This window comes from Simochromis diagramma, unplaced genomic scaffold (assembly GCF_900408965.1).
Source record: "Simochromis diagramma unplaced genomic scaffold, fSimDia1.1 OVJJ01000531.1, whole genome shotgun sequence".
NCBI classification, from domain to species: Eukaryota; Metazoa; Chordata; class Actinopteri; order Cichliformes; family Cichlidae; genus Simochromis; species Simochromis diagramma.
Window position 1 is genome coordinate 938004 of NW_024387353.1, and position 126951 is coordinate 1064954.

A 126951-nucleotide genomic window follows, 5' to 3' on the forward strand; every position below is an offset into this window, starting at 1 on the left:
TGACCAGAGGAGATTTGAGTACCATAAACTCACTGTCATGCTCAAGAAACCACTTTGAGTTCCAACCAGCCAGCAGAAGATGGATACACTGTGGTCATGAAGGCATGGACATGGTTAGCCATCAAGGAGGCTGGGGTGTTTAAACAAAGCTCACTGGTACCAAATTCTGACCCTACTATTATCTGTGTCCAGGTTTGGTAAGCTCCTGTGGATAGAAGTAGTAGCATCAGTTTCCTGCTCTTCATGTTCTGGCTCACAGAAGCGACACCTGGTGTGGTCTTCTGCTGCTCTAGTCCACCTGCTTTAAGTTTTGCCTGAAGAGATGCTATTCTGCATACTTTACTTGTAATGAGCGCTTATTTGAGTTTCTTTTGCCTTCCAATTGACTCAATCTGGTGATGTTCCTCAGCAATTTTAGACCACTTTGTGTTTAGAGTAACTTCATTCACCTTTCTTCCCTGTTCTGATGCTTGACTTGAACTTAAGAAGATCATCATATCATTATGTGATTGGATAATGAGACAGTTAAATTATACAGGAGCAGATTAATGGCCAGGATAAAATATTTGATGCTTCAGCTGATTGTTAATATTGATACACCAGTTTTCATCAGTATAAGAGAACAAAAAAGTAAAGCATCAGCTGACAGTAGTCTAAAAACACAGCAACAGTTTCATGTCAGTAATAAATGTATTTGTTTTATTGGTTAGTTTTATTGAAGTAATAAACTCGTGGACTTTGACAAAACTTTATGCACATTTGAACTTTACTCTCTATGCAGAACCAGTTCGAAAATTGTTTGATAAGCAACCATCGAGAATGAATCGAACAATTGCTTCTATTAACTTAAATTAAAAGCCTACATTAAACGGACGGATAGATGAATGGATATTTATGAAAGGTATGCTAAAAAACAAAACTTGGTCTTATTATTCGTATGCATTGAACATGTTATGTATTTAACACAGAACGCCACAAGAGGTCAGAAGAGCAGTATCTTTAAGTTAAATCTGCTGTCTTTAAAGCATTACCTGGAGTGTGTGTTAAAAAAGAAATGTATTGCCTGGAATATTGGTTGCCATTGGTTTGTCTGATATTCTACATCATAGTTACCCCAAAGGTTCATTCTGTTCATCTGGACGTAGTATTTTCAGTGGGAGAAACGTTTCGTCACTCATCCAAGTGACTTCTTCAGTCTCAGCTGACTGCAGGTTTCTCCAAATCTTATAAACAGTACATTTGCATAATGACTGAAACCAGCCCACTGAAGGAACAATGGACTGGGAGGTCAGTTCCTTAATCTTAATAATGCAGATTCTCATGACTATTGATCAGCAACCACTGACCAAAACCCACTGATCAATGGCCATGAGTGCCTTGAGTACCATTCACAGAGAGTTGGGGAATGGCTGCAATCACAGAATTGTAAGATGGCGAAAGATGTACCCTTAGGCCCCCTCCTTGATTCAGAGATGGTCTTAGATGGTCAGAGAGGTATAAAATAATGGCGTACTGATCATGATAAGAAGTCCATTTGTAGACATACAGATATATGGTGATTCTTGCTTGTGTTATTTCTAAAAACACTAAACAAAAACCCAGCCTGTGATAAACATAGAAGTCCTTAGTATATTTGATGATGCCAAAACTTTGTATAATACAATAATACTATACAGTGTAACATGTGAGTCTATTTATTTATATTTATAGCAGTTATTATTCATCTTAACTTGCATATACAAGTAGTTATCTTCACTGTGAGTCTCATTACTGCTAAAATTGATTTGAATTGATTTTCTTCGAAGTCGGACAGACATTGACTCAAAAATTTATTTCCCCCGCCCCCTTTTTTTTTTTTTGCAGCTATCTACTCAACTCCATCATGGAAGCCAGCCTATGAAATACCATACCATAGAACAGCGGTCCCCAACCCCTGGGCCTCGGACCGGTACCGGTCCGTGAGTCGTTTGGTACCGGGCCACAAGAGTTGAGGCTCAGGTGTGAAATGTATGGTTTTCAGGGTTTTCAGCGTTATTTTGTTATCGTTTTTATCGTTAACTCGGTTTTCCTGGGTCTTTTCACGTGTGTTATGAATAAATCTTCTTTTTTTCGGTACCGGTACTAGTTTTATTTTGTTGTATTTATCCGCGACACTTTAAAGGCCGGCCGGTGAAAATATTGTCGGGCATAAACCGGTCCGTGGCACAAAAAAGGGGGACCGCTGCCATAGAACAGCACACGCCTGTATTTGGATGTATGCACATGCTCAGTTCTGTTTAAGTTAAATGTATAACTGTAACCCACTTTATCTCATTGGGTAATATTGTAGTTTTACAGAAGCTTGACTAAATACTTTGAAGCGGCTTCCTGTACAATGTTTGTGTCTGTAGCAGTCGAAAAAAATCAAGAAAAAAAACATGCTTCAGTAACACTTCAAGGTTCGACATTTAGAATTTACACATATTATTAATTGTGCCAGGGATAACAGATGAGACGTTTTGATCTTCTATGTATATCATAACCTATACTTTGCTTACATCCATCTCTCCAAAGAATCTCACTCCTTCCTCTTCAGTCTCTATCCCTTCTCCCCCTCTCCAGCTGCTGCCTCAGTGGGATGGGTGTAGTTTAGTGCCGCGTTCTTCCCGGATTGTCTTTCAGTCTCTCGTGGCTCAAATCCCGCTGAGGCCACTAATGGCTTAAGCCTCAAAAAATCTGAAATGCTTGAGTCCTGGATCACCCTACCCCTGGGATAGCTGGAAATCTGAAATCAAGGACAACTGGAAAATATACTTTATAGAAAGCTGCAAAGATTTACTGGCTATTTTTTCTGGGGTTTTTTTTTTTTTTTTGGTTTTTTTTTTAAGCATTTATCATGTAGCAGATTGGGCTGGTGATGTTCTCCGGTAACATAAAATACTTGTAAATGTGGATCTGCTTCTTCAGGATTTCATCACAAAAGAAATACGAGCACTGGATTTATTAAGAAAGCATTACATTTTTATTTGTAAACCTGGAATTCACAAAAATTCCCCCTTTTCTCTCTTAATGTTGGGATTGTTGGATGGATCAAGTCTTAAGGACTCAAAACTTTCTATCTTAAATAAAAATTGTGCAGGTGTGTATGAATGTGGTTAAACAAAGGATTAAGTAAGGAAGTGTGAGCTGCTTGTGCCTCTGTTTGTGTGCATAAATGTGTATGGATGTTTATAGCCATGTTAGAGGAAAAGAAGGACCAAGGTTCTCCAAAACAGAACAAACCATCAAAGATCAACAGCGGCAACACCTGTCACTCGACATTGGGTAAAACCAAGTATATCTCAAACAGCAGCAACACCTTCAAACCTGCACACGGGTGAGAGAGGAAAATCTTTGTTTCATTTCTTTTTCTGTCTGCAAGAGACAAATGCAATGCATGTGTGCATTTTGTATTAATAATGCCTTTACCTTTCATTTGTGTGGAGAAAATGTGAATATGCAACAAAAAAAGTTTTTAAAAGTCATACAATCACAACATGGATAAATGTTAAAAAACATTTTGCTAAAAAAAGAAATGTTATTTCTTTTGTTAGAAATAACATTTCTAACCAAATATAATATAAAATCAAGATTTTAAAAAAAACCCAACTACCTTTGTCTTTTTAAAACATTTTTTATTGTGTGACTTTTTTCAGGGGGTACAAATACAGAGAATAACAGTACTAATGATGAATGTTGAGAAACAGTCAACCTTAAAATCCTGCTAAATGTTAGTGAAGACTTTTATCCACAGTCGCGACTATATTCTTGTATGCCACGTGTGCATATGGAACAATTAGCAAGTGGGAAATAGTCCTTTGGTATTAACCCTGGCCCAAACAGCTCTTACAGCTAAAGGAAGACAACAACTGCACGTGACAGGGCTATGCATGTATATGTGGGTGTCCCATCTGTCTAGATCCAAGTATTTAAAAGTTGTATTTATGTGTGTACATGCATGGTACCACCAAACATATGTTCTTTAGTTGATGACAACAATGAATTCCCTCGATTTCGATTCCCATTTCAATCAAATCCAGGTAGGAGGAGATGAATGTAAACATCTAATACCCAGCTGATATCACTGCAAAGTAAAGAGGGCAAAGAGAATAAAGCTCTGTAGTTATTCAGTGAAGTGGCCTAACAAAATGTTGAGGCTGTATATGCTAGTCCTACTTGCTGCTACAGGCATGTCTGAGAGATGTTTATGTGAGTCTTAAGATTAACTGCAGTGGAAGATTCCAGATTCGTTTGCTATATTAGAACAAGACGTTGACTTTGCTCCAAAATCTGGCTCAGAATAGCCAACTTGGTGAAGATGTTCCTTTGCTTGGTGTGAAGAAACTGTGGGCAACTCAAGATGTTTGGATAGAAGTTGTTAATTGTAACCACCTGTGGTATCTTCATTGTTACCATAGCAGCTGTTTGACAGTTTGACTTTTAACTGGATCCATTAATGGTCAGATCACAATGTCTTTACCTTTCATTTGTATCGCCATCTCTTTTCTCAGCGTTTCATTCATTATTCACCCATTCACTCATTCACTGCAGTTTGCAGCCTTTTATTTCCATCAATGAAACCCACTGATTTGGTCATTCGTCTGTTAATTCATGTATTCACTCATTCACCCATAATCCATAAGTTTTACATTTATGTAAGATCTATAAAACATTCAAGCTTGAAGTACTGTACTGTTTTATCTAGACTTTTAAAGAATAGAGTCATCCATCCATCCATCCATCCATCCATCTTCTTCCATTTATATGAGTCCTAGGCAGTCTAAACAGAGCTTCAGTCTGTTTCCCAGATTGCCGCCTTCATCTCTTTCAAGGTGACATCGCCAGCCAGCCCAGATACATAATCTCTTATGTATCTGAGAGAGCCTAGGTTCTCACCTATGAGGCACCGGAAGGCATCCAAGTCAGATACCCACTGAGAAGTATTCTCTAATTCCTGACTTAAAACTATGCCATCAAAACAATTGTAATTGATTTTAAGGGACAGCTAAGAAGACTGCAGGTGCTCCAATTAAATAATAAAAACACATATTAAAGTGTTTTCTGATCTGACACCACTATTTCTTAGGCCTAGGAAATCTTGCACAAACCAGCAACCTATCAGTAGCTGTGACTAAAGTATGAAGCTTAATACGAAGCACAAATCTTTACTTTTAAGCATCAGATTTAAGCATCAACTAATGATGTTTTTTTTAATGAAGTTCAACACAACCACATAAAGCACAATTCTGGAGACAAGTTAAGAAGGTCTATGCTGATTTCATCCAAATATATGACAGGATAAAATAAGAAAGGGATGGCACTTTAGATCCAAAGAGATCCCGTCGAGAGAGTGCCTTGGATAAAGATATGTGAATCTGGGAAGTGCCAAAAATTAGGAAAAGTGGTGACTGTGGTCATCTTTTACTTTTACATGGCTTGATGCTGGTTAGGCTAACTGTGGTGGGACAGATTTGGACAGATCACTGATGATTAAATTGCAATTATTATATTTTTTAGCCACCAGGTGGTAGGCATCAATGACACAAATTTTAACTTCTTTACAGGTTGTGTATTGACTTGATTTCAGTATTTATTGTGCTATAAATCTGTTTTTAACTCTACTAAAACATCTCAAATTGCTAAAGGCTGCACCATCTGCTTCTGCTGTTTTCTGTCAGCTGTTGCTCAGGTCATGGACAGGTGGTGTACAGTGGGTTTCTCAGAGCTTCTCTGGCCATGTGTGCCCAAATTAAAGCTGTCAGTATGCTATAAAACTAAAACCAATTATCTATAGGAGGCTAAAGAGCCAGAGCTGAGCTACACTCCTTACCTTTACCTTATCTTACCTTTTCCATCACATATTAAGCCACTGATATAAAAATATTGACTAATTTCCTATGTTTAGATTATGTGATTATGCAAGATATTGAAATCTAAGCGCTCCTTCAGTTCAAAGACACACTGACCTTATAGAAACATTGTCTGAGTCAGATACGCATTTAGCCTACATACTCACCATATGACCAAACACCTCGTAAATGTTTGAGAGGGTTTTGGTTTGTGAAATTTGATGCTGGTTATCATCCAAACCAGTGGATTTAAAAGAGCAGCTGTTCCCTTTTCTCCACTTTGTCGTTTTTGCTTTTTAAAATTTATTTATTTATTTATTTTTACCATCATTTCTTCTTTACTTTTCCTCTTTAATGTGCAAGCATTCTTCCTGGAGTTCACACCATTCATTTTCATTGTCTTTTGTGGCTTTGCCCTTCCATGCCCGTTGGCCGGGACACTTTAAAGTAGTTTTCCAGACAATCTGGATCCAGTCTGTCTGATTTTACTGTGTTCCTCAAACCTAAGTCCAAGTCTGTGTCATGTCATTTAACATTTAAAATTTGAGTCAGTGCAACCCCCAATACATTATGTATATGCTACGTCATGAAATCTTGAAACCTCAAGTCTAAGAAAATATCTTTTTTTTTTTCTTTTTTTTTTAAGTTGTATGGAAATATCTGTGCATAATTGTTGTGGCTTAAAACCTGCAGTTGCTTTATTTTTGGCCACTTGAGGGTGATAGAAAACAATTTCCGCTACTGAGGTTTGGTGCGCGTTGCTTGAAAGTTGTCCATCCTGTGTATTCCTTGACTGTTTTGGAGGTTATTAGCTCGTTCTAGGTGAAACTCAGAGATGGTGTTGCACCAAAATACTCCCCCATTGTTTTGGTTGCTAGCAGATTCCCATAGTTGCCATTTTTCATGATTGTGTGCAAATACTCACTAACTACTAGCTAGGCAGTCGAACAACTTGATAAAGTGCAACACAAACCAGAATTTGGGTGGAAGGTGGGGCTTCAAGTGAAAGTTGTGCCTTAGCATTGCAGCCTACATGCATACATATACTAATTTAGATACAGGCAAAATGTACAAAAGTCCATCATTCAAGTAATAGAATCCAGTCATCCAAAATGGGGAACACACTAATGTCACATGGTTAGTAATTGCATGTCTGCAAAACCACAATAACATTGACTTTTTACTGTTTAAGATAATAATCCAAATGTTTCTGTTGATTATTGGCAAATTTTCAGTTAAATTATTCTTGATGATGCAGATCACAAAAATATGACAATCATAGGAAATATGGCTGTCACAATATTGGACAATCCTGCATCACACGCTTTAGGCTCACACAGAGGGGACCCCTGCCCCCCATCATCAGAGCGGGCTGTTGAACTGTTGATGAGGCGCCCTATTGGTGCCACACTGATGATGGTAAATGAATGGATTTAGCATTATCTGTTATCTGTACAATAATGTATGAAAATAAATCCATTAAATATACATATATGATGGTTTTAAATCTATATAAAGCGATCAGTTTAGCGTGGTTATCCTTTATATTTGGGCAGTGCCATTTCCTCACATCCTGGTCACTTTGTGTTGGACTCCATTAGTTCATCCAGTTGTGAAAAGGATTTCTGGGTCACCAACCAGTCCCACCTCAGAGTGAGGCTTTTAAAGTGTAATAACTGTGGACAGGATGTCACAGTACAAAACCATGATTTAGTGACATGATTTTTAAATAGTGTGTGGTTAAGAAAAGCTAAGGCTACAAACTTTCCTTTGGCTTTGCAGTCAAAAACGCACATCAATTTCAGCAATTAAAAATGATGAAAGGCACTGGAAATGAGCAATCAATAAAGCCTTTGCAAAAGCCTTTATTAGCTTTTCCACATTCATCTGTTTTTGTGTCTTAAAATAGTCAGCGTCTTATAGCTAGCTCACTATATCAGTTGATACAGTGTCGAGTGTGTGAGTGTGTCTGAGACGGGATGACACATACCTTGATGGTGATGAAAAGTCTCAACTGTAATTGAAGCCACTGTGTCATGATGTAACTCGAACTAGGCGCATACACATATTCACACGCTGTGACATGATGTGGTATCACTCTCATTTTCCAATATCCAACTCGTTTGAGCTCGCCATAATGCCAGATGGGAGAGATTCCTAAGATTTTACATGAGAAGTTGTTTTGTCTTAATGGTCATCCTCGTGGTTTTGGCAGGTGGTCAAGTGCCTACTCGTTAACCTCAAGTGTTTACATTAATTTCTAGGAGGCATTAATATAAAACACTAGCAAAAATCTACTCTTCAAGTATCAAATAATCACCCGCTGAAGGCTTGTTGAGGATGGCATCTGCACTCAGCTTGGTTTCTCAGAAGTGACAGCAGAGTCCAGACTTCTGTAAGAATATGGATGTATTAAAAGATTGGATACCGGGCAGTGAATTATCTGAATGACACATGACTTAAAAACTTTTCTAGCTTCTAATATCTGTTTCTGCGTCATGCAAATAAAACTCAGTTTTCAGACACATGAAGCCTCAGTGGATAGGGGTGCAACAATACACAAAATTCACGGTTCGGTTCAGTTCGATATTTCTTCGATACAAAAAAATGTTCATGCCTTTTTAATTTGTCATTTATTAAAATTATAAATATATATTTTAACTCAAAAGTACAGTTTTTAAATTTAATGTTGCTGAAACAACAACAACAAAAAAAACATAAATCTATCTGATCGAGAAATCACTCATCTTTGGAAAAGAGAGTTTATTACAGAGAAATGGCTCTTTCCAAAATAAAAGCTATACTATACGCTTCTTCTGGGCTATACTCTCAGCAGCATATTAAACATATCAGGTCCCCATAAGGAGAATCATGTGCTAACGGCTGTCTAAATGACTCGGGTAAAGTTTGTAGCATGCATGCTTGTTGTTTTTGCAAATCTCCATTAACGAGTTCCTGCGGATCGCCTCGTGTGTGGGGCTGGACGGCTTCAACACATTAATGAACTAACTGCGCTAACGCACTAGTTCCCACCAATGTAATTGAGCATTGCGTGGCACATCCAACATACTGTTTTACTTTTGTCCATGACGCACTTACCATCAGGGTCATACTTCACATGAAAACCAAAATAGTTTCAGACGCCAGATCTGAATGAGGGTGGGGGAGGTTCAATTCCGGGTAGCGTTGAAGCAGTTGCCATGTTGCAACGAGCTTAGCTTCTGTCTTGCTAGCTTGTGCTGCGCTCAGTGGATCTGCACTCGACAGTGCAGCCTAGGCGGAGTAGTTGAACGCAGATCCACTGAGCTCTCAACACAGACAGCATCGTCAGAAGAAAAGTTGATCAAATAAATAAAAATATTTGTATTATTCGATACATATGTGTACCGAACCAAAAGCACTGTATCGAACAGTTCAATACCGATACGAGTATCGTTGCACCCCTATAAGAAGGATTTTAAAAAAATCATTATAAGAAGACCAGAAATGAATCTTCTTTCACAGCATAAGATAAAGAATATGCACTTAAAACTCAGTCATAACTTACTTAAGAAATAATGATGGTGTAAGGGAGAAATACTTTACAATCTCCACCAGATATCTCAAGAACAATAATGAACACTCTTTGTTTTTTTGTGTGCCTGTGTTACAGCTTATTCACAAGTTAAATTTATTTAATAAATTAAAACTAAATCACCGTTGAAGGTTTATAGTAGTTGCAGGGTTACTGAACTTTCATTCCTGTTCTGAATTTCAAACAGATGTTGTATGCTGAGGTATTACAGCACATTACTGTAGCATGAAAGTTTTCTTATAGCACTCCTAATACCACATTAGACCTCTGTAAGTGTAAACATGTTCTAGCTACACATAAACAATATGAGAAACTTAGTATTCATGCATTATACTAACCTACAGTTATTGGCATGATATGGTCACGTGGGGTAATGCTATTAGCTATTAATTTTCTGTTAATTAAGCTTCTTCTCCATTAGTGCCTAATCGGATCAACTCGCCACGGTTTGCCAAGCAGGTACTAAAATGTGATGTTGTCACACTGCATGCCACCAATTGGCTGGTCAGAGCATCACCTGATGAGTCATGTGAGCGTCTTCTTCACAAAAATCAAAACTGCCATTTTTGAAACCCGGCAACGGAGGAAATGGATACAAAAAACCAACTATTCGATTCTGATTTGATTCAATTCAATTCAATTCAATTTTGACTGAGACAGTCAGAAATATTACAATTCTGATCATTTATCAGTACATATCCATATTTTTATATCTATATATAAAAACAAAGCTGACACTTGTGAGACTTCATCAGAGGTGTAAACATAACAGCAGATGCCTTTGTGTCAAAGTAACTGAGGATAAAACACAGAAAAACATGAAGCTTTTCCTGGCCTGGCTTTTTATAGCAGATAACCTTAAAAATATTTTTGCAGTAGAACAAAAAATGAAGAAAACCATGAAGCAACATGTGAATATTACCTGATGCTATTGAAGTGAAGCAGAGCAAAGTTACAAAAGTTTTATTAGAGACACATCGTTTTGCAATTTGGCATAATTTTTTAAAAAGTTTACATTTTTTCGGTGAACAGAACAAATGAGGCTTTCTTGTCAGAGGTCATTTCTGAAAGAAAAAAAAACTGCATTTGACAGCACTGCACACAACGGTAGACTGGCGCGTAATAAGATAGCGAATAATGCAGAAAACAGAGATTTGAGAGAGAAAGAGCTGTGCAGGAAATGTGATTTTATGGTGATGGAAGCAAAACAGCAAAGGTAAGAGAGAATTAATGAGGATTTTTATCAAACGTGAAGCGTACTTTTGATCTTCTTTTGCTGCTGGTTCAGTGCATTTTAGTCGGAGAGTGTCAAAACCTGCAGCATCAGAATCTGTGAGCTGCCGGCTTTGAAAGATGTCCATATATGGATCGTTCACCATGTGGGGTGAACGATCTGTGCTTTGTGTTTACAACTTTGTGCGGAATCTGTTTACATGCTCTCATTTTGTGTTTGGTGGTTGTTGAAATAGTTTTGTGAGGCTTAACCTAAGATTCTGGGATTTCTGGCAAAATACATTTATATTTAATAATCCGTTCAGGATTTCATGAATCGACATTGCATTATTCAAGCTAAAATCTATTTAAATTGGAAAAAAAAAATTTAAACCCACCCCTACTGGGTTTTAATGGAAAACCAGTAAATCTGAGTTGAGTTGATTCGAGTAGCTACTAGGGGGAAATGGGCTTTTTATACACTATGCTATTTTGAGAAATGCCATTTTGAATTTTCCCGGCGTGCATAACTGATAATTGTTATTAATAGTTGTAGATATTTAGCAAGAGCTTATGTATATGTAAGGACTATCTTGTGTGGTCTCACTAGGTTTTATTTAGTGTTACAGAAATTTCCACCTACTAAACACTCGGGTTATAACTTGGCCAAGTTTGACCCTTCGAACAGCTGCTGCCGTCTGCTCTTGTGCTGCTGCTGCAGCCTTGTGACCAGAGACCTGGACTTGAGTCATACCTAAGTCAAAACAAAGACATGAAACCACATTTGGACTTGACTGCTGCAAGCCCTGACCTTCAGGAAACTTTAAAAAGAAGTTTTTCTTGCATGAAATCATTTAAAAAAGAATTTAAAAAGAGTTTTGATTCAGAATGTGCCTTCACAGGAATGAATAAGTTTAAAAATAATTGCAAATTCAGAGTTAAACATTTATTGTGCTGGCATAATAAATTGTTTTACATCTTTGCACACGTCACCACAGCTAAGACTCGAGGTGCTGAGTGACTGCAGCTTTCTGCTTGAGCCAGTAGTGATTTATTTTCATCAGTTCTTATTAAACTCTCTGGCTAACTGGACCTCAGAGATGACATCAGCTGTCAGAGTGCTGGTGTACACAGCTGTTACCAATCAATATTGTATTTCCACACAAGACCACAAATTAACATCAATGTAGAATAATTCAAAAGGAGCCGCTGAAAATCTTTGTATAATAATACAAACAACAACATAAGCATTTGAGCTTAAGCAGATAGATGCCCTTATCTCCGAGTCATTTGTCAAAAATATCAAAGCTTATTAAAGTGGCGGTGCTGTGGAGAGATTTATGACCCCAACATGTGTAGCAGCAAGGTTTGCCTGGTGTGGGTTACTGCGAGCACTTTGTGTCCTCGCTTTCTGATGATTTAAACTCCATCTGTCTGTTGCTGGGCATGTAACAGAGGGTGTAGGGACTCCCATTAACGGCTGAGGTAACCCCACACTCATGTCACATGACTTGTCAGTCAGAACCGGGTATGTTGGGTGATGGCTGGCATCCAAAAGGGGTGATGATTAGGATTCTCATGGACTCACTGCGCACGGTGGCAATATTAAAGTCTGAAATAGAAGCTGGCTGAAAGACAACTTTAACAATCTCCAAAGAGGAAGAAAGTTTGGTCAGTAAACAAATTAGAAAAAAAGAGCCAAGTAGTAGATCTCAGTGAACATTCTTTCGTATTTGAAATTGTTTCAAAAGTGAAGATTTTATATAAGTGTACCATTTTTAATACATTTAGCACCTATACAACATCTACTCCAACAGTTTCCTGTGGCACTCAATGTGGTCTTCCACTGCTGTACCCCATTCAGAGATGCTCTTCTACATACCTTGGTTGTAACTAGTGTCTATTTGAGTTTCTGTTCTGAAATACTCAGACCGTCCATGCCATGTTCAAAGTATTTTACATCACCTCTCTTCCCCATTTTGATGGTTAGTTTAAACTTCAGCAGGTCATCTTGATGATATCTACATGAATAAATACACCACATTGCATTAACAATTAGCTGAACAGGTACAGGTGTATCTACTGAAATAGCTGGTGAGTCAATTTATCTGTCTTTGCTTTCATCCTTGCAGCAGTTTAATATCAGTAACTTTTTAGTTCTGCTCCAAACTCCTAAACACAAACTTAACAATGTGGTGTATGCTGTACAGTGTAGCGAAGAATGCCCAGACCTCTACATTGGAGAGACCAAACAGCCACTTCACAAACGCATGGCACATCATAAAAGAGCCACCTCCATGGGACAAGACTCAGCAGTCCATCTGCATCTTAAGGATAAAGGTCACTCTTCCGAGGATGCCAATGTTCACATTTTGGATAGAGAAGACAAATGGTTTGAAAGAGGAGAGAAAGAAACCATTTTATGTCTACTGTGAGCGACCATCTTTGAACAGAGGTGGTGGTTTACGACACCAACTGTCTGCCATCTATAATCCAGTTCTGAGATCCCTTCCCAGACGCCTTAACACCCACTCACATCCTGGGCCATCTGACCTCAGGAAATCACATGATAGGGTGGGGCTAGGTTTCACAATGAGCTCACCCGAAACCCTGGCTGATTGTGACCCACACCCGTTTTCACACCTTGGCTCACGTGATTAGGTAGAGGATCATTAGGGGGTCCTTTTGTCCGTCTTTGGGGGGAAACTCCCACCATTTTACCTTTAGAACTGAAGAAGCTTCTCGGATGAGAGGTGAAACATCTTCAAGCAACTTAAAGAAGTCCAGATGCTTTTCTTTCCAAGCTCCTTAGACCTGACATTATGTTCTTTGAATGTTCAGGTGTTCACAGCAGTCACGTGTAGATGTAAATTCAACAATCCAAACGCAGAAAGCATGAACAGGATGTAATAGCTGTGAGTTATTTCTATTTTATTTATTGTCTCTAGATGAAAATTCCAGTGAACAGTCATAACATAAACCAGTGCTAGCACATTAGCTTTTCACACTTTTCTCACTGTGTTAAATGGCCATGTAAATGGGTTATTTGTTGCAGCCATTTTGCTAACATCTTCTCATCCTCCACACTGGGACAGTTAAATATTCCTTTGTAATATCTCCCGGGCTGAATTTCCAGTTTCATCACAGTGAGGAAGTAGGAACCCGGAAAGATACTCAGGGTTGAACACAGATACTAATTTGAGATTTCATATTCCTCGTCCATGTTGGCAGCGGCCACCGTCTGTTGTCAGTGGTCTGGGGTCTATTTACCTCCAGCCAGAATTGCTTATATCATAGGGCTTTGGAGTTGACCTAACACTGCAATGTATTTTGGGAGTACTGCGCCATATATCTGGGCCACGAATCAAAACAAACACACTGTGCTGTGTTGGAAGGACGGTTGCTAGAAACATGCTTAAAAGCAGTTACAAGGACGGTACAGAGACAGATTGCGTCTGGATGCGAAGAGACAGTACTTGCAGAGCTTGCATTGGAAATGAACTTTGCTGGAACACTGTAAAGCTGTGGGTTGTGGGAATGACCCATAATGTTTTATCTAGGAGTTTATGCCTGAAGTGTACTGCCATGTAAATAATTTGCATTTACTGAATATGTACTGACTGAGTACCACTGTTCAAAAGTTGAATAAAGAAACAAACATTATATTTACCTTTAAAAAAAAACACTTTATAGACCATCACATCAGTTACAATGTCATTTATAGTTTACAAATGACAAAATGTTTACAAAAAAATCATGACAGCGTTTACATGATATCACCCACTACTAACATTACTTAATTTACCGCATATTCTGAAAAATCACCGCTATTTATACAGCACAAGACTTAAGAATATTTAACAAGAGCAAGTTTCATTTTTCCCTGGTTTTACTACCACGCTGTTGACCAAAATGTAGCAAACCTTCACCATCTCATCAAGAAGGGTCACTTCTTCACCCTCACATGGAAGAAGTAATCTGATTGGCATGGTGGTATTTTGAAGCAGGGATTTTGGAGTGCCCCTTGTGTAGCGCTGGAACCCAGTCACGATGTGTTTCATCCATTTCATAGGCTGATTTGCCTGCAATAATGCCAAATAATTAGTGATGGGAAAAGAGCCGGCTCTTTCGGCTCCAAACCCGCTCTTCAGGTTGTTTTGTTGCTTTAATTAATTTATTATTAACAATAATATAAAATTATGCACAAAAGGAATTACTAATGTAAAAAAAGAGTGGTTTTATTTATATATAAATATATGTGGTGGCCCCTAGAGACAAAGCACGTACAAACTCCAAAGCACATTTCTAGCATTAACTGAACTTCCAAAACAGAGCTACCTAGATCACTTAAATTACACAATTGAAAGCATATGTGTATTGTTTGTGTATTTATACACAACCACTCATATATATTCAAATAATTTAAAAAATGTTCATTTACCTGTTACTACCACATACCAAATCCGGTTACTGGTACTTCCTGGCTTGTGTAGCCTCTAGGTAACAAAAGACTGCAGAGTCCTGGCACCGGGTCTCTGTGGCTTTTAAACCCCAAAACACGCTGCGCCAAAAACTGGTCCACCCCAAGGATCGGGTCCCCCGACACAAACAGAGTAACATAGTGTACGCTGTTAAGTGTTAGGAGGATTGGCAGGATTTATACATCGGGGAAACCAAACAACCTCTGGCGAAGCGGATGGCACAACACAGAAGAGCTACCTCGTCAGGCCAGGACTCTGCAGTCTATTCAGTGGACACTCTTTCAAGGATAAGGATGTACACATCTTGGACAGGGAGGAACGCTGGTTTGAGCGCGGAGTCAAGGAGGCCATTTACGTGAAAAGGGAAAGACGATCTCTGAATCAAGGAGGGGGCCTAAGGGTACATCTTTCACCATCTTACAATGCTGTGATTGCAGACATTCCCCAACTCTCTGTGAATGGTACTCATGGTGATAGGTTTGTAGCTTGAATCTATCCGCTGGAACGTTGAAGACAATATAATTACACTGCAAAGTAAGACACAAGTAGGCAAGCTTCTTCATGTTTCTCGTGCACGGGAGAGAACCGGACAGGCACCGTTCCTTCGCTTGACCCCAGTTGCTCTCGTCCGTTCTCCCGTACCACTGTTCTTTTATTGAGGTTACATGAATATGCATAAGTTCATTAACATATGACGTCTACATACACACAAAGAGTACCTTGCCTGTGTGTGTGTGTGTGTGTGTGTGTGTGTGTGTGTGTGTGTGTGTGTGTGTGTGTGTGTGGACTGCTGATCAAAGGGTCAAACATCCTTGGTCAGGAAGAGGGTAGCCTCCCCCTCACCCTAGATGGTTCATCCTAGATAACACGGTGAGGAAGTCCTGCAGTTCATCTAAACAAAGAGCACTTAGACTAGAACAGACGCAACTACGTTAATCCTACCATAAAACAATAAGACACGGTATGACCTCTCATGTTCCCAAAGTGCCGTCTAATACACACAAAGTTTGCAGACTATCAAGGATCAAAACCTCTACCAATCTACAACTAATTACAAAACTCTAAGCATATATAAGTAAATATTTCTAAGCATAAATGACAATCAACAATACAAATCTAACACATGGTCATTGATCAGTGGTCTTTGATCAGTGGGTTTTGGTTAGTGGTTGTTAATCAATGGTCATGAGAATCTGCATAATTAAGATTAAGGAACTGACCTCCCAGCCCATTGTTCCTTCAGTGGGCTGGTTTCAGTCATTATGCAAATGTACTGTTTATAAGATTGGGAAAACCTGCAGTCAGCTGAGACTGAAGAAGTCACTTGGATGAGTGAGGAAACGTTTCTCCCACAAAACGCTACGTCCAGATGAACAGAAGCAACCTTTGGAGATTTACTTTCCTGGATGATTGAGAATGCATCAAGATGAAAAGATAAAGCATTTTCAAGCTTATTCCCTTGCTGGTCATACGATCTAACATTACAACCGACCGCACAGCAAGTACGAACCATAGCTGGTGTTATCTGTGTGCTTTCGCTCCTCTTTCGCTAGCGCTTTGTTTGGCCCAGAAACATGACGCCTCAACCAAAAGTCCTGGCCACGCCCCTCTCGTGACATCACGCTCCAAAGCCCTATTAGAAAAAAAACTGTGATCTTATTGGGCAGGAGAGGCAGATGGTGCAGATTCATGTGGGGAAATGGATAGTGTAGGCAAGCAGATATAAAAAGTTGTAATGTGTGATATGAGAGGTTTAAAGTTTAAGAAGAACCTCAAAAAGTTTTACACTCTTCCAGTGCTTCTCTGTGCTCGAGTGGTGATTATAGTTAAACTGAAATCACTTCCCTCTTTACACTGTGCATTATATTTACAGTCTGTTTTTTGGGGGGGGGGGGTTTTGGTCTGTAAACAAAAGTGTGGTGAGCACTAGCTGCAACCATCCAGCTCACTAGCTGTAACCATTCACATGGCACTCTGGCCCAGAGGTCACCTGTCCCTGGGCTTAAATCCTTTTAATTACTGATGTGAGTCAGCTGTGTAAAGAATGTCGCGAAATCGATCAATGTAGAGCAGTGTCACAAACCACGGAGGCCCCAGAAAAGTGCAATCAAACGGTGAGTTTATTAACAGCCCGGAGAAAACATCAACATATGTCTTCTGACCAAAATACATGTTGTGGATACTTATAAAGCAGTGGGGTACGCCCCCCCATGGCGTCAATTACAGATTAAAATAGGTTCCAGACCTTAGTCACAGTTAATCGTACATCTTGTACATCTTTAATAGCTATAAACAGACATAGAACTTCTCTTTTCTATAACACCTTCCATACAAGGTAATAAACTTCAAGCCCTCAGGGTCTGTGGGGCTAATTATTGACTCTGGTCATCTGTTGCCAAGTAGAGTAAAATATAGTGAGACACCAAATGAGTTAAGGCCTCAGGCCTGACACATTCCTACATTATATGTGTTGTAAGCATGCATTGCAGTTATCCTTCTATGTTCTAGCTTCCCTCAGCATGTATCACCTGGACAGTCACACCAGTGAAGCTTAAGACCCTTAATGAACCGAACATCAACTCAAAATAAGCACAGATATGCAATGTGTATAAAATACTTCTGACCGTACTTGTAATAAAAGTTAACATAATGGAAGGATCCTCAAATGGACATCTTCAATCAACAACTTTAATGCAATATCAATACGGTAAGAAATATTATTAAATGGAATAATGCTGTAAAGAATGTTATTAATGCAGTTATAATGATGCAGATTATATGGCAGCAATAAAAAAAATTTCTGTATCTCCACAAGGAGAAAAGGTGGCACCTCAGCTAGTGGGCCTTACTGAAACACTTTGCAGACGATTCCTCAGGTCAAAAAGAGAGAGAGCAGCTCATTAGCTGCAAACCGCGAGAGAGCAGCTCACTAGCTGCAAACCGCAAAAACGCAGCTCACTAGCTGCAACCACCCAGCTCACTAGCTATAACCATTCACATGGCACTCTGGCCCAGAGCTCACCTGTTCCTGGGCTTAAATCCCTTTAATTACTGATGTGAGTCAGCTGTGTAAAGGAGAAAAGGTGGCACCTCAGGCAGAAGAGATTGAAGGACACGCCCACACAAGTACCTTCAGGAGGAGGCCCTGCTGGGGGCCGTAACATTGCTCAGTGACCAACATTATTACATCAGTAGCAGTAGTAGCATGTATTAACATAAAATTTAACACAGTACTTTATGAAATGTTCTAAAAAGCAGTGTTCATATATTTTGTAGCAGTGTGACAGCAGGGCTCCATGCTTTCATTTTTAGGTTAGCTTGACCTCATTTCAAATTTTAGTACTGCCATGTCACCACTAGGGATGCACCAATACCGATACTGGTATCGAGTATCGGGGCCAATACCATAAAATGTGTGTGTACTCATACTCATAAAAGTTAACCGATACCATGAACCAATACCAACTTATTTCATGACTCAGAGGGTGGCCTGTACTTTCTGTTGTAATATTTTAGATTGGCCACTAGGGGGACATGTCACTAGGGGGTTAGGCGAGTGAAACTGGCGGCTCCTGTAGCTAGCTAAAAAAGTGTCAGCAGTATGGGAATGTTTGATTATTTTAAAGTGTCAGCAGTATGGGAATGTTTGATTATTTTAAAGTGTCAGCAGTTTTGAAGATGACAGAAGCAAGGCCGAGTGCAAACTGTTTACTGATAAGGTGTCCAGGGGAGGGAAGGAGAGAACAGGTCATGCGCTGGAGTACACCCAGTTTGCTAAGGCTAATGCAAGACCAGAACAGTCCAGATTAACTCAGGTTTTGGAAAAGCGACAAAAAATGTCAAGAGAAAATCCACAGTCAGTTAAAATAACATCGGCTCTGACTCAATTTATCACCCTGGCTGTCGGTCGTGGAAAACGTAGGATTTCGCCGTCTTCTCAGCATACTCGAACCGCGATATGAGATTCCCAGCTGTCCATACATCACGGACGTAATGGTGCCAAAACTTTTTTGAAGAGGTAGAAAAACACGTGCATAACCTCATGCAGGAGGTTTCAGCCTTAAGTTTCACTACAGACATTTGGACAAGCAGTGTGTCCCCGATGTCACTCCTCAGTTTAACGGCGCGGTGGATTGATGAGGAGTTTGTTTGTCATCAAATCACACTACATGCAAAGTCATTCAGGGGCTCGCACACCAGCCAAACTATTGCAGCTGCTTTCGATATCATGCTTCAGACCTGGAATATACTGAAACAACGTCTGTCTATGTCGTGCTCCAGGACAACGCAAGATAAAGGCCATGAGTAATGCTGAGCTGCCCAGCCTACCTTGTACTGCTTACACTCTCCAGCTGGTTGTTCATGAGGGCCTTCTGTCACAGAGGAGTGTTGCTGATGCGATGGCAGTTGGAAAATAGCTGCAAAATAGTTGGACATTTTAAACATTCTGCTCTGGCCAGCTCCCGTCTCAAGGACATTCAATTACAGGTCAACCAGCCCGCGAGGCGGCTCCAGCAAGAAGTTCAGACCCGCTGGAACAGCACCTTTTATATGACGCAGACATTGATCGAGCAGAAACAGGCTCTGGGAATATTCGTGTCTGAATATGGACTAACTGATACGCTGATGGCTCACCAGTGGACGCTGCAAGAGAAGGTGATATCTGTTCTGGGTCCATTCGAGGAGCTAACTCGAAAAGTCAGCTCTTCAGATGCCATGGCTGCAGATGTTATTCCAGCAGTCACTGTGCTCCACAGATTCCTAACAAGGGAGACTGATGAGGACCGTGGGATTAAAGCAATGAAGGGAACCTTGGCTGCAGCTGTCAGGATGCGGTTCACTGACGTGGAGGAAAACCCACTCTATAGCATCGCCATGCTACTCAATCTCAGGTGAGTGTGTGCCTGTGTGTGTAACTGTTTGACTGTGTGTGAATGTGACTGTGTATGTAACTCTGTGTCTGTCACTGTACGTGTGAATATGACTGTGTATGTAACTATGTTACTGCAAAAAAAAAAAAAAAAAATGGTAAGAAAACCTATTGTCAGCTAACTTTTTTCTTTCTCTGTTTTAGATATACAAATCGTTTTTTCTCCAGCACCATAACTGCTGCAAATGCCAAAGAGATACTAAAACTTGAACTGCTAAGGTTGCCTGGAGATAAGCAGGAGGATCATGACCTGAATGAACCACGAAAAAACCAAGAAAAGCATGCAGTGACCAGCCCACAACTAGTCTGGACAGCATGTTTGATGAAATTACAGATGAGCAGGCATCAGCATCGGTGGGCAAAGTTGCGGTAGGTTCTAGTGTAGAGTTAGAAACATATCTTGGGGAGGCCGCAATTTTACGAGAAGACAAACCACTACAATACTGGATGATTAATAAAGTGCAGTTCCCGAACCTGGCTAAAGTGGCGGACAGATACCTTTCAGCACTATGCACAAGTGTTGATAGTGAAAGGCTGTTCAGCTCAGTGTCACGCAAAATAGTTCACTGTTATTTTGTTTGGATATAATATGGACATTCTGCAATAATTTAACAAAATTATTTTATTCTGAACAGAAGTGTTTATTTTTCAACCTGAAAGTGGAAAAAGAGACCCAAAGGGTTCAGTTATTTTTTTTCACTACAATTTGGATACTCTGCAATAGGTTAATTAATGTTATGTCTCTCTGAAAGCTGGAGACTGCAAAAATACTTTAGTTATTTTGTTTGTTTGTTTACAATGTGGACACTGCAATAATTGAACAGAAGTGTTTATTTTTCACTTGAAATTTTATTTTTGTGGCCATTTCTATTAATATTTTATTTTTCATCAACAGAGAATAAAATCAAATCTATCTTCCAATTCATTGCATTTTTCTCTGTGTGTGTGTGTGTGGTAGAAGTATCGTTTTTTAAACTATGTATCGGCAAGTACTCAGATCCAAGTATCGGTATCGTATCAGTTTGAAAAAAATAGTATTGTTGCATCCCTAGTCACCACAAAAGTCACTTACAGGCTTTCAAAATTCCATTTTCTTTATTTGGCAATCAGAGAAGTAAAAATACAGGCACCTGACAGCCACAACATCAAAATCACTGAAATATCAAGGTTTCCCCCCGAGTTTTTTGGGCCACCTTGCGTTCACATTTCACAAGAATGGCCTCTCCTCCTAAAGTAGGAGTTGCTCAGATTTTAGTGAAACTTAAGTGCAGTGATAAATGGCCTGTATTTGTATAGTGCTTTACTAGGAATTAAAGAACCCAAAGCACTTTACACATTCAGTCATCCACCCATTCACACACTGGTGATGGCAAGGGTGCACTAATAGAGGCAAGGCTGTCGGACACTGGCGCCACTGGGCCCTCTGACCACCACCACTTTGCAACGGGCAAAGTGTCTTGCCCAAAGACACAATGGCCAAGACTGTCGGAGCCCGAGCTCGAATTGGCAACATTCCGATTACAAGACGAACTGCCAACTCTTGAGCAACGATCACCCATAGCATTAAAGCAAAGTATTCAGATAGAGCAGACTGTACTTCCTATTTGACCTGTGGGTTTGGTAATAATGAGACGTTCAGTCTCCAGTGTTTAAAATAATCAAACATTCCCATATCAATTTTCATAGTAACTGGGCTACGGTCAGATATAGTAATTGATTAAATTATTGTCTCTTTTTTGACATACAGAAAAAAATCTGTTCTTGTGTGGCTTCTACACACTTAAGACATAAATGTGAAATCTTTATCCATAGGATGTTGATATCCAGTGTTGGTCAAGTTACTTGAAAAAAGTAATCAGTAACTAATTACTGATTGCTTCCCCCCAAAAGTAATCCCGTTACTTTACTGATTACTTATTTTCAAAAGTAATTAATTACTTAGTTACTTAGTTACTTATTTACTTTTTAAAAACACGATTTACAACCTGAATAGGTGATAAAGCGATAGATCTTTCAGCCCAATTCTACTTTTTCTGCATAATCCATCATACAAAATGTAATCAAATGGAAAAGTAAATTAAAACTAATAAAACTTGTTTTATTAGTTTTAATCTTGACTTTAATCTTGACTTTATGCATCAAGCAAAAATGTAATTATATGCAACATTCTCTGACTGGAAGAAATTTGTTTAACATTTAAACCTATTTTCTGCACATTCCAGCACATAAAATATTTTTTTGTTTTTTGTGTTTACACTCACTCTTTCAAATAGATGCAAGTAAAACACAGCAGAAAATAAATAAAGTCAAAGACTAGCGGTCCTGTTGCTCTATTTTCACCTGTAAAGCAGGAGTGGGGTAGGCGGAGGTTTACCCTGGTGCAGGTGTGCCTCAGCGGTCAGTGGAAGAATCCATGAGTTTCTCTGTGAATTTCCCATTACGTCGTAGCGCACTCGGTGCTTGCTTGGAAGTTTAGGGGTTTTTTTCGCTGTAAAAAGAAGTTTTCTTCCCACGCACAACGGACACTAATGTTTTTGTCACTTTTTATGGAATCAAACTCAAGGTAAGGTCAGTACTTCCAAGCTTTAAACGCTGCATGCTCATACTCTTTCCAGTTCTCGATATATGATCCACTGTTGATCTGCACACAGCTGTTGTCACGAACGTCGCACTTGCTTATGTCACTGTCATGAGACATTCTCGCAAAAAATCACAGTTTTAGTAACGCAGTAATGCAGCGTTCCTACGGGAAAGTAACGGTAATCGAATTACCGTTTTTGCAATAGTGATCCCTTACTTTACTCGTTACTTGAAAAAAGTAATCGGATTACAGTAACGCATTACAAGTAACGCGTTACTGCCCATCTCTGTTGATATCTCCACACATCTACTGGTGCCAGTTCGGCGATGATGCCTGAGACACCTCTAGACATTTTCGACTGGGGTCTTGTTATTGCTGGTAATCTATCTAAATTATTGCTTAAAAAACAATTGAATGTAAGAGAAAGTGTTGTTGTGGAAGTTTTCCATTAAATAAAGCTTGCAGACGAGCGGTGAGTGGTAGCTAACATTCTTTAATCAAAACACAAAGAACAGACAACCAGGCTTGGTGGAGAGCCTGCATGACCGTGGGCCAGACGGTCAGCAGAGTCTCTCTGAGCCTAGCATGGCTCTCAGTTAAATACCTTCTTCAGGAACAAAAGGCAGTACACAGCTGTTTCACACCTTAAGGTTCACACTCCCTTGCTACCTCCCAGAGTCCTCGAAGAGACAAAAGACTCTTCCTGTGGAGTGGTCTGCTTCCCCCAACTTCCTTACTAGAACCCCACCATTTGTCTTACTGTATGAGTGTGAGACATGCTAGAATCCAGTGGCACCAAGGTATTATACAATAAAATAATTTGATTAATACATAAGTAAAAAAATTCCTATACAGTGTGAACTCAGGTCTATAACATATGTCAGAGAGAAAGAAATTTATCACTAAAAAAAGAAGAAGACTTCCACCCTTCCAGTCGTCCACATTGTGAGCAACCCCCTTTTTGGTTTGCGGCAGAGAAGTGTGACCCTCCTTCTCTGTGGGAAAAGTGCTTAATGTTCAAATAACCAATATTACACAATTTTGTATAAGTGGTCCTACACAGCAAAATCTCCAGTGTTAACACTGGAGAGTGTCTATATGGGTCCACACCTCTGAGTGTTAAATACAACACTGTTGAGTGTTAAATTAACACTTTTGACAGTGTTATATGTTTAAAAGTAACCTAGTCAGTTTTGAAGATTAACAATGGCTAACACTGAGCAGTGCTGATTTTCTAACACTGGAAAATAACTCAAAATGTTAGAAATATTCCAGTGTTAGAAAATCAGCACTGCTCAGTCAGAAGTCAGCCAGCAGTGCCGGCTTGATACAAGATCCGGGCCAGACCTGCTTGCTATGTGGGAACCACTGGAAAAAGTCATCAGAAGTTTCACCATCTTTCAGTAAGCTGACAATAACAGAGTCATCTGCATATTTAATAATGGCCCTGCTTTCATATCTGCTCTGACACATGCTTGTATAGAGAATGAATAATAAGGGCAATAAGACACACCCTTGAGGAGAACCTGTGGAGGAGAACACTGGGTCAGACAGAACCCCGTTTATTCTCATTCTTTGTGACCTGTCAGTTAAAAAATCTAAAATCCAGCCCACCAGGTTTTTCTTGATTTCAAACTGTTCAAAAATTCAAAAATATGGGGCTGTATTGTATTAAAAGCCAAAGAAAGCTAACTTCACGCTAACTTCTAACTCCGTTAAATGTCATAAATTCCATTTTCATGGATGCCTGGATGTTAAACTTAATTGTTACACCTGGTAGAGCAGTCACACTGATCATTTTATGACAGATGAAAGAATTTAGACAGTTTTTCAACTCTCAGTAATCCCACAGTAATTGTTTGACTTATGGACCTGCAGCAGAGTTTGGGCCCAGACACGGCTAATTATGTCAGACTTAAAGACTGGATAACGAGGGACCACTGTACAAGGTAGATCTGAAATAAATAAAGATGAAACGTTCTGAAGAAGTTTGTGTTGCATGAATGTTTGTGCTATACACACAAAACACACGTGTCCGTCCGTCCATATGTCTCCACACGTTCCTGTGTGTTCTCCATGGTGAGGTCACCCCCATGGACCTCAGTCAAGGTAGCGATGACAGCTGAAAATAAAACCAACATAATTTTGGCTGGATTTCCCCCCATAGACACACACACAGAGCCGGAGTGCTGCCCATCAGCTGTTGTGTCACGGTCAGGTGTTAAGCCCTGTGGTCCGGGGGAGGGGATAAAGGGGATATATTTGTAATTTGTTGCAGTACCCACCAGAGAATGATCCTTTAATGAAAATATTCATCATCACCTTTTGATAAACTGTTGATTTGCAAAGCATTATCAAACCCTCCAAGCTAGCTCACACACTGGACAGAGAAAGTCTTGTTATGTTTTGCTAAATCCAGTCACACGTTGGAGGGCGTCCAGCTCTGAAGCTCAGCATTCATGTATTTATTTGCAGAAAGAGAGTTTGTCACCTTCTTTTTTAGGGCTTATGTAATATTATCTGATACACATTCAGGTGCAAACTGATGGTTGCCACTGCCTGGAGGACATAACTGAACTAAAAATATTATTACTGTCCCCTAATATACCGCCACAGAGCACAGTTTAGCATTGGATGTGTACAGGTATTCCTCAAGAAAAACAAAGTGGATGCTGTTCTACAGATAGAGTAACTGGGTTTCCACCAAGTTATAATCAAATTGGATGACCTTTAAAATGGCTATAAATTATATTTTTATGAAAACAATGACGTGTGAATAACTCTGTTTTAGGTTTCATGTTTTTATTCCAGAGTATCTTTGCGTGATTAACAGTTCAAAATAATACTTAACAAAGTTTTATCAGTCCATGGGGAAGTCTCTTAGATCATCTAATTTCTGAAACAATCCTTGTTAAATCCTTTTGACCTTTCTTCTGATTGGCTGCTGGTCACAAACAAAAGATTTCTGTGCCTGACATAACTGTACAGGTCAGATATCCCCTTTCATCATATCGAGTCAACAAAACATTACACAGTTAACTTTATGCATACAAAAAAAACCCCAAAATAGTAAATGAATATGTAAGTAAACAAAAATGTAAGTACATAAGCAGTGAAACAAAACAAAACAAAACAAAACAAAACAAAACAAAAAGATTAGAGGAGAGTTAAGCTGTGAACTGTATTACATATTAATACTGAAATCCTTCTTGAGAGATAAAGGTTCAATATATTTTAGGTAGGGCTGGGTATCGTCACTGATTTCTAGAATCTATTCTATTCCGATTCACAAGGTCCTGAATCTATTCGGTCCACAATTTGATTCGATTCGATTCGATTCAATTCGATTTGAATCTGGGAAATTTTGCCTCAGACAGTCAGAAATATTATAATTCAGATCAGTACATTTACATATTTTTGTATCTATAAAAAGGAAGCTGACACTCGCAAGACTTTATCAAAGGTGTGAGCATCACAGCAGGTGTCTTTGTGTCAAAGTAGCTGAAGATAAAACAGAAAAACATGAAGGTGATTTTCCTGGCCTGGGATTTTATAAAAATATTCTGCAGTACATCAAAAACGAAAGAAAACCATTAATGAACATCAGTGTTGGGTAAGTTACTTTAAAATAGTAACTTAGTTACATTACTAGTTACTTCTCTCAAAAGTAACTCAGTTACTTCAAGTTACTCGTTACTTTCAAAGTAACTAGTTACTAGGGAAAGTAACTTTGGTTTTACTCAGAATTCTCTTGTTAATGTGTTGCTTCCATAACTTTGCCAGTCTTCTAGCTTGCTTACTTGCCACAAGTGCACTGTGCCACCTACCAATAGAAAGGAAAAGATAATGTGCACATTTCCACGAGAGAAATCCCACGCCTGATTCTATCCTAGCCTGCTTTTTACATCCAACACAAAAACTGCAGTCGTGGTGCTTTCGATTGTACTCAGAACTCGGAAATTCTGCCTTCTGAATAGGAAGATGTAGGTAACACCAGACTGCAGATGAGCTGCATACAGAGCTGGACTGGGACAAAAAAATCGTCCCGGGCATTTTGACTAGAGACCGGCCCACCATTATAGGAAAAATCATAAAGCCTTTGAATGAAAATAAACACTGTTGTGACAGTGATGTACACTGTTCTGATGGTATATATGCATCAATCTATCAATCGTTTGTTGTAAGACAAAGATAATTATTTTTTTTTAAAATGAGACATTTTAAATGAGAATAAGAAAGTATTTCCTTGTGCCCCCCTTTCCCTTTTAATACCCTACATGGACCCCTGGCAACACTTTGCTAGACCCGCCCCTGCACAGTTACCAGCTGTCAGCTACTTAGAAAAGGATCCTGGTGTTATTTGTCTCTCAGAAACTGTTCATAACTTCCCTTCAACTCATTCATGTTAACTAAAAGGTAAACCTGTTTCTCCATCACAGCTCTGATGATTCAGTAAGGACATCTCCTGGTTTCATCTTCATGTTTCCCTCTCATCACATAACCAAACCGACATCATGACCATCAGGTTTACAGCTGTGGCTCCAGCCAACATCAACTGATACTAGAAATTAATATTAAATAAATTCTAACAACAGCTGATTAAGCTTAAACATGCTGCTGTTGTTTAGCGCGACATCCGCTGGTTTCCTCTTTCTGGCGCAAAGTGGGCAATAAACAAACAAGAGAGAAAAGCCGATCAGCTGATCATTGATCAGTTTCATGATTGAAGTAGAAACAGGAGAGGGAGGGGGAGAGAATGAGAGAAGAAGAGGCAGCTGTGCAGCAAAGACACAGAATAACTCCAGCTTTGTGCCTTTTTCATTGTAGCTGAAGTCCGGGACAAACTGTGTTCCGTTTCACCTAAATACGAAACGCGTAATATTTTCTCTGAATACGAGACGATTCTGTTTTTTACGGGACGGTTGGCAACTCTAATAATTAACCTTATGAACAAAATAAAGTTCAACATCAGTAACATAGCACCCACCCAGCTGTATAGAAACTCCGTCATGCTAGCTAGCACGCAGTACGAAAAAGTCAGCATAACAAAAATAAACTCCACCTAAACTTGGTTCATATCTGACCCAGATGGACTGCAGGTTATAACTTCTTACCTGAAGTTCAGTTCACCTGACACTCTCGGACCAGCGGCCGCTTCGGGTCTCTCCTCTTGCCTCCCTTTTCCTTCATCCACCTGCTGGCTTCCACCACTTGCTAATGTTATTGAATCTGTGGAAGCTCCGCGATAGCCACCACACGAAGTAACGAGTAACGACCCTATCTAAATCCCAGTAACGAGTAACGCGTTCCTGGTTTTGGCATAATAACTAGTTACCGTGCTCGTTACCACAATAATAACGTAGTTACTGTAACACGTTACTTAATAACGTGTTAGTCCCAACACTGATGAACATATGAACATTACCTCTGAAGTTACAGCGGTTTTACTAAAGACACAGCTAAGCGTTTTGCATTTTGCATACTTTTAAAAAGTTTACATTTGTTCAGAAGCCTATTGAACAGCAGAAATTAGGCTTTCTTTTCGGAAGCAAGTAAAAGGAAAAAAACAGCGTCCGACAGCGCTGTAAACAACGGTAGACTTGTGCATAACAAGGAAGCGAATAATGCAGAAAACAGATTTTTAGACTGAAACTGTTCTTGAAGTATACGGAGAGAGCAAGAGAGAGAGAGAGAGAGCTGTGAATGAAGTGTGATTTTATCGTGGTGGAAGCAAAACAGCAATAGTCAGAGAGAATCCATGACGATGTTTATGTGAAGCGTAGTTTGGATCTTCTTTTGCTGCTGGTTCAGTCAATATTGTTTGGAGAGAGATAAAACTAACAGCTTTAGAATCAGCGCAAAAAGGACGTAAACACAAAGCTCGGACCCACCGAAACATCAGAATCAGCGAGCTGTCGGCTTTCAGCCCCGACCGTGTCCATGCCATTGGGTGAGAAAGGCGACATCTCACTGATTCTGATCCGTCGGCGGATCCGCACTTTGTGTTTACGTCTTTGTGTACTTGCTCTCATTTACTGTCAGTGCGCCCCAGGGCAGCTGTGGCTACAATGTAGCTGCCATCACCAGTGTGTGAATGTGTGTGTGAATGGGTGAATGACTGAATGTAGTGTGAAGCGCTTTGGGGTCCTTAGGGACTAGAAAAGCGCTATACAGATGCAGGCCATTTACCATTTAACATTTTTACTGTTTTAGCTGTTTGGTGGTTGTTGAAATTTTGTGAGGTTTAAACTGAGATTCTGGCGTTTCCGGCAAAATAAATTTATATTAAAAAATCGATTCAGGATTTTAATGAATCGATATCACGTTATCCAAGCCAGAATCGATTTTAATCGATAAATCGATAATCAAAACCCACCCCTAATTTTAGTAATAAAGAGGGCACTTATGATATTATTACTTATGACTTAGTATAATAATTATTTGGCAGAATGCATATTTACGGAGCCCCGCAAGGGACATGGGAGAAAAAAAAATTATGATGAACTTTTGCGACATCTCGCAAAACTAACTCGGGATCTCGCAAAACAAACTCGGGATCTCACAAAAGTTGAATTCCAACAGCGGCGGCAGGTACTTATTTGTAATATTACTCTTTCTGGGTCACAAAATAAACTTTTAAGATATTTTGAGGCGTACATGCAGCTGTGTAAACGTCAAATATCTGCTCGGTTTACAAGACATCACATATTTGCAAAAGTGCTCCGACGTTTCCGTAGATGTCTGACACCCACCATCTCGAAGCTAACAGGAGGTCGAGACCTACTTCAGCCGGGGGAAACACTGCTCTCCTGGTACATCGTGCCTCGACCTCCCGGTCGGCTTCGAGCTGGCGGCCTCCGAAGAATGCGGCTAAAACTTTTGCGAGATGTCGCAAAACGCGCAAAACTTTTGCGAGATGTCGCAAAAGCCCATCTTAATTTTTTTTCTCCCATGTCCCTTGCGGGTAGGGATGGGTATCGTATAGGTTTTATCCAATACCAGTACCAAACCGGTACTTTTGAAACGGTGCCGGTGCTTAAACGGTGCTTGAACCGGTGCTTAAAGAATGGAGAACACACTCTCTGTCCAAAAACCTCTCATGTTTAGCTGTTTTTTTGTAAAAAGATAACAACGTTAGCCTTTTCTGCAGCTATAGGCAGTGTTGGGAAGGTTACTTTTAAAATGTATTCCATTACAGAATACAGAATACATGCCCCAAGATGTATTCTGTAACGTATTCCGTTACGTTACTCAATGAGAGTAACGTATTCTGAATACTTTGGATTACTTAATATATTATCATGCTGTTTACAACTACATGAATGTACTATTGCTGTGATTTATTACTGTTACTGAAGGTCCGCGGCTCCGAACCATAGTAAAGGGACCTCTGGCTAATACGTCGGGTTCGTGTCGGGCTCGTAGCTGAAAACTAGCTTTACTTTGTTGTCTGGGTCAACTTTGCCAGCGAGAGGCAAAGAGAGGTGTTGAAAGGCTGCTCCAACGGAACTTATTGTTTCGGAGGAAAACACGGGCTGGGCTCGTCAGGCACTCTTCTTGGCTGCAGTGGTTATTATTATATTTACATGCTTCCAGCTCCCGTTTCTGCTCAGTGACAGCTCGTACTTTTCCACTCGCCTTTTTCTCCCTTCTCGCGCTCACAGACACATAACGAGTATGGGAGTCCATTCTCCCAGCAGCACGGACTACACTGCCCATGAGGCTACATTCTTTAGAGCTATACCTGTAGCATTCTGCCTATTAGCATAACACAACAACAACAACAAAAAGGCGCTCTCTCACCCAGGAAACACGCAGAGAGAGAGCGTCACCCTGTAACCATGGCAACCATAACGCTGCCACCTGGAACAACAGAACGTAGCTGTCAAACAAAACCCAAACAGTCCTGACCCCCCACAATATGAAACAGGAAAGTACCGCCGTGTAATCCATTTATTTCAACAAAGTAACTGTATTCTGAATACCACCTTTTTAAACGGTAACTGTAACGGAATACAGTTACTCATATTTTGTATTTTAAATACGTAACGGCGGTACATGTATTCCGTTACTCCCCAACACTGCAGACAAGCATAAACACACTTGACTATCACTAAATCAAATTTAACACATGTTTGTAATGACGCTAATTCAGTTTACAATAGGGTTCATTCGCTCGGTCAGCAGGTGGCAGTATCCTCGTACACTGGGGAGTAAACTGCCATTAAACAAACAGAAGAAGAAAACCCCTGCACATGCGCGATTGAATGTCGCAATGTTGGCAAAGAGAGGAAGTGATGTAAGATTTGCGCATGCGGGGTAACGATCGGGTTACGGATCGGGTAGTGACAGTACGGTCCGACTTTGCACATGCGCATCCACTCCTGATCCATAACTATCTTTTTATTTTTCATTTTTGTCTACATTATATTGAAATGTTTGATTACTCGAAACATTTTAAGAGATATTTGTTATTCTTAACATCTTAACATATACTCTGACCCGTAACTATCGTAAAACGCTTCGATCGGAAGTAGACATCTTTCGCGCATGCGGGGTACCGATCGGGTTTCTGGTACGGATCGGGTAGTGACGTTTTTTTTTTTTTCATTTACATTTTGCACACATTTACAATCTCTCATTGGGAGACAACATTGGTGCAACAACATCTTGAAATGTTGAGTAAGAAAACAAAAGAAATAGGAGAAGACTAACAGAAAAAAACAAAAAAACAATATAAATATGCGTGAAGGCCATTCTTATGACATTTAACCAGTGTTGGGACTAACGCGTTATTAAGTAACGCGTTACAGTAACTATGCTATTATTGTGGTAACGAGCACGGTAACTAGTTATTATGCCAAAATCAGGAACGCGTTACTCGTTACTGGGATTTAGATAGGGTCGTTACTCGTTACTTCGTGTGGTGGCTATCGTGGAGCTTCCACAGATTCAGTAACATTAGCAAGTGGAGGCCAGCAGGTGGATGAAGGAAAAGGGACGCAGAAGGAAAAGAGACCCGAGGCGGCCGCTGGTCCAAGTGTGAACTGAACTTCAGGTAAGAAGTTATGACCTGCAGTCTCTCTGGGTCAGATATAAACCAAGTTTAGGTGGAGTCTATTTTCGTTATTCTGACTTTTTCCGTACTGCGTGCTAGCTAGCATGACGGAGTTTCTATACAGCTGGGTGGGTGCTATGAAGTTAATGATGTTGAACTTTATTTTGTTCATAAGTTATTAGAGTTGCCAACCGTCCCGCCTGGTATTCAGAGAAAATATTACGCGTTTCTTATTGAGGTGAAACGGAACAGTTTGTCCCGTAATTCAGCTACAATGAAAAAGGCACAAAGCTGGAGTTACTCTGTCTTTGCTGCACAGCTGCCTCTTCTTCTCTCATTCTCTCCCCCTCCCTCTCCCGTTTCTGCTTCAATCATGAAACTGATCAATGATCAGCTGATCGGCTCTCTTGTTTGTTTATCGCTCACTTTGCGCCGAAAGAGGAAACCAGCCGATGTTGCGCTAAACAACAGCTTGATCAGCTATTGTTAGAATTTATTTAATATTAATTTCTAGTATCAGCTGATGTTTGCTGGAGCCACAGCTGCAAAAAAGCTGCTGGTCATGATATGGTTTGGTTATCTGGTGAGAGGGAAACATGAAGATGAAACCAGGAGATGTCCTTACTGGATCATCAGAGCTGAACAATGATGGAGAAACAGGTTTACCTTTTAGGTGACATGAATGAGTTGAAGGGAAGTTATGAACTGTTTCTGAGAGACAAATAACACCAGGATCCTTTTTTAGGTAGCTGACAGCTGGTAACTGTGCAGGGGCGGGTCTAGCAAAGTGTTGCCAGGGGGGCATGTAGGGCATTAACAGGGAAAGGGGGGCACAAAGAAATACTTTTCTTTCTTATTCTCATTTAAAATGTCTAGCTTTTAAAAAATAATTATCTGAATCTTACAACAAACGATTGATAGATTGATGCATATACACCATCAAGACAGTGTACATCACTGTCACAACAGTGTTTATTTTCATTCAAAGGCTTTATGATTTTTCCTATAATGGTGGGCCGGTCTCTAGTCAAAATGCCCAGGACGATTTTCTGTCCCAGTCCAGCTCTGTATGCAGCTCATCTGCAGTCTGGTGTTACCTACATCTTCCTATTCAGAAGGCAGAATTTCCGAGTTCTGAGTACAATCGAAAGCACCACGACTGCAGTTTTTGTGTTGGATGTAAAAGGCGCGCTTGACGCTGTGACGTAGGCTAGAATCATGGCAGCAGTCAATGACGGTCCAGGCGTGGGATTTCTGTCGTGGAAATATGCACATTATCTTTTCCTTTCTATTGGTAGGTGGCACAGTGCACTTGTGGCAAGTAAGCAAGCTAGAAGACTGGCAAAGTTATGGAAGAAACACATTAACAAGAGAATTCTGAGTAAAACCAAAGTTACTTTCCCTAGTAACTAGTTACTTTGAAAGTAACGAGTAACTTGAAGTAACTGAGTTACTTTTGAGAGAAGTAACTAGTAATGTAACTAAGTTACTATTTTAAAGTAACTTACCCAACACTGCATTTAACAATATCCTTTCCGTGAACACTTTAACATACATGCGGCTTATTTGGTACACCAAACGAAACATATTCATTAAAAGGATAGATACTGGGTCCCATTTTCACATATCAAAGCAGCATCTTTACATGAATCCTTCAGTAATTCTAAAGATGACAAAAAAGACTTTAATTCAATCTTCAATGCACTTAGGGAAGGTCTTTTGTTTTGCCATTTACACTTATGAATGTGGTATTTGCCCATAATTATTACCATATTGTGGAGCATGGCAAGTTCCTCGCCATTATTGTATAAAACCTGTGTTAGAGTCAGTGGGGTCATCCCATCTATTCTTACACTCAACCAGTCTACCAAATCCTGCCGAAGTCAGTCGTTACTGAGCAGGAAAAAAACAAATGATCAATACTTTCTTCATTTTGCAAACAAAATCCACATGGCTCCACCTCAAACCCAAACCTTTTTTAAGCATTTCAGCTGCTGGGTAATATCCATTAATTATTTTAAATTGCATTTCTTTGACTTTGGGGGGGATAGGCCATTTTAAAAAGTGTGTATGTTATTTTAACGTTACTCCCTTTTAATTTTGTGTTACTGTTAAAATCATGAAATAATTCATTTTTAAATATATTGTTTATGATTTTATTATTACACTTTTTATTAGTTAAAGGAATCTGATTTAGCTGTAAAGAAGGTAAACTAATTTGTCCCTTAGAGTAATATAAATAGCCTTGTATCAAACTTAACAGAGGTAAGGGGATCGCCTTACAGACCTTGTTATATTCTCTAAGGGAACACTGAATGTTAAACTTTGCATTGAAAACACCCACTGGGAGAAACCGCCCCCTTTCATCAAGTAAATCTGTTATAAAGATTATGTTTTTTTCATACCACTCTTTAATGAACAATGACTTCCTATTAATTGTAATGGTCCTGTTATTCCACAAGGTGGAGCAATGTGGCGTGAAGTTATGGGCAAAAACCATTTCCAATAAGACAAGACCTGCTTATGATATTCTGACAGTTTCACAGGCAACTTCAATATATCAAAATCACATTTCAGGAGAAAATCCAACCCTCCCACCTTTTTGAAAATATTTTTAGGGATATGGAACCATATGGAGTCAGGTTTCAAGAGGAAGGCTTTTATCCAGTTAATTTTAAATACTCCAACCATTGATTGAAAATCAATTGTCTTTATACCACCTTTGGTGTAATCTTTGACGAGTTGTGATTTTTTAATGTAATGTGTTTTATTGCGCCAAATGAATTGATAGATTATGGAGTTAATCTTTTTAATACTTTTTGAGGTAATGTATAATGAGTAAGCTGGATAAACCATCTTTGAGACACCCTCTGATTTGGATAATATATTGCGTCCAAAAATTGTGATATCTCTCATTAACCAATGATTTGGTGTTTTGGACATACCATCAATTTTGTCTTTTAGGTTTTTTGACTCTCTAGTTTTGATATCTTTATTTAAATAAATGCCTAGATATTTGAGTTCATTTTTCACTGGAATTGTCCTCATGTTATTTTCCAAACAATCATAAAGTGGCAAAAGTTCACACTTGTTTAGATTCAGACACAAGCCTGAAGCTTTAGAAAAATTTTAAATTACATTCCACGCTTTCTCGGGTATTAATTTATCCTTTAAAAATATTACTGTGTAATCTGCAAACTGACTTATTTTCAGTTCAGTACCAAAAATATTTATTCCTTCGATGCCTGAATGGTTCACAATGAGGTAGGCCATTAATTGAGTGCAAAGAATAAATAATTTTGGAGAAATTGGGCAACCCTGTCGAATTCCACGGAATACGTCTATCCTAGGTGTTATGCCTGGATTGAGCGAAACATAACTGTAAATCTGCTTGTAGAACAGTTTGATCACTTTGCAAAATTTGTTTCCAAATCCAAAAAGTTCTAAAGATCTAAATAGAAAATTATGGTCTATTGAATCAAATGCTTTAAAAAAGTCAATAAATAATATTAAACTTTCTGAATTGATAAAGGATCGGTAGTCAATCATATCTAATATTAATCTTATGTTATTATGAATCTGCCTTCCTTTAATAAACACTGATTGACACTCATCAGTTAGTTTGGTTAAGATGCTCTTAATCCTATTTGCATATGCTAAGGCTATCATGTACACCTCATCTAGTTGATTTTGTAAAGATTGTAAGCATTCTGACTCTTCTGCAGTCATACAAGGCTTACCACATAATAAATGTATTTGTTCGATTAGATTTTTCTGTTTACATATGGGTAGGGCAGACACTTTCTTTCCCGTTTCTATAGCTAGTTGTTTGACACTATATTTAAACCATTCCCATTTACTGACATTAGTCATCATCATATTGTTAATTTCTAAATGAATTTTTTTTAAACTTGTGTACAGAAATCTTTGTTTTGTAATAAACTATTGTTAAATTTTCATAAGTTCTCATATCTTTGTTGTTTACGTAGATATAATGAGAGACTTATCAGACAATAATCAGTAAGTGGGGTTGATTGAGTTTCACATTTAGTAACATATGATGATACTGTTTGGGAAACAAGCCAATAATCTAGTCTTGAACATACGTTCTTATTTGTTGGACTAAACCAACAAGTCACATGTATTTCTTCGTATTTGGGTTTGTCATCCTCCAATAATCCATCATATTAGTTGTTGTACAAAAGTCACAAATAATGCTAGCATGTTCTGGTTGTTTCCCTCTCTGTGGTTGCCTGTCAAGCCATGAGTTAGGTTCCAGGTTAAAATCGCCTCCAGTTATTACCTGGGTAGAACCATATGTAGTACTCCAATTTGCAATTAATTTACTTAAGTTTAACATCATGTTTCTATTTAGAGACCTGTTATTGTATCCATACACGGTGATAAGAATAATTTTCTGTTCACAGACTTCTACCAACACCATGATAGAATGCCAATGTCCCATTCCATCGCTTTTATGATCAATAACCTTCCCTGCAAATTTGTTAAATAAAATCATCACTCCTGCCGAGTGAGTAGTACCATGTGAATAAAGAATACTTTCTCCCCATTGATGTTTCCAAAATGTTTCCTCTTCCTTACTAGAATGCGTTTCTTGTAAAAACAAAATGTTTGCCTTAATTTCTTTGCAGAATAGAAACATGGCCTTACGTTTGACATTGTTTTTTAAGCCTCGAACATTTAAAGAACTTAATAGAACAGCCATATATAAGATGAAGAAAAAACAAAACAAAAACACAATACAAAACAGGAACAGTATCGGCTTCTTTGGCACTTACTAGAAGAAAAGAGTGCTTAAAGCAGGAATAAGCCTAGTGTCCTACATATGTCATCATCACAGTACTACCCCCTTTATATAAGTAGCAATTCTAGCTCTCTATAGCTCACATATAACTAAGACATTGCTATATGACCCTCTCATATTTTTTATTTATTTTTTAATATATATATATTTTTTTATTAGTTAACTTGTAGCGACTTTTTCAAGTGCATCTCACGGATCAATTCTTTTACTGTCTATTATTGCATAACCCTCCTTCAGGAATGCTCTTCTGCCGTTGTTTCGAGCTTCCTGCACGTTGGGCCACAGCTTGAACCGAGCTTCATGGTCTTCTTTGGAGAAGTCCTCTTTAAATTTTATGTTCAGTTCTTTGCAGACCCTGGCCTCTTTGGATTTCCTCCATACTTCATCCCTAGCCGTCCTCATGCTGAACTGTATGATGATTGGTCTTGGCACCTTGTTGTTCACAGCATTGTCTTTCTTCCCCAGTTGGTGTACTGTATCAACCATGAGCTGCAGTTTTTCCACTGACACAGGAACCACTCTTGTTAGAATGACGATCACTGTTTCGCGTGTATTCTCGTTTTCTTTCTCTGTCAGACCCAGTATTCTGAGGTCCCATCTTCTGCGGTACCGTGCACTCTCCAGACAGCTCTCCTTCAATTCTTTGTTTTCCTTTAACAGCAACTCCACCTTTGTCTCTAGCTTGTCAATTTCGTCTCTGTTTCTTTTGGTTGCCTGTGTGTTTACTTCAATGCGTTGTTCAAAGGCTTCCAACTTCTTGTCAAGCGAATCAAACCTTTCCTCGCATCTTTTTGTGAAGCCAAGTAAAACTTCATATATATTCCCAATGCTCACCTGCTTCCCGGTAGTTTTGCTTTTCATTTTTTTGGGATTGGGACTTGGTAACGGAGTGTGGTCACCCATGGGTCTTGCGATTTCTTGTTGAAGTTCCATCTCTTCTATATCTTCCTCCTCACATGCTTCTTTCATAGCAGCAAGGTTGTAATTGTGATCGGAAAGGCTAACTGCTAGCTTGAGGTTAGCCATTTTTATCGCTCTATGTTTATCTTTGTGTCCGTCTGAGGGTCTTTCAAAGTAACTTCCAGGGGGTTTCGCTTGCCTTCTACTTCCTTTTGGAGTAACTGTTTGTCGATAAAGTACTTTTCAGGACATCAAAATGACGTTTCCTAATCAGACCTGCAGATTGTACAACCGCTTATTCCGCCATTTTGGCCCCCCTCTTCAGATCGGGTAGTGACAGGGCTCCGTACTTATTTCAGGGAGAAACATCAATCATACCTTATTTCCCCCTTTTCCCATGCTTCCTCACAGTCACAACATAAATATTATTTTTATAATGTAAAATTAATCTGTGCAGAATTGGTGATGGGGTGTAAGACACATTTCACATAAACATGTGTATTAAAATTCAGGCTGTGTTATAGTGGAAAAAAAAAAAAGATATAACTGATCATCATCAAGGACATTAATATAGGAATTGTTTTCCTATGGAAAGAGCGCCATCGTGTGAAAAATTAACTATAGTACACTTATCCTGCAGTCACCATAATCCATTACAGAGAAAGATGTAACGAAACTTTTCAAAATCTGTCTCACTGAAACTGAAGTATACATGGTTAATAATATGGTTGAAACAATAAAAATAACACACTCAATAACATATTTAAAACTTGCAGTTGTATTTTTCTAAAACGTAAATAAAAAATTGAAAGTGCTTATCCCTGATAATAATAATAATAATAATAATAATAATAATAATAATATGCACGGAATGACGGAATGCGTTGGTGGAATTACTACAGTATCTTGAAAGTTGTCGTTTCTGTTCGTACTTTTATTTTGAAGGCAGCCCATCGAAACGGAACACGTTGCGCTGGGTCACGTGGCTAGCGTTTCTTTTCCCTTAGCAAAGCTGTAGGTTGCAAGAAGTTCTTCGCGAGGATATATTTGAGAACATCAGAACAAAGGGATTACATACATATAAAGCACGGTATGTACACCGAGTTGTTGTTTTTTAAAAAAAAAAAAAAAAAACCATATAAGCGATCAGCTTTTCCTTGTACCCGCTGTTTGTCGACCTGTGGTGGTAGTTTGTAAACGGGCCTGCAGGAGTGTTGCTTTAGTGGTGGATTTATGGTCTCGTCTCATATCTCACTGCTGCACAGATTTTGCTCAATCTGCCGGATTTAACTCAGTGGCCACAACACATTTTAAATGCATTCATAAAAGGCAGCATTTACAACAAATACTGACAACATGAGAAAAACAACCACTTGTCCTTCTTATGTCCACTTATGATAAGCCCCCACTCCACTCCACAGACCTGGCTTGTATTAAAGTTTTCTCTCTTTTAGTGATGCACGTTAATCCCGCTCTTAAGACTCTTCCCAGACGTGATGGTATTGGTTACAGTGGTGGGATTTCCGTCTCTTTTTGGAGAACCGGTGTCCTGGGAATCCATCCTACCTGACAAACCATCCTACCCATCCTACCTGACAAACCATCCTACCCGTTGTTTCTGCGCACACGAAATTAAGTGGCAAACCGTCCTACCTTTGTGAATATTATCTAGAAAAATTCAGCTCGGCTCACTAAAAAGATCCAGCTTTTTCGGCTCCCAACCAGCTCTTTCAGGTTGTTTTGTTGCTTTAATTAATTTATTATTAACAATAATATAAAATTATGCACAAAAGAATTACTAATGTAAAAAAAATGGTTTTATTTATATATGTTTATATATAAATATATACGGTGGCCCCTAGAGACAAAGCACGTACAAACTCCAAAACACATTTCTAGCATTAACTGAGCTTCCAAAACAGAGCTACCTAGATCACTTAAATAACACAATTGAAAGCATATGTGTATTGTTTGTGTATTGATACACAATTGTTACTTCCTGTTATTGTTACTTCCTGGCTTGTGTAGCCACTAGGTAACAAAAGCTCAACACTGCACCTAGCATTCTGTTGTCTTTTTTACGTGTTTTGGAGTTTGTACGTGCTTCAGAGTTTGTCCGCATTTCAGAGTTTGTCCGCATTTCAGTTTGTACGTGCTTTTTGGAGTTTGTACGTGCTTTTTGGAGTTTGTACGTGCTTTTTGGAGTTTGTACGTGCTTTGGAATTGGTATGTGCTTCGGGGTTTGTACGTGTTTTGGAGTTTGTACACGTTTTGGAGTTTGTACGTGTTTTGGAGTTCGTACGTGCTTTGTCTGTAGGAGCCACCATAAATATACTTTTATTTATTCACTCCACATAAAATGTAATAAATAAATAATATAATACAAAAACCAACTATTCACAGTTCAACTTTTAACTATTTAAATTTTCAGCTTTTTCCTTTTACAAATTTAAAGTGAAACAACACAAAACACTGCAAACCACAACACAATTAAATATAAATTATAATATGAAAAAAAAAAGAAGATGCACATTCTCTGTCATATGGACCTGCATGAATAAACTTTCTGAATCCTTTGTCATCTGCAACTGAAAATAGTTGTGGATGATTACTATACCTTTCTAATGTGATGTTGTCCCTGGCTCTCTGTCTCTCCCTCCTGCTCTGTTCCTGTGCTACTGAGAGTGTAACTACCTACACTCGTAAGAGCTGTTTCGTTCGCGACCGAAACATCACTAATTGGTGATCAGTGGCCTGGCATTAGACATTAAGATGGAACTATAGAAAAGATCGCCTGTCATTAACCTGCTCCCATACCATTGATGTGCAGTGAGCAAAAATCACCTATCCACTGCTGCAGGTGCTTACTTAAAGGCAGTATAAAGACTGCTGCAATGTAGTCAAAGATGTAATCATGTTGTCTGCAGCTGAGCTGTTGGTTAGTTGTGTTGTTCTATATTATCACTTAAAAATCTATATTTTTTTAAAACATTTATTTATTTCCTTCTTTTCTCCTATTACTTTATTCTTCTTTACATCTGGTAGGTGTGTGTATCTGTGCAATTCACTTTCTCTTAAATTACTTTTCAGCATAACATAGCTAACACAAGCAATACAACAAAAACAAAAAACAGTCACAGGGAGGGAAATCTGTTGTGTTCACTTTTGGCCTCCAAATATTGTCATTGTCTCTGATTTTGCCATTGATGTCATCATTGATGTCATCATTGATGAGTTTTGCACTAGATAACAATTTGTCCCTAAAATTAGAGAGCCATCGTAGCACGAACGGAGCAAACCGCAAATGTTCAGTAGTTCGTAGCTGCACTTTTACCAACTAGTTTTCTTTGGAGGTTTGCAAAGATTTTTGACCCAACTACTAAAATTGTCATGAATGAAACGCAATAACGATGCTTTCTCTCACTGTTGCTGTGTTTGATGTAAGAATTGTTGGGACGCTTTTACTGCACTTTTCAGAACATAACCTGTTGCATATGTGAAAACTTAGTTTGTCAAAAGTACTTGCATAATGATCAGGTACAATGTCTGTACAGACAGCGTACAGATTGATTGAATTATTCCACAGTTCAAAATGATTTTACAGTGACACTAAAGTCACTTAAAGTGCAGAGGGCTAATGTAACCAGTTAAATTAAGCACAAGCGGACAACAGAGCATCAGTAATGGTACTCAACTTTAGTTCCTTATCTCCTGCAATTCAAAATGAGCGAAGGAGTCCAATCTTGTCCCCTGAGGAAACAGAAGATCTTCATGAGCTGCTCTATGCCAAAATCCTGCCGCTGAGCATGCTCTTTTGATTTATTGCGATCATGTTTAGGGGGCAGGAGCATGCATTCATGACTTATGGCAGCACCAGTTGAGGTCCATCTGTGTGCTGTCATTACCAGAAAGTCAACGGCAGATCCAGCTTCCTTCACCAACTTTCCAAGCCATACGTCGTCTCTTTTCTGAATGCTGCCTACTCAGCACACCACCACTGGACTTGGAGATCATCATAATAAAACTACCAAACCTTCAAAGTTGTGTGCATACGCTTTATTGTGAATTGTGGAACTGAAGCCTCTGGCAAAACAGGCAAAGAGATGAAAACGTATCAGTTTTTTGGGTTGCAATTCAATATTGTGTATGCTCGTATTGGTGTTTCAGTCTTTATTTTATAACATAATGTTTCAGGAGAAAATTCGTGTTACAGATTGACTTTAGTTCGACCTTGTTGGGCACTAATCATGGGTCTTGTTAGAAACATCTAGATGTTGGACGACTAGCGTGTATGTTCCATGTCTCTATCCACAGATCAGGGACATGAAAAGGATAGAGGAGGATAAGATAAGCTGCTTTGGAAGATCTATTAACCTTATTCTTCTAAGATTAACACCTCCTTTCTATTTTGTTGTTGTTGTCTCCTGTGTCTCTATTGTTAAAATGCCTTGTTTTCTGTGTGTCTCTGTTTTTGATGCTTTTGTTTCCATGATAAGATATGATACTGACAGAATGAATCCGTATGAATGAAGGAATCTTTGGAAAGCAGAGTCTGCAAATTAAGAAGCGGCCTTCCGGATGATGGACCTCATCTTTCCAAGATTCTGAGGCCCAGTACAACTCATTAACCTTTTTTCTTTGTTTTCTTTATTTTGAACTTCCCAGCTTTCCATTGCCATCGAAGCGTTACGCCCCTTCTCCTGCACCAGGGCCCCAACAGAGCCCCCTTCTGGGTGGGCTCCCAGGGAGCTTTTTACTGATCGGACAGCAAGCTGCATGCTTGCGGCTGGCTCAGCTGAACGCCCACCTTACTTTGACACAGATAAATAATGCTGTTGCTGTTCGTGGTCGAACCAACACACACGCCCCATTTATACCCACAACACCCCCCTGCCCGACAGCTGCAGCCATCAGTCTACTAAACCTTCTGAAGGTTGCTAACACCATGTCCCATCCCTTATATAACCCCTATGCCTCTGGGAATCAAAGTTCAGCCCAGGGGCGCTATGGACAGTCCAGTATGCAGGCAGAGAGAGACTCTCATAAGACATCTCCTCATCTTGGGCCTGGGTCCAGCTTTAGCTCTTCTGGAGTTTCATCTGCGACTCCTGCAAAATCTGGGGGAATAATGAGCTACAGGCCAGAAGGGAGTAAGACTTCAATGGAAGAGGACATAAAGAGGTCCATAGACATGCATATAAGCAGAGCCAGAGAGGAGGTGAGAAATCAGCCTGTAAAAAAGAACAGTCGTTTTACCAGCACTCAAAGAGATGAGTATGATTCTTCAGGCAAAGATGTGACTTCCTACATGTTGTCCTCAAACTCTCAAAGACCTCCTGATGTTGCAAGTAGCACTAGCTCCATGGACTGGTTGCCAAGATACAAACAGGAAACTGAGGATGATTCGTCTAAATACTGTACATCATCTGCTTCATTGAGCTATCAAAGCACTGGCGACAGTAGGTTTAATGCCTCGAATGAAAGAGAGCACAATGTGCAATCCATTCCAGGCTTAGGTGATTATGACTACCCAGTGCCAGACAAACCTGTGGGTTCTGCAGAGTCTACTCGTCCCAAGTACACTTCAGAAACAGCTGTGAACATCCTTATGCAGTTTGGACTTGAAAAAGAGGACCTGGAACATCTGATCTCATATCCCGAAGATCAGATGACTCCTGACAACCTGCCTTTTATCTTACGACAAATCCGCATGGAAAAGGCAAAGAGATCTGCAACAGCAGATCCATCAAAATCCTACTATGATCCTCATTCCACCACAAGTATGAGTGGAAGGGAAAGGTTGAGTACTTCAAGAGGGGAAGGGATGCGTCAGGATGAATTGTCACCTATTGTCCAACCAAGTAAAGTGATTGATTATGGACATACTGGAAAATATACTGGGAGCTTTGGGGATGAAATTGGAAGAAGCAGCAGTGGAGCCAGTAGTGGTGGAAGTGGAGGTACGCTGCTGATGGGCTCCTATGATAGTAGCGGTCACAGTCGAGAACCACTGCAAAAAAGTATGACAGAGGTGAAAAACAGCACCTTGGTTTCTTCCCGTGATCAAGGCAGCTCTGTTACCAGTCATGGCTCAATGCGAAGTAGTGGTCCAGCTCAACAACTGCCAACACAACCAAACCAGCCTTCTCAAGAAATCTTCAAAGGTTTCTCTCTGCCAAAGACAGACACAGACTTAAGACCTCTTAAAGCAGAAGTCACTAAAACCCTTCCGTTGAAAAATCCAGAGCCAGATCGCCAGTCAGCATCAAAAAGCCAACTAACTCCTAATATAGTTCGTAGTGTGCATCCAAGTCGACCTGGCCTTGTACTCATTGGCAGCAGCAGCAGCGACAGTCACATCAAAGAAAAGAGTAAGACTCACGGGCAAGTATCAAATGTTTCTGAGCAGATGAACAAACAGCAAATGCAGCAGAAGCAGGTACAACAGCAACAGGTGAAACAGACAATGCAACAACCACCACCAAAGCAGCAGATGCAGCAACAGTTGAAGCAACAACAGTCAAAGCAGCAGCAGCAGCAGACGCAGCAGCAGCAGACGCAGCAGCAGCAGACGCAACAACTGAAGCAGCAGACGCAACAACTGAAGCAGCAGACGCAACAACTGAAGCAGCAGCAGCAGCAGCAGACGCAACAGCAGCAACTGGAGCAGCAGCAGACGCAACAACAATTAAAGCAGCAGCAGCAGATACAACAGCAGCAACTGAAGCAGCAGCAGCAGACGGCCCAGGTACCTAACCTGCCGATTGGGTTGCAGCAGATGCAGAATCAGCCAGCTGTGCATATGGGACAAGCTTTGCAGTCTCAAGTTTTTTCGGCTGCAAAGCCAGTTCCACAGCCGTCCCTCATGCCAGGGCTCATGATGCCCGTTCCTCCGGGTCTCTCGCCGCTAATGCAGAACCTCGTGAATTTCATTCATATACCGCAGCCCGCTTCCACGAAGCAGCTTCCAGCAAAGGTAGAAGTGACAGGGAATATCCCAGTGCTGGCCCAGATGCAAGACTACACTGCCACTTCACCTAGGGTCTTTCCTCATACCTGCTCTCTATGTAACAAGGAATGTACTCAGATGAAGGTAAGTGGAAGATTGTTCGATGTTTTTGCTTTCTGTCGGTTTTTATTTATTTGACATGCAATGTTTTTTGTTTTGTTTTTTATTTGATTTTGGATCGAATTATAGGACTTTGGTTTGGGAAAAACTTCATGTATGCTACTTTAAAGTTTATTTGTTTGTTTTGTTCACTATTCCTGCATGATGGTGACTATAGGAAGACTACCAACTTGGCTTGCAAACATTTGGACAAATTTTTCACATATTTCTGCAATTCAGTATTCTGTACCAGAATTTCTGAAGGATTACAGCGCAGACTAAAGTTAACTATATGTCTATCAGATATTGTAATTGAAAAACACTACTAATAAGAGACCTTCAGAATCTTCAGTGGTCTGTACTTGCAATTGATAGATTTAATCTCTTTTAAATTGACATAAACTGATGCGAAGACATTCAAGGCTTTTGCTAACAATGGAACCAAGGCCTCAGATGACGTGATGAGGAGAAACCTGCAAACCTGACGAGCCTGTGCATCAGAAAATGTTGGAAGACGGCTGTTTTTTCATTTGTCTCTGTTCTTGGGCTGCTGTTCCACAGTGCACATTCAGCTTTGCTTTTTCTGGAACTGTTGCTGAATGTAAAAGTTCCCCTTTTTGTCTTTTGTCATTAGAGTTAAGAATAGTGTGTTTTGTCCTTTATTTCACATTAGTAGGCACCTTGTTTTTGTGTAATACTTGCTTCTTCTTTTTTCTTTACTCATACTTTCTTTTTAAGTTAGTGTTTCTGTGTCCCAAAAGGCAACATCATTTACTACCACAAACATAAGCACCCGCTGCGCCCAGTCATGAGCTACACAAGCACCAGATTTGATTTGATTTGTTGTTGAATCTCTCTTTATGGATCGGCCTTCCTTCGCTGCACCAAATTTCACATTTGAGCTCCTCGTCAAAGAAACAGCGCCTTCCTCTTCTGGTGTATTTCAACGTCATCTTCCTGTCGCTACTCCGACTGTGATCGTCATAGGTGGTGCATTTTGTCCTAATCCAAACTTGGCCTCTCCTGAGACGACCTTCTTGGAGCTTCGGGAAAGTTTGATGCCATAAGAAGAGCCTGAGAGTCCAGAATCCAGAGCCTAATTGACCTTTTGTTTTGGTTGTTTGTAATCAGATGTTTGACTTGTGTTTTCTATATATACTAAATAATTTCACTTTTAAAATTTTATCCCAGGAAAGGTATAATGTGTCACGCTTATTTGTTCCTGGTTTTTGGCCTATGAAGGTTTAAATACAATCCAGGCTCCTGGCTAATGTTATAATGCTTCTGCGTTCAGTGAAGGACTAACTGTTAATATTTTAAGAATTTTTTTTAAGGCCACTGCAAAGTTTAGTGACCTTTTATCAGCAAGTGATGTCAATGACAAACGTTGCTCCTGATAATAATAAACCTTGTCTAAATGTTTGTTTTTTGTTGTGACCACTAGGATTGGGTCTCCCACCAGAATACCAGCCTTCACATCGAGAACTGCAAACTTCTGCGAAAGCGGTCAATCTTTCTTCTCTGTACTTCGTGATTATGAACCGATATCTTTGGGGCAGCACAACCATGGGTGTGCCAAAATGATGCCGGGGTTGTAATGCTAGGATAGCTCCCTAAGAACTGTTCATTTGTATTTTTTTAATTTAAAGCACCTTAATGATTTGCAGCATTTACCATGAGCCATTTTCCCTAACCTAAATTGTTATGAAGCTGAATAAATTTCTTAATTAATGAACAATAATATATTTTTAAGGACATTCTACCTTGCAACATCTGACAAAAATGTATCTGTGTTTTTCCACAGATACCCAGAATGGAACGGTGAAATTGCATCACTGCCAGGGTAAATATCTTCATTTCAAGTCATCTGGCGAAAGCCTGCAGCATTGGAGGCTTTCATTTTCTTTGATTTAACATGTGCCTTTCTTTTTATATGCAATTGTTAGTGCATCAGGTGCCAAGCCCTCTCCCTCAACTTCTGCTGAGACTTCCCAGAAGAAAACCAGACATGAGAGTCGTTCCCGTTCCTGCAGCCCCCGGAGCCATCGTGACTCGGAGCGTAGCAGGGACAGGCAAAGTAGCCGTTCCCGCTCTCGCAGCCCCCGCACTCATCGTGACTCGGAGCGAAGAAGAAATAGGCCAAGTAGCCGCTCTCGCAGCCCCCGCACTCATTGTGACTCGGAGCGAAGAAGAGATAGTCGAAGTTGCCGTTCCCGCTTCCGCTTCCGCTCCGGCAGCTCACGTCGCCGCCATGAGTCGGAGCGTAGGAGGGACAGACGAATTAGTCATTCCCGTTCTCGATCATGCAGCCCCCGAAGGGAGAGACACAGAAGCCGATCACGATCTCCCTACAGCTCCAGACGTAATCGCAGGTCTGTCCAACATACATTTTGAGAACTAGGATCAATCAAGAAGATTTAGCTCTCCAGTGGAGAGGGCGAAATGTAATTTATTTAATAATGTAAACTTAAACACACTTAATTGGTGGACAGTATTTACCTTTTGTATCCATGGTGGTGTGTGCTTTGAGATGTTTTATTTTTATTTTTGAGTCATTAAGTTCTTTGATTAATACTTTTTTCAGGTCCCGGTCTCATTCTGACTCCTCATGCTATGACTGTCCTTCCTCTTCACGATATCAATCACGCTCAAGGAGCCGTGAGAGGCGATCCTTGCCGAAAAGAAGAGATGAGAAACGTTCACCACCGAGGAGAAGCTGGGAGAGGCGGTCGTTGGCAAAGAGGTCATCTCCTATGCGAAATAAGTCGAGCAGCTCGAAGATCTTGGCAAAGAAACTGCTGGAAACATCAGGTTGGAAAATTGCTTCATGGTATTTGGGGTTTTTTGGGGGGGGGGGGGTTTGGTATGTACTCATTGGTTTTTCTAAAATCAAAGTTATGTTCACTTGTCAACCCCCCTCATAACATTAACTATACTAATGCAAATTATAAATAAAGACCAGTACCACCAGAAAATGTCAGTATAGTTTTTTCTACGATTATAAAACTTTCAGAAGCAGTAGATGATTTTTGAGACTTGGGACCAACCAAAGTGTGAATCTCTTTTGTACCTGTGGTCTTTTAGCTCTCCAGTCCTTATCAAAACAGTCTGACCTGGAGACTGTCGTCAAAACTTTGGCTCCTGCCCTGCTGGCTGAGCTAGCCAAGATGAAGTCGTCCCCATCAACATCATCGTCCTCACGTTCTGCATCTCCAGAATCAGTTAAAGGGAGGCCTAGCACAGAGAAGACCAAGGTGACTTCACATGATGCCTTTTTTCATGAATGGACAGTTTTGGACAATTTATGTGGTCAGTGACAGGTGACAGTGACGTGATTGTTGATGCCACAAAACCAAGATTAAATCCTTCAACACAAATTTATACAAGCACAAACTTTGAGTCAAATTGTCATGATGAAATCTGCATTTGGTTTGTTCATATTTTTCTTCGCTGTGTTTCCACAGGCTGCTAAATCTTCCCCTCCAACCATGGTGAGGCTACAAGGGATTGTCAGTAGTCTCTCTCACAGTGAAGTGATTTCTGCTGTGGAGAAATTTGGAAAAACCAAGTCAGTTGTTTTGTTTAGGTCAAGATTACAGGTATGTACACTGAAATTTGCTCACTGTTATAGATGGATGAGTTCATTGACCTGCTTGTGAATCTAGAGAAAATGTGTCTCCTGGTTTGCTTCTGCAATCTAAGATAGATATTTATGCACCGTAGCTACAATTCTCTATAAATGTACTGTCCATTCATTAGTTGTAGTCATGCATTCATCATGCGGTTTAAAGTCAGTTGGTTATCCTTACTTTTCTTCTGTGGTCTTGCAGCCCTCACATTCATGGCTACTTTGGATTATACTGAGCTTTTATATAGACATCGCAATGTCAGAAAGTTTCTGCTCAAGTCTAATCCTATGAAAGCATACACAATGTATTTTTTTTTATTTTGCTGCTTTGCATTATGCATTTTTTTAATCTATATATACACATTGCACTGAAAACATCCTTGGAATTGCATTGGTTGCTTGCAAGTTGCCACCGTTGCTTGTAGTTTGCTTGGAAAACTCAAACTTGTCATCAAATACTTGTAAGCTACTGACAAGTGCTCATATATGATTTTTAGTGTGAATGTAGTAACGTAATAGTTTTGGTAGTAATCCAAATTAATGTGTGTGTGTGTGTGTGTTTGTGCACACCCAGGCAGTTGTGTGTTTCGAGAAACAGAAAGATGCTGAGAAACTGAAGAGCTTAAAGAACTTTGACATAAAAGAAGTAACTGTCAGTGTTGTTAATGAAAAGGTAACTTTGTTTTCCCTTGAGAAATACAAATATTAACATCACTGCTCTTCTGTGGCAAAATTATCAGTAATCTGATTAATCCAAAATGATCTTTGTTTACAGGAAATTGCATCCAAGAAAACCACAAAAACTAAACTGGAAACTACAGCAAAAGTCTCGGTTTCCAAAGCGAAAAACATCTCAGCTGAGCAAAAAGCTAAAACTGTAAAAACTGGTGATAATGCTGAAGAAGCAGCTTCAAGCCTCGAAAAATCTAAGAGTAAATCTACGAAGAGTCCCGAAAAGCAGCCTAACACCAGTGATTTGAAAGGAAAACCTAAACCCAAAGGGTCTCAAACCGGTGCTAAAGAAGCTGTGGTGGCACCTAAAAATACAGCCAATGCTATGAAGGCTGTTGAACCAATTAAAGGTGCTGCAGTTGATGGTGAGCCAAAAGTCTTGACTTCCAAAGGAGAAACGGCCTCAACGACGCAGAAATCTAAAACAGCAGGAACTCTGAAAAAAGAAAAAGTGGATCCTTCTAAATCAACAGCGTCAGAGGATAAGCCTGATGTAGAGACAAAACACAAGAAACCTGAAACAAAGATTCATAAATCTGCGATGGGGCCTAAAGGTGAAGCACGAAAAGCATCAGCTTCTGAAAGGGAGGACCACACAGAAGTTGAAACTTCTACTGACGGCAAAGATAATCAGACGTTACCAGCTATATCGAGTGAGAATCAACTACCAACTAGTGCAGCTGAGACCAAGCCAAATATATCGTCACCAAAACCCACTGATCCACCTCAGAAACCACAAACTGTCATCAAAAGTCCAGAAGATTCACTCAAAGCTTCAGAACAGACCGAGCAGAGCTCAGATTCTGCTCTACAAGAAGAAACACAACAGCAGACTGCAGGAAAATCACCTGAGATTTCTGTGGAGGCAAAGCAAAGAGTTGAAAGTGTAGAAACGGTTACAAAGGACAAAGGTAAGTGGACAGAAAACACCTTCAAGTGTGGAGTATCTTTGACAGCAAGATGTTGGACAGAATCAAAAGCTAAAGACTGCGCTTCTTGACGAGAACAGTTTTCAGATTTTTATTTAAATCAGCTGGGTAATTTGCATCCTATCTAAACTACCACTATTTAACTTAACTACATTTCCTTTATTCTAAGTCTCTGTGACTGCAAAGAAGATCTCAAAGGATCAGCCGGTCGCTCCTACCCACCCAACATTTGGGGAACGGATACAAGAGCAACTATGTCCAGAAAAAATCTGTAAGAAATCCCCAAAGATCTGTATGAAAGATTTCTCAATGTGAAGATATTTTCTATTTTATAATTATTTTCTGTTTTTCTTTTGCTCTGCACTTTACAGGTTGTCTCAAGACAGTCAGGCTTCCCCGTAAAAAGGTAACATTAAAAAAACACTTAAATTATACCTGTAAGAAAAACATGCTTTGTCAAAGTGGTTAAGTTTTGATCTGAAATAGTTCAATTTGTTTTAAAAGTTTATAGTTGGTTTATATCTCATTGTCAGGTGACACTCAAGTAGGTGTAAATGTAGAAAAATGTTAAAAATTCAGTAGGGATGTCGCAATAACAGAGATTTACATACACTAATAGAATTACACAAAGCATGGTTACCAATTTAGTACCAAAACAAAATAATTATCGTGTATCTCCAAAAGTTGATTCTGTTCATCTGGACGTAGCGTTTTGTGGGAGAAACGTTTCGTCACTCATCCAAGTGACTTCTTCAGTCTCAGCTGACTGCAGGTTTCCCCAAATCTTATAAACAGTACATTTGCATAATGACTGAAACCAGCCCACTGAAAGAACAATGGGCTGGGAGGTCAGTCCCTTAATTTTAATTATGCAAATTCTCATGACCATTGATCAACAACCACTGATCAAAACTCACTGATCAAAACCCATTGATCAATGGTCATGAGTACCATTCACAGAGAGTTGGAGAATGGCTGCAGTCACAGCATTGTAAGATGGCGAAAAATTATCTTGTATACTAACACATATTAAAAGTCTGTACACCTCACCCCTGGCGTCGTTGCCCACCTCTCAATTTTAAATACACATAGACATTGAGAGCTAACAGGAGGGGCTATGCGCTTACCTGCTGCTCTCTGGCAGGTAGCTCCATGCCCTCCTGGGTTTTAAATGCACCGTAGAACACACATGCATCAACACTACAATGAGCAGGTGGAGGGAGGTTTGGAGTCTTCTCTCACCCCCGTTCTCTGCGGCCTGCTGGAGCGGGGGGGGCTAGGAGGAGGAGTTGGCCGTCCGACTGCGGTCTGGAGTGTGGGGCCTCCCTGCTGCTGTGGAGTCGGGGCGGTCTGCCTCTCCCCACTGCAGGGAAAAGGGTAACACCACCTGGGTCTGGGTGCAGTTCCCCCCTCCAGGGGCAAGGGTACCTAGACCCGGTTTGTAGAGTACGCTTGGGGAGTGTGATTGTGTGTACAGCGTCTCTTTATGTCTGTCTCCACGTTGGTTGAGTGTGGAGTAAGTGCATATGAGAGCATGAGAGATGTTTGTGTCTGTGTGTGCCTGTATGTCTGTGTCTATATGTCAGGTCGGGTATCAGATGCCACCTCTCTGGGGACATCTCAGGCCCTCCAAGGTTTGGAGGCCTATCTCCCCCTACCACCACTTCCCCTGCCAGTGGCGGACTCCCTCAGGTGTCGGTGCGTTGGTGGTTCTTTGTGTCCGGGGAAGGGCGTCCAGGTAGACACCGGCTCACTCCTTGGCGGCCGCTTATTGGGGCCTGGAGCCTGGGGCTCGCTTGGGCCACTCCGGAGGTGGAGTGCCCCGGGCCCCTCGGCCTGGGGCTCGGTCACTCAGGCACAGCTGGCTGCCGGCGGAGCTCACGGGCGCGTCACTGCAACTCCCCCTGGCTTCTGCTCCGCGGCTGCTGAGTGAGCCCTCATCTGGGACTCTCCTCAGCTCTTTCTGGGACAGTGGCGCGGCTGCCCCTCTGTTGGTCTTCCTTGGTCTCTTGTGTTCTGGGGGCCTCTGGATGTCTGGAGTTTTGATCTCCTCCATACCTGCTTCATGCCCTGGAGGACGGGGCTGTGGGCCCCCCACACCCTCTAGCAGATCATTACATGAAGGAACCTTTTAAAAAAACAAAAAAAACAAGCGCGTCCATGCTCACAGGTGTACACACGGGTGATCACACCCACAAACTACACCCTTTTTGGCTCCTACCTCAAAGCACACTGTGCGCTGTCGATCTTACGTGCTGCACAATAATGTTTAATATTTAGTATTTACTGTCATATTCCCATATATCATTGTGATGTTGTTTATTCTATTACTCTTGTTCTCTTCTGCTTGTTTTCTTTTTTCTTTCTCAACAGGTGATCCAGGTGATCGATATATGCATTTTTTTTCCTCTCTCTGCTTATTCTGTTGGTTTTTGGGGTTTTTTGCCCTTCTCCCCCGTCCCTCTTCTCAGCTGTTTCTCTTTCCCTCTTTCCTTCTCCCCTTCTTTCCCCCAGTCAAGTCTGTCCCGTATTCAGCAAATGAAAATAAAATAAACAATAAAAGGTGAATCAAATGGACCATTACGGCAAGGCTGGAATGGTCAATTTGGTAAAGTAAATCCATTGGGCATCTTTCTTTGCCTTTAGACAATAATTCTGATGGCAAAAGAGCCAAACGGGACAGGCAAAAAAAAAAAAAAAAGTCTGTTATTAAAAAGCTAATTTGAAATGTTCAAATTATATGCACAATCATCCAGGACATGGTGGTTTTGAGTGCTTAAAAAAATAGGGGTTTAAGTAGGGGGCTTGAATACCTCAGCAAGTTGTTTTAGAACTAAAGAACCTTTTAAGAAGCATAAGAGATGAAAGTTCCTCACAAATTAATAGAAGCCCAGCTTTTCTTTTTAAGCAGTCTACTACAGAAACAGTTTTTCCTTCCTGAGTTTGAAAAGCGCAATAGTGCTGTTTACACATTTCCTTTTGTGAATCAGTTATCACTCTTTAAGGATCCACCTTAAATGAATGAAAAGTACTTTCATAGCTGACTCTTACTGCCTTTTTTTTTATCAGTGAGTCAAGGTTGAGCTGTACTGTGTAAAAAAAAGAAGTCAAACCAAAATCAGCATCAGAAACATTTTGTACTCAGTATTTTATTCTGATGTACCTCATTGTGTTCATAGTTGTAGACAGTGCTCAAAGTGAGGCACAGTTTCTAACTGAATGTTTTGCCTTTTTGAGATTTCTGTCCGGAATTTCTTCAATTGTAAACTAATCTAAAACTCTGACTTTATTCTTTTCTTTTGCACAGCTTGTTTCGCTTAATTGCAAGGTGCTGTTAATAAGCAACCTGCCTAAGTATCGTGATGGCTGTTATTTAGAGGAGGACATCGCCGATCTGCTCACTCCACACAGATTTGAATATTATGACGATACGATCTACGTTATACCACAGGCGCGCATGGTAAGCACCAGGCCATGAATTTGCATTGGGCTGGATTATTACCTTCATTTTAATGGGATTCTAAATGTCTTTTCTAAGACGACCTAACTAACATTTAGTTATTACGTATTTTGTGAGCACAGTGTGTCAGTGTTTGTTTGTTTTTCCTTCAGGCTTTTGCCCTCATGCCGACAGCAGTGGCAGCCAAAAACATCGTGCTAGCATCAGAAAATGAACGTAAATTTTTTCTCAATGGGTCTAAACTTCGACTGCAGGTTGTGAAGCGCAGGAATTTCAAGACCCCGGTGAGCACTGCGTTTAGATAATACACTTTACTGTTGTGAGATATGTTATTAAAAATAATTGAAAATATCTGTTTCTGCTTGTTGATGGAAACAGTATCCTTAAAAGCAAACTGATGTTTTTAAATGTTCAATCTATTTAAAATGTGGTTGTAAGTAAAAAAAAAAAAATGTAATATTTTGTAGAGGCTATAAGTAATAAAAAATACTCTTTGAACTGAAATCAATTTAACAGAATCCAACATTTATTTGATGTAATGACTTTTAACTATTTGTTTTTCTTTCAGCTTGAGTTTTATACATATCTGATGAATCAGCTGTGTTATGTTAAGAAGGTAACACGCACACATATCTCAGAAACAAAGACTACACTAGAATACCTTATAAAGTATAGAGTATAAAGTTATAACTGGCAGCACTCACATCCAAGTCAAAACACCTTGAAAAATATGAGCATATATTAACACATGGCTAGGAAAGGTTTGGATAACTTTTTTCCTGCAATAAGTTAAATCCTCATTCAAAACTGCATTTTGTATTTACCGTAAAAAAAAAAGTGGGGTTTAAATTGTGTTTTTTTTAATTTAATTTGAAACATGCAAAAAACTAAGAACCCAGGAAAGGGCCAAAAGTGGTTTTCTGTGTACACAGCTATGTTTAAATATTTTCTCAAACAATGTTATCAACAAAAGCAAGAGCTGCAATTATAAATTGTTTGGATAATGAAGATAGCTGCCAGGGTGCATACTGCTGTGTGACTATATGTGCAAACTTATGACCTTGATCTTGGAACTGTAGTTTAAGAAAGCATGAAATATTGTTAAACTAAATACTGTTTCTGGTTTGTTTTAATGTTCACCCGGGTTTCTCGAAACAGGCAGGGATAGATATTGGAGCACGGACAATCTACATCAGGAACATCTCACCAGACGAGTCCCGGGATCTCAGAGAAGCTTTGGAAAAAATCGGTATTGTAAGAAACTACCTGCCTCTTCTCAACAAGGTATAAACACACTTATAAGCAGCAACAAGTGCATGTTTTAAAAGTCTGTGAAAGGCTGTATGAGATATGTGTTTATGTAAGTGTATTCTTAACTATCCCCCCAAAATTGACAGACACATTAAAACAAGATAATGTGACTGGTTTTGGATGCTACTTATCTTGATGAAAGCACAACTGCAAAACTATAAAGATAGTAAAGAGAGACTGCAGGTAATCTGTTCGCTGTAGCACATGATTCTTCATATGCTCATGCGCACTAGTGTTCATCACATTAGAGCATTAGTGCAGGGGTCACGTTGAGCACGGCTCCAGTGCTTCATTGAGCCAGGATTTCTGACTTTTGAATCCAGTGAACTCCACAATAAAGCTGTGCTTAGCTCACTGTTTCCATGTGTTCCATTTTCTACCATTTAGAATGTGAAATTAAAATGTTTAGAGTAAATTTTATCTTTCTTGTGTTTCAGGTGTTAATTGAATTTGAGTCTGTGTGTGATGCTGATCGCCTTGGTGTTTGGTACAGCCTTCTAAAACAGGCCACTGGCCACAAATTGTCAAGGGTGGAAATACCACACAGTGGATTTATGTCACTGCGTAAGTGTGTTTTGAATGGGGTTTTAAATAAATGTGATTTAAACGGGGGAAAAAAAGGTGAAGTTGATGGAAGGTCATCTGGTAATACCCTGAATATGGTGGGTTGTTTTTTGGCTGTAAAACCTGTCTGGTAAGGGTAGCTGCTTTTGTCCTGTTGGCCTTCCTGTACTGTGGGATTGCTTTGGGTGAGGTACATTTGCACGCTTTAAAGATCTACATGGTCTTCTAGAAGGCAAGCTTAAGAGTTATACTTTTTATACATTGGTCGTATTGTCCAAAGAGACTCTTGTCTTTGGACAATACGGCAAATATTGTCGTCTTAGTGGGTGATGCACAAAAAAAGCAAGTGAATTGAAGATTACAAGGAGTAGCAAAAGCATACTGATACTAGAGACAGATTAAATTCCAACTAATCAGGGGCGCTATAGAGCAAGACATGGTGTAACACACAACTTAGTAGAGCTGCAGAATTCTGAAAAATTCTCTTATAAATGTCACATTCCACTTTCTGAACTCCTAAAGTTTGCTTAGAGAACAAAATAAGGACTTATTGGGCCGAACCACAGACTACTGTGGGACTTTCTGGTGGAAAGAAGACACCTCGCGGCCTGCAAGAACCACGCGCCAACGTGATACAGATGAATCGAACTAAGTCTCATCCGACCTAACTGAAACGGCAGGCATGACTGCTGAAGAACTGAAAGCCAACACTAAACCCCCTGCGAGGAGAACTGTCTAAAGTCATAAAAGAGGAACTTAGAGATATTTTCAGTTTTATCAATACTGAAATACAAGTAGTCAGGTCCGAAATAACTAACACTGCCAGTAACCCCGGTTATTCTGAAGTTTCCTCAAAAATTTCAACAGTATGATTGAGCTCAGGGCTGTGGCTCCTCACTACCAGATATTGCAAAATCTATTTTGTCTCCAGTGCTGCACCAGCTGCTCCCATCTCCACCATCATGGAAACACATCACATCTATCACACAGAGTCTGGATAATAATCTTTCCTTCACTTTCTGTTTGTGAAACCCTCATGAATATATTTTTCAGTTCTTCCATGGACTCTGGATAAAGCGAAGTCCGAGAAATGTTGCAACATATGCAAAACTCCTGCTTTATCGTCATCCACAATAAATTATTGCAACACATTCCCTCAACTTTGATTCACTAACACTGTGATTCTCCTTCCCACAAATCCTTTGATGCTCATTTGCCTTGTTATCTCTCTGACCTCTTTTCTGGTCCCTCCAGAAATCTTTGCTCCATCAGCGGTCAATTCCCTTCTGCTTGTCTCTGCCCTAGACACATGAACCAGAGCCATTACTTAAACTCCACTTTTTCAGACTGGCATTTGGTCTAACTCTCTAATCATTTTTTTCCTGATGCCTATGATACCTTGGGTATCTGTAAAGGTGCTTAAAGTTAAACTGAAAGTCAGTTAAAAACCTGACACACACACACACACACACACACACACAAATTAAACAAAACTTATTTTTACTTGTGCAGCACCAAGATTGCCACACAAAGCTTTGCCAGACAGCGAGGTTGCTGTTGACGGGGCAGCTGTCCCAACAGAAGATATGATCATCCCACAACGCAGCACTTCACCATGTTGGATCACAATGACAACTAGTCCCTTTGTGTTCCCCACTGTTGCTCCTTGGTTCACAATCCCAGGTGAGAGAAACTAAAATTAACCTCCAGATATAAAGTGTTGACTGTTACTAACTGTGTGTGTTTTACACTTCTAGAGTATTTAACTGTCAGGGAACCTGATGACATTGAGGTGAGTGCATTTTATAAACCAAGGTTTCATGTGTTAAACAGGAATCCTTGAGTAAATACCAAGAGGCGTCCATGTTTCCAAATACCGACCTCAAAAGCCACATTTCTTTTTTTCTGCTAAACTTGGTTTCATTTTGTCTTCTCTATGTGGTCAGTTATAGTAATATATTTTTTAAAAAGTGCTGCAAAGTTTCTCTTCACATAAACTTTGGTTCTTGAACCTTGTGTCTTGTAGAAAGCCCAATCTCAAGGTTCTACGTTCTCCACGATCATGTTGACCGGTTTGCCAGAAGGAAACTACAGACAGGAGGATGTCGCCAAGCTGGTGTGGCGTTACTTCCCTGATCAGACTGTTCAGACTCTGTACTACAACATAATCGTTTTATCACTGCAGAGGAGGGTGAGGAGTAGACCCAGCAGGCTGATACAGAGAAATTTGCATTTGCAAATTTAATTCAATTTAATGATTAATATTGAATGTTCCCTCTGTGTCATTTTTTCCCCTTTCTTCCTCTCCAGGCCTTTGTGTTTTTTAACAGCTGGGATGCGTGCTGCGATTTCGCCAGAGATTACCTCAAAGATCCAGTTACAGTTGGAGAGTGGAGACTAGGAATCCACATTGTTTTAAAAGACATGCATCCTGGTTCAAGTGAGGTATGAAAATGGAGCAATCGGGGGCTGTTAAATCAGGGGCATGCTCCTGTTTCACTCAAACTATTCAGATGCCAATCAAAAAAGATTTCTCCTCTAAGGAGTGAGCACAGCATCATCCTTCACTAGGGAATTGCCCAATTTAGTAGAAATGAAAAACAGGGAACATATGCATGAATTTCAAATCAAGTATTTATTATTATTTTGTCTGTATTTGTTCCTTCCTTTTTGCGACAGCAGCACAAAAGCTGCATGAACTTTATCCACTTTTCTGTTCATAGACGACAGCCCACGTCATTCCGCCACCACTTTAAAGTTTCCATAGAGCTTCTTGTGAAGTCAGTCCTGTGTAAACGTTAAAGACCCAGACATAGGTTATGGAGTGTTTCACTGACTATTAAGCAATGCCCTCACTTATTTTGAAACTTCAGTTGCTGCTAACCTTCTAGCTTCAGCGTTTCCCATCTCAAGTTTCCTTGCGGGCTAGCTATTCAGGCCCTTTGTGAGAACTCTCTCCACAGCTACATGTTAAGAGGAATTGAGGTCTGACGACTTTTGCAGAAAGTCACTGAGACTCAAAAAGCATCAAATAGTTCCTGCAAAACTTTGGTTATATATTATGTCGTTACTGTCCTGAAGTATGAATCCTTTGCCACAAAGATGCAAACCAGGATCGAGTTACTTCTCACTTACAGTGGAGTCCAATCTTTATCTTATGAAATGGGGTCAATAGAACATTAAAAACACTCTAACCAGGAGGAGAGTTATTCAATAGTTATTTTACAAACAGAGGATAAGTAATTGATGTGAGCCGCTTTCATCTTCTACTCTTTTCACAGGAGAGCATGTACAGAAGCATGATGAAATGGAGCAGCACTGTAAGTCAGCAGTCACATAAATCTGCCCTGTAAAAGCAGCAGGCTCGGGTCTCCCTGATCTTAACACTGGTTGTTTTTCAGCATGTTTCAGAGTCTGAGTCTCTGGAGGACCGGCTGCTGATTGTGGAGGTCTCCGAGGTGAATGTGGACCTTGTCACGATGATCATGAAAGTGGTGGCTCCCGTTGCTGCTTTTGTCAGATTTTTGCCGCTTGCCAACAGGGTACGATTTCATAAACACCTGCAAATTTTTGACGTTTTACATCTGCAAGGCTTGTCATGGTGTCTGCTGCTCTTAAAATGCAGCTTTTTCTGAAAAGTCTTCAGAAGGTATTAAGTCTTAAATTTCACCCACAAAGCTGGTACAGTTTGGTTCAATTTAAACTGCTTAATAAAATTAAAGGAACACTTGATCAATGTTCCCTCTAAGCTGCGCGCGTGCGCGATTGCGCACTTCTGGCACGGTCTCTGCGCACTGAACATCTGTGTTGTGCACAAAAAAAAAATCGAACCTGAATTGAAATTAAATTAAAACTTTAACAATTCTGTTTTGCAGTGTTAGTCAGTAAGTGACTGGCTGCCACCTTATCCCATAGTCCAGCCAATCACGCGATTCACATTTGTATATACGCAGCTAATCAACGTCGCTGACAGGCTATGACAGCGTCCTTATGTGCCAACACCGGTGTTTTAGCTAGCAAAGCGGCGTGGCTGATGTGGAGTGAAGCCACGTTAATGACAACGTGTACAACCATTGGAGATGTGAGCAGGACAGACGGAACAATTGACGGAAAACGTGTGGACGTTACACCAGTTTTTAAATTGTGTTGATAGGCCACATAAAACCAGAGTTATGATAAAAAAATCTGCAATGTTTGGTTTTCTTCCTGAATACTATCGTTGTTTATATTTACTGCGGGAAGAAACGGGAAAAACGGCGTTTTATAAGGAAAACGTTTGAAAGCACTCTGAGCCTGTGAGCAAAAACAAAACCAAAAAAACCCACCCTTTCCTATTGGTCAAAAAATGTACCATGTAGACCAATCAAAAAGTGATATAGTTTAGGAGGGGGGTGTTTTGGAGTGGCACAAATAATTTGTGTGGCATCAAATTTGATGCAGAACAGCTGATTGTTCTGTAAATAGTTTGAAATGTTTGTTTAAAAAACGCCTTGGCTGCATTTTTAGGTAAAGAGCTGCAAAAAAACTTTGTTTGCATAACTCAGTAACTTTTTTTGAAGAAGTAACTATATAATTAATTGCCCAGCATTGGTCTTTATATACTGTATTTTGCAGTCAGAGAGTTGCAGGACTCGCTCCCAGACCACAGACTCATGCTCATAATACAAGTCAGAGCTTTATAATCTAGCAAAAAAAGAAAGTTGTGTTTTCAAAATTGGAGTTCAAGTTATTTTTCCTTCCAATAGTGTTAACATACTACACAAGTCATGAACAAGATTTTTTTCTAATTTTCATTATTACTGGGCTAAAGCAGTTAATTAAAAGTAGTCTAACATAAATGTAAACGCTGTAATTTGATTATTTTTAATAAACCATGTAACTTGGATGGATAAGATGCTGGCGTGACCACAGTGCACACGTCTGCTGTTGCTCACAGTGGTCCACGGGACCGTTCATGGAATTTGTGCGTTCGCTCAGACACATGAAAAATTAGAGGGAACATTGCACTTGATCATTGCAGAATAACAGTCAGTTAGAATTCAGAGAACTTCAGTTTGGCTTTAGCAGTCCTTCTCCTTGTACAAAGTAGAGGATACCTGCTGAATGGTCATTGCTCTTCTATGGCCTTGTCATGAACCAAGCAGCCAGGAACACACAGGCACAAATGTAATCTTCAAAAAATGGGTTTTATTATACCCCAAAAGGACAAGATGATTACAAAAATTCAAAATTTTTAGTGATCCGAGCTGAAAGAACCGGTTCTCTAAAAAGAGTTGGAAATCCCATCACTACAAACCATTATAACACACCATCTCCTAATATTTTCTCCACACTTTTGAGGCTGCACTGTTAGACACGGCAGATCTTCTTGTGACTGCCATTCAGGAGGAGCTGGACTGCCTATGCAACCTGAGTGAACTGCATGCACAATTCCACCAACAGTGAAAATCAGAAAAAATTCAATCAGGGAGGATAAAGAGAGCAATAAGTGGTTAACACGGAAAATGAAGACATTAAAAAATTTAACTGGTGTAACTTTCAAGTGGTTTTTAAACTGTGTTTTTAAGTTTGTCTTATTTTATTCTGTTTCCAGCTTTAAGCAAGACTTTTAACATTGAGAAACGTTTTAAATGAGTCTGAAGGAGACTTTGTTTTTTTAACACTAGTTCAGCAAGTTTTAATATTCAGACAGTCCCTGCAGCAGGCAATCTGAATTTTACATGCCTTTGCAAACACTGGTGAAATGCACTAAGTTCTCAACCAAGTGATAATCTTATGACCTGTTCAGCCTTTCGTCCTGGCCCATCTAGCAGGGAAGATGCCTGCAGTTTGAGGCAGCACTAAGTTATTCTTTTAGTGTTTCTTGCTCAGTGGTTTTATTCTTTAATCAAAAACTTTGCAAAAGTATAGAAATATGTTTGCGCTTATTTTCCATTTGCAAGTTTGAAACACCAAGATTTTTTTGTTCTTTTAACAAAAAGTTGTACTATCGTACAGGGCAGTAAAGAAACTCGCCAGGACCTCTGTCCTGTTACTTTCACAAATTGGGCCTGTAGCGCACCCTTTGAGTACCACTGTGTTGCTCAAATATCCTCAGGAAGAAAACAATTGTACTGTCACTGATGTAATATCTTTCTGTTTTCTCAGATATGCATTGAGATGGCTGAACCTGGTGGATTAACACAGGTGATGGAGAGCAATGTCACCAAGGACTATTTATCTTCTTGGTAAGTGTGTCCCACAATCAGAAGTGAGACAAAGAGGAAATTGATTTTAGACTGTGTGTTTTTTTTTTTTCTTTAAAGTGTCTTCATGCTTGTCTGACCTTGTGCTTTTTTCTCTCCTCTTCATAGGAGTAAAGTCGGACGTATTGAGTCGTGAGTATCTTTCATTTTCAGGTTTAGTGGCAGAGTCAAAACAGTCATGATGACTGCTACACTCCTCAAAGGTTGTGCTATAGTAAACAGTTCCCAAAGATGCAAAAAGAGAAGAGTGTGATTTAGACATAAGCAACTCTAGATTAGAAATTTGAAATGGAATTTCTTATTTCACATTAACATTTTGTGACAACAAACTTCCTTTCATAGTAACCTAATGGCATCTTTGCTTTTAAATTCAGTTTGAAGAGTCTGAAACAGCGTCTGCAAGACTCGGGTGAGAACACACTTAACCTCAAACTGGAAACCGAGAAGGCCGCAGAATCGACCGCTGTCCCGCAGCCAAGTGAGGAAGGCCAGAAAGCAGCAGTGAAGGAAGAGGGGCCACCACAAACTTTGGTCACTACTCCTGATGCAAACGCCGCCCCCGCCACTTCTAGCGCTGCTCCTTCAGCAACAAGCCCAGTCAAGTCTGAGGAAAAAGACTCAAAACTTCCTCACATCAACGAGGACGTTTTCATGGCCATTACAGCGGCGCTTCGTGAGCATAGACAGGGTCGAGAAAGTAGGGCACAGAGCAAGGACAGAGAGGTAACACTTTAAATTTCACTGTGTTGTCCCAAAATATCTTAAGACACTAAAAGCCTTATGTTGGAGATTACATATGAGCATTGTATAGTAGTACACTGTCGATTGTTGCGGTAAAGCTGCAGGCTGTATGAATAATTAATGCTGATAATAATAACAATAATGTATACTTTATTGATCCCCCTGGGGAAATTACTCTCTTTGCATTTGACCCGTTCACTCAGTGAAGCAGTGGGCAGCCACTAAGCAGGCGTACCATGTGTAGGGATGGTACTAGAGATGGCACGATACCACTTTTTTATGTCCGATATCGATACCGATATCATAAATTTGGATATCTGCCGATACCGATATTAATCCAATACAGTGTGTTTTAATCAACAAAACTGTTTTTTTAAATATCTTGCTGCATTTTGTATAAGTTCATACTCAAGTTTAAAACAACAACTACACTAAAGCTATTCTGTTATACCTGTATGCAAAAAAAAAAATTTCATAGTTCAGCAATACTGATCAATCTAATAAACTTAAACCTACACCATCCTCCCTATTCTGGTATTTTAAAGAGTACTTAGCGTAAATATTAAGCAACCTAACTAATAGGGTTCCAACTCCCAGCAACAACAAAAATAAATAAATAAAAAATAGGGAACCACCCCTCACGCTCCACCTCATGATGCTTAATCGACGTAATCAACCTTAATTTGATGCAGTGTGAAAAAAAATGCACAGAAATCAATTATTTTTCAATATATTAAAATATTAAATAGATTCAACATCTTTCTTCAACAAAATTGCAGACTGCACAGATGGTACCTTCCCAAAGGAAAAAGTACTATAGCTTACTAGGGTATATATATGTTAGACTTAATAGTTACTATATACAGTAACTGACTTCTATTCATTTTACATCAAATTAAAACTTTGGGTGTCAGATAATTATTTATTAAAAGCTAGACATTTTAAATGAGATTAAGAAAGAAAAGTATGTCTTTGTGCCCCCTTTTCCCTGTTAATACCCTATCGGCCCCCCTGGCTAAACTTTGCTAGATCCGCCCCTGCACAGTTACAGCCGTCAGCTACGTAGAAAAAGATCCTCGAGTAGAAAGTAATATTAAATACATTCTAACAACAGCTTATCAAGCTTAAACGTGCTGCTGTTGTTCAGGCGCTGGTTTCCTCTTTCTGGTGCAAAGTGGGCCAAAAACAAACAAGAGAGATGGACTCGCACAGAAAAGCCGATCAGCTGATCATTAAGCAGTTTCATGATTGAAGTAGCAGCAGGAGAGGCAGTCGCTCTATATATCGCTTGTTAAGCTTAATGCAGGAATGCTTTACAAACATTCAGAGATGAACTTACACACTTGCTTTACTTCTCTCGGGGATAACTTTGTCGGAGATGAAATGCCGGGTTGCTAGCGAAGCTCCAAATGCTATCCAGACCACCGACAGGTCCCGCATGCCACAGCCGCTCTATCACGTGATGCATACTGCTCCGACGTGCCAACGTTCTGAGGCGAGTTACGGCGTGTTGCAAGTTTTGTGAGGTGCTTTCGTGATATTTAATGGATCGGATTACATTTTTTATTTTTCTCCGATATCCGATCCAGTAATTTAGGTCAGTATCGGACCGATACGTAATATCGGATCGGTCCATCTCTAAATGGTACCTTGCTCAGGGTTACCTCAGGGTAGCCGTTCAGTGGATTTGAACCCCCGACCTTCCAATCACGGGGAAAGTGGTTTCGAAGTCTGTATTTCACATGTGGTAGTGCACTGGCAGTTTACGTCTGCGACACCTGATCAGCCGAAGGCAGAGCAGAGAAGGAGACTACTCACTCCCCATTGTGACAGGCGGAGATACTGTCCACTATACTAATGAGGAAGATACCATTTTTAGATTTGCATTATTTCTGGAACAGATAAATTAAAGCGAAGGTCATCACTACATATAGTCTTATTTATTTTTTGCAAGCTTGTGCATGTCCAATTTTTGGCGTCACCACTCACTAAACACATTTCAGGCTATATTTTAGGTGTTTGTCAAAACCAGCACAGAATAATACGAAATTAATTCAGTTAATTTTTTTTCTTATCTTATCTTCATTTCCAGAGCAAAATCAGCAGCCCTAGTAGGGCACAGGATGAAGACGCACCAAACGAAAAGGTAAAAGTTCATCAGACCCACGAGGATTTCTCTTGTGGGTGGTGGGGGTGGGCGGCTGGGCTAACTCAAACACTTAATCACACTGAGAAAATTGGTCATGTGGTTACTGGTCATATAGGAGGTTTTTGTGGACAGAGGGACATTCGTTGATAGTTACACTCTGATTATAGGCGTAAGCTGTTTCATGGCTCCACAGACTGTTTTTGGTTTTTCCATCTAGGTTCAAGTTGATAATTTAGAGAAGAAAGTTTCTTCAGAGAGCCGCCCTTTTGGTGAGCCGGATTTCAATGTGGACGACTTTGTCACTGTTGATGAAATTAACGATGACGCAGCAGACGCAGACCCCAATGGTGAAAGCGACTCTTCAACTAAGTCCACAAAGAATAAAGAAAGTCAAAGCTCAGCTGCATCTCCTGCTTCCAAACGAACCTCAGCAGGGTCCTCCAAAGACTCCAGCAGCTCAGCCTCTCCCTCATCCAAGCCCACGGAATCTTCTGAGAAAAGCAGTTCAACCTCCTCACTACGAAAAAGTAAAGACTCATTTGAATCCACCAAACCCGAATCCTCTGTGAGTGTCAGTAAGCCTGTTTCCTTTTCTGGTGAGAAAACGCAGCCAAGCAAACCTCCAGACAAATTGTCGCATTCTTCGTCCTCGGGTTATAGGACCCGTTCATCAAAAATGGCATCAACCGCTGCTGCAGAGCTAACAGAGGAGAGTGCAGCAACAAAGTCTGACCTCAAAGTGTCAGCAAAGGAAAATCAAACTAAAGTGGAAACATCATCAGAGACACAGCCACCTGCAGAGGGAGAGGGATTAGAGATGAAGAGCCAAACACAAACTCTGGAGACTGAATGTAAGGACGCACACAAAGAGTCAAAGAAAAGCAAAGGAGATGGGGAAAAAGACAATGCAGGGAAATATCCACAGGAGGAGGAGGATGATGGTGAAAGTTACCAGATCCTTGATTCGATCGACGAGCCAACAGATGAACAGATAGATGAAGACTCAAACCAAGAGTCTAAAACAGAGTCATCAGGGCCTGAGCAAACCCAGAGTTTGCATGAGGGGGAAAGTCAGGTCTTGAACAGCATTGATGATAAAGGCTCAGAGGAGTCCAGTAAAACTGAAACGGATGCTCCTCTTTATGTGATAGACAACGTTAGCGAAGACCAAGCCAGTACAGTCCAAGAGGACAGTCATCTGGTCAAAGATGAAGGTGCCACAGCAAAGCAGCTGTCTGAGGAAAAGATTCAAGAACCAGATGCAGCTGATAAAAAAGAAAGGTTGGATCCAAGCATGAACCAAACTCCAAGGTCCAGTGGAGATGGAAAAGAAATGAATGAGGAGATGCTCTCAGAAAAATCAAGCAAAGCTTCCAAAGCATTTTGCCAAACTCCAAATAATGAAGAACAAGAAAACAAAGGCAGTTCAGCAGATGTTACTAAAGAGAAAGCCTCTGAGAAGTTAGATTCAGTCAATGATCACACCAGAGGAGAAGATGACGAGAAGAAACTTAATACTTCGAAAGCAGTCACTGAAGGAACTGAAGAAGAGGAAGAAGCTTACCAGGTAATTGATTCTGTGGAAGAAGAGCCACCAACCACAGAGACCGAGGCAGAGGCTGAGAACAAGGAGGAAAAAACCAAGAAAGACGTTGAAGTGGCTAAACGAGCTGAAAGACCAACAAGGAGGGGTAGACCGAGAACAAGAACATCTAAAAGAGAGGAGAAAGAGACACAGGAGGAGATGATCTTTGAGGTAGTGGATTCTGTTGAAGATGAATTTGTTCAAGATGTCTCCACCACAGAGAGGCCTGGTAGAAGGAGGTCGGCCAGAGGAAACAAAGAAGATAAAAAGATGCCAACTTCCACAGTTGCATGTATAAAAACCGTCAGGGAAGAGGAATCTACGTCTGAGATCCTAGACTCAGTGGAGGGTAAGGCTGCCATGAACGAACCAACCATCACAACAAGGTCAACCAGAGGAAGAAGAGAAACTGAAGAAGACGTCTCAAAAAAAGACAAGACACCAACGAGAAGGAGGCCGACACCTGCCAGAGATTCTCAGGAACCAAACAAGGAGGAACCTCAGCAGACTCAAGTGAAAGAGAGCACACCAACAAAGAAGAGCGAGGGGAATGCCACCTTTACAATAGTAGACCCAGTGCAGGATGAAGTTATTAAGGATGAACGGGCCAAAACTCCGGAAAAAAGGAGAAGGGGAAGACCAAAGAAGGACACTAAAGTAACTAAAAAACAAGCTGCCTTAAAGAATGCTGCATCTAGCAAAGTGGCTGATGAGGAGGAGGCCATTTATCAGATTGTTGACTCGGTTGAGGATGAGACGGCTGACAATGAGCCTTTGAAAGACCAGAATACAGAAGAGCCAACAGTGCCTAAAGACGATAAAGACTCAGCATCACCAAAAAAGGCAGATGATGAGGAGGTGGTCGATAAAGAGGAGTGTTTGGATCACACTGCTGAGGTTAGTGATGCTCTATCTGCTGAAGACGAGTCTGGTACAGCAACGAAGGAAGAGAAGCCAAAAACAGATACTAAAGAGGCCACTGGGTCCCAAAGTGAGGCTGCTGCACCAGAAGAAAAGACAAATCTGGAGGAAGACACCCTGGAGCTGGTCACTCTGGATGAGGTGGGAGCAGATGATGCTGGGGAGGAAAGAGCAGTGGAGGGTCAGGACTGGAGCAGGGAGATCACCAAGGGAGAACCTGCAGAGCTCATCACTCTGGATGAGATTGTTGAAATAGATGAGGAGGAGGGGGAAAAGGCAGAGGAAAGCACAGTGGAGCCCCGCCCACCAACACAGGAGAGCCAATCGGTGGAGGCCGCAGACATAGAGGTAATGTTGAGATTTATTTGAGCATCTTTGTTTCCTCTTTAGTAAAAACAGAAAACTCGATGGTCGTGATTTCGTGTCTTTGTTTTTAGACTTTTGCGACAGCAGCTGAGGTAGAAGAGGAAGCAGAGAAGACATCAGGATCTGCTAAACGCAAACATGATGAAACAGGTCAGTTTCATTCTCCATCCATCCATTTTTTTAACTGCTTGTTCGAGTTCGGGTCGTGGGGGCAGTCGGAAGTTCAGACTTCCCTGATAGCCTCATTGCTGGATCTGCCCTGGGGCCTCCTCCCAATAGGACATCAAATGACCTTGAACAAGAAAGCCTGTTCTGCTGTTCAGTACTGAAGAAATGTAAACCACAGCACCTAGGAGTTGCCCAGGAGGCATCCTAGTCACATACTCAAACCACCTGAACAGAGTTTGATTTGCACGGTCAGATTTTGTGGGGGAGAAGCTAATGTGTACAGCATAGTTTTTGTTGGCAGGGCTCTAGAGTGCGTCACAAATGTGACCAAATTTTTCAATGGTGCGACTAAAATAAACCTTAGGTCACACCGGTGCGACCAGCTGTTCGAGTAACAAAAAAAAAAAAAAAGTCTCTGCAACTCTGAAAGTCAGATATTCCTGTAGTCTTTAGTACATGTTTGAAAGTGCAGGTGGATAGAGAGAGTTGAGTATCTTGAATTAAGCGATATTGATTCATTAAATCCTGAATAGAGTTTTAAATATAAATGTATTTTGCCAGAAACACCAGAATCTCAGGTCAAAGCTCACAAAACTATTTCAACAACCACCAAACAGCAAATGAGAGAGCAGGTAAACAGATTCCACACAAAGACGTAAACACAGAGCGGACCCGACACATCAGAATCAGCTTTCTCTTTCTCGGCTTTCTCACCCAACGGCCTGTACACGGACACACCGTCGGGGCTGAAAGCCGACAGCTCACTGATTCTGATGCGTTGGTGGGTCCGCGCTTTGTGTTTACGTCTTTTTTTTTTTCTTGATTCTGAGTAGCAGGTTTTGTCTCTCTCAGACCAAAATTCACTGATCCAGCAGCAAAAGAAGCAGCAAACTGCGCTTCACATTTGATAAACATCGTCATGAATTCCCTCTGACATTAGGGCTGTTCGATACAACAATATATATCGGATGACGATATAAAAACATCTATCGTTTCATTTTACGCTATCGTTTGTTTCGTGGTGTCGCAAAATAAACTGTTTACGGTAATATTTTTTAATATTTCTCTTATATTTAATATAACCACACTACGGACGGACAAGCGCCTGTTTTTATGCGTTGTCGTTAGCAACAACGACGGTAACACCATCGCGTGTCCGCTTGTTTATGTTCCACATAAACCTTTCACAATAAAGCTCAAGATCCTGTTGAGACTTTTCAAAATAAACTGAATCACGTGAAAGAGCAGATTATTTACGGATGAGAAGTAAAAAAGAGCCGCCAGGTGCTAAAAAATAAACCTTAGACTCAAACGTTAGAACAGGCTTTTCCCCGCAGCACGCCGTGTAATAAATACCCACAAAGAAAACGGCGGCCGTTACAACTTATGTCTAAAAATGTATCGTTTCATGCATCAGTTAAAACACTCGACTCCAGCTACATGACGCGCAGCTGGAAACACTTCACGCAAGTCGAGCTGCCCGAGATTCACAGAATTTACAGAAAATGTAACATTTTTGTGATTTATATCGTTATCGGACGATAGAATTCTTATATCGGGATATGAGATTTTGGTCATATCGCACAGCCCTATCTGACATTGGCCGTTTTGCTTCCACCACGATAAAAATCACACTTCATGCACAGCTCTCTCACTCACTCTCTCACTTTCCCGTCTCAAATCTCTGTTTTGTGCATTATTCATTTGCTCATTACCCACCAGTCTACCGTTGTTTACAGCGCTGTCGGTCGCCGTCTATTTTTTATTTTTTTTATACCTCAAATGACCTCGAACAAGAAAGCCTGTTCTGCTGTTCAGTACTGAAGAAATGTAAACTTTTTAAAATTATGCAAAATTGCAGAATATTTTTAAGGTTATCTGCTATAAAAAGCCAGGCCAGGAAAATTTCCTTCATGTCATAGAAATCAGTGATGATACCCAGCCCTAGTGAGTAGCCTAGGCCCAATAGAAGTGGATGTAGCTGTGGGTAATGAGAAAAGATGAAAAGAACTATTGATAACTTTTTTGTTAAGTCCTGATCCGTCTGAAATTCATAGCCAGTGCTCTGACACAGAGCCATCAACCTCTGAACGCTGAAAAAGCACAATGTATCCAGAAAACACATATGTCGTGATGAATGCACTGCGCAAGTGTCCCCTCTCGCCACTGCCTTTCAGCGGCAGGCAGCAGCAAACAGGTCGTCAGAGGAGGCTGATGTGATGATTAAGTTTAATATTGTCTACAATATTGCCAAAGAGTGCCAAAGCATTTTAAGCACAAACACAGGATTGTTAGTTAATCATTTACAAATCAATATTGTCTTTATGGACATCAATTTCCCCCCCAAAACTATACTTCAGCAATGAGCAGGGCAGTGTTGGAAGGAAATTGAATGCAAAACAATAACCAATATGCACATACAGGTAGAAATCTACAGGACTACATTTCCAAAATAAGAAATCCTTGGCTAAAGGCCACACTAGGTGTTTGGAAAATGGTGGCAAAAGAAAATAAGCTGCAGAAGAATATAAAAATATTAAAATGGTGTGCATATGATTCGGAATTTACACCAAATCATGTAGACCCTAGTTTTAAAAACTGGATAGGTAAAGGAATTACATTGATATGCGGTATTGTAAAGGAAGATGAAATTGTGAGTTTCCAAACTTTAAAGCAAACATTTCATTTAGAAAACCAAAACCACTATAGATACTTACAGTTAAGAAACTTTTATACTCGAAACATTAAAAACCAAATACCCACTACAGCGAGGCCATTTATCCAACTCTTTTTAAATGCTCATAAGTCAGAAATTAGGAAAGGTGTAATCTCACAAATATACAAAAGTCTTCATGATCTCAGCAATTATTCAACCAAGTATATAAAAGAAAGATGGGAGAAAGAGGGAGGTCTGGTGATTACAGAAGAGGAATGGCAAAACATTTGTTCTTTTCATTGGAGAAGAACAAAATCACATATTTGGAAGTTCTGCTAGAAAAGTTTTGCTTGTTTTTTCATCACCCCAGCTTTAAAGGCGCATTATGATGATGGAAGTTGTGAATGTTGGAGGAACTGTGGCTACGAAACCTCACACCACTACCATATAATTTGGGATTGTAAGAATATTAAGAATTACTGGATAGAAGTCCATAAAGTGATGCAAAACATATTTAGTACATATTTACACTTTGATTTCAAATCCATATTTTTAGAATACATACCCTCAGACATAAAGGGTATGGATAAATACTTACTTTGTGTGCTGCTAGCTGCAAATAAAAAGGCACTGACCAAAAGGATCCACCAACATTAAACAGCTGTATTGATGTAACTTTGGAGATTCATAATATGGAAAAGATTACTTATTTTAGTGAATTTTGAGTATGAGAAATATGTAAAACACTCCATAAGGCCAGATATCATTGATATTCATCACTGAAGGAATGGCTGTTTAAATATTTGTTTATTTTGTTTGTTTTTTATAATAACGTACTAATCTGCTACTTAGTGTGTTGGCTTTTCAATTGCCCTCTCTCTGGATGTATATAGTTACAAACTGTATCTAGTGGCATTTGATTAAAGCATTTATTCAATACATTCTGTAGTTTCAGTTAGGTTGTTACACATATAAGAGTGGCTTCTGTCTGGTAAGAGGTCATGAGTTTAGTTGGCGAGGGGAGACAGAGTGCATTTGAGGTCGAGAGACACACACACACATAGTAGGTAGTAGGGCTGCACGATTTTGCATAAAATGAGAATCACAATTTTTTGGCTTAGAATTGAGATCACGATTCTCTCACGATTTTCTTTTCCAGTATAAATATTTATTGCACTTATTAACTGCACATCAACTTCGTAACAGTTGAAACTGAACATAAAAACAATAAATAAACATAAAAACAACAAATGTCTCACATTTTGTCTGTTGCTGCTAAATGTTGTACTGCTTGAAATTCCGTCTCCACCGTTGCTCGACACTGCGTGTATAGAGCAGGTAGTGCAACAATAGAAAAATAACACAGCACTGTGTAGCGTTTGTCTAGAGTGTTGATCATTTTCCTAAATCCTTCGTTTTGCACAGTGTTGATGGGAGCCATATCTTTGGTCAGGTGATAAGTGATAAGCCTCCGTAATTTCTTTGTGCCTGCGGGAGTTCGACGGGTATAGGGAAGCGCTGTATAAGGTTCCCGTTATTGATGTTTGGGTGGTTGACTGGAACGGATTTTCTCCTGTCACTTTCTCCTCATCCCTGACGTGTTCTCCGTTGTTTTTTCCCTGCTAATTTTAGCATCACACGGCACAGCTTCTGTATCACGTGGTATAAGGCTCCGCCCTTGCAGGAAGAGTGAGCGCTTGTTTTCATGCAGATTACGTCCCGGATCAAAATGCGGTACAATCGTCGTCGTCTTTTTTTTTTTTAAATCGTTGTCATTTGGAAATGAGATCGCACATAAGTATGAATCGAGATCGCGATTTTCTAACGATTAATCGTGCAGCCCTAGTAGGTAGACTCATTTCTAGGTAAGAGTTCAGGCCTAGTTTGCAAGCTTGTAACTGCATTTTGTGCCTGCATAAGTGACAGTTTGTTGTAGGACGTGCGTCTGATGTTCCAGAGATAAGCCAGAGCAAGAAGATCTACAGGAAGCACCTGGCGTGGAGACGGAGACGATGTTCTTTTCAAATGTGTCAAAAGTCATTAACAGAACATTTGTGGTTTCGAAACTTATGCATGTGTTGTATCTGCTTGGCGCAAGAGGGGGCGTAATAATACCCTGATGATATAATACAACTCCTTGTGTATTGTTAGGAGGAGATCTATGCTGATTGTGTGACAGCGTTCATCTTCCCACGCGTGTGTTCATTAAAATCATTGTTTGACCTAACCCTCCTGGACCAGTTTTGTGTTGTACCCCTCCTCAATATCTGAAACCGTAACACCGTACACATGTTTCTTTGTTTGTGTGTTTTGTTTTTTCCTTTTCTTTCTCTGTTTTTTCATACCTGCATGAAGGAAAAGTACCTGAAGTGATGGCAGTCATCCAGACTACTGTACATATGAGTCTTAGAACAAAGGAAGCCATCAAATATTGTACATTTTATTTTATGCATAACTTCAATAAACACTTCAATTAAAAAAAAGGGAAAAAAGTGTACATGTCAAACTGCAGTGTTAAGTGAGGCGCTTGAAAAATTTGGGTGTGCCTAACTAAGGTAGTCATCTACCCTGCTAAGAATTGTCTCATTCAACTAGTTCAACTTCAACAAAAGCATTTAGATTAAACTTAATCCTATATCATCCCTTAGGAGAAACAGGAAACTTTATGCTTGACAGAAATATTGCTTAAATGGAGATTTTCCCACATCGCCCTGTTAGAAGACAGCATTTAACTTGGGTATATTTCAACACGAAATGAAAGTTTTTACTGTCAATACTGCCTGTGACCTCTCATTTCTTGTTTTAGAGGAGAGTTTCAATTTTGTGATGGTGGACGAGGTGGGAGAGACTGTGGAGAAGGAGGCGGTAATTACCAGGACAAGAGGTCGACCCAGGAAGAGAACCAGGCAGACCCCGGGTCAGTGTTGGGAAGGTTACTTTTAAAATGTAATTGTTTTAAAATGTATCCTGTTAAGTTACTCAGTGTGAGTAACGTATTCTGAATTTTTTGGGTTACTTAATATACTGTCATTGCTTTTCACAACTACATGAATGTAGCAATCACATCCTGCAAATTCCTGTTTGTTTTTGGCTTGTAAGCCCAAATCTCCTTGAATAGACAATATATTTACTGTAGGGGAGAAAAGACTTAAGTTAACATAAGATAAGATGTTTGCTCGGTGGCGAGTAGCCTTCAGTAATAGTAATAAGTCACGTAGATACTGAAGTGGCACATAACCCAGGAAGCTACCACAACTAAAGCAAGGTAGTTGCAGCAGGCTAACGTTAGTTTTTTAAAAAGAACTTCCAGATGTTTCTTTAGGTTGGAGCCTTTAGACCAGGGGTGTCAAACTCAATTGCACAGGAGACCAAACATCAAGGCACACTTTAGGTCGCGGGCCAAACAAGATAAACATTTATTGAACACTAAAACAATGTTTTTTAAACATGAATATGAATTTAAAAACAGACAGGAATATTATTCCAGATTAAATAAACTTAAAAAAAAACAACTTTAATTTTAAATATTTTGCTCTCCATAAAAACATATCCTGTCAAAATTCTGCAAGTTAGAAATAAGAACATGCTGCCAAAACCCCCAGAAAAAATAAATGAAAGCATTCACAAGGTTGGAGCCGCATGTAGACGGAGCTGCGCACTGCTTCAGGAATGGAACTAATAACCCGAGGGCCATTCAGTGTCGTAATTTTCCTTGAGTACTCTCCCATTAGAATGCAGATGTCAGATTCTTCTTCATTCTTCTACTTTCTTTATTTTCTGCTCTGCATTTAGGTTTTTCAGCTTATCCTGACGTTTTGTCTCGTCTTAAATTAAATTCCTTAATTACAGCCATGATAGCTCCACTAATAAGACACACGGGTTTACCAGCATGTCTGTAAACATATATTCAGTCTCCCGCTGCCGGCGCTGAAAGGCTCTGCTTTCAGAATCAACTTTCCATCTCTTGTGTTGGCTCCAGGTCGTGTAACTGACGCACATACACAGGATGCTTACATTAGACCCTCTCATTGTGTGTTTTGTTTGGGTTTCCAGCAATGTACCAAAAGTAGAGAGGGCCTAACATATGAAACAGAAAAATACTGCAGTTTAATCCATTTATTTCAATAAATTATCACCTATTTAAGCGGTAACTATAATGGAATACAGTTACTCATATTTTGTATTTTAAATATGTAACATCCGTACATATATTCTCCAGTGGCTGGCATCTGGGATAAAGTCGTGTCAGAGCTCTGAGACATGAAGCTTAATTAATCTGTTGTTTCCTCCCACAGTGAGAAAATCTGCTAGAGGGAAACCAGAGAGCACAAAAGATGAGACGGAAGAGGAGGAAACAACAGAACCACTGCTTCCAGCTTCTGTTAATCCCACTTTATCACAGGACCGAGACTCATCTGCGCCGCCAGGTGACGGCCAGGCGGAGAGCCAGAGGACCGAAGAGGAAGCAGAGACCCAGCCTGATGCTGCACCTGCCCCTGCTGGACAGCAGCCAGAGTCTACGTGTCCTGATAAGGAGACAGAGCAGGGAGAGGAGAAGGATGGATGGAGCACGGTTGGCATTAAAGGTACAAAGAGCTGCTTTAAATCAACAAAATACATCACTCTGACAGGGAAAACACAGTAAACTGAATATAAAAAGAAAAATTGTATAGCCTGCTACTGTTAGCCTACTAATAGCTTTGAGATGCATTTCCACTACCTTGTGGTGGTGGTAATATGTTTTGTGGTTGGTGCTAAGGGCCCCAGTGTGTGCCAAGAATATATCCCACACCATCATCAGCCTGACATTTTGATACAAAGCAGGATGGATCCAAGCTTTCTGACCCTGCCATCCTAATGTCACAGCAGAAATTGAGACTTTTTTTTCTTTTACAGCGTTGCTGATCCTGTGTGAATCTGTCCCTCAGTTTTACGTTCTTAGCTTAGAGAAGTCGAACCCAGTGTGGTCTTCTGCTGTTGCAGCTCATCTGCTTCAATGTTGGATGTGCTGTGTGTTCAGAGATACTCCTCTGCATACCTTGGTTGTAATAAGTGTTTATTTGAGTTATTACATTCTCATCTGAACTCAAAAGTGCATTTTCTTCCAGTGAACTGCTGCTCATTTTGTCTTTCAGACGATTTTGTGTAAACCCTAGAGATGCTTCTTTGGGAAAATCCCATCAGTGAAATGCTAAGATTAGCAAACATGCCACATTTAAGTCCACTAAATTACTTTTCTTCTTCATACTGATGCTCAGTTTGAATTTCAGCAGGTCATCTGACCATGTCTACATACCTAGATCACTGAGTTGCTGCCATGTGATTGGCCGATTAGAGATTTACATTAATGAGCAGTAAAACAAGTGTACCTAATAAAGAGGCTGACAAACATTTCACCTTTTCAAATAAATCAAAAATCATTTGTTTAATTACTCAAGTTATAATTTAATATTTTATAAACCCGGTGGCTCCTGCAGCAGATTTGTTGATGATTAAAGTGTCGCTCTTTCCATTTTCAGTTGTGGGTAAACGCAGGAGGGAGCTTGTCGGACCTGAGGCAAAGCGATCTCGCTCTCAGTCTCCGTGTGTTGTAGCAGACTTCAGACTGCCTCAGTTCAACCCCAATAGCCCCCTCGGTGAGACACACACAAAAACACACACGCACACGATTCAAATGCTGTGTTAACACTTGTCTAATTTTCCTGTTTCTACTCCTCTGCAGGTCAGGAGTTTGTGATCCCAAAATCAGGATTTTTCTGTAACATCTGCTCTGTTTTCTACCTGAATGAGAAGACCGCCAAGGAACTCCACTGCTGCAGCCAGAAACACTACAACAACCTGCAGGTACGCATGCGCACACACCATTCAGTACACAAAATCACACTCTTGGCCTAACGATGTTTGGTTTCTCACTTTTCTGTTTTTTTGTAGAAATATTATGAGAAACGTCGACAAAGAGCTTCAACAACGTCATCTCAGATGTCTCAAGGCTCCGTTTCTGACTGATGGACCTGATCTACTGATTATTTTAACACATCACTGTGGAGAACAAGCCAATGTTTTTGATCCTACTAGGTTCAGAAACTAAACTAATCACCGTGTGGTACCTTTTGTTGTAAATGATATGTCTTCATTCATAAATTGTCTCCCAGCCTTTCAGTTAATGTTTTGTTTTTGTTTGTACAGGCTGGTGAAGAGCACAGTTTTAAAATGTTGTTATTATTTTATCTTTTATGTGAAAATGTTATTGAAAAATTAATTAATTTACTTAACAGGTCATCAGGAGGTACCTGACAGGTGTTGATAGTATATTAAATCTTTTTTTTTTTTTTTTTTTTTGCTCATTTACATCTTTGGCTTCAGTTTCTTTAGAAGAAAAGGGTCCATCAACCTGAGTGCGTCTCACATTTTCCAGACTCACTGGCTCAAGTTTGAAGCTGAACAAACCACCAAATTCAGTCAGAAGCTGTGAGGTTCAAAATGAGAAAGCTGAACTCTTGATAAGAAAGGTTTAAGATAATTTTAAGTGTCTGTGTCGTTGTTTTCACTCGTTAACCCAGCATTTTAACATTGAGACAGTAATATTATACATGCCACATTTCATTACATGGCAAATCAGTGTGCTTAACGGAGAAGAACACAAAATCTTGGTTTACGATGCCTAATGGAAAACGGCAAAATCTAATTTAAAAAAAACAATGTCACCATACTGCCACTAGAGGTCAGTAAATAAAGCCCAGAGTTTGTTTGAGGCTGGTTGAAGGCACTGAGATGTAAATACACTGTGTGCGGAGTTGGAGCAGTGCCTTGTGAGAACAACACATCTGCTTAACCTCCTCTCATAGTAGGTGTGGGGCTGGAGATGAGAGTGGGAAAGCACTCAGACAACCGGACACAAAGACCCCAAAACACAAACAGGACAAGTAGACCATCAGTGGTACATTTATTTAAAATAAATCAGTCCCCTCATCAGAGTATATGATTCTTTCTCACGCACCTTTGTTTTGTGTCACCCTGTTTTTTCATCTTTGCTGACACAGAATTCCTGACTATCTTTCTGGTGTGCTATAATTTTATTATTTTTATATAAGATAAGATAACCGTTATTAGTTCCACACGTGGGAAATTTGTTTCGTTACAGCCAAAACTGGACAGTGCAATGTTACAGCAGCGAAAATTTAGAAAAAATACTGGAATATATGATAATAAGAATAAGATACTGTACACAATAAAACAGAATAAAATACAATTTAGTCAGAAAAAGAGAATTGCACTTCGTGTTATTGCACATGTGTGGATTTGTGTGTTTGGTCAGCTGCAAAGTCTTTGTTGTGGAGTCTGACAGCAGTAGGAAGGAAAAGACCGGCAAAATCTCTCTATCCCACATCATGGGTGCCAGAGCCTGCCACTGAAGGAGCTGCTCAGTGCTGTCAGAGTCTCCTGCATGGGCTGGGAGATGCTGTCCAACAGGGATGACGGCTTAGCCTCCATTCTCCTGTCACTCACTGTTAGAGAATTGTGGATCAATATGGTTGTCATTGTGCAAGATGATTAGATCTTTAGCAAGAATGCTCACCTCTTTTCTACACACTGGTTCGTTAAAAGGTTACACCATACATGGGGTGACTAGGGACATCAGTGAAAGGTCACAGTGATATGTGGTGTAGCAGAAAATGTCACACACACACATCACGGGCGTACATGTTCACATGTGAGTGTCTTAACTGTCATATGATAAATGAAATGTTTGTGTAACTACTGTTGTTGATAAAAGGACTGTGAGGGGAGGCCGAATTCAGAGTTGGCTGAGTTCGGGTGAAGAGCTTACAACTCTAGACCTGACCGGACTTCCCTTGCAAGTAAAAACCGATGGAGCTCTGAGTGTCTTGCTTCCTTCACAGTAACAGGCCACTGAGACAGCGAGGTCTGCAAGTTTAGACCTAACACTCACCATCTCCACTGGGTCCAGAGGGCATCCTAGAACAGAGCTGGCCCTCCAGATCAGCCTGTTCTCTTCCTGTCCCCAGCAGAGATGCTGCCGCCCCCGCAGACAACACCGTAGCAGATGGCCTAGGCCAAGGGTCAGCAACCTTTAACACCCAAAGAGCCACCGGGTTTCCACGCAAAAAAAACCACTGGGAGCCGCAAATACTTTTTGAAATCTAAAATGAAGATAACACTGTATATATTGTTTTTTTTACTTTATGCTTTGTGTGAACAACTAAAGTAAGTAAGTAAGTAAAGTTTATTTATTAAGCGCTTTTCACAGACAGTCAGTCACAAAGCGCAGTACACAAATATTAAATTAAACAATACAATCAATAGACATTATACACAATGTAAAAGATCAAATGTAAAGAATGTAAAGAATATAAAATACGTAGATCAACAAAAGGCTTCTTTGAAAAGAAAAGTTTTTAACTGCTTTTTAAAAGAATCCACAGAGCAACTAAGGTGTGTTGCTTATGAAATCCATGAAGTGCTACAGAGAAAATTACATTTTATTTATGTAATTAACACATTTTGAACTCTTAAAGAAATATAACAAAAGGAAAGACACCCAGCTGAACTACAATGATCCATGTAGCAAACAAAAACTGTTGTGAGCCGCCACCCTCATTTCGCCTTTGGGCTTTTGGAGCCTTGACCTGACTTTTAAAAAGTAATTGGAAAAAAAGCACTATGCTTCTAAAAAAAACGAGATGTTTCCAAAATTCTGCCTAAATATGTATTTTACCTGGTTAACGTGTGTGGCGGGGCGTGGTCTGCAGGGGAGTCGGACGCACCTGAGGCGCAATCACGCCTCGCCGCCTTAAAGTCTGTGCTCTCTCTGCTGTTGTGTTGTCGGGCTGTGAGCTGAAAAGCTACAGCCGGCTGGATGCGTACAGCAACCGTGTGTGAAAAGTGGTCAATAAAGAGATGCTGAAAAGCATGTTAATGGAAACATCGTCGGGTCTGCCGTGGTATGTTTACAATAAGACTTATGGTCCCGAACCTCTGCGCACAGCGTCTGCAAATCGGGGCTTTCATCTTTACGGAGGACTAAGCAGTCATCATTCAATATATTAAAATTTTATGAATAAAAGGGGAACTTGTGATATTATTACTTGTGACTGCATTAGTATTATAATTATTTGGCAGAAAGCTTATTTCAGGGAGAATCATACCTTATTTCCCCTCTTTCCCATGCTTCCTTTTCGCAAACTTACTCATGTCTCACAGTCACAACATAAATTATATTTTTATAATGTAAAATTAATCTGTGCAGCATTGGTGATGGGGTGTAAAAGTAATTTCACATATTAAAATTCAGGCTGTGTTATAGTAGTAAAAAAAGATATGATAGATCATCATCAAGGACATTTATATATGAGTTGTTTTCCTATGGAAATAGCGCCACCGTGTGAAAAATTAATTATAGTACACTTATCCTGCGGCCACTATAAGCCATCACAGAGAAAGATGTAGGGAAACTTCCAATAACACACTCAATAAAAAATTTAGAACTCACAGTTGTATTTTTCTAAAAAGTAAACAAATTTTAAAAAAGAAAAACAAGTGCTAATTCCTTATAATAATAATAATAATAATAATAATAATAATATGATGATGATGATGATGATGCATGGAATGCGTTAGTGGAATTACGACAGTATCTTGAAAGTTGTCGTTTCCCTTCGTCCTTTTATTTTGAAGGCAGACCACTGAAACGGAAATCGTTGCGGTGGGTCACGTGGTTAGCGTTTCCTTTCCGTTAGCAAAGCTGTAGATTGCAAGAAGTTCTTCGTGAGGATTCATTTGAGCACATCAGAACAAACGGATTCCACACATATAAAGCACGGTATGTACCCCGAGTTGTTGTAAAAAAAAAAAAAAACAAAAAAAAAAAACCTGCAAGCGATCAGCTTTTCCTTACAGCCGCTGTTTTGACTTGTGGTGGTAGTTTGTAAGCGGGCCTGCAGGAGGTTGCGGTGCTCCTCGGTAGCTGCATACATTGCCTTGCCTTTTTTGCCTCCTTGTGGCTGGACTGGTGGATTATGGTCTCGCCTCATATCTCACTGCTGCACGGATTTTGCGCAATCCGACTTAACTCAGTGGGATGACTGTCGTTATCCAACGTATCCCCACAGCCACCGTTTTCCTTTATTTTCATTGCAAGCTAGTTAGGTGGGAGAACCCACGGTAACAGCCACACTACACAATCCCACAACACATTTTAAATGCATTCATAAAAGGCAGCATTTACAACAAATACTGACAATATGAATTCTACTGATTGAGAAAAACAACCACTTGTCCTTCACTTATGATAAGCCCCCACTCCACTCCACAGACCTGGCTTTTCTCTCCTTTAGTGATGCACGTTCAGGGCTCGCAAAATTTCAAAATCCCTGCTAGCCCTTCGGGCAGGGACTCTTCAGTTTTTGGTAGCCCAAAATAAATTTAAGTAGCCCGAATAAAAAAGCGAGCAATTTTTTGATTGATGTTTTGTTTCCTGTTTTGTTTCCTTTACAATATTATACTTTAATGTATAATATTGTAACGGAAACAAAACAATCAAAAAATTCTTGAAACACAAATTACAACATTGTATAAAAATTACAATCATCAACTCAAATACTTGGTTCTAATTGAACAGAAATTTCTATAAACTTGTAAGAACTGTGTAGGACATGAATCAGTCTGTGTCAGATCCTGAAACATTTATTTCCTTCTTTTCTCCTATTGCGTTATTCTTCTTTACATCTGGTAGGTGTGTGTATCTATGCAATTCACTTTCTCTTAAATTACTTTTAAGCATAACCTAGCTAACACAAGCAATACAACCGCCCCCCCCCCCCCCCACCCCCCAAAACAAACAAGCAAACAAACAAACAAACAAAAAAAACAGTAACATTGAGGGAAATCTGTTGTGTTCACTTTTGGCCTCCAAATATTGTCATTGTCTCTTATTTTGGCATTGATGTCATCATTGATGTCATCATTGATGACTTTGGTAGCAAGGATCTATATAGAAGACATGCACCAGTCCAGTTTTGCATTGGATAACAGTTTGTCCCTAAAATTAAAGAGCCATCATAGCACAAAGGGAGCAAACAGCAAACGTTCAGTAGTTTGTAGCTGCAGTTTTACCAACTAATTTTCTTTTGAGGTTTGCAAAGGTTTTCAAAAAATCGTCATTGGTTTTCATTTGTGACAATGCTTTCTCTCACTGTTGCTGTTGTTTAATGTAAGAATTGTTGGGACGCTTTTACTGCACTTCTCGGAACATAACCTGTTGCATATGTGAAAAGTTTGTAAAAGGTACTTGCATAATGATCAGGTACAAGGTCTGTGCAGATAGTGTACGGATTAATTAAATTATTCCATGGTGCAAAATGATTTTACAGTGACACTAAAGTCACTGAAAGTGCAGAGAGCTTATATAACCAGTTAAATTAAGTGCAAGCAGACAACAGAGCATCAATTATGGTACTCAACTTTAGTCCCTTATCTGCTGTAATTCAAGATGAGCGGAGGAGTCTAATCGTGTCCTCTGAGGAGACAGAAGATCATCATAAGCTGCTCTATGCCACCAACCTGCCACTGAGCATGCTCCTTTGGTTTATTGCGATCATGTTTAGGGGGTAGGAGAATGTGTTCATGACAATGGCAATTTGCACCGGTTGAGGTCCATCTGTGTGCTGTCATTACCAGAAAGTCAACAGCAGATCCAGCTTCCTTCACCAACTTTCCAAGCCATACGTCGTCTCTCTTCTGAATGCTGCCTACCAAGCACAGCACTGCAACTTGTGGACTGGACTTGGAGATCGTCATAATAAAAAACCACACCCGTGTAGCAAAATTTGTGTGCATATGTTAGTTCGACCTTATTGGGTACTAATCATGGGTCTTGTTAGAAACATCTAGATGTTGGACGACTAGCGTGTATGTTCTGTGTCTCTATCCACAGATCAGGGACATGCAAAAGATAGAGGAGGATAAGATAAGCTGCTTTGGAAGATCTATTAACCTTATTCTTCTAAGATTAACACCTCCTTTCTATTTTGTTGTTGTTGTCTCCTGTGTCTCTATTGTTTAAATCTCATGTTTTCTCTTTTTCTCTGTTTTTGATGCTTTTGTTTCCACCTTTCCTTCTTACTAGTGAAGACCTGAAGATGATACTAACAGAATGAATCCGTATGAATGAATGATCTTCGGAAAGCAGAGTCTGCAAATTAAGAAAAGGCCTCCCGGACGATGGATTTCATCTTTCCAAGATTCTGAGGCCCAGTACAACTGATTAACCTTTATTCTTTGTTTTCTTTATTTTTAACTTTCCAGCTTTCCATTGTCATTGAAGCGTTACGCCCCTTCTCCTGCACCAGGGCCCCAACAGAGCCCCCTACTGGGTGGGCTCCCAGGGAGCTTTTTACTGATCGGACAGCAAGCTGCATGCTTGCGGCTGGCTCAGCTGAAAACCCACCTTGCGTTGACTCAGATAAATAACGCTATTGCTGTTGATGGTCGAACCAACACACCTGCCCCATTTATACCCACAACACCCCCCTGCCCGACAGCTGCAGCCATCAGTCTACTAAACCTTCTGAAGGTTGCTAACACCATGTCCCATCCCTCATATAACCCCTATGCCTCTGGGAATCAAAGTTCAGCCCAGGGGCGCTATGGACAGTCCAGTATGCAGGCAGAGAGAGACTCTCATAAGACATCTCCTCATCTTGGGCCTGGGTCCAGCTTTAGCTCTTCTGGAGTTTCATCTGCGACTCCTGCAAAATCTGGGGGAATAATGAGCTACAGGCCAGAAGGGAGTAAGACTTCAATGGAAGAGGACATAAAGAGGTCCATAGACATGCATATAAGCAGAGCCAGAGAGGAGGTGAGAAATCAGCCTGTAGACAAGAGCAGTCATTTTACTCAAAGACATGAGTATCATTCTTCAAGCAAAGATGTGACTTCCTACATGTTGTCCTCAAACTCTCAAAGACCTCCTGATGTTGCAAGTAGCACTAGCTCCATGGACTGGTTGCCAAGCTACAAACGGGAAACTGAGGATGATTCGTCTAAATACTGTTCATCATCTGCTTCATTGAGCTATCTAAGCACTGGTGACGGTAGGTTTAATGCCTCGAATGAAAGAGAGCACAATGTGCAATCCATTCCAGGCTTAGGTGATTATGACTACCCAGTGCCAGACAAACCTGTGGGTTCTGCAGAGTCTACTCGTCCCAAGTACACTTCAGAAACAGCTGTGAACATCCTTATGCAGTTTGGACTTGAAAAAGAGGACCTGGAACATCTGATCTCATACCCCGAAGATCAGATGACTCCTGACAACCTGCCTTTTATCTTACGACAAATCCGCATGGAAAAGGCAAAGAGATCTGCAACAGCAGATCCATCAAAATCCTACTATGATCCTCATTCCACCACAAGTATGAGTGGAAGGGAAAGGTTGAGTACTTCAAGAGGGGAAGGGATGCGTCAGGATGAATTGTCACCTATTGTCCAACCAAGTAAAGTGATTGATTATGGACATACTGGAAAATATACTGGAAGCTTTGGGGATGAAATTGGACGGAGCAGCAGTGGAGCCAGTAGTGGTGGAAGTGGAGGTACGCTGCTGATGGGCTCCTATGATAGTAGCGGTCACAGTCGAGAACCACTGCAAAAAAGTATGACAGAGGTGAAAAACAGCACCTTGGTTTCTTCCCGTGATCAAGGCAGCTCTTTTACCAGTCATGGCTCAATGCGAAGCAGTGATCCAGCTCAACAACTGCACACCCAACCGAACCAGTCATCTCAAGAAATCTTCAAAGGTTTCTCTCTGCCAAAGACAGACACAGACATAAGACCTCTTAAAGCAGAAGTCACTAAAGCCCTTCCGTTGAAAAATCCAGAGCCAGATCGCCAGTCAGCATCAAAAAGCCAACTAACTCCTAATATAGTTCGTAGTGTGCATCCAAGCCGACCTGGCCTTGTACTCATTGGCAGCAGCAGCAGCGACAGTCACATCAAAGAAAAGAGTAAGACTCACGGGCAAGTATCAAATGTTTCTGAGCAGATGAACAAACAGCAAATGCAGCAGAAGCAGGTACAACAGCAACAGGTGAAACAGACAATGCAACAACCACCACCAAAGCAGCAGCAGCAGACGCAACAACTGAAGCAGCAGCAGACGCAACAGCAACAACTGAAGCAGATGCAACAACTGAAGCAGCAGCAGACGCAACAGCAACAACTGAAGCAGCAGCAGACGCAACAGCAACAACTGATGCAGACGCAACAGCAACAACTGAAGCAGCAGCAGATGCAACAGCAACAACTGATGCAGACGCAACAGCAACAACTGAAGCAGACGCAACAGCAACAACTGAAGCAGATGCAGCAGCAGATGCAGCAGCAACAACTGAAGCAGCAGCAGATGCAGCAGCAACAACTGAAGCAGCAGCAGACGCAGCAGCAACAGCAACAACTAAAGCAGCAGATACAACAGCAGCAACTGAAGCAGCAGCAGCAGACGGCCCAGGTACCTAACCTGCCGATTGGGTTGCAGCAGATGCAGAATCAGCCAGCTGTGCATATGGGACAAGCTTTGCAGTCTCAAGTTTTTTCGGCTGCAAAGCCAGTTCCACAGCCGTCCCTCATGCCAGGGCTCATGATGCCCGTTCCTCCGGGTCTCTCTCCCCTAATGCAGAACTTCATGAATTTCATTCATATACCGCAGCCCGCTTCCACCAAGCAGCTTCCAGCAAAGGTAGAAGTGACAGGGAATATCCCAGTGCTGGCCCATATGCAAGACTACACTGCCGCTTCACCTAGGGTCTTTCCTCATACCTGCTCTCTATGTAACAAGGAATGTACTCAGATGAAGGTAAGTGGAAGATTGTTCGATGTTTTTGCTTTCTGTCGGTTTTTATTTATTTGACATGCAATGTTTTTTGTTTTGTTTTGTTTTTTATTTGATTTTGGATCAAATTATAGGACTTTGGTTTGGGAAAAACTTCATGTATGCTACTTTAAAGTTTATTTGTTTGTTTTGTTCACTATTCCTGCATGATGGTGACTATAGGAAGACTACCAACTTGGCTTGCAAACATTTGGACAAATTTTTCACATATTTCTGCAATTCAGTATTCTGTACCAGAATTTCTGAAGGATTACAGTGCAGACTAAAGTTAACTATATGTCTATCAGATATTGTAATTGAAAAACACTACTAATAAGAGACCTTCAGAATCTTCAGTGGTCTGTACTTGCAATTGATAGATTTAATCTCTTTTAAATTGACATAAACTGATGCGAAGACATTCAAGGCTTTTGCTAACAATGGAACCAAGGCCTCAGATGACGTGATGAGGAGAAACCTGCAAACCTGAAGAGCCTGTGCATCAGAAAATGTTGGAAGACGGCTGTTTTTTCATTTGTCTCTGTTCTTGGGCTGCTGTTCCACAGTGCACATTCAGCTTTGCTTTTTCTGGAACTGTTGCTGAATGTGAAAGTTCCCCTTTTTGTCTTTTGTCATTAGAGTTAAGAATAGTGTGTTTTGTCCTTTATTTCACATTAGTAGGCACCTTGTTTTTGTGTAATACTCGCTTCTTCTTCTTTTTTCTTTTTTTTACTCATACTTTCTTTTTAAGTTAGTGTTTCTGTGTCCCAAAAGGCAACATCATTTACTACCACAAACATAAGCACCCGCTGCGCCCAGTCATGAGCTACACAAGCACCAGATTTGATTTGATTTGTTGTTGAATCTCTCTTTATGGATCGGCCTTCCTTCGCTGCACCAAATTTCACATTTGAGCTCCTCGTCAAAAAAACAGCGCCTTCCTCTTCTGGTGTATTTCAACGTCATCTTCCTGTCGCTACTCCAACTGTGATCGTCATAGGTGGTGCATTTTGTCCTAATCCAAACTTGGCCTCTCCTGAGACGACCTTCTTGGAGCTTCGGGAACGTTTGATGCCATAAGAAGAGCCTGAGAGTCCAGAATCCAGAGCCTAATTGACCTTTTGTTTTGGTTGTTTGTAATCAGATGTTTGACTTGTGTTTTCTATATATACTAAATCATTTCACTTTTAAAATTTTATCCCAGGAAAGGTATAATGTGTCACGCTTATTTGTTCCTGGTTTTTGGCCTATGAAGGTTTAAATACAATCCAGGCTCCTGGCTAATGTTATAATGCTTCTGCGTTCAGTGAAGGACTAACTTTTAATATTTTAAGAATTTTTTTAAGGCCACTGCAAAGTTTAGTGACCTTTTATCAGCAAGTGATGTCAATGACAAACGTTGCTCCTGATAATAATAAACCTTGTCTAAATGTTTGTGTTTTGTTGTGACCACTAGGATTGGGTCTCCCACCAGAATACCAGCCTTCACATCGAGAACTGCAAACTTCTGCGAAAGCGGTCAATCTTTCTTCTCTGTACTTCGTGATTATGAACCGATATCTTTGGGGCAGCACAACCATGGGTGTGCCAAAATGATGCCGGGGTTGTAATGCTAGGATAGCTCCCTAAGAACTGTTCATTTGTATTTTTTTAATTTAAAGCACCTTAATGATTTGCAGCATTTACCATGCGCCATTTTCCCTAACCTAAATTGTTGAAAGGCTGAATACATTTCTGAGTTTCTGGATTAATGAACAATAATATATTTTTAAGGACATTCTATCTTGCAACATCTGACAAAAATGTATCTGTGTTTTTCCACAGATACCCAGAATGGAACGGTGAAATAGCATCACTGCCAGGGTAAATATCTTCATTTCAAGTCATTTGGCGAATAAAAAAACATACCAGTATTGGAGGCTTTCATTTTCTTTGATTTAACATGTGCCTTTCTTTTTATATGCAATTGTTAGTGCATCAGGTGCCAAGCCCTCTCCCTCAACTTCTGCTGAGACTTCCCAGAAGAAAACCAGACATGAGAGTCGTTCCCGTTCCTGCAGCCCCCGGAGCCATCGTGACTCGGAGCGTAGCAGGGACAGGCAAAGTAGCCGTTCCCGCTCTCGCAGCCCCCGCACTCATCGTGACTCGTTGCGAAGAAGAAATAGGCCAAGTAGCCGTTCCCGCTCCCGCAGCCATCATGACTCGGAGCGTAGCAGGGACAGACGAAGTAGCCGTTCCCGCTCTGGCAGTCCACGTCGCCGCCGTGACTTGGAGCGTAGGAGGGACAGACGAATTAGTCATTCCCGTTCTCGATCATGCAGCCCCCGAAGGCAGAGACACAGAAGCCGATCACGATCTCCCTACAGCTCCAGACGTAATCGCAGGTCTGTCCAACATACATTTTGAGAACTAGGATCAATCAAAAAGATTTAGCTCTCCAGTGGAGAGGGCGAAATGTAATTTATTTAATAATGTAAATTTAAAAACACTTAATTGGTGGACTATTTACCTTTTGTATCCATGCTGGATGTGTGCTTTGAGATGTTTATGAGTCATTAAGTTCTTTGATTAATACTTTTTTCAGGTCCCGGTCTCATTCTGACTCCTCATGGTATGACCGTCCTTCCTCTTCACGATATCGATCACGCTCAAGGGGACGCGAGAGACGATCCTCGCCGAGAAGAAGAGATGAGAAACGTTCACCACCGAGGAGAAGCTGGGAGAGGCGATCGTCGACAGAGAGGTCATCTCCTATGCGAAAGTTGAGCAGCTCGAAGATCTTGGCAAAGAAACTGCTGGAAACATCAGGTTTGAAAATTACTTCATGGTATTTTTTGGTATGTACTCATTAGGTTTTTCTAAGATCAAAGTTGCCCCCCCCCCCCCTCCCAAACACACACACACACACACACACACACACACACACACACACAACATTAACTTTACTAATGCAAATTATAAATAAAGACCAGTACCACCAGAAAATGTCAGTATAGTTTTTTCTACTATTATAAAACTTTCAGAAGCAGTAGATGATTTTTGAGACTTGGGACCCACCAAAGTGTGAATCTCTTTTGTACCTGTGGTCTTTTAGCTCTCCAGTCCTTATCAAAACAGTCTGACCTGGAGACTGTCGTCAAAACTTTGGCTCCTGCCCTGCTGGCTGAGCTAGCCAAGATGAAGTCGTCCCCATCAACATCATCGTCCTCACGTTCTGCATCTCCAGAATCAGTTAAAGGGAGGCCTAGCACAGAGAAGACCAAGGTGACTTCACATGATGCCTTTTTTCATGAATGGACAGTTTTGGACAATTTATGTGGTCAGTGACAGGTGACAGTGACGTGATTGTTGATGCCAGAAAACCAAGATTAAATCCTTCAGCACAAATTTATACAAGCACAAACTTTGAGTCAAATTGTCATGATGAAATCTGCATTTGGTTTGTTCATATTTTTCTTCGCTGTGTTTCCACAGGCTGCTAAATCTTCCCCTCCAACCATGGTGAGGCTACAAGGGATTGTCAGTAGTCTCTCTCACAGTGAAGTGATTTCTGCTGTGGAGAAATTCGGAAAAACCAAGTCAGTTGTTTTGTTTAGGTCAAAATTACAGGTGTGTACACTGAAATTTGCTCACTGTTATAGATGGATGAGTTCATTGACCTGCTTGTGAATCTAGAGAAAATGTGTCTCCTGGTTTGCTTCTGCAATCTAAGATAGATATTTATGCACCGTAGCTACAATTCTCTATAAATGTACTGTCCATTCATTAATTGTAGTCATGCATTCATCATGCGGTTTAAAGTCAGTTGGTTATCCTTATTTTTCTTCTGTGGTCTTGCAGCCCTCACATTCATGGCTACTTTGGATTATACTGAGCTTTTATATAGACATCGCAATGTCAGAAAGTTTCTGCTCAAGTCTAATCCTATGAAAGCATACACAATGTATTTTGTTTTTATTTTGCTGCTTTGCATTATGCATTTTTTAAATCTATATATACACATTGCACTGAAAACATCCTTGGAATCGCATTGGTTGCTTGCAAGTTGCCACCGTTGCTTATAGTTTGCTTGGAAAACTCAAACTTGTCAATAAATACTTGTAAGCTCATGACAAGTGCTCATGTATGAGTTTTAGTCTGAATGTAGTAACTTAATACTTTTGGTAGTAATGCAAATTAATGTGTGTGTGTGTGTGTGTGTGTGTGTGTTTGTGCACACCCAGGCAGTTGTGTGTTTCGAGAAACAGGAAGATGCTGAGAAACTGAAGAGCTTAAAGAACTTTGACATAAAAGAAGTAACTGTCAGTGTTGTTAATGAAAAGGTAACTTTGTTTTCCCTTGAGAAATACAAATATTAACATCACTGCTCTTCTGTGGCAAAATTATCAGTAATCTGATTAATCCGAAATTATCTTTGTTTACAGGAAATTGCATCCAAGAAAACCACAAAAACTAAACTGGAAACTACAGCAAAAGTCTCGGTTTCCAAAGCGAAAAACATCTCAGCTGAGCAAAAAGCTAAAACTGTAAAAACTGGTGATAAGGCTGAAGAAGCAGCTTCAAGCCTCGAAAAATCTAAGAGTAAATCTACGAAGAGTCCCGAAAAGCAGCCTAACACCAGTGATTTGAAAGGAAAACCTAAACCCAAAGGGTCTCAAACCGGTGCTAAAGAAGCTGTGGTGGCGCCTAAAAATACAGCCAATGCTATGAAGGTTGTTGAACCAATTAAAGGTGCTGCAGTTGATGGTGAGCCAAAAGTCTTGACTTCCAAAGGAGAAACGGCCTCAACGACGCAGAAATCTAAAACAGCAGGAACTCTGAAAAAAGAAAAAGTGGATCCTTCTAAATCAACAACGTCAGAGGATAAGCCTGATGTAGAGACAAAACACAAGAAACCTGAAACAAAGATTCATGAATCTGCGATGGGGCCTAAAGGTGAAGCACGAAAAGCATCAGCTTCTGAAAGGGAGGACCACACAGAAGTTGAAACTTCTACTGACGGCAAAGATAATCAGACGTTACCAGCTATATCGAGTGAGAATCAACTACCAACTAGTGCAGCTGAGACCAAGCCAAATATATCGCCACCAAAACCCACTGATCCACCTCAGAAACCACAAACTGTCATCAAAAGTCCAGAAGATTCACTCAAAGCTTCAGAACAGACCGAGCAGAGCTCAGATTCTGCTCTACAAGAAGAAACACAACAGCAGACTGCAGGAAAATCACCTGAGATTTCTGTGGAGGCAAAGCAAAGAGTTGAAAGTGTAGAAACGGTTACAAAGGACAAAGGTAAGTGGACAGAAAACACCTTCAAGTGTGGAGTATCTTTGACAGCAAGATGTTGGACGGAATCAAAAGCTAAAGACTGTGCTTCTTGACGAGAACAGTTTTCAGATTTTTATTTAAATCAGCTGGGTAATTTGCATCCTATCTAAACTACCACTATTTAACTTAACTACATTTCCTTTATTCTAAGTCTCTGTGACTGCAAAGAAGATCTCAAAGGATCAGCCGGTCGCTCCTACCCACCCAACATTTGGGGAACGGATACAAGAGCAACTGCGTCCAGAAAGAATCCGTAAGAAATCCCCAAAGATCTGTATGAAAGATTTCTCAAATGTGAAGATATTTTCTATTTTATAATTATTTTCTGTTTTTCTTTTGCTCTGCACTTTACAGGTTGTCTCAAGACAGTCAGGCTTCCCCATTCAAAGGTAACATTAAAAAAACACTTAAATTATACCTGTAAGAAAAACATGCTTTGTCAAAGTGGTTAAGTTTTGATCTGAAATAGTTCAATTTGTTTTAAAAGTTTATAGTTGGGTTATATCTCATTGTCAGGTGACACTCAAGTAGGTGTAAATGTAGAAAAATGTTAAAAATTCAGTAGGGATGTCGCAATACCAGAGATTTTGTAGTCAGTATAGACACTTAATAGAATTGCACGATTCTTGATTACCAATTTAGTATCGTAATAAAACAATTATCTCATGTACTAACACATACTAAAACTCCTTTATTAAAAAGCTGGTTTAAAATGTTCAAATTATATGCAAATTATATGCACAGTAAAAAGAAAGTTACCATCAGAAACATTTTGTAATAGGTATTTTATTCTGATGTACCTCATTGTGTTCATAGTTGTAGACAGTGCTCAAAGTGAGGCACAGTTTATAAGTTAATGTTTGCATTTTTCAGATTTCTGTCTGGAATTTCTTCAATTGCAATTGTAAACAGATTCTGAATTTCTTTTCTTTTGCACAGCTTGTTTCGCTTGATTACAAGGTGCTGTCAATAAGCAACCTGCCAGAGTATCACGATGGCTGTTACGCAGAGGAGGACATCGCCGGTCTGCTCACTCGACACAGATTTGAATATTACGACGATACGATCTACGTTATACCACAGGCGCGCATGGTAAGCACCAGGCCATGAATTTGCATTGGGCTGGATTATTACCTTCATTTTAATGGGATTCTAAATGTCTTTTCTAAGACGACCTAACTAACATTTAGTTAGTTAATACATATTTTGTGAGTGCCTGTCTTCATGATTATTCAGTTGAAATCAGTGTTTGGTTGTTTGTTTTTCCTTCAGGCTTTTGCCCTCATGCCGACAGCAGTGGCAGCCAAAAACATCGTGCTAGCATCAGAAAAACATGATTTTATTCTCAATGGGTCTAAACTTCGACTGCAGGTTGAGAAGGGCGACATTTTAATGACGCCGGTAAGCAATGTGTGTAGATAATGCACTTTACTGTTGTGACAGATGTTATTAAAATTATTCGAAAATAATCTGTTTCTGCTTCTTCTTTTTTTAAAGTGTGATTATAAATTTTTAAAAATATTTTCTTTTTTGTAGAAAAAAAACATCTTTAAGCTGAAATAAATCAAACCGAATCCAAAGTGATGTAATGATTTTTAACTATTTTTGTTTTTTTTCTTTCAGCTTGAGTTTTATAAGTCTCTGATGAAACGGCTGTGCTATGTAAGTAACACACATATCTCAGGAACAAAGACTACGCTAGAATACCTTTAGATTTATTGGTCAGAGTATAAAGTCATAACTGGAAGCACTCACATCCAAGTCAAAACACCTTGAAAAATGGGGACATACCCGTTTTTTCAGATATTCATACAGGGTTAGGAAAGGTTTGGAGAACTTTTTTTCCTGGAATAAAAATTTAAAACTGCATTTTGTATGGTTTTTTTTAAACATTTGTTTAATGATTTGAAACGTGTGCAAAAAAACTACAAAATTGGGAAGGCGCCAAATGCGTTTTTCACAGCACTGTGTGTACATTGGTTTAAATATTTTTTCAACCAGTGTTATCAAAAACAGCAAGAGCTGCAATTATAAATTTGAATAAAGAAGATGGCTGCCAGGGTGCATACCTGCTGTGTGAATATAAGTGCAAACTTATGACCTTGATCTTGGAACTGTAGTATGAGAATGTTTCGAATGTCATACTTTTTGTGGGTTTTTTGTTTTTTTCACGTTAACCCGGTTTTCTCGAAGCAGCAAGTGACTGACAATGGAGCACGAACAATCTACATCAGGAACATCTCACCAGGCGAGTCCCGGGATCTCAGAGAAGCTTTGAAAAAAATGGATTTTATAAGAAACTACCTGCCTCTTCTCAACAAGGTATAAACACTCATAAATGCCAACAAGTGCATGTGTTAGAAGTTTGTGAAAGGCCGAATGAGATATGTGCTTGTGTAAGTGTATTCTTAACCATACAGAAAAATTGACAGATTAACTGCTTACACACCAAACTAAATGACATGCACCAACCCTCATAAATCCATCCTTAAAAAGAGATAATGTGTCTGGATTTGGATGCTACTTATCTTGAGGAAAGCACAACCGCAAAACTATAGAGATAGTAAAGACAGATTGCTGTGAAGCACTAGTGTTCATCACATTAGAGCATTAGTGCAGGGGTCACGTTGAGCACGGCTCCAGTGCATCATTGAGCCAGGATTTCTGACTTTTGAATCCAGTGAACTCCACAATAAAGCTGTGCTTAGCTCACTCTTTCCACGTGTGCTTAGCACTTATTTTTAACATTTAGAAGGTAAAATTAAAATGTTCAGAATAAATTTTCTTTCTTGTGTTTCAGGTGTTTATCGAATTTGAGTCTCTTCGTGATGCTGATCGCCTTGGTGTTTGGTACAGCCTTCTAAAACGGGCCACCGGCCACAAATTGTCAAGGCTGGAAATACCACACAGTGGATGTACCTCACTGCGTAAGTGTGTTTTAAATGGGATTTTAAACAAATATGATTTTTTTTTTTTTTTTTTTAAAAGATAGGTAAAGTTAATGGAAGGTCATCTGGTAAGGCCTTTCTTTAGCTTTCTGTTTGTGAAACACTCTTGAATATATGTCTGTGAAGGTTCTCAGTCATCCAGGTCATCGTAATCAAAGGAGCTTGCAAAAAAAGGCGTCTGGACTTCTTTAAGTTGCTTGAAGACGTTTCACCTCTCATCCGAGAAAAATATATTTTTCTCTTGAATATATTTGTCAGTTCTCCCCTGGACTGTGGATAAAGTGAAGAAAAACTGCTGCTTTATTGTTGTCCACAATAAATCATTGTGACACATTCCCTCAACTTTGATTCACTAACACTGTGATTCTCCTTCCCACAAATCCTTTGATGCTCATTTGCCTTGTTATCTCTCTGACCTCTTTTCTGGTCCCTCCAGAAATCTTTGCTCCATCAGCGGTCAATTCCCTTCTGCTTGTCTCTGCCCTAGACACATGAACCAGAGCCATTACTTAAACTCCACTTTTTCAGACTGGCATTTGGTCTAACTCTCTAATCATTTTTTTTCTGATGCCTATGATACCTTGGGTATCTGTAAAGGTGCTTAAAGTTAAAATAAAAGTCAAAACATTGAAATTACTGGATCACTGTAAACATTAAAAACCTGTTGTGCTTTTTCCTTTTCTTTCCCCCACAAAAAATTAAACAAAACTTATTTTTGCTTGTGCAGCACCAAGATTGCCACACAAAGCTTTGCCAGACAGTGATGTTGCTGTTGATGGTGCAACTGTCCCAACAGAAGATATTACCATCCCACAACGCAGCACTTCACCATATTGGATCACAATGACAACTAGTCCCTTTGTGTTCCCCACTGTCGCTCCTTGGTTCACAATCCCAGGTGAGAGAAACTAAAATTAACCTCCAGATATAAAGTGTTGACTGTTACTAACTGTGTGTGTTTTACACTTCTAGAGTATTTAACTGTCAGGGAACCTGATGACATTGAGGTGAGTGCATTTTATAAACCAAGGTTTCATGTGTTAAACAGGAATCCTTGAGTAAATACCAAGAGGCGTCCATTTTTCCAAATACCGACCTCAAAAGCCACATTTCTTTTTTTCTGCTAAACTTGGTTTCATTTTGTCTTCTCTATGTGGTCAGTTATAGTAATATATTTTTTAAAAAGTGCTGCAAAGTTTCTCTTCACATAAACTTTGGTTCTTGAACCTTGTGTCTTGTAGAAAGCCCAATCTCAAGGTTCTACGTTCTCCACGATCATGTTGACCGGTTTGCCAGAAGGGAACTACAGACAGGAGGATGTCACCAAGCTGGTGTGGCGTTACTTCCCTGATCAGACTGTTCAGACTCTGTACTACAACATAATCGTTTTATCACTGCAGAGGAGGGTGAGGAGTAGACCCAGCAGGCTGATACAGAGAAATTTGCATTTGCAAATTTAATTCAATTTAATGATTAATATCGAATGTTTCCTCTGCATCATTTTTTCCCCTTTCTTCCTCTCCAGGCCTTTGTGTTTTTTAACAGCTGGGATGCGTGCTGCGATTTCGCCAGAGATTACCTCAAAGATCCAGTTACAGTTGGAGAGTGGATGCTCAAAATCCACGTTGTTTTACAAGACGTGCATCCTGGTTCAAGTGAGGTATTAATATTGGAGCTGAAAAATCGAGGGCTGTTAAATCAGGGGCATGCTCCTGTTTCACTCAAACTATACAGATCCTAATCAAAAAAGATTTCTCCTCTAAGGAGTGAGCACAGCATCATCCTTCTCTGGGCTAATATTAATAGAATGAGACTCAGAATACTTTATTGATCCCTAGGGGGAATTATGTTGGTTACAGTACAAACAGTAACAAAGACAGATAATACAAGAAGTAAGAAATAGCACAATATATACATACATATAAGTCACTTATTGATAAATATCTGAATAAGAAATGGAAAAACTAAAAATATGCATGAATTTCATATCAAGTATTTATTATTATTTTGTCTGTATTTGTTCCTTCCTTTTTGCGACAGCAGCACAAAAGCTGCATGAACTTGATCCACTTTTCTGTTCATAGACGACAGCCCACGTCATTCCGCCACCACTTTAAAGTTTCCATAGAGCTTCTTGTGAAGTCAGTCCTGTGTAAACGTTAAAGACCCAGACATAGGTTATGGAGTGTTTCACTGACTATTAAGCAATGCCCTCACTTATTTTGAAACTTCACTTGCTGCTAACCTTCTAGCCTCAGCGTTTCCCATCTCAAGGTTCCTTGCGGGCTAGCTATTCAGGCCCTTTGTGAGAACTCTCTCCACAGCTACATGTTAAGAGGAATTGAGGTCTGACGACTTTTGCAGAAAGTCACTGAGACTCAAAAAGCATCAAATAGTTCCTGCAAAACTTTGGTTATATATTATGTCGTTACTGTCCTGAAGTATGAATCCTTTGCCACAAAGATGCAAACCAGGATCGAGTTACTTCTCACTTACAGTGGAGTCCAATATTTATCTTATGAAATGGGGTCAATAGAACATTAAAAACACTCTAACCAGGAGGAGAGTTATTCAATAGTTATTTTACAAACAGAGGATAAGTAATTGATGTAATCCGCTTTCATCTTCTACTCTTTTCACAGGAGAGCATGTACAGAAGCATGATGAAATGGAGCAGCACTGTAAGTCAGCAGTCACATAAATCTGCCCTGTAAAAGCAGCAGGCTCGGGTCTCCCTGATCTTAACACTGGTTGTTTTTCAGCATGTTCCGCAGTCTGAGTCTCTGGAGGACCGGCTGCTGATTGTGGAGGTCTCCGAGGTGAATGTGGACCTTGTCATGATGATCATGGAAGTGGTGGCGTCCATTGCTGCTTTTGTCAGATTCTTGCCGCTTGCCAACAGGGTACAATTTCATAAACACCTGCAACTTTTTCATGTTTTACATCTGCAAGGCTTGTCATGGTGTCTGCTGCTCTTTTAATATTGAGAAACTTTTTAAATGAGTCTGAAGGAGACTTTGTTTTTTTTAACACTAGTTGAGCAAGTTTAAATATTCCATGTACAGACAGTCCCTGCGGCAGGCAATCTGAATTTTACATGCCTTTGCAAATACTGGTGAAGGACTGCCTGAAATGCACTAAGTTCTCAACCAAGTGATAATCTTATGACCTGTTCAGCCTTTCGTCCTGGCCCATCTAGCAGGGAAGATGCCTGCAGTTTGAGGCAGCACTAAGTTATTCTTTTAGTGTTTCTTGCTCAGTGGTTTTATTCTTTAATCAAAAACTTTGCAAAAGTATAGAAATATGTTTGCGCTTATTTTCCATTTGCAAGTTTGAAACACCAAGATTTTTTTGTTCTTTTAACAAAAAGTTGTACTATCGTACAGGGCAGTAAAGAAACTCGCCAGGACCTCTGTCCTGTTACTTTCACAAATTGGGCCTGTAGCGCACCCTTTGAGTACCACTGTGTTGCTCAAATATCCTCAGGAAGAAAACAATTGTACTGTCACTGATGTAATATCTTTCTGTTTTCTCAGATATGCATTGAGATGGCTGAACCTGGTGGATTAACACAGGTGATGGAGAGCAATGTCACCAAGGACTATTTATCTTCTTGGTAAGTGTGTCCCACAATCAGAAGTGAGACAAAGAGGAAATTGATTTTAGACTGTGTGTTTTTTTTCTTTAAAGTGTCTTCATGCTTGTCTGACCTTGTGCTTTTTTCTCTCCTCTTCATAGGAGTAAAGTCGGACGTATTGAGTCGTGAGTATCTTTCATTTTCAGGTTTAGTGGCAGAGTCAAAACAGTCATGATGACTGCTACACTCCTCAAGGTTGTGCTATAGTAAACAGTTCCCAAAGATGCAAAAAGAGAAGAGTGTGATTTAGACATAAGCAACTCTAGATTAGAAATTTGAAATGGAATTTCTTATTTCACATTAACATTTTGTGACAACAAACTTCCTTTCATAGTAACCTAATGGCATCTTTGCTTTTAAATTCAGTTTGAAGAGTCTGAAACAGCGTCTGCAAGACTTGGGTGAGAACACACTTAACCTCGAACTGGAAACCGAGAAGGCCGCAGAATCGACCGCTGTCCCGCAGCCAAGTGAGGAAGGCCAGAAAGCAGCAGTGAAGGAAGAGGGGCCACCACAAACTTTGGTCACTACTCCTGATGCAAACGCCGCCCCCGCCGCTTCTAGCGCTGCTCCTTCAGCAACAAGCCCAGTCAAGTCTGAGGAAAAAGACTCAAAACTTCCTCACATCAACGAGGACGTTTTCATGGCCATTACAGCGGCGCTTCGTGAGCATAGACAGGGTCGAGAAAGTAGGGCACAGAGCAAGGACAGAGAGGTAACACTTTAAATTTCACTGTGTTGTCCCAAAATATCTTAAGACACTAAAAGCCTTATGTTGGAGATTACATATGAGCATTGTATAGTAGTACACTGTCGATTGTTGCGGTAAAGCTGCAGGCTGTATGAATAATTAATGCTGATGATACAGTTTTTAGATTTGCATTATTTCTGGAACTGATAAATTAAAGCGAAGGTCATCATTACATATAGTCTTATTTATTTTTTTGTAAGCTTGTGCATGTCCAGTCCTTAGCATCACCACTCACTAAACACATTTTAGGCTATATTTTAGCGCTTGCCAAAACCAGCACAGAATAACGCGAAATCAGTTCGGTTTAATTTTTTTTTCTTATCTTATCTTCATTTCTAGAGCAAAAGCAGCAGCCCTAGTAGGGCACAGGATGAAGACACACCAAACAGAAAGGTAAACGTTCATCAGACCCACGAGGATTTCTTACCCCTCTTTGGTGGCCTATTTAAAATAGTAATGAAGTATTAATGTTTGGTGTTTCGTTTTGTTTTGTTTGGTTATTGTGGGGGGGGGGGTTGTTGGTTAACTCAAACACTTAATCACACTGACAAAATTCAACGCTGTTTTTTCAGTGTAGATTGTCTTTCACTGCCTATTCTTACATGGCCTCTTAACCATTATTGTTGTTAAATTAAAATGTGATGCTTTTCTAAGGTGTTATAGGTATGTAAATGCTACAAAATGGCCATTTCTGAGGGGCATAATTTGTTTACTGACATCCTGATCATATAGGAGGAGACATTTGGTATATTATAGTAAGTTTTCTACATACAAGGAACCATATACAATGTCAGTAAGGTTATATTTGTGATAGTTACACTCTGATTATAGCGTAAGCTGTTTCATGGCTCCACAGACTGTTTTTGGTTTTTCCATCTAGGTTCAAGTTGATAATTTAGAGAAGAAAGTTTCTTCAGAGAGCCGCCCTTTTGGTGAGCCGGATTTCAATGTGGACGACTTTGTCACTGTTGATGAAATTAACGATGACGCAGCAGACGCAGACCCCAATGATGAAAGCTCCTCTTCAACTAAGCCAAAGTCCACAGAGAATGCGGAAAGTCAAAGCTCAGCTGCATCTCCTGCTTCCAAACGAACCTCAGCAGGGTCCTCCAAAGACTCCAGCAGCTCAGCCTCTCCCTCATCCAAGCCCACGGAATCTTCTGAGAAAAGCAGTTCAACCTCCTCACTACGAAAAAGTAAAGACTCATTTGAATCCACCAAACCCAAATCCTCTGTGAGTGTCAGTAAGCCTGTTTCCTTTTCTGGTGAGAAAACGCAGCCAAGCAAACCTCCAGACAAATTGTCGCATTCTTCGTCCTCGGGTTATAGGACCCGTTCAAAAATGGCATCAACCGCTGCTGCAGAGCTAACAGAGGAGAGTGCAGCAACAAAGTCTGACCTCAAAGTGTCAGCAAAGGAAAATCAAACTAAAGTGGAAACATCATCAGAGACACAGCCACCTGCAGAGGGAGAGGGATTAGGGATGACGAGCCAAACACAAACTCTGGAGACTGAATGTAAGGATGACGTACACAACGAGTCAAAGAAAAGCAAAGAAGATGGGGAAAAAGACAATGCGGGGAAATATCCACAGGAGGAAGATGATGGTGAAAGTTACCAGATCCTTGATTCAATCGACGAGCCAACAGATGAACAGATAGATGAAGACTCAAACCAAGAGTCTAAAACAGAGTCATCAGGGCCTGAGCAAACCCAGAGTTTGCATGAGGGGGAAAGTCAGGTCTTGAACAGCATTGATGATAAAGGCTCAGAGGGGTCCAGTAAAACTGAAACGGATGCTCCTCTCTATGTGATAGACAACGTTAGTGAAGACCAAGCCAGTACAGTCCAAGAGGACAGTCATCTGGTCAAAGATGAAGGTGCCACAGCAAAGCAGCTGTCTGAAGAAAAGATTCAAGAACCAGATGCAGCTGATAAAAAAGAAGGGTTGGATCCAAGCATGAACCAAACTCCAAGGTCCAGTGGAGATGGAAAAGAAATGAATGAGGAGATGCTCTCAGAAAAATCAAGCAAAGCTTCCAAAGCATTTTGCCAAACTCCAAATAATGAAGAACAAGAAAACAAAGGCAGTTCAGCAGATGTTACTAAACAGAAAGCCTCTGAGAAGTTAGATTCAGTCAATGATCACACCAGAGGAGAAGATGACGAGAAGAAACTTAATACTTCGAAAGCAGTCACTGAAGGAACTGAAGAAGAGGAAGAAGCTTACCAGGTAATTGATTCTGTGGAAGAAGAGCCACCGACCACAGAGACCGAGGCAGAGGCTGAGAACAAGGAGGAAAAAACCAAGAAAGACGTTGAAGTGGCTAAACGAGCTGAAAGACCAACAAGGAGGGGTAGACCGAGAACAAGAACATCTAAAAGAGAGGAGAAAGAGACACAGGAGGAGATGATCTTTGAGGTAGTGGATTCTGTTGAAGATGAATTTGTTCAAGATGTCTCCACCACAGAGAGGCCTGGTAGAAGGAGGTCGGCCAGAGGAAACAAAGAAGATAAAAAGATGCCAACTTCCACAGTTGCATGTATAAAAACCGTCAGGGAAGAGGAATCTACGTCTGAGATCCTAGACTCAGTGGAGGGTAAGGCTGCCATGAACGAACCAACCATCACAACAAGGTCAACCAGAGGAAGAAGAGAAACTAAAGAAGACGTCTCAAAAAAAGACAAGACACCAACGAGAAGGAGGCCGACACCTGCCAGAGATTCTCAGGAACCAAACAAGGAGGAACCTCAGCAGACTCAAGTGAAAGAGAGCACACCAACAAAGAAGAGCGAGGGGAATGCCACCTTTACAATAGTAGACCCAGTGCAGGATGAAGTTATTAAGGATGAACGGGCCAAAACTCCGGAAAAAAGAAGAAGGGGAAGACCAAAGAAGGACACTAAAGTAACTAAAAAACAAGCTGCCATGAAGAATGCTGCATCTAGTAAAGTGGCTGATGAGGAGGAGGCCATTTATCAGATTGTTGACTCAGTTGAGGATGAGACGGCTGACAATGAGCCTTTGAAAGACCAGAATACAGAAGAGCCAACAGTGCCTAAAGACGATAAAGACTCAGCATCACCAAAAAAGGCAGATGATGAGGAGGTGGTCGATAAAGAGGAGTGTTTGGATCACACTGCTGAGGTTAGTGATGCTCTATCTGCTGAAGACGAGTCTGGTACAGCAATGAAGGAAGAGAAGCCAAAAACAGATACTAAAGAGGCCACTGGGTTCCAAAGTGAGGCTGCTGCACCAGAAGAAAAGACAAATCTGGAGGAAGACACCCTGGAGCTGGTCACTCTGGATGAGGTGGGAGCAGATGATGCTGGGGAGGAAAGAGCAGTGGAGGGTCAGGACTGGAGCAGGGAGATCACCAAGGGAGAACCTGCAGAGCTCATCACTCTGGATGAGATTGTTGAAGAAGAAGAAGAGGAGGAGGGGGAAAAGGCAGAGGTAAGCACAGTGGAGCCCCGCCCACCAACACAGGAGAGCCAATCGGTGGAGGCCGCAGACATAGAGGTAATGTTGAGATTTATTTGAGCATCTTTGTTTCCTCTTTAGTAAAAACAGAAAACTCGATGGTCGTGACTTTGTGTCTTTGTTTTTAGACTTTTGCGACAACAGCTGAGGTAGAAGAGGAAGCAGAGAAGACATCAGGATCTGCTAAACGCAAACATGATGAAACAGGTCAGTTTCATTCTCCATCCATCCATTTTTTTAACTGCTTGTTCGAGTTCGGGTCGTGGGGGCAGTCAAAAGTTCAGACTTCCCTGATAGCCTCATTGCTGGATCTGCCCCGGGGCCTCCTCCCAATAGGACATCCCCAAACCACAGACCTAGGAGTTGCCCAGGAGGCATCCTAGCCACACACTTAAATCACCTGAACAGAGTTTGATTTGCACGGTCAGATTTTGTGGAGGAGAAACAAATGTGTACAGCATAGATTTTGTTGGCAGGGCTCTAGAGTGCGTCACAAATTTGACCAAATTTTTCAATGGTGCGACTAAAATAAACCTTAGGTCACAACGGTGCAACCAGCTGTTCGAGTAACAAAAAAAGTCTGCAACTCTTAAAGTCTCTGTGTGGTCAACAACAGACACATGATGCCCACATTATGGTGCAGGTGGATAGAGAGAGGTGAGTAGCTTGAATAAAGCGATATTGATTCATTAAATCCTGAATAGAGTTTTAAATATAAATGTATTTTGCCAGAAACACCAGAATCTCAGGTTAAAGCTCACAAAACTATTTCAACAACCACCAAACAGCAAATGAGAAAGCAGGTAAACGGATTCCACACAAAGATGTAAACACACGTATCACCCCGTCGTATCAGAATCAGCTTTCTCTTTCTCGGCTTTCTCACCGACGGCACGTAGACGGATATGGACTGGGAGCCGACAGCTCACTGATTCTGATGCGTCGGGTTCGCGCTTTGTGTTTACGTCTTTTTTTTTCTAGATTCTGAGCTGCAGGTTTTGTCTCTGTCCAACCAAAATTCACTAATCCAGCAGCAAAAGAAGATCCAAACTACGCTACAGATTTGATAAACATCGTCAGGAATTCCCTCTTACTTTTGCCGTTTTGCTTCCACCACAATAAAAATCGCACTTCATGTACACACCCTCTCTCTCTCTCTCTCTCTCTCTCTCTCTCTCTCTCTCTCTCTGTGTCTCTCTCTCTCTCTCTGTACTTCAAGAACAGTTTCCCATCTCAAATTAGTTTTCTGCATTATTCATTCACTTATTACCCACCAGTGTACAGCTGTTTACAGCGCTGTCGGCCGCTGTCTGTTTTTTGTTTTTTTTTACTTAAATGACCTTGGAGAACAAAGCCTAATTTCTGCTGTTCAATACTGAAGAGATTTAAAATTTTTAAAATTATGCAAAGTTGCAGAATATTTTTAAGGTTATCTGCTATAAAAAGCCAGGCCAGGAAAATCTCCTTCATGTTTTTCTGTGTTTTATTCTCAGTTACTTTGACACAAAGGCATCTGCTGTGATGCTCACACCTCTGATAAAGTCTCACAGTATCAGTACTGATAAATGATCAAAATTATAATATTTCTGACTGTCTGAGGCAAAAACGAGTCGAATCGAATCGGGACCTTGTGAATTGGAATCAAATGGATTATATAAATCAGTGATGATACCGGGCCTTAGTCCATGGGGCCCGGCCGGGCACGGCCCGAAGAGGAGACATGGGCCCATCCTCCCGCAGGCCCACCACCCGCAGGAGGCGCCATAGGGGTCGGGTGCATTGTGTGTCGGGTGGCGGCCAGGAGCGGAGGCCCTGGCGGACTGACCCCCGGCTGCCAAGACTGGCAATAGGGACATGGAATGTCACCTCTCTGGTGGGGAAGGAGCCTGAGTTAGTGCGTGAGGTTGAGAGCTAGATATAGTCGGGCTCACCTCTACGCATGGCTTGGGCTCTGGAACCAGTCTCCTGGAGAGGGGCTGGACTCTCTCAGTCTGGAGTTGCCCCTGGTGAGAGGCGGCGGGCTGGGGTGGGTATTCTAATATCCCCTCGGCTTGCTGCCGGTACGTTGGGGTTTTTCTCGGTGGACGAGAGGGTTTGTTCCCTGCGCCTTAGGGTCGGGGAACGGGTCCTGACTGTCATCTGCGCTTATGCGCCGAGTGGCAGTTCAGAGTACCCAGCCTTCTTAGAGTCTCTGGGGGGGGTGCTGGAGGGTGCTCCACCTGGAGACTCTGTTGTCCTGCTGGGAGACTTCAATGCTCACGTGGGTAACGACAGCGAGACCTGGAGGGGCGTGATTGGGAGGAACGGCCTCCCTGATCTGAACCCGAGCGGTGCTTTGTTATTGGACTTCTGTGCTAATCACAGTTTGGCCATAACGAACACCCTGTTCGAACATAAGAGTGTCCATAAGTGCACGTGGCACCAGGACGCTCTAAGCCGTAGGTCGATGATCGATTTTGTAATCGTATCAGCAGACCTGCGACCATATGTTCTGGACACTCGGGGAAAGAGAGGGGCTGAGCTGTCAACTGATCACCACCTGGTGGTGAGTTGGATCAGGTGGCGGGGGAGGACGCTGGACAGACCTGGTGCACCTAAACGCGTAGTGAGGGTGTGCTGGGAACGTCTAGCAGAGGCCCCAGTCCGCGAGATCTTCAACGCACACCTCCGGCAGAGCTTCAACAGCATTCCGAGGGAGACTGGGGACATTGAGTCCGAATGGACCATGTTCAGCGTCTCCATTGCCGAAGCTGCTGCATTGAGCTGCGGCCGCAAGGTGGTTGGTGCCTGCCGTGGTGGTAATCCCCAAACCAAATGGTGGACACCAGAGGTGAAGGGAGCCACCAGGCTGAAGAAGGAGTCCTATCGGGCTTGGTTAGCCTGTGGGACTCCGGAGGCAGCCGACAGGTATCGACAGGCCAAGCGGAATGCGGCTCGGGCAGTGGCTGAAGCAAAAACTCGGGTGTGGGAGGAGTTCGGAGAGGCCATGGAAAAAGACTTTCGGACTGCCTCGAAGAGATTCTGGCAAACCGTCAGGCGTCTCAGGAGGGGAAAGCGGTGCTCTACCTGCACTGTGTATAGTGCTGGCGGAGCGCTGCTGACGTCGACTGAGAAAATTGTCAGGCGGTGGAAGGAATACTTCGAGGACCTCCTTAATCCCACTGACACGTCTTCCGAGGAGGAAGCAGAGTCTGGGGATGAGGGGAATGACCCGCCAATTTCCGGGGGCGAGTTCACTGAGGCAGTTAAACAACTCCTTGGTGGCAGAGCCCCTGGTGTTAATGAGGTCCGCCCCGAGTTCCTGAAGGCTCTGGACGTTGTAGGGCTGTCCTGGTTGACACGCCTCTGCAATGTCGCGTGGAGATCAGGGGCAGTACCTGTGGACTGGCAGACCGGGGTGGTGGTCCCCATCTTTAAGAAGGGGGACCGGAGGGTGTGTTCCAACTACAGGGGGATCACACTCCTCAGCCTCCCTGGGAAAGTCTATGCCAGGGTGCTGGAAAGGAGAGTTCGTCCGCTAGTCGAACCTCGGATACAGGAGGAACAATGCGGTTTTCGTCCTGGTCGCGGAACACTGGACCAGCTCTTTATCCTCTCCAGGATACTTGAGGGTGCATGGGAGTTTGCCCAACCAGTCTACATGTGTTTTGTGGACTTGGAGAAGGCATACGACCGTGTCCCTCGGGGTGTCCTGTGGGAGGTGTTGCGGGAGTATGGGGTGTCTGGCCCATTGCTACGGGCCATTCGATCCCTATATAACCGTTGCAAGAGCTTGGTTCGCATTGCCGGCAATAAGTCGGACTCGTTCCCGGTGGGTGATGGGCTCCGCCAGGGCTGCCCTTTGTCTCCGGTCCTGTTCATAATTTTTATGCACAGGATTTCTAGGCGCAGCCAAGTGGCGGAGGGCTTTCGCTTTGGTGGCCTCAGAATCTCATCTCTGATTTTTGCAGATGATGTGGTTCTGTTGGCTTCATCGGGTGAGGGCCTCCAGCTCGCACTGGAATGGTTTGCAGCCGAGTGTGAAGCAGCGGGAATGAGGATCAGCACCTCCAAATCTGAGGCCATGGTTCTCAGCCGGAAAAGGGTGGAGTGCCCACTCCGGGTCGGGGATGAGTTCCTGCCCCAAGTGGAGGAGTTCAAGTATCTCGGGGTCTTGTTCGCGAGTGATGGGAGAAGGGAGCTGGAGATCGACAGACGGATTGGGGCTGCAGCTGCAGTAATGCAGACGCTGCACCGGTCCGTCGTGGTGAAGAGGGAGTTGAGTGTAAAAGCGAAGCTCTCAATTTACCGGTCGATCTACGTCCCTACCCTCACCTATGGCCACGAGCTGTGGGTAGTGACCGAAAGAACGAGATCGTGGATACAAGCGGCAGAAATGAGCTTCCTCCGAAGGGTGGCTGGCCTCTCCCTTAGAGATAGGGTGAGAAGTTCGGCCATCCGGGAGGGGCTCAGAGTAGAGCAGCTGCTGCTCCACATCGAAAGGAGCCAGCTGAGGTGGTTCGGGCATCTGACAAGGATGCCCCCTGGGCGCCTCCTGGGTGAGGTGTTCCAGGCATGTCCCACCGGGAGGAGGCCCCGGGGCAGACCCAGGACACGCTGGAGAGATTATATCTCTCGGCTGGCCTGGGAACGCCTTGGTATTCCCCCGGATAAGCTGGAGGAGGTGGCTGTGGAGAGGGAGGTCTGGGCCTCTTTGCTTAGGCTGCTGCCCCCGCGACCCGGCCCCGGATAAAGCGGATGAAGATGGATGGATGGATGGTGATGATACCCAGCCCTAGTGAGCAGCCTAGGCCTGACAGAAGTGGATGTAGCTGTGGGTAATGAGAAAAGATGAAAAGAACTATTGATACATTTTTTATTAAGGCCTGATCCATGTGAAATTCATAGCCAGTGCTCTGACACAGAGCCATGAAAAATGTATCCAGAAAACACATTATGTTTTTTTATTTTTATTATTTAACACATATGTCGTGATAAATGCACATTCCAAGTGTCCCCTCTCCCCACTGCGTTTCAGCGGCAGCCAGCAGCAAACAGGTCATCAGAGGAGGCCGAGATGATTAAGTTTAATGTTGTCTACAATATTGCCAAAGAACTTTAAGCACAAGCACAAGATTGTTAGTTAATCATTTACAAATCAATATTGTCTGTATGGACATCAATCCCCCCCCCCAAAAAAAATGCACATGTAAAACTGCGGTGTTAAGTGATGCAGTTGAAAAATGTGGGTGCGCCTAACTTTTGTGCTGGCACCAGTGCAACCGTGGAAACAAGTTAGTGTGGAGCCCTGGTTGGTGTCATGTATTTGGATTTATCAGTCCATTTAAATAATTTTAAAGTATCTTCAGGTGTTTAAAGGCTGTTCAAATTCACTTTTTCTGTGTATTTGATCCAAAGGAAGAATCTAAAAGACTAAAGAACATGAAGTTAAAAGACAACATTAGTTTGTGTGGAAGCCGGGTTACGATTTATGGGTTGAATAACCAGAAAATCTGAAGTTTAAATCAGTTTGCTTCCATCAAACTTAATAGAGACATTAAGAGCAATCCCTGCTTCCAAAAGTGAGTTAGATTGATATTTTACTGATCCAGAGCACAATGAAATAGAAATAAAGAGCAGGAGCTGCTGATAAAGCAATAAAAAGTATTAGTGTGCAAAAACATTCCTCTACAGCGACGTGAAATACAGTCACAGTAAAGTCAACAAAGTTTGATTCATCCGTGTTTTGACAGACAATGCAAAAGACTGTTGACAATCAGACACTAACCTAATCATGTGGTTAGACCAGAGTTAGGAAGTCCTCTAGGAAAGTTGGAAAAACAGGATTTGTCTTGCTTCTGAGCAAGGTAGTCATCTACCCTGCTAAGAATTGTCTCATTCAACTAGTTCAACTTCAACAAAAGCATTTAGATTAAACTTAATCCTATATCATCTCTTAGGAGAAACAGGAAACTTTATGCTTGACAGAAATAGTTTTATTTAAATGGAGATTTTCCCACATCGCCCTGTTAGAACACAGCATTTAACTTGGGTATATTTCAACACGAAATGAAAGTTTTTACGGTCAATACTGCCTGTGACCTCTAATTTCTTGTTTTAGAGGAGAGTTTCAATTTTGTGATGGTGGACGAGGTGGGAGAGACTGTGGAGAAGGAGGCGGTAATTACCAGGACAAGAGGTCGACCCAGGAAGAGAACCAGGCAGACCCCGGGTCAGTGTTGGGAAGGTTACTTTTAAAATGTATTCCACTACAGATTACATAATACATGCACCAAAATGTAGTTTGTAACGTATTCTGAATACTTCGGATTACTTAATATACTGTCATTGCTTTTCACAACTACATGAATGTAGCAATCACATCCTGCAAATTCCTGTTTGTTTTTGGCTTGTAAGCCCAAATCTGTCTGAATAGACAATATATTTACTGTAGGGGAGAAAAGACTTATGTTAACATACAGGGAGTGCAGAATTATTAGGCAAGTTGTATTTTTGAGGAATAATTTTATTATTGAACAACAACCATGTTCTCAATGAACCCAAAAAACTCATTAATATCAAAGCTGAATGTTTTTGGAAGTAGTTTTTAGTTTGTTTTTAGTTTTAGCTATTTTAGGGGGATATCTGTGTGTGCAGGTGACTATTACTGTGCAGAATTATTAGGCAACTTAACAAAAAACAAATATATACCCATTTCAATTATTTATTTTTACCGGTGAAACCAATATAACATCTCCACATTCACAAATATACATTTCTGATATTCAAAAACAAAACAAAAACAAATCAGCGACCAATATAGCCACCTTTCTTTGCAAGGACACTCAAAAGCCTGCCATCCATGGATTCTGTCAGTGTTTTGATCTGTTCACCATCAACATTGCGTGCAGCAGCAACCACAGCCTCCCAGACACTGTTCAGAGAGGTGTACTGTTTTCCCTCCTTGTAAATCTCACATTTGATGATGGACCACAGGTTCTCAATGGGGTTCAGATCAGGTGAACAAGGAGGCCATGTCATTAGTTTTTCTTCTTTTATACCCTTTCTTGCCAGCCATGCTGTGGAGTACTTGGACGCGTGTGATGGAGCATTGTCCTGCATGAAAATCGTGTTTTTCTTGAAGGATGCAGACTTCTTCCTGTACCACTGCTTGAAGAAGGTGTCTTCCAGAAACTGGCAGTAGGACTGGGAGTTGAGCTTGACTCCATCCTCAACCCGAAAAGGCCCCACAAGCTCATCTTTGATGATACCAGCCCAAACCAGTACTCCACCTCCACCTTGCTGGCGTCTGAGTCGGACTGGAGCTCTCTGCCCTTTACCAATCCAGCCACGGGCCCATCCATCTGGCCCATCAAGACTCACTCTCATTTCATCAGTCCATAAAACCTTAGAAAAATCAGTCTTGAGATATTTCTTGGCCCAGTCTTGATGTTTCAGCTTGTGTGTCTTGTTCAGTGGTGGTCGTCTTTCAGCCTTTCTTACCTTGGCCATGTCTCTGAGTATTGCACACCTTGTGCTTTTGGGCACTCCAGTGATGTTGCAGCTCTGAAATATGGCCAAACTGGTGGCAAGTGGCATCTTGGCAGCTGCACGCTTGACTTTTCTCAGTTCATGGGCAGTTATTTTGCGCCTTGGTTTTTCCACGCGCTTCTTGCGACCCTGTTGACGATTTTGAATGAAACGCTTGATTGTTCGATGATCACGCTTCAGAAGCTTTGCAATTTTGAGACTGCTGCATCCCTCTGCAAGATATCTCACTATTTTTGACTTTTCTGAGCCTGTCAAGTCCTTCTTTTGACCCATTTTGCCAAAGGAAAGGAAGTTGCCTAATAATTATGCACACCTGATATAGGGTGTTGATGTCATTAGACCACACCCCTTCTCATTACAGAGTTGCACATCACCTAATATGCTTAATTGGTAGTAGGCTTTTGAGCCTATACAGCTTGGAGTAAGACAACATGCATGAAGAGGATGATGTGGACAAAATACTCATTTGCCTAATAATTCTGCACTCCCTGTAAGATAAGATGTTTGCTCGGTGGCGAGTAGCCTTCAGTAATAGTAATAAGTCACGTAGATACTGAAGTGGTGCATAACCCAGGAAGCTACCACAACTAAAGCAAGGTAGTTGCAGCAGGCTAACGTTAGTTTTTAAAAAAGAACTTCCAGACCTTTCTTTAGGTTGCAGTCTTTGGATGCTGAGAGCACCTTGGTTGCTGGCAAAGAGAGTTTGCATTGCACTTTCAAATTTCACCCATCCCTTTCTTCTTTATGAAGTGGTGTAGGAATTTCCAAGTAAGAAATGCATTCCTGCCCATGCACTGCTGGTTCCGTTGTGCTGTCTCCGGGTCGTGTAACTGACGCACATACACAGGATGCTTACATTAGACCCTCTTATTGTGTGTTTTGTTTGGGTTTCCAGCAATGTACCAAAAGTAGAGAGGGCCTAACATATGAAACAGAAAAATACGGCAGTTTAATCCATTTATTTCAATAAATTATCACCTATTTAAGCGGTAACTATAATGGAATACAGTTACTCATATTTTGTATTTTAAATATGTAACATCCGTACATATATTCTCCAGTGGCTGGCATCTGGGATAAAGTCGTGTCAGAGCTCTGAGACATGAAGCTTAATTAATCTGTTGTTTCCTCCCACAGTGAGAAAATCTGCTAGAGGGAAACCAGAGAGCACAAAAGATGAGACGGAAGAGGAGGAAACAACAGAACCACTGCTTCCAGCTTCTGTTAATCCCACATTATCACAGGACCGAGACTCATCTGCGCCGCCAGGTGACGGCCAGGCGGAGAGCCAGAGGACCGAAGAGGAAGCAGAGACCCAGCCTGATGCTGCACCTGCCCCTGCTGGACAGCAGCCAGAGTCTACGTGTCCTGATAAGGAGACAGAGCAGGGAGAGGAGAAGGATGGATGGAGCACGGTTGGCATTAAAGGTACAAAGAGCTGCTTTAAATCAACAAAATACATCACTCTGACAGGGAAAACACAGTAAACTGAATATAAAAAGAAAAATTGTGATATTTTATGGCTCTGATCTCATGTTTGTGTTCCTTACTGTGCTACATACATTCAGCCTGCGTGATGCCTGGTAGTTTTTTTCCTTCTTCAGTGATTACCAACAGCCTTGAGATGCATTACCACTACCTTGTGGTGGTAGTAATATGTTTTACATATGTGGTTGGTGCTAAGGGCCCCAGTGTGTGCCAAGAATAATACAAGGGAGGATGGATCCAAGCTTTCTGACCCTACCATCCTAATGTCACAGCAGAAATTGAGACTTTTTTTTTATTTTACAGCGTTGCTGAACTTGTGTGAATTGTACCCTCAGTTTTGCGTTCTTAGCTTAGAGAAGTTGAACCCAGTGTTCTTCTTCATTCTGATGCTCAGTTTGAATTTCAGCAGGTCATCTGACCATGTCTACATACCTACATCACTGAGTTGCTGCCATGTGATTGGCCGATTAGAGATTTACATTAATGAGCAGTAAAACAAGTGTACCTAATAAAGAGGCTGACAAACATTTCACCTTTTCAAATAAATCAAAAATCATTTGTTTAATTACTTAAGTTATAATTTAATATTTTATAAACCCGGTGGCTCCTGCAGCAGATTTGTTGATGATTAAGGTGTTGCTCTTTCCATTTTCAGTTGTGGGTAAACGCAGGAGGGAGCTTGTCGGACCTGAGGCAAAGCGATCTCGCTCTCAGTCTCCGTGTGTTGTAGCAGACTTCAGACTGCCTCAGTTCAACCCCAATAGCCCCCTCGGTGAGACACACACATAAACACACACGCACGCGATTCAAATGCTGTGTTAACACTTGTCTAATTTTCCTGTTTCTACTCCTCTGCAGGTCAGGAGTTTGTGATCCCAAAATCAGGATTTTTCTGTAACATCTGCTCTGTTTTCTACCTGAATGAGAAGACCGCCAAGGAACTCCACTGCTGCAGCCAGAAACACTACAACAACCTGCAGGTACGCATGCGCACACACCATTCAGTACACAAAATCACACTCTTGGCCTAACGATGTTTGGTTTCTCACTTTTCTGTTTTTTTGTAGAAATATTATGAGAAACGTCGACAAAGAGCTTCAACAACGTCATCTCAGATGTCTCAAGGCTCCGTTTCTGACTGATGGACCTGATCTACTGATTATTTTAACACATCACTGTGGAGAACAAGCCAATGTTTTTGATCCTACTAGTTCAGAAACTAAACTAATCACCGTGTGGTACCTTTTGTTGTAAATGATATGTCTTCATTCATAAATTGTCTCCCAGCCTTTCAGTTAATGTTTTGTTTGTACAGGCTGGTGAAGAGCACAGTTTTAATTTTCTGTTTTCTATTATTCTATCTTTTATGTGAAAATATTATTGAAAAATTGTCCCTATTACTTTAGTTAACAGGTCATCAGGAGGTACCTGACAGGTGTTGATAGTTTATTAAATCTTTTTTTTTTTTTTGCTCATTTAGATCTTTGGCTTCAGTTTCTTAAAAAGAAAAGGGTCCAGCATTATATGTTTGCTGCTGTTCTGTTAAACATCAAATAAAACCTGAACAAACCACCAAATTCATCGAGACATTTGTGCCTGTTGTGTTCATAGTTTTCTGGACATCAAGAAATGCTCTGCTTTTCTTTTTGGAGAGGGTTAGTTTTACAGCTCAGTTTGCAAGTTTTTTTTCTAGCCAGCTTAATTTTTCATGTTACTTGAATCCTAGCATATTGTATAAACTGCTGCATTGGGCCTGCTTTATTATTATTATTAATGAATCAATAAATCAATTAGTTTGTTTATTCAAGTGTTTATTAGAGATGGCACGATACCACTTTTTAATGTCCGATACCGATACTGATATCATAAATTTGGATATCTGCCAATACCAATATGAATCCGATATAGTGTATTTCTTAATCAATAAAATGTTTTTTTTATATATATATATTGCTGCATTTTGTATAAGTTCATACTCAAGTTTAAATAAACAACAACACTAAAGCTATGCTGTTATACCTGTATGTAAAAAATACACTACACCCAAAATATTTCATAGTTCGGCAAAACTGATCAATCTAATAAACTTAAACCTACTCCATCCTCCCTATTCTGGTATTTTAAAGAGTACTTAGGTTGTTTAATATTTCTTCTAACTAATAGGGCTGCCAACTCCCAGCAAAAAAATAGGGAACCACCCTCCACCTTGTGATACTTAATCGGGGTAATCAACTTTAATTTAACGCATGTGGAAAAAAAATGCACAGAAATCAATTATTTTTCCACAATAATTAAGATTCAACATCTTTCTTCAACAGAACTGCAGATGGTACCGTCCCAAAGGAAAAAATACTATAGCTTACTAGGGTATATTAGACTTAATAGTTACTATATACAATAATGGACTTCTATACATTTGACATCAGATTAAAACATTGGGTGTAAGATTTGGATAATTATTTATTAAAAGCTAGACATTTTAAATGAGAATAAGAAAGAAAAGTATTTCTTTGTGCCCCCTTTTCCCTGTTAATGCCCTATCGGCCCCCTGGCAAAACTTTGCTAGATCCCCCCCCCCTGCACAGTTACCAGCGTCAGCTACGTAGAAAAAGATCCTGGTGTAGAAAGTAATACAGGGAGTGCAGAATTATTAGGCAAATGAGTATTTTGTCCACATCATCCTCTTCATGCATGTTGTCTTACTCCAAGCTGTATAGGCTCGAAAGCCTACTACCAATTAACTCATTCACTGCCAGCCATTTTCAAATCAGGTAACTCCCCACTGCCATTGACGTCAATGGCAGTGAATGAGTTAAGCATATTAGGTGATGTGCATCTCTGTAATGAGAAGGGGTGTGGTCTAATGACATCAACACCCTATATCAGGTGTGCATAATTATTAGGCAACTTCCTTTCCTTTGGCAAAATGGGTCAAAAGAAGGACTTGACAGGCTCAGAAAAGTCAAAAATAGTGAGATATCTTGCAGAGGGATGCAGCAGTCTCAAACTTGCAAAGCTTCTGAAGCGTGATCATCGAACAATCAGGCGTTTCATTCAAAATAGTCAACAGGGTCAAGAAGCGTGTGGAAAAACCAAGGCGCAAAATAACTGCCCATGAACTGAGAAAAGTCAAGCGTGCAGCTGCCAAGATGCCACTTGCCACCAGTTTGGCCATATTTCAGAGCTGCAACATCACTGGAGTGCCCAAAAGCACAAGGTGTGCAATACTCAGAGACATGGCCAAGGTAAAGGCTGAAAGACCACCACCACTGAACAAGACACACAAGCTGAAACGTCAAGACTGGGCCAAGAAATATCTCAAGACTGATTTTTCTAAGGTTTTATGGACTGATGAAATGAGAGTGAGTCTTGATGGGCCAGATGGATGGGCCCGTGGCTGGATTGGTAAAGGGCAGAGAGCTCCAGTCCGACTCAGACGCCAGCAAGGTGGAGGTGGAGTACTGGTTTGGGCTGGTATCATCAAAGATGAGCTTGTGGGGCCTTTTCGGGTTGAGGATGGAGTCAAGCTCAACTCCCAGTCCTACTGCCAGTTTCTGGAAGACACCTTCTTCAAGCAGTGGTACAGGAAGAAGTCTGCATCCTTCAAGAAAAACATGATTTTCATGCAGGACAATGCTCCATCACACGCGTCCAAGTACTCCACAGCGTGGCTGGCAGGAAAGGGTATAAAAGAAGAAAAACTAATGACATGGCCTCCTTGTTCACCTGATCTGAACCCCATTGAGAACCTGTGGTCCATCATCAAATGTGAGATTTACAAGGAGGGAAAACAGTACACCTCTCTGAACAGTGTCTGGGAGGCTGTGGTTGCTGCTGCACGCAATGTTGATGGTGAACAGATCAAAACACTGACAGAATCCATGGATGGCAGGCTTTTGAGTGTCCTTGCAAAGAAAGGTGGCTATATTGGTCGCTGATTTGTTTTTGTTTTGTTTTTGAATGTCAGAAATGTATATTTGTGAATGTGGAGATGTTATATTGGTTTCACCGGTAAAAATAAATAATTGAAATGGGTATATATTTGTTTTTTGTTAAGTTGCCTAATAATTCTGCACAGTAATAGTCACCTGCACACACAGATATCCCCCTAAAATAGCTAAAACTAAAAACAAACTAAAAACTACTTCCAAAAACATTCAGCTTTGATATTAATGAGTTTTTTGGGTTCATTGAGAACATGGCTGTTGTTCAATAATAACATTATTCCTCAAAAATACAACTTGCCTAATAATTCTGCACTCCCTGTATTAAATAAATTCTAGTGACAGCTTATCAAGCTTAAAGGTGCTGCTGTTGTTTAGCCGCTGGTTTCCTCTTACTGGTGCAAAGTGGGCCAAAAACAAACGAGAGACGGACTTGCGACAGAAAAGCCGATCAGCTGATCACTGATCAGTTTCATGATTGAAGTAGCAGCAGGAGAGGGAGGGGGAGAGAAGAGGCAGTCGCTCCATATATCGGTTGTTAAGCTTAATGCAGGAATGCTTTACAAACATTCAGAGATGAACTTACACACTTGCTTTACTTCTCTCTGGGATCACTTCCTCGGAGATGAAATGCCGGATGAGGCTACAAATACACACAGCCGCTCTATCACGTGAGCATACTGCTCCGACGTGCTACAGTTATGAGCCGAGTTACGCCGTGTCGAAAGTTTTGTGAGGTGCTTTTTTGATATTTAATGGATCGGATTACATTTTTTATTTCTCTCCGATATCCGATCCAGTAATTTACGTCAGTATCGGACCGATACTGATACGTAATATCGGATCGGTCCATCTCTAATTACTACTACTTTTAGTAATACTAGTAGTACTTTTAGTACTATTACATTTCCTTAGTGGTAAAAAGGAGTTATCTGATACTATAGCAGAAATTCTCTTTATAGAAGAATAGACTTACCTCTGATTATATCCATATTTATCTGAGACAAGAGACAAAACTCAGCATCAGAATGATGATCAAAAGAGTGTATTTTCTTTTTGTTTAAACGATAATGATAATAATAGTAATATTTTTATAGGCCTAATATTTTTAAAAGAAATACACAAAATGTCAACTTTAGGCTAAAACAAATTCTAAATATGCAGACACACACTTACATGAAAGGGAAGGGAAGAATCAGAGCTGAAATGAAAGATCCCATGACCAGGACAACTAAAACAAGCAGAAAATCGTTAAAGAACTTCTGATCAACAAAACAGATTTTTCTTTTAAAAGCACACAAAGATTTAGTCAACCTGATTGGCTGACAAATGCTGTCACAAAGTTAAGAATTATATTTATATCACCTCTGGTTACATTTAAAAAGGTGCTGAATACATAATTAAAGATAAAATAAAGTCTGGGTGGTTCTTTTATAAAAGCAGGGCCATGGCAATACAAATCCTTTTATTAGCAGGTAATATTCACAATAAAGTTGATTCAAAATAAACTCAGTTTTAGTTAGGTGTAGCCTTGTTAGTATTCTCCCAGTTAAAATTCAACGGTCAGATATTCAGGAACACTAGTGGTGTAGATTTGTGCTGATCTGGAAATTATTTTGAACCACCAAAAACACGTTTTTATTTATAATTGGGCTACAAGGAAACCATGTTGCTTAATGCTTAATGATCCCCCTGTTAGAGGAGGAACATCCATCCATCCATCCATAATGTTTTTAACAGTCAGTGTTCTCCATTTAAGTTAGTGATGAGTTTCACACTGCAAATTTTGAGGATGAAATGTTAAATATGATAACGGCCTGTTAACAGCAGAATGCGCTACTAGCAAGTTAGCTGGTAATAGGGTTGCCAACCGTCCCTTAAAATACGGAATCGTCCCGTATTTCGAAACAAAAGTACACGTCCCGTATTGAGCTAATAAGGGACGCACTTTGTCCCGTAATACAGTGAGAATCAAAAGTAGTCTATAAATGTTTATGGAATTAACGCTTTGTTGGAAAACATAATTCCCAGCCCCTCTCCTGCTTTGTGACCAATGACCTGACAGCACACTTATGACAATTCGAGTATGACAATTCAGATTACCGCTCATCTCATTGGTCGAGGAAAGGTCGCTTACGGAGAAAATACCGTGTTAGGGAAAATATTCTAAAACACTTCTTCAGTAAAGACTCAGAGAAGAGAAACACACAGAGTTCTTGCTAGCAAGGGCAGTCTCAGAGACTCGCGCTGAGCTTTGCCCTGGTCTTTATTTATACTTCAGTGGTGTGTGTGTGTGTGTGTGTGTGTGTGTGTGTGTCCTGCTGATCAAAGGGTCATAAAAGCACAAAAGGTACATCCTTGGTCAGGAAAGGGTAGTCTCCCCCTCACCCTAAATAACATGGTGAGGAAGTCCAGCAGTTCATCTATATGTAAAGAAGCACTTAAACTAAAACAGACATAGCTACGTTAATCCTGCCGTAAAACAATAAGAGAAGGTATGACCTCTCTCGTGCTCCCAGGATGTGGGTGTGCATTCTAGTGTGGAATACACACCAAGCCTTTGCAGCCTGTTAGAGATCACACACAATTAATTATATGCCTCTAAGTATACATGGTTGAATATTTCCTAATACAAATAACTACATGCAGTATTCTACCATATGCAAACTTATATCACTAAAAGATTATACTGACTACTAAATACAATTTTCCATTAACATACCGGAAGACAACAGATGACCACAACAAGAAGCATGGCCAACAGGGAAACAAACGCCGACACTGCGGTGCAAGTCTCGGACGACAGTACACCTAAAGCTGGACAGACACTGTGCGATTTTCAAACTGCACGATTGACTCGCAGGGGTTAGAAGTTGGTAGGTCACGATGCAGGGTCTCACACTATACCGCCCGATGCTCTGATGCGACCTGAGTGCTCACACTGTGCCTCCATAAAATGAAGGTTATAACATAAAATCTGTCGCTTGCTCTCTCTCTCTCTCAGTTTTTCACTCACACAGGCACACCACCACCATCAACTTTGCTAAATTGCTAATGAAAGACATTGATCAGGCAGCTGTGATTGAGCAGCAATGTAAATCCAACTATTTTCACGGTTGTTGTGGTCGTGATAATTTTGTGATGCCACATCGAAAAGGATGAGCTTTCCAAAGTTCTACAAGTTGTGCCTCCATCGCTTGTGTCCAGATCACACGCTGCACAGCCGTGCTGCTCCATCTTTTTCACCGACGGTTACGTGTTTGCGCGTGAGCAGTGTGAGCGGCTGTGGTGAGACCCTCACGAGCGATTGATGATCGGGAGCTGGTCGTGAGGTGTTAATCACTTCTCGTTACCCCACGTATACTACACGACGCACGATGAAGGCCAAAATCGGTCCGATCACTCAAAAATCGGCTCAAAATGGGCCAAAAACCGCACAGTGTAAGCCCAGCATTAGAGCAGCAATGTTTGTTCGCTCAGAGAAAGGGAAGAATGGGAAAAGGAAAACACCTGGCTGGAAAAAGTTAATATGGGCATGTGCAGTGAATATCAGCGCTATGTGGCCAGAAGTGTGATAATATAATTTATTTTGTGTAATAAACAACTGCAAGGATAGATGATTACAACAAATAGATGACTAATACATAAAAGTAATACATAGATGAATAATGATGATGAGTTAAGATGCGTAATCATGGGAACAAGTGGGTTTACAAACAGGAGCAGCTGATTAGCATTAGAAAAGCTGAAATAATACCTCAACTGAAGCTAATTGTACTAAATGCACTATATGTGCACTGTTACAAGAATGTTTTTCTTTCTATTATTTTCTATTATTTTAAGTTAAGCAGGACAGAGTTCTTTTAAAGAAAGATTTACTTATATTCTCAAAAGTTAAGCATGACAGGCTTCTGTTTAAGAAGGAGACCTGTTTTATTGTGTTAATGTTGTCATTTTGAGCTAAAAATAAATGGCTAAATGATCATTTGTTTCACATGTGTTCATATCACAAAGAATACACATCTACTTAAATCAAATTCAAGTCAAATGGTTAAAAAAATAATTTCACACACAAAAAAAGAGCTACAAAATTCACCACACTGGGAAGGGTGAAGACAACTGGGTCGCCCGGCCCTGGTCACAAGGTGTCCCTTATTTATTTTTCAGGGAGTTGGCAACCCTACCATACTTGCACTTGTGCGCGCGAGTTACAGCGCAGGCAGAAAAAACAGAGGGGGAGCGCTCAGCGGCAGGGTCAGATAACAAAGTATCAGGCACAGGATTCTCAACCACTCTCGGTGTAGAAAACACTTTCCCGTTCGCTAAATCATTCCCCAGAATCATCGCAACTCCAGACACTGGCAACTGATCGTGCACTCCAACCAGTACTGAACCCGAAACGAGTGGCGATTGAAGAAACACATTGTGTAGTGGTACTCGCAGCACATCCATTTTTACTCCCGTAAGAGCATCAACAAGAGCATCCGAACCACAAAAAGAGTCATCAGAAAAAGGTAGAATACCCCTCAAAATGAGTGTCTGCGCGGCTCCAGTGTCACGCAAAATCTTGATTGGCACCTGATCCTCCTCTTTTCCGTTCAAAGAAACAAACCCTTCCGACACAAGGGAGGGTAGCTGTCATCAAGGCTTTTACTTCCCACTTCATTGCTAGATGAAGTGGAAGCAGACATAGAACGAACGAAACCCACACTTTTCGGCTTCCTTACCATGTGAGCCTGCTCCTTGCGCTGTAGTGATGGGCAAACAGCGACGAGGTGCCCGCTTTCATGACAATAAAAACATTTGCGATCTGACACAGCAATAGCAGCAGAACGCGTCTGTCGCTTAGGGGAAACCCATAACTTTTGGCATGATGAGTTGTGATAGCGTACTCACGGCGAGCCGTCGAAAGTGCTGCACGATGAGTTAACACAAATTCATCGGCAAGGACAGCGGCTTTAGACAATAACCCCACCTTCTGTTCATTAAGGTACACCACAATATTTTTAGGGAGACATGTCTTAAACTCCTCCAGCAGGATCAACTCTTTCAGCTGAGTAAAGTTCTCGGCTTTACTGGCAGCCAACCACTTGTCAAATAAGACAGCTTTCTCACGTGCAAACTCCACAAACGTTTGACTGTCGGACTTGCTACAGGCACGAAACTTTTGCCGATACGCCTCCGGGACTAATTCATAAACCCGCAAAATAGTGGATTTGACAATCTCATAATCCAGACTGTCAGCAATGGAAAGACTCGCACAAACCTCCTGCACTCTTCCTACTAATTTGCATTGCAACAACAGACTCCAGACATCCTTTGGCCATTTTAAAGTGGTTGTGATGCGCTCAACAGCAGTGAAATAGGAATCAACCTCTCCCTCCCTAAAAGGAGGTACCAAAACAATCTGCTTGCTAGCGTTAAACTGGTCTACGATGGAAGTATCGGGGAGTGTATTGGAAGGGAACAGCGTCTTTCGCTCGAGAAGGATCCAGCTCCATAGCTCGTATGCGGAGATGCATACGACTTCCTTAGCCTTAGCCTCCGGCTCCACCTCCTTCAAGCGAAGGGCAAGCTTGAGATCTTCCGTCACCAAACCCGCCGCAACCTGACCAGTCGGGTCAAATTTAGGAGATTGAACGGCTACAGGAGCTTCTGCCCCGACGTCATCCACCCCTTGGAAGGTTTCGGGACGGCCCCAGCAACTTCCGCCCCTACTGCCGTCTCCAAACTCCCAGACCCTCTCGCCAAAGTTTTCTGCCTCCCAAACATTCCCCTATCCACCAGTTTCTCAAACACTGTTTAATTTCCGCCTTCTTAGAATGCAACGGAACATCCACATTGAATAAATTAGCCACTACCAACAAATCTGCTTTTGTGCACCGCTCCAACTTTTCAATGGAGGGCTGTTGCGCAAAATCATCCATGTCAAACGATATCATGAGCAAAGCACAATAGAAAAACACAACTCTGCAGACAACTAACCGCATCCGTGCACTCCAGACCCGCAAAACTCGCGAATGAAACTCTCCGTCTTCCCACACCCTCCACGACATTTCCCCCCCACCGCAAACGCAAAAAGGAAACGAACCAATCACACAAACGAAAAGGGACGAGCCCCCATTTATGCTACGCCCCTAGTCTAGGCGTGTAGAGAAGCACATAAGGTTGGAGGAGAGAGAGACAAATACCCGCCCTGGTTCCCAAGCCAAACATCCAAAACCAGTTGTGAGTAAAAAATGTGATTTTATTGAAGGTAATGAAGCATAGCTCCAGGGTGAACCCAGGCCAAAATAATAAACAAAACCAACTAAGTCCTATCAGAGAAAACTAACTAAACCCTAAGAAAGAAACAGAACAAACAAATGACAATACTAACCCTCGCTCCCTAACCCGGAAAACAGGAGAAAACTGTTCCAAAGAAAAAGGCAGCTCACCCCTTCCGCCTAAGCCTAAGGGTGCCTAAGCACTAAGTTAATACACCTGGATCGGCTCTCACAGAGCACGCTCACAGCAAAAGTATAGGCTGGAAACCAGGATCAGGAGCGCGTCGGCTGTCAAACTACTCGCTCGCTCCCCTCTCTCTCTCTCTCTCTCGCGGCAGCTGTCAGAGCGGCTTTTTGAACGTGGTCACGTGTTCCACGGTCCAATCAGCTGCTCACTACTCTTCATAGGGGAGGGACCTGCAAAGAGTCTTAATCACAGTAAAGAGACACAGAACAAAACAGCCCACACAGTATTCTTATGGCCACAGCCGTAACAAGATACGTAAAGATATCGGGGTAGGACAGTGGCGGTAAGTCGTCGGGGTCTTTACTCCACTGCCGTATTTCATATGGGTCCACATTTGCGATGCACTCTATTTTTTGCAAGTACTGCCGCGTCTTAATTCTCCAATTAAGGCTGGGCGAGTTGCCACGGAGAGGTGAAGGCAGCGATCTAACCCTAAAACAGATAAATGTAACCTTAGCCTCTTGTAGCTGTGAATGCTAATAAGAGTAGTTTTAACGGCTTACCCCAGGACCGGAGGTGCTATACTCTCACTGGTGGAGATAACTCGAACACCCCTCTCCGCAACGCCGGAATAAATCAGAAAACTGCCGTGCTACAACAGGCCGCAAAACTACATTACTGCACATTCTAATACTTGGAGGGAATCTGAGGTTAAGCGAGAGCATACCTGTGGCTGTCATATGATCTACTCGCTTGCTGATCAGTCCGTCGCAGTGTGCCAGCATTTACTGCTGCTTTGCGCCGAATACACGGGAGGAATGATCCAGAAAAACACCGGCTTAGCTTTATACGGGCTGACGCCACCCTGCAATCAATATGCAGGTGGGTTCCCAATTAACCTAGTTGCGCAGCCGAGAGCGAGCGCACGAGAGAGCGAGAGCAGTAGAGTGAGCGAGGGAGAGAGAGAGAAAAGGAAAGGCGAGTAGCCTATCCGGCTACACTTAGATGAGAGGGTCCAGCAGTAGATCAGAGGAATAGGGAAGGATTTGTCTGTGTGTTTTAGTTTGGCTTAGCTGTAGGCTTGAGAGTGTGTGTAATTGTGCAGAGTGAAAGGAATTTATTGACACTGGGGGTTTGCCTGTCATAAAAGGAGACAGGAAGCTACAGTGGGGGATGCGGATGCTGATGCTTTAACCTGAATCTAATAAACGGTCATAACTGATATAAACTTAGAAGTAGGTTTGCAGGAGACTCTCCACCCTATCTGTAAATGTAAGACAACAAGAGGCCAATGGCCCAGTGGATGCAGAGTGGGGGTCTCTGTCTGTAATATGTTAACTGTGTTTTGTATGTTGTCTAAAGGAATTTGGTGTAGATTGAGTGAGGAGATTACTTTTATGACCGACAGGAAGTCACATACACAGAGACACACACACACAGTGCTTTGACTGTTACGACGCACCCACACCCACATGCACACTCACTCACGTGCACTCACACATACACACAGGTACACACACACACGCACTCACGTGCTCGTGCATACACACACAGACACAGAGCTTGCAGTACACCATGGGGGTTTATGATGGGGTGACTTCTATAAAGCTGACTGTAACAAACAAAGGAGTAGAAGATCTGCAGAGGGACATCGGCCTTGCACATCTCCCCTTCTAGAAGATGCATGCTTAACAAGATGAATAAAGGTTTTTGTGAAAATGACTACTGAGTCCGGTGCCGTCTCTGGATGCCCGAGGAATAAAAAGAACCGGGGTGAAACTGATTTTGTAACATAAGTCACAGCTGTGTTTCCCACCTTTCCCATATACAGTTTGTATTTCAATCTGTCTCTCATTGGATTGTCTGTTCATCTTCACCTGCTCATCAACCCCCATCAAGGGCCATATTTTTAGGTTTTCAGGTTTAGCTTCTCCTAGTGTAGATTTTTGTTTTTCTGTTTCCCTTCGCTAGTTGATTTTGTAGTGTCTTCACTCAGCCGCAAATGAAGGCTTGTCTTCAGTTTATCCTCCTTCAGTTGTCCTTCACTTTAGGCTTTAAGCTTCGAACTAGGAAGGCAGCAGGCCCACACAAGGTGTGTCCTAGGATGCTAAAGGCGTGTGCTGCTGAACTTGGGGAGCCACTACAACTAGTCTTCAACCTCAGCCTGCGACTGGGCAGAGTGCCCACCCTCTGGAAGACATCCTGCATCGCCCCGGTCCCCAAAAAGAACCGGCCCAATGAGCTGAATGACTTCCGACCGGTGGCACTGACGACACAACTTATGAAGACTCTAGAGCAACTCTTCCTCAACCTCCTCCGACCACAAGTACAACATGCCCAGAACAGTTAGCCTACAAGGCGGATGTCGGAGTGGAGGATGCCATCCTGTACCTCCTACACAGAGCCCACTCACACCTGGACAAGGGAAAAGGCAAGGTCAGGATCCTGTTTCTTGACTTTTCCACTGCCTTCAATACAATCTGGCCCTGTATGCTACAGGAGAAACTAATCAGGATGGAGGTGGACCCCTGCCTGGTTGCTTGGATCTCTGACTACCTCACCGACAGACCACAGTACATCAGGCTGAAGGACATCACGTCTGGCACTGTGGTCAGCAGCACAGGAGCACCACAGGGAACTGTGCTGTCCCCATTCTCTTCACCCTGTACACCTCTGACATCTGCTACTCTGAATTATGCCATGTTCAGAAGTTTGCAGACGACACGGCCATCATGGGGTGCATCTGGGATGACCAGGAAGAGTACAGGAGTCTGTCATGTACTCTTCCTGTTGACCTACAGGTCAACAAGCCTGCCTAACTTAATAAATATAGAATTTGAAAAATAACAAACCTAAAAAGAAACACTAGGTACGAGATACATGAGTACCTATGATACGGTGATACTTTTGGTAAACAACCATTTGACTAACATGTGTCTCACCAGCTCTTGTTCCCTCTCTGTTCCTCTCTCTCCCTCTTTGTGCTGACAATCAAGCCAAACACCAACATCATCAAATATATAGTTGAAACTGATACTCTTCAGATAAAAACACAAACACTTTTTAAATTGTAACATCAAATCAGACTAAATGTTTATTTTTTTAGGTTGATAAATAAAAAAAACATATTTGTTAACTTTAAGAGTAAAGAGAGAAACTATCTGTATTTCTTAATTGCAAATGGCACCAAATTGTATTCAAAATTGAGCCACACTTATGGAGCTCCACAGTTCTTTTCCTGGTGTTTTGGTTGACATCTCTTGATTTTCCCATGTTAAAGAAACAGGCTCTGTGTTTTGCCTTATATGCATCCACAGCCGTGCCACCAATTTACTCACATGGACTCTACTAACCTATCAGAAGCTTCTTCAGCTCAGAATGGAATCGTCTGCAGTTTTCTTATTAACTAACAATAAACTTAGTGTACATGTGCTCCTAAATTTGATGAAAGTGATAATAAATAGACAGCTCTGTCTCTCTTTATTCTGACATTTAACTAATTCAAAAGATATTTCAATATTTATTTAACCAAAACAAAACAAGTTTACTCTAAATCGATGTTGTACAGTAAAAAAATGTTTTTGTGTTTGTAGTGTATGTAAGTATATGGTTTAAACTATGAATATACTGCTTCCTCTTGTTTTGCATAGAAATATACTGAACAACATCCAAAGCATAATATATAAAATAACATTTACCAGAGTTTTTTCTTTGAAAGAAGCCTCTAATGTCCATTCTTGTATATCAGTGCATTACTGAAACCGATTTATTTAGCCGTGGAGGGAAACAACTGAAAATATGAAATAAACACACATGTAAGCTAAGACTGAAACAGCATTGTTGTTGTTCGGCTTTTCATTTCGCCATTTGTTGATTCACTTGAAGAGCAAGTAACGTAATATGGGTCAAGTGATCAGTTTGATATCAATCATTTGTGATACACCGTCATATTTACATTATTTGTACAGTACGAATGATTTGCTTTGGTACCTGGTCGAATTTCAGTTCTCCTCTGTCTGCCTGGCTGCGCTTCACGTTTTTGTGTCTGTAGGGCTGTTTGATGACGATTTGGAGATGAGGACACACCCACATCTGTTCCATACTGCAGCCATTGATGGTGTTACGGCTCTGAGTCAGCTTTGGGCCATCAGACGCACACACTGGAAAACCTGCACTTACAGCTACAGAGCTAGTAGAAATCTATTTTTTACATTAACATCTCCTTACAGGTCCATCAATAACAAAAAACACTCCTACAAAACTGACACGTGGGGCCTGTTTACAGTAGAGGAACTGATTTTCCAGAGAAAGTTAAAACTATGATGTAAAAAAATATAAAGAAGTTAAACACATAACACAGATCAATATAGCTGCTGCAGGAAAATCAAGGTTACAAACACTCTGTGAACATCTGTGTTTGTGCTTTGCTTAGTGAGACTGGAAATGTTTTATAATATTAATGAAGTTTATGTGAAGCCAGTAGAGCTCACAGTTCTCACAGTGTAATTTTATAAACTCATCAGTATTATATACCTCTATCATTAAGATGTCACCTTATGTGTATAAAGCAGTTTTAGTCTTGTTGTTTTTAGCTGCAGTTACGGTCGTGTTTAATGGTCTGAAAGCAAATTTCAGTTTTTTTCAAGATGAGCTCTAAAAATTTTCTACAGGCTCTTCTTTTTTTGTTGGTTCTTTTATATGTTAATTCAATCATATTTATAAGTGTTATCTCAGTTATTACATTTTGTGTAATATAGCAGCGGTCCCCAACCGGTACCGGTCCATGAGTCGTGAAAGTTGAGGCTCAGGTGTGAAATGTATGGTTTTCAGGGTTATTTTGTTATCGTTTTTATCATTAACTCAGTTTTCCTGGGTGTTTTCACGTGTGTTATGAATAAATCTTCTTTTTTCGGTACCGGCACTAGTTTTATTTTGTTGTATTTATCAATATGTCCGTGAAAATATTGTCGGGCATAAACCGGTCCGTGGCGCAAAAACGGTTGTGGACCGCTGTAACATAGTATAACATCACAATGTCTACGTTGACAGCAAGGACAAAAATCGGAAAATAGGAGAGAATATATTAAAAGGACAGAGGACAAAGAGAAATGAGCACTGTGTCAACAACTGCTGCACCTGTAAGAAAACGAAGAGAAAAAATGATAATAAAACCAAGAAAAAAAACATTCAGCACCTGGAACACAAAAATATGAAAATGCACAGAAAAATAAAAATAAAAATAAATCTTGATAATGATTTTTATAATAAATCATTATCAAGACATAATGTGGATTGCACAACACTGGTCACTATATTCTTCATTTCCAGTTAATACTTGTACAGCTGCTGTTATTGTGTGTGTATATATATATTTATTTATTTATATTTCTTCATACATTCTTATATAGTTCTATATTGTGTATTTTGTTGTACAGTTATTTTATTTTCAACTTTGATTTATATATTTTATCTTATTCTTTCCCAGTTAAATTTACCCTTCATTCTAATTTGTGTTGTACAGTTATTTCATTTTTAACCTTAATTTATATTTTATTCCTTCCTAGTTAAATTTACACTTTTTAATTTTTCATATTTCCTATCTTATTCATAGCCTTTTCCTTTTTTTTCTTTAGGTCACGAGCAGTTGTCTAAGCATTTCACTGCATATCGTACTGTGTATGACTGTACGACTGTGTACGTGACAAATAAAAATTTGAATTTGAAAATCTACAATCTTCTTGTGGTGAGTGTTTGAGTGTGTGCTCATGAGAGAGAGTGAGTGTCTGTGTCTTTGTCACGAAATGTACTTGATAATGAAGGTGGGAAGCCACAATAACGCCCCACAGGAATTAGAGGCAGACAGAGATGGATCCAGGAGATCCGGGCCATCCACAGCCCCCTAGAGTACTGAAGACCTGAGGCCACACATCTCAGTGACATCTGCGTGTCCGTCTCAGCAGGAGGAGGGGGGAGACCCCAGATGGGGTGCTGACAACCAAAGGGTAAGTGTCCCAGATGACAAGAGGCAACGGGCAGCCACTCCGCTAGAGGTCCACCACGCTGGCATGTGCCCAGAACAGGGCCCTTGGCTCCCAATAAACACCAGGTACCCAGCAGAGCCCCCCCAACACAGAAGAGGTCCCATCCACTCCAGACCATCATACACAGGGGAGCAGGTCAGTGACCACCCGAGAACAACCAGCCACAACCATGTCCCACAGAGGCCAAGACTCGGCAAGTCCCAGACCACAGTGGTGTGAAAAATGTTTGCCCCCTTCTTGATTGCTTATTTGTTTGTATGTTTGTCAGAGAATCAAAGATCAGAATGTGTTTATTGTCACTGTCGCAGGTACAACGAAATTAAGTCATCTCTTAGAATTAGATTTCAATAGAATTCAACTTAATTGTCTTTGCACATGTCACAGGTACAAGGCAACGAAATGCAGTTTGCATCCACCCAGAAGTGCTTTAGCCATGATATAGATATATTACAAATATATATTAGCAATA

General features: G+C 40.9%; 3 protein-coding genes and 1 long non-coding RNA gene across 10 annotated transcripts; all 4 read left to right on the top strand.

The window, feature by feature from the left end:
• The first annotated feature begins 16494 nt into the window (after positions 1 to 16494).
• LOC120718529 (zinc finger BED domain-containing protein 4-like) lies at positions 16495 to 21756 on the top strand. Its single transcript, XM_040007055.1, has 2 exons — positions 16495 to 20026; positions 20209 to 21756. The coding sequence occupies exons 1-2, from the start codon at positions 19443 to 19445 to the stop codon at positions 20435 to 20437; spliced, it is 813 nt and encodes a 270-aa protein (XP_039862989.1). The 5' UTR covers positions 16495 to 19442; the 3' UTR covers positions 20438 to 21756.
• Positions 21757 to 38384: 16628 nt separating this feature from the next.
• Positions 38385 to 76970, top strand: LOC120718578. Of its 2 annotated transcripts, XM_040007132.1 has the most exons (35): positions 38385 to 38518; positions 42094 to 44521; positions 45981 to 46042; positions 46341 to 46379; positions 46483 to 46908; positions 47121 to 47347; positions 47621 to 47790; positions 48001 to 48135; positions 48739 to 48837; positions 48940 to 49807; positions 49995 to 50096; positions 50197 to 50231; positions 53133 to 53285; positions 53438 to 53569; positions 53854 to 53901; positions 54444 to 54569; positions 55034 to 55160; positions 56673 to 56843; positions 56918 to 56952; positions 57187 to 57351; positions 57471 to 57605; positions 58442 to 58480; positions 58562 to 58702; positions 61308 to 61387; positions 61514 to 61537; positions 61780 to 62128; positions 64239 to 64292; positions 64513 to 65132; positions 65295 to 67149; positions 67239 to 67317; positions 72798 to 72908; positions 74287 to 74577; positions 75511 to 75627; positions 75714 to 75835; positions 75923 to 76970. In XM_040007132.1, the coding sequence occupies exons 2-35, from the start codon at positions 42374 to 42376 to the stop codon at positions 75995 to 75997; spliced, it is 9360 nt and encodes a 3119-aa protein (XP_039863066.1). In that variant the 5' UTR covers positions 38385 to 38518; positions 42094 to 42373; the 3' UTR covers positions 75998 to 76970. The 2 variants fall into 2 exon arrangements, with proteins under 2 accessions (XP_039863066.1, XP_039863065.1); XM_040007131.1 differs by having other exon boundaries at positions 64513 to 67149.
• Positions 70636 to 72465, top strand: LOC120718579. The gene is made up of 2 exons (XR_005692518.1): positions 70636 to 71058; positions 71841 to 72465. It is a non-coding gene; the product is annotated as an uncharacterized LOC120718579 (long non-coding RNA).
• A 2734-nt stretch (positions 76971 to 79704) lies between the features above and the next one.
• Positions 79705 to 111844, top strand: LOC120718577 (zinc finger protein 638-like). Of its 6 annotated transcripts, none has more exons than XM_040007128.1 (35): positions 79705 to 79832; positions 82316 to 82835; positions 83187 to 84863; positions 86335 to 86396; positions 86703 to 86741; positions 86852 to 87262; positions 87463 to 87686; positions 87973 to 88142; positions 88353 to 88487; positions 89102 to 89200; positions 89303 to 90170; positions 90358 to 90459; positions 90561 to 90595; positions 91146 to 91298; positions 91479 to 91607; positions 91830 to 91868; positions 92400 to 92528; positions 93007 to 93133; positions 93882 to 94052; positions 94127 to 94161; positions 94396 to 94560; positions 94680 to 94814; positions 95797 to 95835; positions 95917 to 96057; positions 96691 to 96770; positions 96893 to 96916; positions 97158 to 97506; positions 97882 to 97935; positions 98423 to 101065; positions 101155 to 101233; positions 107127 to 107237; positions 109694 to 109984; positions 110700 to 110816; positions 110903 to 111024; positions 111112 to 111844. In XM_040007128.1, exons 2-35 carry the CDS (start codon positions 82596 to 82598, stop codon positions 111184 to 111186), a joined length of 9270 nt encoding a protein of 3089 aa, XP_039863062.1. In that variant the 5' UTR covers positions 79705 to 79832; positions 82316 to 82595; the 3' UTR covers positions 111187 to 111844. The 6 variants fall into 6 exon arrangements, with proteins under 6 accessions (XP_039863062.1, XP_039863059.1, XP_039863061.1 ...); XM_040007130.1 differs by having other exon boundaries at positions 79706 to 79832; positions 82316 to 83343; positions 84751 to 84863; XM_040007125.1 differs by having other exon boundaries at positions 82316 to 84863.
• Positions 111845 to 126951: the final 15107 nt, after the last annotated feature.

What these genes read in the sequence shown, in the direction of transcription:
- LOC120718529 (XM_040007055.1), top strand. Translation starts at nt 19,443, where the DNA reads ATGCTGAGCTGCCCAGCCTACCTTGTACTGCTTACACTCTCCAGCTGG. An exon ending in GCCATGCTACTCAATCTCAG is followed by an intron (nt 20,027 to 20,208) that starts GTGAGTGTGTGC and finishes TCTCTGTTTTAG; the next exon opens with ATATACAAATCGTTTTTTCT.
- LOC120718578 (XM_040007131.1), top strand. Translation starts at nt 42,374, where the DNA reads ATGTCCCATCCCTTATATAACCCCTATGCCTCTGGGAATCAAAGTTCA. An exon ending in TGCAAACTTCTGCGAAAGCG is followed by an intron (nt 46,043 to 46,340) that starts GTCAATCTTTCT and finishes GTTTTTCCACAG; the next exon opens with ATACCCAGAATGGAACGGTG. An exon ending in AAGGACTATTTATCTTCTTG is followed by an intron (nt 61,388 to 61,513) that starts GTAAGTGTGTCC and finishes TCCTCTTCATAG; the next exon opens with GAGTAAAGTCGGACGTATTG.
- LOC120718577 (XM_040007125.1), top strand. Translation starts at nt 82,596, where the DNA reads ATGTCCCATCCCTCATATAACCCCTATGCCTCTGGGAATCAAAGTTCA. An exon ending in TCCTTGGTTCACAATCCCAG is followed by an intron (nt 94,053 to 94,126) that starts GTGAGAGAAACT and finishes TTACACTTCTAG; the next exon opens with AGTATTTAACTGTCAGGGAA. An exon ending in GAGAACCAGGCAGACCCCGG is followed by an intron (nt 107,238 to 109,693) that starts GTCAGTGTTGGG and finishes TTCCTCCCACAG; the next exon opens with TGAGAAAATCTGCTAGAGGG.